General features: G+C 45.2%; 2 protein-coding genes across 3 annotated transcripts; one reads left to right on the top strand and one right to left on the bottom strand.

Moving 5' to 3' along the window:
• The first annotated feature begins 6494 nt into the window (after positions 1–6494).
• On the top strand, positions 6495–8952 carry LOC115461466 (mas-related G-protein coupled receptor member H-like). The gene is made up of 2 exons (XM_030191289.1): positions 6495–7404; positions 7491–8952. The coding sequence occupies exons 1-2, from the start codon at positions 6678–6680 to the stop codon at positions 7937–7939; spliced, it is 1176 nt and encodes a 391-aa protein (XP_030047149.1). The 5' UTR covers positions 6495–6677; the 3' UTR covers positions 7940–8952.
• A 28125-nt stretch (positions 8953–37077) lies between these two features.
• LOC115456639 (apolipoprotein L4-like) lies at positions 37078–129281 on the bottom strand. 2 transcript variants are annotated; one of them, XM_030185859.1, is made up of 5 exons: positions 129119–129281; positions 108013–108173; positions 99440–99561; positions 86373–86415; positions 37078–38563 (listed from the first exon to the last, which is right to left on the bottom strand). In XM_030185859.1, exons 3-5 carry the CDS (start codon positions 99449–99451, stop codon positions 37767–37769), a joined length of 852 nt encoding a protein of 283 aa, XP_030041719.1. In that variant the 5' UTR covers positions 99452–99561; positions 108013–108173; positions 129119–129281; the 3' UTR covers positions 37078–37766. The 2 variants fall into 2 exon arrangements, with proteins under 2 accessions (XP_030041719.1, XP_030041728.1); XM_030185868.1 differs by lacking the exon at positions 108013–108173.
• Between the last annotated feature and the right edge of the window lie 14898 nt (positions 129282–144179).

The raw sequence follows: 144179 nt of genomic DNA, 5'->3' as shown, positions 1-144179 counted from the left end.
GCCCTTTACAAGTCCAGCACCTTTCCCTTCCCTTCAGCTCCCTCCCCTCCTGAGGCCAGCACCTCCATATCTTCCTTACTCCCCTGCAAGTCCAGCTCCTCCGCTTCTTCCTTACCCCCCCAAAAGTCCTGCATCTCCATGTCTTCCTTACACCCCTGCAAGTCCAGCACCTCTGTGTCTTCCTTACTCCCCCCAGCAAATCCAGTTCCTCTCCCTTCCCTTCAGCCCCCTCCCCTTGCAGGGCCAGCACCGGAGCACCCCACTTACCCTTACCCTACCCCATCCCTGCTGCAGCGCTTGCATTTAACGCTATTGGTGCTGCCTGGCAGCAACTCACAGATGCGACGTCCTGCTCCAGGGCCTTCCTTCTGCCACATCTCACCCTGCATAAGCAGAAAGTTGCATCAGCATGGCAGAGGGAAGGTCCCAGAGGAGGACACCATGTCTGTGTGGAGTTGCTGCCAGACAGTGCCAATAGCAAAGTGCAAGTGCTGCAGTGGGGTTGTGAGAGGTTGAGGAAGACACGGAGGTGCTGGAACTGCGGGAGGGAGGCTGGAGGGATGGTGAATCTTACATGGCTGTGCTTCTGGGTAGGCCTGGGCCCACCTGTAGCTACGTCCTGCTGTTAACTAGTGAATTACAATAGTTTAAGTGACTAATGACAAGAGAAATATTCTAAGTGATTTCTGCGAAAGTAAGGGTGCCATTGAATGTACTGTCTTTAGTTTGAAAAAACATTTGTTGGACAAAAATGAGACATGAGTTTTAAAGGATAATTCAGAATCTACAAAGATCCCAAATACTTTCAATGCAGGATGGAAGGTCACTTTTCAGCCTGTCTTCCGATGAAAATAGTATTCCTTCAGTTTTTGTCTGGGTTAAGTTTTAATTTGTGTTTGAAGAGCCAATCTGTTATGAGGTTTAATGTAGAATTGCGGTTCCCGATGTTGCCACCATTTAGCAGATCAACAACTGTCAAGAACTGTATATTGCCTGCATAAGTATTTACTGTAAGTTTAATTGACTTGATTAGCTCCAATAATGGGGCTACAAAGATATTGAATAGGATTGGAGATAATTGAAATCCCTGTGGAATGCCACAGGTAATAGAGTGCGGTGTACAATGTTGACAGTTCCAGAGCACAGTGTTAAGTCTGTTCTGATAGATATGAAGAAAACCAGTTCAGAGCTCTGTCCCTAATTCCTATTTTCTCTAATCTTTGCAGAAGAAATGAATGGTCTGCTAAATCAAATGCAGCAGATAAGTCTAATGATACTAAAAGTACCATTTTATCCTGGTTGAGTTTAGTCTTAATATAAATGGTAACTCCAATTAATGTCATTTCCTGCTTGAAGAGGCAGATGTAAAGGTTGAGGTCTAGTTCCCCTCAAACTCATCTGACATGATCCCCAATTCATGATTCCCCCTCCCATCATGGTATTCTACTCCCCATTCCCCTGACGGGATCCTCAATTTCCCATGATACCTTTCTGGCTCGTGTTCTAGGGTTCCTGGTGTCTAGTGCTGTTGTAATGTTTACAAAGTTTCCAGTGGTTGAGATGTACCACGTTATTGTTTCTTTCCATTTAAACATTTTCCTCTGCTACCCTGTTTCCCCGAAAGTAAGACATCCCCCGAAAATAAGACCTAGTAGAGGTTTTCCTGAATTGGTAGATATAAGGCCTCCCCCGAAAGTAAGACCTAGCAAATTTTTGTTTGAAAGCAGGGCTGCTGAGAGCCGGACAAGGCCGCCCCCCCCCCCCCCACCCGAGGTCGCTGGGCCCCCCCTCTACCCACCCTCTGTTGCTCCCGGAACTAACCTTAAACGCCTCCTTTCACCTTCGCAGCAAGCAGCAGCAGGGCAGGCCTCTCCTTCTTTCCGTGCCCCGCCCTCACGTACGTTACGTTAGGCAAGGGCGGGACACAGAAGGAAGGAGTGGCCTGCCCTGCTGCTGCTTGCTGCGAAGGTGAAAGGAGGCGTTTAAGGTTAGTTCCGGGAGCGACGGAGGGCGGGTGGGCCAACCCCGATCCAACCCCGATGTTTCCCCAAAAAATAAGACAGCCCCTGAAAATAAGGCCTAGCGCATTTTTCAGGGCAAAAATTAATATAAGACAGTGTCTTATTTTCGGGGAAACACGGTATGTACCCTTTCCCAGAGATTTTATCATGTTATTTAGGTGCCCTTTTGCTACCCACCAGTACGGCTACCACCGGGTTTGCATGCGGGAGATTGTCCCTATCATTTGGGCTCATTCAGCAGTAGTTCCAGCTTCTGCATGGTGCCCGGTTACCACTGGATTAGCGCCAAAGCCCTTAATGCCTCCTAAGTAGGAAGCGGCAAGGGCTCTCCCAGTAAATGGCCATGTGCCAATGTGTTTCATTAGCGTATGGCCATTTACTGGTCCTTTTAAAGAAAATTAACTTTTACCACAGTGGTAAAAGGTGGCCTCGGTGCACAGCAATCCCGTGTATCGATGCCACTTCGGGCCACTTTTACAGCTGTTTGGTAAAAGGACCCCTTAATCTTTTCAGTGGTCCTTAGTTCTGTGTATCATATTCCAACCAGTAGTATTGTTCTATTTTCCATACTATTTATGTTTATTCCAGAGCTTGATATACCACCTTTACTTAGAGAAGTTCTGAGAGAAGAGGACATTTCTCTGGTAAGCAAACATTATTTTGCTTTGTGCTTGGGAACATTTAGATTGTAGGTTAGTGATAGGCAGAATAAAAATATAAAAAAGCAAACTTTATCAACCAATTTCCATACTCTTTTCCCCCTAGTTTTAAAACTTGAACTTTGTACCACAGCATTAACAGATAGCCTCTAGCAGGCACTGCAGGACCTCGTTTAGTCTTCATCCCGCCCACCTCCCCAACACCGGCCCACCCTAGTACCACTCTTCATTTATAGTCAGTTATAGTAATTAGGATAACAAGAAAGGAGTGCTCTTACAGAGTTTTAAATACATTTCATTACCTTCTAAGAAGAAAACACTAAATAAATCACATAATATACTATATATATTGAATTCAAAATCTGTGCCTTAACACATAAGATCATTTACGGTGACGCTCCAGTTTACATGTGTGATCTGATAGATTTACCTCCTAGAAATTCATCGGTGTCATCTCGTACTTATCTTCTTTTGCACTATCCTTCCTCCAGGAATCTAAAGTACAAGTCAATCTACGCATACAGTGGGGGAAATAAGTATTTGATCCCTTGCTGATTTTGTAAGTTTGCCCACTGACAAAGACATGAGCAGCCCATAATTGAAGGGTAGGTTATTGGTAACAGTGAGAGATAGCACATCACAAATTAAATCCGGAAAATCACATTGTGGAAAGTATATGAATTTATTTGCATTCTGCAGAGGGAAATAAGTATTTAATCCCTCTGGCAAACAAGACCTAATACTTGGTGGCAAAACCCTTGTTGGCAAGCACAGCGGTCAGATGTCTTCTGTAGTTGATGATGAGGTTTGCACACATGTCAGGAGGAATTTTGGTCCACTCCTCTTTGCAGATCATCTCTAAATCATTAAGAGTTCTGGGCTGTCGCTTGGCAACTCGCAGCTTCAGCTCCCTCCATACGTTTTCAATGGGATTAAGGTCTGGTGACTGGCTAGGCCACTCCATGACCCTAATGTGCTTCTTCCTGAGCCACTCCTTTGTTGCCTTGGCTGTATGTTTTGGGTCATTGTCGTGCTGGAAGACCCAGCCACGACCCATTTTTAAGGCCCTGGCGGAGGGAAGGAGGTTGTCACTCAGAATTGTACGGTACATGGCCCCATCCATTCTCCCATTGATGCGGTGAAGTAGTCCTGTGCCCTTAGCAGAGAAACACCCCCAAAACATAACATTTCCACCTCCATGCTTGACAGTGGGGACGGTGTTCTTTGGGTCATAGGCAGCATTTCTCTTCCTCCAAACACGGCGAGTTGAGTTCATGCCAAAGAGCTCAATTTTTGTCTCATCTGACCACAGCACCTTCTCCCAATCGCTCTCGGCATCATCCAGGTGTTCACTGGCAAACTTCAGACGGGCCGTCACATGTGCCTTCCGGAGCAGGGGGACCTTGCGGGCACTGCAGGATTGCAATCCGTTATGTCGTAATGTGTTACCAATGGTTTTCGTGGTGACAGTGGTCCCAGCTGCCTTGAGATCATTGACAAGTTCCCCCCTTGTAGTTGTAGGCTGATTTCTAACCTTCCTCATGATCAAGGATACCCCACGAGGTGAGATTTTGCGTGGAGCCCCAGATCTTTGTCGATTGACAGTCATTTTGTACTTCTTCCATTTTCTTACTATGGCACCAACAGTTGTCTCCTTCTCGCCCAGCGTCTTACTGATGGTTTTGTAGCCCATTCCAGCCTTGTGCAGGTGTATGATCTTGTCCCTGACATCCTTAGACAGCTCCTTGCTCTTGGCCATTTTGTAGAGGTTAGAGTCTGACTGATTCACTGAGTCTGTGGACAGGTGTCTTTCATACAGGTGACCATTGCCGACAGCTGTCTGTCATGCAGGTAACGAGTTGATTTGGAGCATCTACCTGGACTGTAGGGGCCAGATCTCTTACTGGTTGGTGGGGGATCAAATACTTATTTCCCTCTGCAGAATGCAAATAAATTCATATACTTTCCACAATGTGATTTTCCGGATTTAATTTGTGATGTGCTATCTCTCACTGTTACCAATAACCTACCCTTCAATTATGGGCTGCTCATGTCTTTGTCAGTGGGCAAACTTACAAAATCAGCAAGGGATCAAATACTTATTTCCCCCACTGTATATAGATGGGGACAAGATGTGTGGGACAGAGTCAGTTGGAATAAATAAATGTGTGGCTAAACTTAAGGCAAGTTCTTTGTACAGTTAATCAAGGTATAAGGAACTGGTCTAAGTTACAGTGGGTGTAGCAAGGTAGTCCAGGTGCGTAATAGGTATATAGTCAGAGACTACTGTGCAATCAACATTTTAAAAATTTGCAGGACTCTCTGTTCCAGGGAATTTTCTCAAGGCACATGGGATAAATTAGCCTGTACACATCTTTTCCACTATTGTGCATAGTCAATTAATATTACACTCATTAATTTGTTTGCGGTTTTGGCTGTTAACGGATGTGCTTAATATTGCTGTACAATTATTACAGCAAGCACTCTGGGCCAAGTGAAATGGGAAACATCGGTTTTACTTGGCCACAGAAACAGTTTAGAAACGAAAGATAAGTACACAGCTGGGCAGATCTGCACTGTAAAGTGAAATGTAATTATACCTTAATTTCCTTTCCTTGAGTCCTGCTAGACAAGTCCAGACCAGCAGGTTGGGTCCCTTCCCTACCAGAAGATGGAGGTAGTGATACTGAACTTTACCAGTGACACTGGTACAAGGGCTGTGCAGGATAGAATTCTTCAGTATGTTATAAAATAATGAGTAGAGTGGAACAGGTAGATGGAAAGCATCTGTTTACTCTTCCCAAAAATACTAGGACTATGGGGCATATGATGAAGCTACAAAGTAGTAAATTTAAAACAAATCAGATAAAAGTTTTCTTCACTCAATGTGTAATTAAACTCTGGAATTATTTGCCAGAGAATGTGGTAAAGGCGATTAGCTTAGCGAGGTTTAAAAAAGGTTTGGACGGCTTCCTAAAGGAAAAGTCTATAGACCATTATTAAAATAGACTTGGGGAAAATCCACTCTTTATTTCTGGGATAAGCAGCATAAAATGTTTTGTACTTTTTAGGGATCTTGCCAGGAATTTGTGACCTGGTTTGGCCACTGTTAGAAACAGGATGCTGGGCTTGATGGACTTTTGTTCTGTCCCAGTATGGCAATACTTATGTACTTATGCACCTTATGTATTAAAGGCTTGGTAAAAAGTGGCTTTAGTGCACCCTTACATGGGTCTTTCCAGTGTGCTAAGGCCACTTTTACCACTGGGTAAAATGAAGAAATTTTCTATTTTTTTTTATTAATGGCTGTACATTAATTTTGCCATTAGCACGTGGCCACTAAAACAGATTAGCATTTGAGCCCTTACCGCCATCCATTTGGTAGGTAATAAGGTCTCATGCATTGATTGGTTAGTGTGCTGAAATGTAGCTGCGCTAACCAATTAGTGCAGAACACGCCCACTCTCTGCTCCAGATACATTCCCACTACAATAGCGTGTGCTTACTGTGGCAAAAAATGGACAGATGGCGACATCCTGCAGTAATTTCGGGAGGTGTGTAGCACGCTATTGCTTACCACAGCTTTATAAAAGGGCCCCTTGGATTGTGAAACCTCCAAGGATATAAAAATACCTCCTGTATCTGAATGTACACCTCTTCGACAGTTTCAGACTTGCAGGCAATATATAAGAAATGATATGTTAAAATAAAATAATTATCAGGGTAAATGTTAAACAGCTCAACATGACTCAGTTTTTTTTCCCAGTGGAGACACCCAGGGGAAACTGCAACTTTTAAGAATTACCATCACATGAAACAACACTCATTATGCTCCGTGCATTATTCTATAAAGATAAAATACATACGATTGTCCCTCACTCTCATTCTACTCTTATGCTACATCATTCCTCTATGGTCTCTACCAATGATTCTTATGCTTAGCAATTTCTTCCCTCTCAGCAGGAACCGAGATCCTTTCTCACAGCCCTGAGTTCCCATGATAATTGGGTTGAGCACTGCAGATCCACTACTGATGACGGAGCCAGGGACAGAGATGGTGGACAGCATTAATTTTCCAGGAGATATGCGTTTGTGGGAAAGGAAGCCACCTCTAAATGGACCAGAGGACAGGGCAGCAAAACCCAATGGAATTATAACAATAGTGGAATTATGGAACAGGACAACAGAAAGCAGTTATTTATCAGAAGATTTTCTCTCCTGGGAGTTCTTTATAGACTGTGTTGTTATTCCAATTATCATCTTGTTTGGCTTGATTGGGAATGGAATCGTCCTCTGGGTCCTTGGTTTCAAGATTAAGAGGAACAAATTTGCAGTCTACATCCTGAACTTGGCCATGGCTGACTTCCTCTTCCTCCTCAGCCTTTCTGTGATATTGATTCTTTATTACTTGAAAAGGCTAGTTTTCTCTTCCAAGGCTTCTAAACATGCTTCCCTAGTGAGTCTCTTCCTGTATCTTTTTGGGTACAACACCAGCCAATATTTCCTGACAGCCATAAGTGCTGAGAGGTCTCTCTCTGTACTTTACCCGATCTGGTACCGTTGCCAGCGCCCAAAACATCTGTCCAATGTCTTGTGTGCTGTCCTGTGGGGTCTTGCCTTCCTTCTGGCTGGGACAGAATATTTCATCTGCATAGATAAGTCATATTTGCAGAAATATTCAGAAATACAGCCCAGAGATTGCCGTGCTGTTTCCATTTTCACATTCCTCTTTTTTTTTTTTTTTTTTTTTTTTGTATTTAAAATGTTTTTTATTGATGACAAACATAAAACATAGATTCTTCATTTATAGACACTTTCCACAGCCGTGTACATTTCTCCAATATTAAGCCATTCTACCAAATCCATTATACAGTCATCAAGTTATTTATTTATTCTCCCCCCCTCTTAACCTTCATGGTCTTCGCACCCATCATGGTCACATCCAGCCTGACTCTTTTAATCAAAGTCCAGAGAAGCTCACTGAAACGCCAGCCACCAAAGCTCTACATTCTCGTTGTGGTTACAGTCGCTTTGTTCCTTATCTGTTCCACACCCTGCAGGGTCATCCTGTTCATAGAGAATTATTATGAGGTCTTGCTCAGTGAAATCTTTATCAGCTGCTGCATTCTGCTGTCTACAATCAGCAGTTCAATCAACCCCTTTGTTTATTTCTATCTTGGGAACCACAGAAGGCCAAGGAATGTGGGGTTCTTTAAAGAAATCCTACAAAGGGTCTTCAAGGATGAAACAGAATCTTGATATTAGAAAGGAAAGAAGCTGAGTGTATTCTGAAGTTCTACTGATACTGGAAAATCTCCAACATAATAATAACTTTCTTTGCTCACTTCTTCTTATAACAACCAGATTAGAATTTTGACAATCTGTTGTAGCAATAATTTCTGTCTTGTTGAAATGTTCTTGAGATTGTTGATTACAGACAGGTTGGTGTTACTGCTGATTTTGTGATGTTCAGCACAATCACCTGCCGGGTTTTTTAGTTGATGGTTTCCTCCTGCTCCTTTAGTTTTCCAGCTCAGTTCCTTCACTTGCAACTAACTGGAGATTTTCCCCATTTTTGTGTCCTAACATATTACAGTAACAGTCCATGGTCAGGTTTCAGAGGCTGTGGTTTCTTTCAGAGCCTTGTTCACATGCAACTGTAATACACAGAAACAATTTTTAGTCAGCCATTGAACTTGTATAATTTACAGTTTCTAACCCCTGAAACCAGCCACTGTGGCTGAAATATTGTCAATGTAAGGATCTCATTGATTGTAGTGGCTGTTTCAGTTTCATTAACATATTACTTTACTCTAGTCTACAATAAAGCATTTTGTGACTCAAATTTAGATGTTATATATGCAGGAGTTTTGTTTTTTTTTTGTCCAATGCTTATATCAGATAAGTGTTGATATGTGATGATAGTTTGAATCATAGAAGCTTTGATTTCTCTTTGCTTTTTCATGCGCTTTCTGTTTTGATACCATCTTTTAGCTTAAACATTGTTGTGACTATATTTAGTTAAGTTGACGGTATATTTCACCTTCCATTGTTATGCAACAGACGGTGTTATGCAACAGACTGAACATGCAAGCTATATGGTCTGGGAATTCTGTAGAAAATAAATTGAAGATACCAGGCATTAAATTGTATCCCAATGTCATCCAATACTACTTTCAACCTTATTCTGCTCATCAATAAATCAACTTCATTGGTTGCTCATTGCTTATAGTGTAAAAGTCGAGATCTTGATGTTAGTATTCTAGTGCAGTGCACTGTGCGCTGAAAACAGGAGAAGCAAGTGCGAGACCAGCGGTTTGCAGAAGTTGGGGACCCCCAGCAGAAAAGGTACCTTGCAGTGGTGGCGGCAGCGGAGGAGGGGGTCGGCGGTGGCGGGGGGTTGGAAGCGGTGGGGGAGGCAAGCTAAAAAGCCCCCCACACACACTTTGGGCTCTGGATCCCCCTCCCGCCGAGGTCTGGCTACGCCCCTGGTTAAGATGGGTTATTTACCAGAAGTAGGTTTATTTTACCACAAGTCATACTATTTTAGCACCGGTCCCATTGTATGCAATGAAACTTTTAGTATATAAGTAAGTGCAATGACGGATTTCTACAATCTTAATTTCACGAGGTTGTTGGAGAATATGCAGCATAGGTTGCAAAAATGGGCAGTACCACTTTCGTTGCATGGGAGGGTCCAGTTATTCCGCATGGAAGAATTCCCTAGATGGCTATATACATAGGCGGTCGGTGGCCCAACTGTTTGGGGAGGTTAAATGGGGCGGGGTTAGGGTGGGGCCAGGCCAGGGGTGGAGCTTAAATCCATAATTGTCTGATAACACATAGAAAAAAATAAATAAATAAAAATAAAATCACAATTAATACCTTTTATTAAATTTAGATATTAGATGTGTATCATATGTCAAAGAATAAAGTGGTTGCTCAAAGCATATTCTAAGCACAATCGCTCAACTGCAAAACACTGTGCACAACTTTGTGCAAAAACACACTCAGAACCTTACTGTACCATAAATATTACACTGGGCAGAACCTAATACACCAATATACCACCCATACGGAAAATGCAGACCATCAACAATATGAAACAAGGGATCATATCATCACAATTCTCATGTAGAGCCACAAAACACCCTAATTCATGTTTAATGTGGGATAAAATGCCATAAATAAGTAAATAAATATAAACTTTTAATGTTGAGCATATTCCAAACACTATAATGAAAATAAAATGATCTTTTCTACCTTTGTTTGGTGACTTTTTCTGATCATGCTGGTCCAGTATCTGCTGCTATCTGTTCTCAGTGTAGGTCAGGAAGTCATCCTCATTAAATATCTCCCTGGCAACCCAGGACACCTCCAGCCAACCCCCCCCCCCCCCCCGCTCTCCCAGCAGTAAGGTAAACAAACCATAAACCAATTTCTACAACAGGACAAGGCTAGAGGGCTTTCACTGCAACTCCTGCTGTGAGGATGGAGGTAAATCAACAATTTAAACCCCTCAGAGCACAGCAGGGGAGGCTTAGCCTGTCCAAGCCTCTTATACCGGGCGCCTATGGCTATATATACTACAGGTTCTTCCATTGCGTCTGAGAAATAAAGATATTAAGAAATTCAATCAGTATTTAAGGATGTTTATATGGGGGGGGGGGGGGGGGGAGTCTAAATTGCCACTGAAACTGTTACTAGGCTCATAGAAAGTGGGAGGCCTAGGTTTGCCAGATATACGGAAATACAATCAAGCCTGTTTGCTAAGGCACTTGGGCGATTGGTTGCTCGACAAACAGGACTTCACCCCGCGGAAGCTGGAGCAGTTTCTTTTTGCTCCGTTTCACTTACATTATTTACTCCATGGTCCGCAATGCGAGGTGCCGATTAAATTTAAGAGTAGTTTGTTGTTAGGCCCAATGAGGGAAGTGTAGAGGGATTTAAATAGCTACTGGGGTTTGGGAGCGGACATATCAGACCTACTACCGCTGCAGGGTAATCCAACGTTTTCGCCTGGATCTGAGAATAGCGAATGCTACATACCTGTAGAAGGTATTCTCCGAGGACAGCAGGCTGATTGTTCTCACTGATGGGTTGACGTCCTCGGCAGCCCCCTCCATCGGAAAGTTTACTAGCAAAGGCCTTTGCTAGTCCTCGCGCGCCCATGCGCACTGCGCATGCGCAGCCGTCTTCCCGCCCGAAACCGGCTCGAGCCGGCCAGTCCAGTATGTAGCAAGACAATACACTTCAAGGGAAGAATCAACTCCAAAGGGGAGGCGGGCGGGTTTGTGAGAACAATCAGCCTGCTGTCCTCGGAGAATACCTTCTACAGGTATGTAGCATTCGCTTTCTCCGAGGACAAGCAGGCTGCTTGTTCTCACTGATGGGGTATCCCTAGCCCCCAGGCTCACTCAAAACAACAACCATGGTCAATTGGGCCTCGCAACGGCGAGGGCATAACTGAGATTGACCTAAAAAATTTACCAACTAACTGAGAGTGCAGCCTGGAACAGAACAAACAGGGCCCTCGGGGGGTGGAGTTGGATCCTAAAGCCCAAACAGGTTCTGAAGAACTGACTGCCCGAACCGACTGTCGCGTCGGGTATCCTGCTGCAGGCAGTAATGAGATGTGAATGTGTGGACAGATGACCACGTCGCAGCTTTGCAAATTTCTTCAATGGAGGCTGACTTCAAGTGGGCTACCGACGCAGCCATGGCTCTGACATTATGAGCCGTGACATGACCCTCAAGAGCCAGCCCCGCCTGGGCGTAAGTGAAGGAAATGCAATCTGCTAGCCAATTGGATATGGTGCGTTTCCCTACAGCCACTCCCCTCCTATTGGGATCAAAAGAAACAAACAATTGGGCGGACTGTCTGTTGGGCTGTGTCCGCTCCAGATAGAAGGCCAATGCTCTCTTGCAGTCCAATGTGTGCAGCTGACGTTCAGCAGGGCAGGAATGAGGACGGGGAAAGAATGTTGGCAAGACAATTGACTGGTTCAGATGGAACTCCGACACGACCTTTGGCAAAAACTTAGGGTGAGTGCGGAGGACTACTCTGTTGTGATGAAATTTGGTGTAAGGGGCCTGGGCTACCAGGGCCTGAAGCTCACTGACTCTACGAGCCGAAGTAACTGCCACCAAGAAAATGACCTTCCAGGTCAAGTACTTCGGATGGCAGGAATTCAGTGGCTCAAAAGGAGGTTTCATCAGCTGGGTGAGAACGACATTGAGATCCCATGACACTGTAGGAGGTTTGACAGGGGGCTTTGACAAAAGCAAACCTCTCATGAAGCGAACAACTAAAGGCTGTCCTGAGATCGGCTTACCTTCCACTTGGTAATGGTATGCACTGATTGCACTAAGGTGAACCCTTACGGAGTTGGTCTTAAGACCAGACTCAGACAAGTGCAGAAGGTATTCAAGCAGGGTCTGTGTAGGACAAGAGCGAGGATCTACGGCCTTGCTGTCACACCAGACGGCAAACCTCCTCCAATGAAAGAAGTAACTTCTCTTAGTGGAGTCTTTCCTGGAAGCAAGCAAGATGCGGGAGACACCCTCTGACAGACCCAAAGAGGCAAAGTCTACGCCCTCAACATCCAGGCCGTGAGAGCCAGAGACTGGAGGTTGGGATGCAGAAGAGCCCCTTCGTCCTGCGTGATGAGGGTCGGAAAACACTCCAATCTCCACGGTTCTTCGGAGGATAACTCCAGAAGAAGAGGGAACCAGATCTGACGCGGCCAAAAAGGAGCAATCAGAATCATGGTGCCTCGGTCTTGCTTGAGTTTCAACAAAGTCTTCCCCACCAGAGGGATGGGAGGATAAGCATACAGCAGGCCCTCCCCCCAATCCAGGAGGAAGGCATCCGATGCCAGTCTGCCGTGGGCCTGAAGCCTGGAACAGAACTGAGGGACTTTGTGGTTCACTCGAGATGCGAAGAGATCTACCAAGGGAGTGCCCCACACCTGGAAGATCTGTCGTACCACACGGGAATTGAGCGACCACTCGTGAGGTTGCATAATCCTGCTCAACCTGTCGGCCAGACTGTTGTTTACGCCTGCCAGATATGTGGCTTGGAGCACCATGCCGTGACGGCAAGCCCAAAGCCACATGCTGACGGCTTCCTGACACAGAGGGCGAGATCCGGTGCCCCCCTGCTTGTTGACATAGTACATGGCAACCTGGTTGTCTGTCTGAATTTGGATAATTTGGTGGGACAGCCGATCTCTGAAAGCCTTCAGAGCGTTCCAGATCGCTCGTAACTCCAGAAGATTGATCTGCAGATCGCGTTCCTGGAGGGACCAGCTTCCTTGGGTGTGAAGCCCATCGACATGAGCTCCCCATCCCAGGAGGGACGCATCCGTGGTCAGCACTTTTTGTGGCTGAGGAATTTGGAAGGGACGTCCCAGAGTCAAATTGGAGCAAATCGTCCACCAATACAGGGATTTGAGAAAACTCGTGGACAGGTGGATCACGTCCTCTAGACCCCCAGCGGCCTGATACCACTGGGAGGCTAGGGTCCATTGAGCAGATCTCATGTGAAGGCGGGCCATGGGAGTCACATGGACTGTGGAGGCCATGTGGCCCAGCAATCTCAACATCTGCCGAGCTGTGATCTGCTGGGACGCTCGCACCCGCGAGACGAGGGACAACAAGTTGTTGGCCCTCGTCTCTGGAGATAGGCGCGAGCCGTCCGAGAATCCAGCAGAGCTCCTATGAATTCGAGTCTCTGCATTGGAAGAAGATGGGACTTTGGATAATTTATCACAAACCCCAGTAGCTCCAGTAGGCGAATAGTCATCTGCATGGACTGCAGGGCTCCTGCCTCGGATGTGTTCTTCACCAGCCAATCGTCGAGATAAGGGAACACGTGCACCCCCAGCCTGCGAAGTGCCGCTGCTACCACAGCTAGGCACTTTGTGAACACCCTGGGCGCAGAGGCGAGCCCAAAGGGTAGCACACAGTACTGGAAGTGGCGTGTGCCCAGCTGAAATCGCAGATACTGTCTGTGAGCTGGCAGTATCGGGATGTGAGTGTAGGCATCCTTCAAGTCCAGAGAGCATAGCCAATCGTTTTGCTGAATCATGGGAGAAGGGTGCCCAGGGAAAGCATCCTGAACTTTTCTTTTACGAGATATTTGTTCAGGGCCCTTAGGTCTAGGATGGGACGCATCCCCCCTGTTTTCTTTTCCACAAGGAAGTACCTGGAATAGAATCCCAGCCCTTCTTGCCCGGATGGCACGGGCTCGACCGCATTGGCGCTGAGAAGGGCGGAGAGTTCCTCTGCAAGTACCTGCTTGTGCTGGAAGCTGTAAGACTGAGCTCCCGGTGGACAATTTGGAGGTTTTGAGGCCAAATTGAGGGTGTATCCTTGCCGGACTATTTGCAGAACCCACTGATCGGAGGTTATGAGAGGCCACCTTTGGTGAAAAGCTTTCAACCTCCCCCCAACCGGCAGGTCGCCCGGCACTGACACTTGGATGTCTGCTATGCTCTGCTGGAGCCAGTCAAAAGCTCGCCCCTTGCTTTTGCTGGGGAGCCGCGGGGCCTTGCTGAGGCGCACGCTGCTGACGAGAGCGAGCGCGCTGGGGCTTAGCCTGGGCCGCAGGCTGTCGGGAAGGAGGATTGTACCTACGCTTACCAGAAGCATAGGGACCAGTCTTCCTTCCCCCGAAAAATCTTCTACCTGTAGAGGTAGAGGCTGAAGGCTGCCGGCGGGAGAACTTGTCGAATGCGGTGTCCCGCTGGTGGAGAGACTCTACCACCTGCTCGACTTTTTCTCCAAAAATGTTGTCCGCACGGCAAGGCGAGTCCGCAATCCGCTGCTGGAGTCTATTCTCCAAGTCGGCGGCACGCAGCCATGAGAGCCTGCGCATCACCACACCTTGAGCAGCGGCCCTGGACGCAACATCAAAAGTGTCATAAACTCCTCTGGCCAGGAATTTTCTGCACGCCTTCAGCTGCCTGACCACCTCCTGAAAAGGCTTGGCTTGCTCAGGGGGAAGAGCATCAACCAAGCCCGCCAACTGCCGCACATTGTTCCGCATGTGTATGCTCGTGTAGAGCTGGTAAGACTGGATCTTGGCCACGAGCATAGAAGAATGGTAGGCCTTCCTCCCAAAGGAGTCTAAGGTTCTAGGGTCTTTGCCCGGGGGCGCCGAAGCATGCTCCCTAGAACTCTTAGCCTTCTTTAGGGCCAAATCCACAACTCCAGAGTCATGAGGCAACTGAGTGCGCATCAGCTCTGGGTCCCCATGGATCCGGTACTGGGACTCGATCTTCTTGGGAATGTGGGGATTACTTAATGGCTTGGTCCAGTTCGCAAGCAATGTCTTTTTCAGGACATGGTGCAAGGGAACAGTGGACGCTTCCTTAGGTGGAGAAGGATAGTCCAGGAGCTCAAACATTTCAGCCCTGGGCTCGTCCTCCACAACCACCGGGAAGGGGATGGCCGTAGACATCTCCCGGACAAAGGAAGCAAAAGACAGACTCTCGGGAGGAGAAAGCTGTCTCTCAGGAGAGGGAGTGGGATCAGAAGGAAGACCCTCAGACTCCTCGTCAGAGAAATATCTGGGATCTTCCTCTTCCTCCCACGAGGCCTCACCCTCGGTGTCAGACACAAGTTCACGAACCTGTGTCTGCAACCTCGCCCTGCTCGACTCGGTGGAACCCCGTCCACGGTGGGGGCGTCGAGAGGTAGACTCCCTCGCCCGCATCGGCGAAGCTCCCTCCGCCGACGTAGTCGGGGAGCCTTCCTGGGAGGTGGCCGCGGTCGGCACCGCACGCGGTACCGACGTCGGGGACCTCAACCTGGGCGATGGGCCAGCCAGCGCCACGCTCGACGGTACCGGAGGCGCAAGCACCGCCGGTACCGGAGGGGTAGGGCGCAACAGCTCTCCCAGAATCTCTGGGAGAACGGCCCGGAGGCTCTCGTTTAGAGTGGCTGCAGAAAAAGGCTGAGAGGTCGATGCAGGCGTCGACGTCAGAACCTGTTCCGGGCGAGGAGGCTGTTCCGGGCTGTCCAGAGTGGAGCGCATCGACACCTCCTGAACAGAGGGTGAGCGGTCCTCTCGGTGCCGATGCCTGCTGGGTGCCGAATCCCTCGGCGACCCAGAGCTCTCGGTGCCGACACGGGGAGGAGACCGGTGTCGATGCTTCTTCGACTTCTTCCGAAGCATGTCACCGGAGCTCCCCGGCACCGACGAGGAGGACGTAGAATCCATCCGTCGCTTCCTCGGGGCCGAGACCGAAGAGGGTCGATCCCGGGGGGGCTGTACCGCAGGAGCCCTCAGGGTAGGAGGAGACCCACCCGAAGGCTCACCGCCACCAGCAGGGGAATGGACAGCCCTCACCTGCACTCCTGACGATGCACCTCCGTCCGACGACATCAGCAGACGAAGTCTCGGTACCACCGACGTCGATGCAGTCGCCCGATGCCTCGGCGCCGATGCAGAGGTCCGATGCCTCGATGCAGTCGATGGAGCGGCAGCCAAGGAAGATGGTCCGGACGCTGACGACGTCGATGCACTCGATGCCTCCGGTGCCGATGTCGACGAAGAGCCCGAGAACAAAACGTTCCACTGGGCTAATCTCGCTACCTGAGTCCGCCTTTGTAACAGGGAACACAGACTGCAGTTCTGAGGGCGGTGCTGGGCCCCTAGACACTGAAGACACGCAGAGTGCCTATCAGTGAGCGAGATTACCCGGGCGCACTGGGTGCACTTCTTGAAGCCGCTGGAAGGCTTCGATGTCATGGGCGGAAAAATCACGCCGGCGAAATCAAAAGCCGAAATGGCGAAAATTGAAGCACCAAAATTTAAAGGGAGAAAAAAATCTCGACCGAGGCCAAACTAGGCCTACCCCGACAACGAAAGAAAACTTACGGGGCAAAAGCTGAGAAAATACGGGAAGGGCAAAAAACCCGAAAGGGTCTTCCGGAACACTTCCGGAGCGCTTCCCGAACTTTTTGTAATGAAAACAAGGAAAAAACTCGTCGAAAAGGACGCGCGAGGTCGACTCTCTGGGGCACGAACGGCGTAACACGACCGTACCGAGCGCGGACGAAAGAAGACTGGCCGGCTCGAGCCGGTTTCGGGCGGGAAGACGGCTGCGCATGCGCAGTGCGCATGGGCGCGCGAGGACTAGCAAAGGCCTTTGCTAGTAAACTTTCCGATGGAGGGGGCTGCCGAGGACGTCAACCCATCAGTGAGAACAAGCAGCCTGCTTGTCCTCGGAGAAAAAGTGTTTCGACGGTGGGCTACCATGGCAAGAACCAGGGTGGAACATGTATTGGGAACAAGAGGAGGCCTGTTAGGTTTGGGGGCACTGGGGGTAGGAATCACAGTAAGTCATGAATTTGCATATCAGCAACTGGCTCATTATATTCGGTCTCTCAATATGGAACAGTTGAATAGTGGACATGGGAGGAAAGTTAGGGAGTTTTTTAAGGCGATCCCTGGGCAGCGGCCCTCAATTTCAACTTTGCACAAGTTACTTTGGGCATTAGATCCCCAGAAACATACTGAAGCAATAACAGCCCGTTGGGAATGTGACATGCAGAGACCCAGTTTGACTCTAGATTATACAAAGTTGGTGTCCCGAATACCTGGTATCTCTATGAATGCGAGTCTGCGGGAATGTCAATTTTGAATTCTCCATAGGGCTTATATGACCAAACCGCAGATGTTTAAGATGGGAGGGGTACCTGACCCGCTCTGTTCCAAATGTCAGCAGCAAGAAGGCACACTATATAACTGTCTCTGGGGGTGCACAGCTACACAAAAATATTGGCATCAGATAATAGAATATTTGGAAGGCTTAGTAAAGTCTCGAATTAGGTACACTCCTATGGGGATAATATTTGATAAATATGAGCTTTTTGCCTTTCAGAAGAGTGGCTCGCGACAACTGATCCATAAGGCCTGTTTAATGGGGAAAAAAGTGATTATGAATGGGTGAGTGACTGTGGATCCACCTGATTTTTGGCATTGGAGGAACAGATTTCATGACCTTCTGTTGCATGAGCGCCGGGCGGTGGGACTCTCTCCAAAGACACGGAGACATTTGTTGGAGATCTGGGGTCCTTACATTCAGTCTTTGTCTCCACGTGCGCGCAGTTCCGTGTTAAATAGCTTATAGCTGTGCCTTTTGGGGGGGGGGGGTTTTGGAGGGGGGAGGAGCAGTGGGGAGGGGAGGGGGAGAGCACGGGAATGTTCACTATAGATACGAATGCGCTTTAAAATGGAAACTGTCTAGTTGCAAAGTTAAGGTTTGGGGGGTGGACAAGTTATGGGAGGGGGGCAGGGAATAAAATACAAAAACCCAAGGAGTTGTTGATTTATATGGGAGGGTGTGAACTACATTCAAGCTCATGTATGTGATTTTTGCAAATGGTGAAATTGTTTGCACTGTGCAAGTTTGACCTTAATAAAAGTGTTGAAATATAAGTAAGTGCATAGCACTAGGATTCGAGCATTGCATATCTGGATTCCTTGATTAGTGAGTAGCAATTGCAATGCCCCCTCAAGAACCTTCACATATTTGCTTCTTGAGCCTTTATTAATTCCTTCTTCATTTCTGTAACCTTTGAAACCACTGAATAAATCTTGCTTGATTTGATTAATTATATTTGTTGTAGATCTCATTTATTTCAGGTTTACGAGCTTAGGGTGTCAGAAGGCTTTGTCTGCCTTAGACCCTCAACACTTCTCAGACTCACCTTCTGGGGTCCACCTGTAAAACTGTCCCTTGAGCTGCAAGCCCCCTGCCCCCACCCCAGTCACTGGGGGTCCCTGGTGTCTAGTGAGTAGGAGGGATGCCCACTCGCCTTGTGACCACTAGGCCTCCAAAATGGCTGCCGAGACTTTTAGCGGTAATATTGCAGTATTGAACTCTAGCAGAAAGAAGACTTGTTCTCCTTACAACAGGACCTTTTATCTTTCCTTCCAAAGAACTGAATGATACACCCCCTGCCAACGGAATAACAGACAGGCCCATCCTCCATAATTTTGCAATGCAGGCAGGGTCAATCTCTGTTTAAACATAGAGGCAACACTTTTTTAAATAAGAAAAAGGGTGCTGGTACTCAAACAGAGACAACATTAGGGGCAGGGTTACTATCCATGGCTCTACCCCTAAAGTAGCCACACCCCTGCTCCCAGCCATGCAACATATGGTATAATAATTCTATTAATGTGAGAGAAGGACCAATCAACAAATCCACATACACTGTTCCCTCTCTATTAATATTAATAGACCATCAGAAGGTGGGTATCAATGAATTCAAATGGTATCCAGTATCTGCACCATATTTCCCTCATTGATCCTTATTTTTACATTTTTACTCATATAATTATATAGGACTAAATTCTATAAATAGTTCCAAAAATATTTGCAAAAAAATAATGCGCTAAGCGCTATTCTATAAACGGTGTTGAAAGCTAAGCACTCTGTATAGAATACACTTAGCACCAGGATTGGTTCCTAACTTTAGACATGAGGATTTACACCAACTGAACCCTTGTGTAATTCCTTGCATCTAAATTAGGCGCAGATCCCCCTTATTCCATAACAGCGTGCATAAGTTTAGGAGTGTCCCTAATTTGCACATGACCCTCCCATGGCCACGCTCCCTTTTTGGAGACTCGTGTAAAATTTACGTGCAGATCTCTGTGACTCAAATGCATTCGTAAATTTCAGTTAAGCCAATTACTGCCAATAATTGATTATTAGCACCCAATTATTGGTTCTAAATGACTTGTTATTTAATTAAATTGCATGCCCAAATTTGCATGTGCAATTTTAAGCACATTTATAGAATTTTGGGGATAGTATCCATAATTATTCCAAAAATACACTTTTCAATGAAAATATTAAAATCAGTGTACTTATCTCAGAAGCTGTCTTCACAATTTAATCCAAAAGAATGTCATTCCGACCTAGAGCTATGTATCATTTAGCTACTTCAGGGAAGATATTCCTACAAAAATATCAAAGGCCTATATGTATTTATTTATTTACAGTTTTTATATACTGCCTAGACCTAAGTGGTTTACAATTTTCTTTTCAGGTACTGGTACTATTCCTAATGGGCTCACAATCTAAGTATTATATTGTACCTGGGGTAATGGAATAGACTTCCTGAGTCAGTACATCCAGCTCCATCTATGGCCATCTTCAAATCTAGGCTAAAAGTCCACCTTTTTGAAGCTGCTTTTAACTCCTAAACCTTACTCACTTGTTCAGTACCCATGTTTTAACATTCCCACCTTAGTAATTACCTTATCCCTTATTTGTCCTGTTTGTCTGTCCAAGCTCTGTCGAGCAGGGCCTGTCTCTTCATGTCCAGTGCTGCGTACGTCTAGTAGCGCTGTAGAAATCAGTGGCGTAGCCAGACCTGAGATTTTGGGTGGGCCCAGAGCTAATAAGGGTGAGCACGCACTGTCTATATAAGTATGAGCAGTGTCTCTTGGGATCCTACAAAATAATGCCTTAGAATTCACTTGATGATGGATTTCTAAGTAGTCTGCCCAAAAGCTGCCCTGCATCAGTATAACCACATACATACAGTACATAATGGAAAAATTGATATTTTTAAATATAATTACATTATCCCACAATCGCTCCACTGCAAAATGCTATACACAAACTTGTGCAAAAACACACTCATATCCTTACTAAACCATAACAGCACTAATTCCAAGGACAGGACGAGCTACAACCTTATGCTTGAAAAGGCAGAACTGTAATTACACTAGGCTCTAAAACACCAATACACTACCTCGTGAAAAAAAAAAGCAAAACAAAAAGGGCTGCAAATACTACACGCTATCAGAATACTGCACCTTGATCACACATGAACAACACATGACACAACGGATATGACACAAGGAACTAGAAATCAAAAAATATGAAGGCAAAATACTGAACTGGAAAGTTAACTCAAGAAGTCAGACTCAGCATGCAGCAATACCAGAAAAATTGAAACTTACATGCAAAATATCACAGATGTACATTTCCAAAAGCTGACATATTCCAATTAATAAATTCTGAATAAAATACTTTTTTCTACCTTTGTTGTCTGAACTATTCGCTTTGGTCCCAGTGTCTTCTGTTTCATGCAGTGTCTTCTTTCCATCTGATATTTTTTTCTCTCACCATGTCCACCATCCTCTTGTGTCCTTATGTGTCCTGTCTACCATCTGTAGCCCTGTCCCTATTCTTCCTCAACTCAGCAGTTTCCCCTCCATCCATGTCCAGCATTTCTCCTCACTCCCCTCCATCCATGTTCATCTACTTCCTCTGTCTTCCCTCCCCTCCATCCATGAGCATCTCCTTCCTTTGTCTTTCCTTCCTTCCATCCTTGTCCAACATTTTTCCTCTCTTCCCTGCCCTCCACTCCATCCACGTCCAGCATTTCTCCTCTCTTCCCTCCCCTCCATCCATGCGCATCTCCTCCCTGACTTCTCTCCCCTCCCTCCATCCAGCAACTCTCCATTCTCCCCTGCCCTCTCCTCCATCCACCCATATCCAGCAAATGTCCTCTGTTCCCTGCCCCCTCCATTCATCCATCCATGTTCAGCAAGTCTCCTCTTTCCTTTCCCCTGCCCTCCCCTCCATCCATCCATGTCCAGCAACTCTCCATTCTCTCCTGCCCTCTCCTCCATCCATCCATATCCAGCAAATTTCCTCTCTCCTGCCCTCTCCTCCATCCACCCATATCCAGCAAATTTCCTCTCTCCTCTTTCCCCTCCATCCATGCATGCCCAGCAATTCTCCTCCTTCCCCTGCCCTCCGCTCCATGTCCAGCAACTCTCCATTCCCCTGCCTTCTCCTCCATCCATCTTCAGCAAATTTCCTCTCTCCCCTGTCCCCTCTAGCAATCCCTGTTGTCCAGCAATTCTCCTCTCTCCCCTGCCCATCCTGTTTCTATCCATCCCCTTCCTCATTCTATCCAGCATCTCCCTCCCCCTTCACAGCATCTCCCATTTGTCTCAATAAAGAACGACAACGTGGATGCAGCTTGCAGCAGCTCACAGGTTTGCCTGCTTTAACTTGCCTGAAAGGCGATGGCTGCGCGGGGGAGTGGAATAGATAGGCTGCTGGCTCACTTCCACTCCACTCCCCAAGTCGCAGCGGCAAACGGGCGGCCCTAAAAGCAGCAAGCAACCAGGCTCGTCGACTCCATCCTTCCTTCACTTCCTGCCCTCTCTGCGTGCGTCCCGCCTTCCTCTGATGTCATTTCCTTTTGAGCGGGCAGGACGCTGAGAGGGCAGGAAGCGAAGGAAGGATAGAGTCGACGAGCCTGGCTGCTTGCTGCTTTTAGGGCCGCCCGTTTGCCGCTGCGGGTAAGAAAAAAATAACATCAGAGCTGCGATTGGCTCGCAGACTAGGACTGGGTGGGCCTGGGCCCACCCATAGCTACGCCCCTGGTAGAAATAATAATAATAAGTAATAGTAGTAGTAAGTGACTAGCCCAGGGTCACACAGAACTGCAGAGGGAATTGAACCTGGTTCCTCAGGTTTTCAACCCACTGTTGTTAGGCAGCAGCAGGAACTGAACCCACGGAATTCTTAATTCACTTCACGGCACATTGAATTCACTTTACTAGGTATTATTGACATTCAAGAGCTTTTCCAAAGTGGCAGTGGTGAAGTCTGTTGAACTTGTCTCTCTATATAGGTAATTTTAATATGCTAGACATTTATTGGACCATCCCTGCTGCAGGGTCATCTAGAAGCAAGGGGATCTTGGATTCTCTACAGGAAGAATTGTTCCAGCAGTTGTTAATGGAACCCATGCGGAATGAAGCTATTCTGGACCTGGTACTTACAAACGGGGAGTGTTTCCAACATTATGGTGGGTGATCATTTGGTATCTAGCGATCACCGGATGGTGTGGTTCAATATTAAGACACATGAGAGGGCTTATTCAAGATTGAAAGTTCTAAACTTCAAAAGAACTAACTCTGCCAAGATGGAGGAATATCTCAAGGAAGAGTTAGTTGGATGGAAACAGCTGAAGGAAGAAGAACAGCAGTAGGTGAAACTGAATGGAGATCTTTTAAAGGTGACAAACCTTCATTTTTGAAAAGTATGTAAAAGTAAGAGGAAAAGAAGGCCACTTTGGTTCTCAAATGAAGTAGCTGAAAAGGTAAGACAAAAAAGGTTAGCCTTCATAAATTACAAGATTACACTGAAAGAGGAAGACAGGTAAAAATACACAGAAAAGCTGAGAGAAGCTGTAAAAGCTGTCAGGAAAGCAAGGGCGCAAATGGATGAAAAGATAGCCAGTACAATAAAACTGAGGAACAAGACATTCTTAAATATGTAAAGGATAGGAGGAAGTGCCAAAATGGCATAGTGAGGCTCAAGGGTGAAGGGGAGGAATACATAGAAGCTGATAAAGAGTAAAGCTGAACTGCTTAACGATTATTTCTGTTCTATGTTCATGGATGAAAGGCAGGGAGCAGGGCTGCAGAAAACAATTGCTAATGGAAATGGTTGTTTGGTAGACCAGGACTGGTTTTCAGAAGACTGTGTTCGGGAGGAGCTAGCTAAACTAAAATTAAACAAAGTGATGGGGCCTTGAGGAAGTTTTGGCGGCTCCTTTGTCTAACCTCTTCAATGCTTCCTTAGAGTCTGGAGTGGTCCCGGAGGACTGGAGATGGATGTGGTATCTCTGCACATGAGTGGAAGGAAGAGGTTGGGAATTACAGAGCTATCAGTCTGACATCAGTGGTGAGTAAACTAATGAAAACATTTCTATAGTGGAGGATTGTGAGGTTTCTAGAATCGAATGAACTGCAGGACCCGAGACAGCATGGTTTAAGTACAGGCAGGCCATGCCAGACAAATCTGATTGATTTATTTGACTGGGTGACCAAACAGTTGGATATGGGAGGGGCACTAGATGTGGTGTACTTGGATTTTAGCAAAGCCTTTGACACAGTTCCGCACAGGCGACTGATAAATAACTGAATGCCCTCAGTATGGGTCCTAAAGTGACTGACCGGGTTAAAAACTGGTTAAGTGGAAGGAGACAGAGGGTAGTGGTAAATGGAGCTTGCACCAAGGAAAAGGATGTTATCAGTGGTGTACCACAGGGATCGGTCCTTGGGCTGGCTCTTTTTAGCATCTTTGTTAATGATATTGCAGATGGCCTGTTTGATAAAGTTTGTCTCTTTGTGGATGATACCAAACTCTGTAATAGACACCCTGGAGGGTGTGGATAGCATGTGGAGGGATCTGGCAATGAATGGTCCAGCAATTGGCAACTTAGATTTAATGCTAAAAAAATGCAGGGTCATACACTTAGGTTGCAAAAATTCAAGGGAAACGTATAGTATAGGGGGGTGAAGTACTTCTGTGTACAAAAGAAGAGCAAGACTTGGGGGTGATTGTGTTGGATGATCTGAAGTTGGCCAAACAGATAGAAAAGGAAATGGTCAAAGCCAGAAAGATGCTCCGGTACATAGGGAGAGGGATGGCCAGCAGGAAAGAAGAGGCGATAGTGCCCTTGTATAATTCTCTGGTGAGGCCCCATTTAGAATACTGTGTGCAATTCTGGAGACCACATCTACGAAAAGATATAAACGGGATGGAGCCGGTCCAGAAGTTGACGGAAATCTCGGGCCCTTGCTGATTTCTTACACTTTAAGTTCATGCTGACCTCCTTCCAATCTGCTCTTTTATGCACCAAACAGGATTATTATATCCAACTGACCAACTCTCTTGGCTCTAACCCTCGACTTCTCTTCACCACATTGAACTCTCTCCTCAAGGTGCCCCCTCCCCCAACTCCCCCTTCATTATCTCCTCAGACCCTTGCTGAATTCTTTCACGAAAAGGTTCAAAAGATAAACCTTGAATTCTCTACCTTGCCACCTCTCCCTCCACTAGTCCGTTCCCCTCTCTCTCCTTCCCCTCATTCCTTTTCCTCCTTTCCTGAAGTTTCCTGTACCACCTGTTCCTCTGATCCCATTCTCACCCACCTTCTTAATGCCATCTCACCTGCTCTTATTCCTTTTATCTGTCACATTCTCAACCTCTCACTTTCCACTGCGACTGTCCCTACTGCCTTTAAACATGCTGTGGTCACACCTCTTCTTAAGAAGCCTTCACTCGACCCTACTTGTCCCTCTAATTACCGACCCATCTCCCTCCTCCCTTTTCTCTCCAAATTACTTGAGCGTGCTGTTCACCACCGCTGCCTTAATTTACTCTCCTCACATGCTATTCTTGACCTACTGCAATCTGGTTTTCGCCCTCTCCACTCAACCGAAACTGCGCTTACTAAAGTCTCCAATGACTTATTACTGGCTAAATCCAGAGGTCTCTATTCCATCCTCATTATTCTTGATCTTTCCGCTGCTTTTGACACTGTCGATCACAGCATACTCCTCGATACCCTGTCCTCACTTGGATTCCAGGGCTCTGTCCTTTCCTGGTTCTCTTCCTACCTCTCCCTCCGCACCTTCAGTGTTCACTCTGGTGGATCCTCTTCTACTTCTATCCCTCTGCCTGTCGGCGTACCTCAGGGTTCTGTTCTTGGTCCCCTCCTCTTTTCTATCTGCACTTCTTCCCTTGGTTCATTAATCTCATCCCATGGCTGTTTCTACCATCTCTATGCTGATGACTCCCAAATCTACCTTTCTACCCCTGATATCTCACCTTGCATCCAAAGCAAAGTTTCAGCGTGCTTGTCTGACATTGCTGTCTGGATGTCTCAACGCCACCTGAAATTAAACATGACCAAAACCGAGCTTCTCATTTTTTCCCCCAAACCCACCTCCCCACTCCCCCCGTTTTCTATTTCTGTTGATGGCTCTCTCATTCTCCCTGTCTCCTCAGCACGAAACCTTGGGGTCATCTTTGACTCTTCTCTCTCCTTCTCTGCTCATATCCAGCAGATCGCCAAGACCTGTCATTTCTTTCTTTACAACATCTGTAAAATCCGCCCCTTTCTTTCCGAGCACTCTACCAAAACCCTCATCCACACCCTTGTCACCTCTCGTTTAGACTACTGCAATCTGCTTCTTGCTGGCCTCCCACTTAGTCACCTCTCCCCTCTCCAATCGGTTCAAAACTCTGCTGCCCGTCTCATCTTCCGCCAGGGTCGCTTTACTCATACTACCACTCTCCTCAAGTCGCTTCACTGGCTCCCTATCCATTTTCGCATCCTGTTCAAACTTCTTCTACTAACCTATAAATGTACTCACTCTGCTGCTCCCCAGTACCTCTCCACACTCGTCCTTCCCTACACCCCTTCCCGTGCACTCTGCTCCATGGATAAATCCTTCTTATCTGTTCCCTTCTCCACTACTGCCAAATCCAGACTTCGCACCTTCTGTCTCGCTGCACCCTACGCCTGGAATAAACTTCCTGAGCCCCTACGTCTTGCCCCATCCTTGGCCACCTTTAAATCTAGACTGAAAGCCCACCTCTTTAACATTGCTTTTGACTTGTAACCACTTGCCTCCACCTACCCTCCTCCTTCCTGTACACATTAATTGATTTGATTTGGTTACTTTATTTTTTGTCTATTAGATTGTAAGCTCTTTGAGCAGGGACTGTCTTTCTTCTATGTTTGTGCAGCGCTGCGTATGCCTTGTAGCGCTATAGAAATGCTACATAGTAGTAGTAGTAGTGGCTACAAAATTGGTCAGTGGTCTCTGTCTTAAAACGTATGGGGACAGACTTAAGGCTCTCAATATGTATACTTTGGAAGAAAGTCAGGAGAGACGGGATATGATAGAGACGTTTAAATACATCTGTGGCATTAATGTACAGGAGGTGAGTCTCTTTCAAATGAAGGAAACCTCTGGAATGAGAGGGCATAGGATGAAGTTAAGAGGCTATAGGCTCAGGCGTAATCTGAGGAAATACATTTTCACAGAAAGGGTGGTGGATGTGTGGAATCACCTTCTGGAGGAGGTAGTGAAAATGAAGACTGTGACTGAATTTAAGAAAGCGTGGCGTGAGATCTCTTAGGGCAAAGAGGAGATAGTGATTTGCTGTGGATGGGCAGACTTGATGGGCCATTAGGCTCTTATCTGCCATCATATTTCTATGTTTCTTCTATGTTTCTATATCATTTATTGGCTCTTATTAAACTACCTTATTTGTTCTGCAAGTCAAAGCGGTTTACGATATAAAATATCTTATTTCTGATCTGACGAAGAAGGGCAACCTTCAAAAGCTAATCAAGAAATGTATTAAGTTGTGTCCAATAAAAAAGGTATCATCTTATTTTCTTTTCCATGTTTTATTTCTATTGATTACCTTTAAAAGTGACTAACACAGCTACCACACCTCTCTACTCGATATAAAATAAGAAGAAAGAAAAGAACTCCATAAAAGTAATAGGAAAGTACACAATCATACAAAGCATACTATCAGACTTTCATTCTAGAATGTGGGACAGGATCCCTAAGCCATCATTGCCTACAGCACTGATTTTCAACCTTTTTCATCTTGTAGCCACTTACAAGGTGCAAACATTGTCAAGGCACACCACTGGAATCTAGCCCATACCTGACCACCCCTGTTAAGGTCCATTCCATCCCCACCTATACCTGTAACCTTCTGAAGTAGTTACTAGAAACCTGCTGTTGGAGGAGGGACAGTTAGCGATAATGCTGATTGGAATGCTCTCTAAAAATGGTGCTGTAAGGAAAAGGGCTAATTAGAGAATATGCATATCTGTGTCAAAGCGATGTCAGGCAGTAAATGTACATACTGAAATACTTATTAAAAAAGTGTTGTGATTGTGCAGATGGAAATATCCTCCAGAAAATGCTATCAGAGGAAGGAGCAATCAGAAAATAAAGTAAGGAACTGGAAGGGGCTTTCTGAAAACAAGATGAAGAAGTGGATCATCGCTAAGTGCTCAGAAACCAAAGTATGGACAAAGTCAAGGTTTTTTCATACTTTTTAAAACACTTACCTCTTTCGGAACAATAGCAGAACTACGTACAGCAAGCGTGGTCGTAGTAACACATCCAAATAGGACGTCCTGCAGAGCCGTCTTACTGTCTTACTGTAATTTGTAGGGGTTTAAGTCTCCACTTGCAACACCATACTCTATTTTTTGGTTTTAATTAATCTTTTTGTTTTTGATTTTTATGATGCCTTTGTAGAAAAAAACATTTCATGTATATTCGTATTTATGATTTTATTGATGTTTAATCTTGACTATGGTTTTATAGATGTTGATCTTTTATGTTCTTATTGATTATATATTTATCATATTCTTTTTTGTTTGTTGTTTATAGCTATATTTATTCATGTTTTATATTTGGTTTTGTAGACTCCTGAAGAAGGTGCTAGGGCGCCGAAACATGGCTATGTTGAGTCAACTTGTTATAATAAATATTACGTTTTATTCAATTATACGTCTCCCTTTACTGCTTGACATCGCTCCGACTTGAATACCCCCATGCCTTCGTTTTCTTTTTGGTTAAATTTTGAACCCTGTAGCATTTCCCATACACATGGGCTTTAAATCGCCACTATTTTTGGATCATAAGCAGAAGGTTATGTTCTATCTTTATGCCTCTCGTTTTTAATCATTGCTTTATTATTTTCACAGAAGGAATTGCATGTCCTTCGTTATTGGCTTTTTGGTGTATCAACAATTCAAGCACTTGATACACTTTTGGAAGGTCAGTGGGATACTATTTGTCCATCCATTATTTAACATGTGCCTTTTTTTTCAAAGCATTCCTTCAGCAACTGTCAGCAATTCACCTGGATTTATTACTTTTCATTATTTATTTTTTTTTATTTTTCATTGTTATTTATTTTTGTCTTATTTTTTCTTGATACCTTTTTTTCGTTTCTTTTCCTGCTTTAATATTTTCAAACCATTATGGGATATTATTTATTTATTTATTGCATTTGTACCTCACATTGTCCCACCTTTTTGCAGGCTCAATGTGGCTTACAGAGTGAGGTTATGTTAAAGTCAATACATGATTTAAACACAGTTGATCATAAGCTGATGCCAAAAGAGGTAGTAGATGGGCGGATATTGGGTAGGTTGTGAGCTAGTGTTTTATGTGTGTTCAGGTGATTATATATCATAGAGAAAAAGTGTGTGTTTTTTTTGTTCATTTCCATTCTGATTTCGCTCATCCTTTTATCTTTAAAGTCTCATATAATGTTTGGGGCAATATATTGAGCAAGCATTACCAATCATGCACCGGGCATTTGTCAATATACATATAGTGCTTCTTTATTGTTCGATGTTGTTCTGAGACTTATTCATATGTATTGACCATAAATATATATCTTGGAACATTTTGCACCACAACATTGGTTCCATTGGTTATGTGATATATGGAATTCCTTGCTTTAATATATGCATTTTTTTCATTGTCACATATTATTAGATTTACATTTATACTGTCCCCTGTGGATAGTGTCTGTGCTTTTTTTGTCTAGGTGTGTGAACCATGGTACAGTTTTTATTTATAGCTTTTCTGTTTAGAGTTTTTTTTTGTTTAGGATGTATTTTTTGGCTTAGAACTTATATATGATACTGATGTGGTATTTTTTCCTGTCTTACTGTAATTTTTAGGGGTTTAAGTCTCCACTTGCAACACCATACTCTATTTTTTGGTTTTAATCTTTTTCTTTTTTATGATGCTTTTCTACAAAAAACATTTCATGTATGTTCATATTTATGATTTTATTGATGTTTAATCTTGACTATGGTTTTATAGATGTTGATCTTTTATGTTCTTATTGTTTATATATTTATCATATTATTTTTTTTTGTTTGTTGTTGTTATAGTTTATAGCTATATTTATTCATGTTTTATAGTTGGTTTTGTAGGCTCCTGAAGAAGAAGCTAGGGCGCCGAAACACGGCTGTGTTGAGTCAACTTGTTATAATAAATATTACGTTTTATTCAACTATACGTCTCCTCCAATAATTGGAAAGAGCCTTTCTTACATTGATTACCAATCAGAATGAATGTGAATTTTAAATGCTGTTTATATATAGAATTTTATATAGTCTTGCACCTGCTTCTATGGACCATTTGATTACCCATTCTGTTAACTGTAGTCTAAGACAAGGAAATTTGTTGATCTTTCCTTCAATGAAAAATCTAAAATTAAATGCATGTTTTCCTGCACATTCCAATACTAAGTGGTTAAACAGTGAAACACGTGATTGAACAGACACAAATGAACCATCTGCAAGTATCGGACATCACACATCCTGGAGGGCATAGGTTCCAGGAAATCTGGGAAGCATTTTGGCAAACATGGCCTCATCAGGCACACGGTCGATTGCTAAACTTTTAGTGGACTACAGTGGTGTGAATAATATATCCTTGTAATTGTAGGCTTGGGAGAGGGGTGGTTGGGTGGGGGTGTAAAATGTATTTCTATACTATTGTTGGAATAATGTCAGCTATGGTTGTTATGTCTTCCATTTTTTGATTCAATAAAAAAAGATTTAAACATAAAACAGTGAAATTTTCTTCCTCCTGCCCTTAGATCAGAACCCAATTATTTAGGAGTCCTTTTACTCAGGTGCACTAATGGTTTTAACGTGCACTAAATAAGACACCTATTATAGTCCTATGGGAGCACCTTAGTAAAAGGAAAGTTTTCCTGAGGATGTCCTGATTCAGGGGCGGGGAAATCGAAACAAGATGGGCATCCATCTTTTGTTTCGATTATATGGTCGGGTGATGCCCAAATCTTGAAATTTAGGTCCTTAGAGATGGTCATCCCTAGACTTGGTCATTTCTGATTTTCGGCGATAATAGAAACCAAGTACACCCTTCTCAGAAACGACCAAATCTAAGTCATTTGGTCATGAGAGAAGCCAGCATTCGTAGTGCACTGGTCCCCCTCACATGCCAGGACACCAACCGGGCACCCTAGGGGGCACTGCAGTGGACTTCACAAATTGCTCCCAGGTGCATAGCTCCCTTACCTTGTGTGCTGAGCCCACCAAAATCCACTCCTTACAACTGTACACCACTACCATAGCCCTTATGGGTGAAGGGGGGCACCTAGATGTGGGTACAGAGGGTTTTGGAGGGCTCACCTTTACCACCACAAGTGTAACAGGTGGGGGGAATGGGCCTGGGTCCGCATGTTTGAAGTGCACTGCACCCACTAAAAACGGCTCCAGGGACCTGCATACTGCTGTCATGGCCCCAAGTATGACATTTGAGGCTGGCACAAACTATTAAAAAAATTTTTTTTGAGGGTGGGAGGGGGTTAGTGACCACTGAGGGAGTAAGGGGAGGTCATCCCTGCTTCCCTCCAGTGGTCATCTGGTCAGTTCAGGCACCTTTTTGTGGCTTGGTCGTAAGAAAAACAGGACCAGGTAAAGTCATCCAAGTGTTCATCAGGGACGCCCTTCTTTTTTTTCCATTATGGGTTGAGGACGTCCATGTGTTAGGCACACCCAAGTCCCACCTTCGTCACGCCCCTGTGAACTTTGGTTATCCCCATGACGGAAAACAGTTGGGGACACCCAAAATCGGCTTTCCATTATACTGATTTGGGCGACCCTGTGAGGACGCCCATCTTCCGCTGTGTCGAAAGATGGGCGTTCTTCTCTTTTGAAAATAAGCCCATCTCTTTCGAAAATAAGCCTGTTAGTGTTCTGCCATAAGTTAAAAACATTTCTTTAAAATAGTGATTTGTGAATTTATTTTAGTACATATATTGTTAATTTTAATTTTGTAATTTTTCTAGAAATGGCTGGTTCTATTCCTTTGTTAACCACACTGAACTAAAATAATTTATCTGGTTGTTGCACCATGTAAGTACCACTTGACATGCAAACACATATACAACCCTTTAAGTTTTGTTTTTTTTATATCACTCATTTTCTAAATAGAAATCCTCTGTGTTCATCCCATGCCTTTTTGAATTCCACCACAGTTTTTTTTTTCTACCACCTCCCTCAGGAGGTCATTCCAGGCATCCACCACCCTCTCCAAATGTTGCAAATGATAATGTTGAATTGGTCCTTCTTCCCTATCAATATAATTTCAGGATGGAGGCCCTAGAAGATTCTCAATGCTCAGGTCACTAAACAGAGTCAAGATATGTGTTCTGGATTTATAAATCTGAGAACCAATGTACTGTTTTAAAAAGGAGTGTATTATCTCTATACGAGAGAGGTTACAGATCCTGACAATGATTTAGTTAGTTTCCCCTTACACGGACGGTCATGTGTTTTGGAATCAATGTGATTTAAGGACCTGTGTTCAGAGGAACTGCAGATCAGAAATAAGGAAATTTAATTTGTTACCTTATTAAAAAGAGTGTGTTTCTCTCTTGTCATGCAGAGTGGTGGCAGGTTTTCTCACTTGGTTGTATTTTTTAGTAGCTGTGGGCACAGCAAAGTCCACTTTTTGAGCTTCTGGTAGTTGGAACTTTGGCTTTCTGTCTGTGTCTTTCAACACTTTTGTTGGCTAAAGGGATATGGATTTTGTGATTCATTTTCTTGTGTCCTAAGTACTTTTCCCCTATGAGTGGCAATTCTAAATTTTCCCTATATGGTGTCCCTGTGTTAATTATCCAGAATAATGTAAAGCCTGTAGTAATCTTTTACCCAGAGACTTTAACCAGGAAGCTATGAGTGAAACCATCTTAAAGACTGATACTTATTGTCCCAAAGAGTTGAGATTGAAACCCAATGAGTGAGATTTGTGGTATCACTGGGGGTTTAAAAAGTGTAGTACTGCTTTGTAAATGGAAAAAAAATCCAGTATAAAATATTTACTTTCATTTCTCCAAAAAGATATAGACAGAGTAGAGGTTGTTTGAGACAAATTTTCAAAGGCCTTTCTCAGTGGCCAAGATATGCACCAGGTTTCAGATAACACAGACTTGTAGATGCAGGGAAAACAGGTGGGGCGAAGGAGGCAGTACACAGGAAGGTTGCTCAGATTTCTTCTGGTTGGGTCACTTGGCTTTCTTCTCTTATGGTTGCCTTTCATGAAGCAGCGATCAGGATCAGTGCACTGGTACCGACAAGAGAGAAGAGACTCAAAGCGTACAAGTGTGAGAATATAAATTACACATATTGACACCTGCTTGTGTGGATGGTATATATTTTTCCACAGGAAAACTATTTTTAAAGGTAATAAATAGAAATAAAAAAGAAAAGAAAATAATATCTTTTTTTATTGGACTAACGATACATTTTTTGATTAGCTTGCAGAGGTAACTTTATTTATAACAGTATTTATAATCCACAATTTTCCAAAATGAATTGGCTCAATGTGGTTTACAAAAGTTAAGGTGAAAATATTTTCCTAATAGAAGTGGCTTGCAAAGGTTACAATGAAAACATTTTTTTTCAGATCAGAAATAAGCAAATGTTAATAAATATCAGAATATATAAATGAAACACAAAAGCATTCCAATGACAGTCTCACAGGAAGAGGATGGAGTGGGTTAGGTGAAAAACACAGAGAGATGGAGTGTTGATAACATGGTGACAAAGCAATAGAACTTTATAATTTTTAATGGGCTAGAAAGCCCAGATCTTTGTTAAGTCCTATTTTGGGGGGGGGGGGGGGGGGGGGGGGGGGGGGGAGGGGTGTCAAAATATTTCATCATTTTGACTTCAAAGGTCTTGCGTCCCTGGATTGTCTTAAAATTTCCTTTTAATATTCTCACCACAAGATCACTGATGCAGTGTTCTGGTTTCAGGAACGTTAAGACTTTTTGAAGTCAAAATGATGAAATATTTTGACACCCACCAGACAGGACTTATCAAAGATCTGGGTTTTCTAGCCCAATACAAACCATAAAGTTCTAACGCTTTGTCACCCTCTTTATCAACCATCCATCTTTTCCTGTCTCTCATCCACCCAGCTCTCCCTATTTCTCACCTAACCCACCCCACCCTCTTCCTGTGAGACTGTCATTGAAATGCTTTTGTATTTCACTTATATAGTCTAATTTTTTTCAACATTTGCTCATTTCCGATCTGAAGAAGGGTTAAGTAGTCCAATAAAAAAAGGTATCATCTTATTTTCTTTTCTATTCATTAACTTTAAAAGTGGACTAACACGGCTACCACATCACTATACTATTTTCAAAAATTCAAAAGTGTATGTAAGTGCAAATCCTTCCTCTACTCTCCTTAGGAAGGCCTTTTTCTATTATGTATCACTGAGCTCTACTCTATTTTTGTCCTCAATAAAGTCTATTCTTTATTTGGGAACAACGTTGTGTGAAGACTCAAGAGGTATTTTTAACAGATCCATGCATATTTGCAGATTTGCACATTCTGGGTAGAATTCTATTTTGATGGGTACTGTTATAGCTACCTTCTTGTGCCTTTCAGATAAAAATATATTAATTAATATTTTTAGGAACAGGTTGATTTCCTTCCAGAGCTTTTGCAGTGGGTATGTCCTTTATCCTGATGTTTCTTGGGCAGTACTTGTGAAATTTCAGGGAAAAGAATATGCATGCATTGAACCTTCTCAACTGGATGACCTGATTAAACTCCAGGAGGGCTTGACCCAATCTCAGGATAATATTGGTTAAAGATGACATCAAGGGGTCTCTTTTTCCTCTAGTGGTAGGTATATGAGGCTTTGTTTATGTTTCTGCAGCGCTGCTTACGCTTTGTAGCACTATAAAAATGCTAAATAGTAGTAGTAGTAGTAGTAGTAGTAGTAAAAAAGCTTGTCTCCATAATTCTATATATATAGCACTCAAAACTGTGCACACCCAAATAGTGTGGGCAAATTGCTTAATGAGCCAATTAGCGCTGATAATTGGGCACTATTATTGACGATAATTGGTAATAATTGGAATTTACACATGCATCTTTATAGTTTCTGTTCTGTAAAGATGTGTGTGTAAATTTTTCCATGTGGATCCAAAATGTAGTGTGGGCATGGGAGGGGCATGGGTGGGTTAGGGACGTTTCTAGGATTTGCACGTGGTGTTATAGAATTCAGGGGATCTGTGTCTAATTTAGCCACATGGATTTACACCAGGATTTAATTGGTGCAAATCCTTATACCCAAAATTGGGCGTGGATCCCAGCGCTATTCTATAAACAACATCCAACTTTTTTTTTTTTTTAGCATTGCCATACTGGGACAGACCGAAGGTCCATCAAGCCCAGTAGCCTTTTTCCAAAAGCAGCCAATCCAGGTTCACAAGTACCTGGCAAGATCCCAGAACAGTAAAACAGATTTTATGCTGCTTGTCCTAGACTATGCAGTGAATTTTCCCAAGTCCATCTTAATAATGGATTATGAACTTTTCTTTTAAGAAATTATCCAAGCCTTTTTTAAACCCTGCTAAGCTAACTGCTTTTACCACATTCTCTGGCAACGAATTCAAGAGTTTAATTACTCGTTGAGTAAAGAAATATTTTCTCCAATTCGTTCTAAATTCACTACTTAGTAGCTTCTTTATGTACTCCACTGTTAAGTTGGGGATTACTAGCAGAGTAAGTCCCTGTACAGAGTCACTGGGGGGACTGACTGGGAGATCCCTGGGTGGGAAGAAGCCCAGCTCAAGGGGAGTAGCTTTGGAATAAAATGCAGAGATAGTGCTAGGAGACAGAAGTGTGACAAGGGGGGGGGGTGGGAAGGAGACTAGGAGGAGATAAAGTTAAGTGTTTACCCTTTAGAGGTTTTTTTTTTGCCCATCTGTCTTTTTTGGTTTTTCTATTTGTAACTGGGGGTCTTTGGCTGTCTGCAAGCCCCTGCCAAGTGACCCGAAGAAGGGGGACCCCATTAAATAAAAAAGTAAATCCAATGGCTAAGGACAAGGACAGTTACTGCTAAGAAAAACAGTAACTGTGAAGGACAGCTCTGGGTGGGCAGTGTGGAGAGACCCACCCCAGGAGCATGGGATAGGAACCAGGGAGTGCTCATCCCATAGTCAGGTTCAGCTAACGCAAAAGTCACCCTGGCTGGAGGCTAGACCATGAGTGTCTGGACCTGAGATACAGAAAGGAGCACAGCCTGTGGAACACTATCTTTGGGAATAGGCACAGACTGGAGCTGTACAAAGTGTAAATAATCCTGTTTCAGAGTGCCTTGTAGATTATACCCTAAGGAAGGAGAATACAGGAGTTCCCCTGGGGAATATTGGAAGAATACCTTATTTAAAGACTGCACCAAGTGATGAAGAGTTTATGCAGTTTGAATGTTCCTGTGGTTTCAGGTTGAAGAATAAACTGAGTTTAAGCTGCTGACCACAGAGTGGTCATTTTGGACTAGAAAGTGTATCGCTGTCCCTTCAAGACTGCCTATTTTAACTGCTAGCCTTACTTCCCATAGGGGTTTTGGACCTGGACTTTGGATATTCCTGGGGGAGAAGAGGGTAATCTCACCCGCCAACACTTCTTTCCCCAGGTGGAGGCACAGCACAGGAGTGACCAAGGGTTCGACAGAGTCTGCTCTTCACAGGGGCTCCAGCCCACTTGGACCCCAAATCCAGATGCACCCAGGTAAAGGGGCATTACATTTGTGTGCCCCCTAGTCCTAGTATTTTTGGAAAGAGTAAACAAGCGATTCAAGTCTACCTGTTCTGCTCCACTCGGTATTTTATATACCTCTATCATATCTCCCCTCAGCCGTCTCTTCTCCAAGCTGAAGAGCCCTAGCCGCTTTAGCCTTTCCTCATAGGGAAGTTGTCCCATCCCCTTTATCATTTTCAAGTGCCGTTTATAGAATAGCACACATTTTTATGCCCAAATTTGGGTGCCATTTACAGAATTGAGTCCTTTGTGCTTTTCTGTAATTGCGGAGGTTTTTTCCTTTTTATATTAACCTCTTAGGAGTACCTCCATCCTTTTTCTTCTTTATTATGTTTTTGCAAGCTTATTATAAGACAGATTTTGATTTATTCAGTTGGTTTATTAGCTTACAGTGATGATGTTTTGTTTCCTTTGATTTGTTATTTAAAATTCAAAACTTAAAAGTTCACAGTATTAAATTTCCATGGGACAAAAGCAAACATTCATTCAGCCAGTCCAAATATCTTTCTTGCAGTCTACGAAAAAACGCCACAGACTTTGAAATTCTGTGGAACAGAGAGCAAATATTTTTGATGGGCTACAAGTAAACTGAAATAAAATCTTCAATTGGTTCCAAAAGCAATTTTGTTTGAAGCATAAAACTTCATCCAAAGAGGATCTAGAATGGTTAATGTTCATAAACAATACGGAATTTATTGAGATACTTTAGAATAAGCCCCTTGATGCTAGCAATGCAATATTCATATGAAATAACACCATAACAAGAATCTATTTTGGTTGGGTGAATTGTCTAATATCACCTCCAGTGAAAATAAATATACGTACGTGTCATCTATCAAAATGTGAGTTTTAACTCCTTTTTGATTCTGCTGTTGCCCTGACAAAACTTGTGGGTCTGATTAATAATTTGAAAAATGAACTCTGATCCTGAAACAAAAGCTCTATGTAGAGTTGAAATGCATGTTGGGCAACCACAAATTCTTTTCTGAATATGGTGGATTGACTGCTTCTTATTGAAGAACTAACTAAAAATCTTGGATTATAGTTGGAAAGCGGCTTTCTCATTTTCAAGAATGAAATTTAGTTCACATGATTATAGACTATAGAATACCTTTATTTAAAGACTGCACCAAGTGAAGAGTTTATGCAGTTCAAATTTTCCTCTGGTTTCAGGTTGAAGAATAAACTGAGTTTAAGCTGCTAACCACGGAGTGGTCATTTTGGACTAGACAGTGTATCGCTGTCCCTTCAAGGCTGCCTATTTTAACTGCCAGCCTTACTTCACATAGGGGTTTTGGACCTGGACTTTGGATATTCCTGGGGGAGAAGACTTCAAGTGGCACAATATTTTGGCATTATTACTCCTGAAACTGGGACACATGAAGTCCTATTATTGTACTCTGAATCATCAGGAAGCACAACTCTGCTACTCTTACAATAATTTGATATTAGATAATTGTAGTAAAAAGCTAGAAATAGACTTTCATTTTACTTTAATCTGGACTGGGAATACAGTTGTCCTCATTTTTTGGATTATGATGGCCTTGATACATAACATGGCCTTTCTTGTTTGGTGATTTCAAGGCTGGCTTAGCGTCTCCTCAAACATCTCACTGACGTCACAGAGTTCTTTATAGCCCTTCTCCAGCTCATCAGCCGCCTGCCGGATCTTGGCTGCAGATTCTGTTTTTGCCCCCTTCTGCAGGTCCATGGCATCCTTGGTAATGTAGATGGCATCCATGATCAGGAAGATCCCTGCCAGCACACCTGTAGCTGCAGCTGCAACCTGGATGCCTCTGGCTGCACTTCCAGCTACTTTTGAGAGCTGTGCCAACCGCACAATCTCTACAACACTTACGACTCCTCTGCCCGCCCTGGGCACAGCCATGGTCATGAATGGTTTAAGATCTTCCATTGTGAATTTAGAGAAATTCTCATCATTTCTTATCCTCTCCACCAAGTGGTGAATGCTTTTCAAGCACTTATTTATATTCTTCATATCCTTCTCATACTGCTGCATCAGTTCGTCCACCTTTTTCCGTTCCACTTTATCTTTCACTGTGTCGGAGATGGTGGCTGTTGCACTGGTTACTCCCCCAAGGGCTGCAACACCAAGTCCCACTCCTGTTACGATCAGGGATGCTCCAAAGGTAAAAGGCGTCAACACAAGCCCAATGATCGTTGTTATACCTCCAGCTGCACTCACAGCACTTCCAGTAACGCTGGCGACAGTTGCACCATAGTGGAATTCATCTATGTTTTCGGCAATTTGGCGCAACTCAGCAATGCACTTCTCAAAGAACTCAGAATGCTTTTCCATGAGTTTCACAAAGTGTCTCATACCATCCATTGTCTTCTGGACAGCCTCCACAACACCTACAGAATGAGAAGAGATAGGCAAGTCGTAAATCCAACTCTCCACTCAACAAGGCCACATCTTAAAGTAACTTATCCAAAACAATTTAGTGTTTCATCTCTTCCATCCTTCACACAGACAAAGAATTGATACCAGTTAACCTAAATTCTGCCTCCACCAATTTTAAACCTAGAATATGATAATATATAAAGACTGTAAAGCAACAAACACCATCTATTCTCCACATTATCTACCTACTGCAATACCATGGAGCACTTTATTTCTGCCTTTCTCCCTGTGTACAAGGTAGAAAGAAAAGGGGAGGGATATGAAAAGCCAGGCTTAAGTAAATAGAGCTCTAATTCCCAAGCCTATCCTGGTGCCCCCATCATAGAAGTTTGGGGTGGGCATGGGGGGACAGCATCCCTCCAAAATGTTGCAGATGATAATGTTGAATTGGTCTCTCTTCCCTCATTGTCAATATGATTTCTTTAGGGAAAGGGGACTTGATATATTGCCTATGGTTTTTGCAACTACATTCAAAGTGGTTCTCATAGTATATACAGGTACTTATTTGTAACTGAAATGATAAGTAGTAGTAGTAGTAAGTGACTTGCCCAGAGTCACAAGCAGCTGAATTGAGAATCAAACCCAATTACCCAGGATCAAAGTCCACTGAACTAACCACTAAGCTACTCCTCCACTCCTCTCTTACTTCCTTCAAAGTAAGCAGGCAACTACATCTATGACCCCCAAGAGCCAGTTGGGTTTTCAGGATATCCATAACAAATATGCAACTTACTACAAACACAGGGTTACTAACATATTACAATAATTACCAATTGCAAACCTAACTCATTAACCATTGACAAGCATATAATCCATATCAAAACCCAAATTTTAATTCACAAAACATTACACACATTTAAAATCCAATTGTCACCTGATCCCATCCCCAGTTATAAATCTTCATGTCAAATTCTAGACATAAATCCTCAAACACAATGAAGTATTAATAATGCATAAAATTATGCCTTTAATGTCACTCTAGCGTCCTTCGATAGAATAATCAATTCTTAAACATGCATGCTGTGAATAAACAGCCTCTTTCCTTCATTGGCTGACTCCTAGGCAAATGTCCATACTGATGTAGCATTTAACTTAACTCGTTGTGGCTTGTAATGATGATATATTCCCTAAATGGGGTAGCAAACAATACTTCAATCTGTGCTTGTTTTGGCAGAATGTTCCCAAACCAGAGTAGTGAACAGTGCTTCAGTCCTGCAAATGGTCTTAATTTAGTCTCTACACAACTGCAGGTTTATTTGTGTTTTCAGGAGACTAAACCTGAAATACAAAAATCTACCTTGGAGAATAAACAGTGGGACATGTTGCGGAATATCTATGGTTTGTAGTCCTTCAACATGCTATTTTGCTGAGGAGAAGCGATATTACACCTATTATAATTAGGAAAGAACAGTGCATGACATATCAATGGAAAACAGTTGAACTGTTTGGTTAAACAAAGAAGTTGATTGGGCATCAGTGTTAATTTAATTCACTGGTTGCTCTGTATTTAAAGCATAAGCTTCGGCGACACCTAATTTCCAGTGGTTGGCGGTGGTCCCATTGGTTGTGTTTCCAACTTGGGAATGTCCAAGTAGGAGTTATTCAAAATGTGGTGAGTGAACAATAGTGGTTTTAAGAGAATTATTCCAATTTATCTAATTTTTGTTAGTCTATTGTAAGGTAGATTTTTGTATTTCAGGTTTAGTCTCCCAATGATGCAAACAAACACACGGTCGTGTAAAGACTAACTTTGGCATGAAGATTTAAGTGACCTTTTCCTCTTTTTTGTATTTTTAGAATTGTAAGCCATAAAAATATATATTTTGATTTGTGAGATAACAAGATTGTATCAACCATCCAAAACTTTGGGGGAAACAAACCAAAACACAATAATTCAAAAAATAAGGTTTGTAGAAAATTGCCAAAACTTAATCCCCTCAGGGAATGACACCTCAAAGCTCCCAACAGAGGTCAATAGAACCCCTATTAAACAACCTCTATCTAACAAGGAGACCCATTATTATCGCTGGTGTCAATAAGAAGCAAAAAAAAAATCAATGTAACAAAATAAAAAAAAGCCTCCATTGGAGAAAAGAACTGATATAAGCAACACTATTCGCAAGTTCAAAACGTGGATTAAAAAACATCAACACTGTATTAACAGCAGCAAATTGGAAGCGCCGATGGTGAAACAGTGCTTAACAGATGAGATGTATGGTTACTGATCAGTGGGTCAGGGGGGAGGGGATTTTAAAATAATTACTGTGGAGGAAGGAACAACATTGGATTTTCTTGTTGGATACTGTGGAACCCAAGAGATTAACCAAGAACATTGAATGGAATGCATTTTTATTAGGAAGTGTATGCACGGTTCCTTTAAAACAAACTTTACAGCTCATTGGTGGGGACCGATGCTAGCATTTTTTAACCCGCGACCATCTTGGTTCAGTCAATGAAAGGTGAAAAGTTGTTCAGGATGTTTTCCTCCTGAAGCAGCAAGAGATTTGTGAAACAAGGTGTCCTTGTTGGGGATTTGGGACATTCAACAGTGCATTGCCGGTGAACAGGTATTGTAACGAGAGATTGTGTTGATACCATGGAGTTCCTTAATGATGGAGTTTCTACAGCGCTAGAGACAGCAGAGCTGAAGTATCTGTATGGGATTGATGGAAGACATTTCTCATAATAATTGTTTTCCTGGCAAGCTTGCTTTTTTGTAATTTTTGTAATGTAGTGATAACTGTTATGGTGGTTCTGAGATCTGTTGTGTGTTGGTTGCAGAACCCCTTCATTTTTGAGCCACAGTTGTTTGTTTTTGTATGGAGATGGAAGATTTTTTTTTTGAATCATTGTTTTTTTCTTCTTAGTCTCTGATAACAATGATAATAATGGGACTCCCTGTTAGACAGAGGTTGCTTAATAGGGGTATTGCCAGTGGTGTGCTGGAGCCGGCTCGCAAGAGCCAGTTGTTAATCTTTCTACCAACTTGCGAGCCAGTTGTTAAATATCGGGAGCCAGCTCTGGCTCTCCTCCCTCCCTCCAGATCCAGTCCCTCACCGACTCCTTTTTCTTCTAATTCTTCGGGGCAGGCACTCTTGCCTGCCCGCTGCCAGCTGACTCTCCCCCGCTGCCAATTCATGCTTTAAAAATGGCCACCGAGACTTCCATAGGCGGCCTCGCGAGACTTCTGCTGAAGTCTCGGCGGCCATTTTGAAACGCAAATCAGCAGCGGGGGAGTCAGCGCTGGCAGCGGGCAGGCAAGACTGCCTGTCCCAAAAAATTAGAAGGATAAGGAGTTGGTGAGGGACCAGATCCGGAGTGAGGGAGGGAGGGAGGAGAATTCACTGACAACTCGGGAGGGGGTGGCAGGGGAGAGGAGGGTCACTGTTGGACATGGGTGGATGGAAGGCAGGGGGAGAGAAGGGTCGCTGAACATGGGTGGATGGATGGCAGGGGAGAGGAGGGGAGAGAGAAGAAATGCTGGACATGGATGGAAGGGAGGGAAGAGTGAGGAAGGAGATGAGTTGAGGGGAAAGGAAGAGAGGAGAAAAACTGCACATGGATGAAGAAAATAGGCAGAAGCTGAGGACCAGAAATGAAGAAGAAAGGAGGAAAGGAAAGAAATAAATGGAAAGGAAGCCCTGGAAATGGAGTTAAGAGGACAGATAGCAGCAGAATCGGATACTGGGCCGGCATGATTAGAAAAACAGTCACCAGACAACAAAGGTAGAAAAAAATCATTTTATTTTCATTATAGTGTTTGGAATATGTTCACTTTGAGAATCAGGTACTCAACATTAAAAGTTTATATTTATTTACTTATTTATGGCATTTTATCGCACATTAAAAATGAATTAGATTGGAACCTGGGATCATTAAATTTTTTTTCCTGGAGGAATGCATTGCCACCCCCCCTCCAGGCTCTCTCCCCGGCTATAGCCAGCTCTGCAATTTGGGGGGGGGGGGGGGGGACAGAGGGGGACCGGGGACAGAGCTTGTTGTTAAACATTTACCAGCACACCACTGGGTATTGCCCTCTATTGGGAGATTTGAGGTGTCATTTATTTAATGAGTTATATTATACAGGACCCCTGAGAAACTGAGTTTTCGCTTTTTTGAATTATGGGATAGCAAGATTGAAATTAACTTGGAAACTTTATAGAATTTAAGATTTTTTTTCTGCAACACATGTTTAAATAATAATGTACTATACAGCATTCACATGAATTTAAAGCTAGCTAAATTTGAATATGCTGCGGCTGAAAAATATAACTCACTTGTTAAGTACAAAAAAATATGGACTCCTTTACTAGATCAACTACACAATAACCTCTCTCAGAGTTGAACTTATGTATTACTCCTGTGACCACTATGATTTGTTATAGTAATAATTCTTGTCTAGCCTTAACTTGAACATGGGAAAATTAGGTTCTTACCGTGATAATTTTCTTTCCTTTAGTCATAGCAGATGCAGCCATTACAGATGGGTTGTATCCATCAACCAGCAGAGGGAGATAGAGAGCACACTTTTTTCAGTGCCTCATACCAGCTTGCTCCACTGCCTCTCTTCAGTATTTGAAGCTTCCAAAGCAGTATGGCAAACCGCAATGGGAATAACATGAGCTTTCCTCACAGCGAACGATGGCCCTACAACAAAGGGCATTAACTCAGAATGGAGGGAATAAACTCATCCTCTACTAAGACATAACTGGAGGGAATAAACTCATCCTCCCTGAGGGAATAAACTCATCCTCCAAAACATGAAACTGGAGGGAATTAAGTCATCCTCCTTTAATTGAACAAGAATCCTGAAGACTGTTTTCCAACTTTCTCCCAAGGACGGAATCTCCAGGAAACATGAACAGAACCTGAAATAGATTTACAGCAGATAGCAATCAGACAGGGAGGGATCATGGCTGCATCTGCTAATAGTAGTAGTAGTAGTAGTAAAGGAAAGAAAATTATCACGGTAAGAACCTAATTTTCCCTTCCTTGTCATCAAGCAGATGCAGCCATTACAGATAGGATGTATCAACGCAATCCCTAGACAGGGTGGGAACAAGCCACACCACGCGCCAGCACTTGCGCTCCAAAATGTGCGTCCTTCCTGGCAGCCACATCCAGCCTGTAATGTCGGGCAAAAGAGCTTAGAAGCCCAAGTTGCTGCACTACAAATCTCTTGAAGAGAGAGTGCTCCATTTTCAGCCCAAGAAACGGAAATTCCTCTAGTGGAATGCGCCTTAAAGGCATCAGGTGGAGGCCGGCCGGCAAGCAAATAAGCTGAAAAGATAGATTCTTTGAGCCAGCGGGCAATAGTGGCTTTAGACGCTGGAGACCCTCTACGAGGACCTGATAGCAAAACAAACAGATGATCAGAGATCCTGAAAGAGTTAGTAACTCGCAGATACTGTAGCAGAGTCCTGCGCACGTCCAACAGGTGCAATTGCCCAAAAGATTCTGGAAACTCCTCCTTGACAAAGGAGGGCAAGAAAATAGGTTGGCTTAGGTGAAACGCTGAAACCACCTTAGGCAAAAAGGAAGGCACGGTCCGAACCGTGACCCCAGACTCTGAAAATTGCAAAAAAGGGTCTCTACAGGACAGCGCCTGGAGCTTTGACACCCGTCTCGCCGAAGTAATGGCCACTAAAAAGATGGCCTTCAGTGTCAAATCTGTCTCTGAAGCATGCCGAAGCGGTTCAAAGGGAGCACCCTGAAGGGCTTTCAGCACTAGCCTCAGGTTCCAAGCTGGACAAGGTGCACGCACGGGAGGATGGAGCCGAAGCACCCCTCTAAGAAACCGTGCCACATCTGGATGAGCAGCTAAAGACACGCCTTCAACCTTGCCACGAAGGGAGGCCAACACTGCCATTTGCACCCGCAGGGAATTATAGGCCAAGCCTTTTTGTACACCATCCTGCAAAAAGTCCAGAATCGGCGAGACAGGAGCCCGCAGGGGTGTGATCTCTTTGGAAGCACACCAGACTTCGAACTGGCGCCAAATCCTGGCATAAGCCACGGAAGTGAAACGCTTGCGGGCTTGCAGGAGAGTGGTAATTACTTTATTGGAATAGCCTTTGTCTCTCAATTGCGCCCTCTCAATCGCCAGGCCATAAGACCAAATCGGCCGGCGTCCTCCATGGTCACCGGACCCTGTGACAACAGGTTGGGAACCAGAGGTAACTAAAGGGGATCCTCTACGAGCATCTGTCGGAGGTCCGCATACCAAGGCCTCCTGGGCCAATCCGGGGCGACGAGAACCACTTCTCCTGGATGCAGCCGAATCCGCAGGAGCACTCGCCCTATCAAGGGCCACTGAGGGAGCACCCCAGAGGCCAGGGTTGAGCCAAGGCATCCAACCCCGCCAAGCGAGGATCTTTCCGTCTGCTGAAAAAGCACGGGACTTTGGCATTGATGCTTGTCGCCATTAGATCCATCACGGGCTTGCTCCACTTGGCACATATCTGCAGGAATACTTCGTCTGCTAGTTCCCACTCCGCTGGATCGATCTGATGCCTGCTTAGATAATCGGCTTGCACGTTGCTCTGACCTGCAATGTGAGCTGCCGACAGAAACTGTAGATGCAGCTCGGCCCAGTGGCAAATTTGTTCGGCCTGCGCGGCTAGAGCTCTGCACTGAGTGCCGCCTTGTCGATTTATGTAGGCCACTGCTGTTGTGTTGTCCGACATCACTCTGACAGCCAATCCTTCCAGGGTCACTTGAAAAGCCAGAAACGCCTGAAACACCACTTTCAACTCTAGGCGTTTGATGGACCACGCCAACTCCTCGGGTGTCCATAGACCCTGGGCATGCTTCCCCTTGCAATATGCGCCCCAGCCTTTCAGGCTGGCATCTGTCACCACTAGGCACCAATCGGGGAGCGCCAGCGGCATTCCTCGCCGCAGCATGCTGTCTGAGAGCCACCACTCCATACTGAGTCGGGCCGCAGGGAGCCAAGAGAGTCTGCATTGATAATCCTGAGATACTGGAGACCATCTTTGGAGTACAGCATACTGTAGAGGTCTCAGGTGCGCTCTCGCCCAGGGCACCAGTTCCATGGTGGCCGTCATTGATCCAAGCAGCTGGACAATGTCCCAAGCTCGAGGGCGGGGCATCCTCAGGAGCAGACGGACCTGATTCTGAAGCTTGCACCGCCTTTGCTCGAGTAGGTACACATACCCCGAGGCTGTGTCGAACCTGGCCCCCAAATATTCTAGAGACTGCGAGAGGGTCAGGTGACGTTTGGCCAACTTGACGACCCAGCCCAGAGATTGAAGTACTGAGACCACTCTGGCTGTTACATGCTGACTCTCTGCAGCAGAGTTTGCTCGAATGAGCCAGTCGTCCAGGTACGGGTGAACCCGAATACCCTCTCGCCTTAGAAAGGCAGCTACTACCACCATAACCTTCGAAAAGGTGCGGGGAGCTGTGGCGAGGCCAAAAGGCAAGGCCCGGAACTGGAAATGCTTTCCCATCACCGCAAACCTCAGAAACTTCTGGTGCGGGGGCCAAATTGGTATGTGCAAGTAAGCTTCTTTCAGATCCAGAGACGTGAGAAACTCTCCTGGCTGTACCGCCGCAATGACGGAGCGCAGGGTTTCCACGTGAAAATGCCACACTCTCAGGGACTTGTTTAATTCTTTTAAGCCCAGAGTAGGGCGAAAAGGCCCTCCTTTTCGCGGCACCACAAAGTAGATGGAGTAGCGGCCGCAGCCGTGTTCGGCGGGAGGTACCGGGGACACGACCCCTATCTGAATCAGACCTTGCAAAGTCTCCTCTACCGCCGCTCGTTTGGCGGCAGAACCGCATCAGGACTCCACAAACACGTCTCTTACAGGGGCGTCAAATTCTATTCTGAAACCGTCTCTGATCAGGTCCAAGACCCACTGATCTGAGGAAATGTTGGCCCACTCCTCGGCAAAAAGGGAAAGACGTCCTCCGATGACAGGACTCGAAGAGAGGGCCGGCGCACCATCATTGAGAGGGTCGCCCCTGAACTCCAGGCCTTGAGCCAGTGGCTGTGGAACGTTTGTCCGAGCGAAAGGAGTTCCTCTGCTGAAAACAGGCATGAGAAGTGAACCCAGCAGAACGCCCCGGGCGGTACCTTCGAGCTTCACGGAAGCGAGGTCTGTAAGAGGAGTGGACCGCCGCACCCTTAGAGGAAGGCCGAGGCCTATCTTCGGGCAAGCGCTGGGGTTTAGCCTCACCCAGGCCCTTCACAATTTTCTCCAACTCCTCACCAAACAGGAGAAGGCCTTGAAAGGGCAACTTCACCAACCTTTGCTTAGAGGCCATGTCCGCCGCCCAATGCCGTAGCCAAAGAAGACGGCGAGCCGCCACTGCTACTGCCATGTGTTTAGCCGAAGCTCTGACAATATCATAAAGGGCGTCAGCAAGAAAGGACAAGGCCGACTCCATCCGCGGAGCCACATCTGAAAAGGGCTCCGCTCCATGACCGGGCTGTTCCACTGCCTGTTGCAACCAAGCCAGGCAGGCTCTAGCAGCATAACAACTGCATGCAGACGCCCGAATAGTGAGACCTGCAATTTCAAATGACCGTTTAAGTGCTGATTTCAGTCTACGGTCTTGAATATCCTTCAGGGCAACACCTCCTTCAACAGGGAGGGTAGTTCTCTTTGTCACAGCTGTGACTAGGGCATCCACTTTAGGCATAGCAAAGCGAGCCATATGCTCCTCACTCAGAGGGTATAATTGCCCCATAGCCCTGGAAACTTTCAAAGGTCCCTCGGGGTCAGCCCATTGAGCCGAAATCAGATCTTGGATGGAGTCATGCAAAGGAAAGGCTTGAGCAGGCTTTTTGGTACTAGCCATCCTAGGATTCACAGAGGAGGCTGTGCCACTGGCAGGGTCCTCAATAGAGAAAGCCTGCAGGGCATCAGACATAAGCGCTGGCAGCTCATCACAGTGGAAAATCCTCACCGCGGAGGGATCGTCCAGATCCTGAGTCACTTCTGTACCAGACTCTGGCTCCTCAGACCATGAAGGCCTGCCAGAGTCCTCCGAATCCTCGCAGCCCGACCACGGGGGGAAAAATGGAGCCCTTCTGCGCTTCATATTCTGCCAATTACCAGGGAATAACGCCTCAGAGGGCATACCCAGGCTAGAATCCACCGGGGGGGGGGGGGGGGGGCATTAGAAGAGGCCCCTGCAGGGCTTTGTGGGAGAGCTCTTTTAAGCATGTATGCTTTATGCATTAATAAGACAAAATCAGGGGAGAAAAACTCGCCCTGGGCACCCGGATCTCTGCCGGGGCTAGTAGCTCTCATATCAGCCTCACTCAGAGGCCTCCCCCCGGGCTCAGGACTCTCCGTCTCAGCGGAGGTCGCGCCATGTGGTAAATTCAAAATGGCGTCCGCTGCCAGCTCAGAGCGCGAAGAATCATCGCTCGCCATGCTCGGGCCAGCTCTAACGTCTGTACAGCACGATTTACAGAGCCCAGCTGCTGATCTGCGCTTGCCACACTTGGAACAGCGCTTTACTGTCTCCGCAGCCATCGCAGAAAACGGCGGTAAAATTCAAAATGGCGGTTTGCGCCAAAATCACCCCGATCGCGGGCCCACCCCGGAGGAGTCAGAAAATACTCTTACCTCACTGGACCGAGTATCACAGCTCCAGTCCCACAGAAAAAGGCAAGAAAAAACCTCTGTTCCTTTTTTTTTTTAATGCTGTGAGGAAAGCAGAGGTAAATAGAACTCCGGAGGCTCAGGTGAGTGGGTAAGGCAGGGAAAGGGCGAACCTATGTGCCTTTAAAGTGAAGCTGCTATAGCCTCCAACACCCCTGCTAACAACTGGCAAAAGCACAGGAGCAACCTCCAGGCAGATTTTAGATGGAGCTCGGAGAAAGAGTAGTTACTTACCTGTAACAGGTGTTCTCCGAAGACAGCAGGCTGCATATTCTCACAAGTGGGTGACGCCACGTCGGCCCCGGAGGATTTTAAAGCAAAATCTAAAAATCTCTTCTACGGCGTTCCGTCGCGCGAGCGAACGCACTGCGCATGTGCGCACACCTCTTCCCGCTCGCCGTGCGGACACGCCCCTCAGTTAAATCCAAAAGATGGAGGAGACAACTCCAAAAGGGGAAGGTGGGAGGGTTTGTGAGAATATGCAGCCTGCTGTCTTCAGAGAACACCTGTTACAGGTAAGTAACTACTCTTTCTCCAAAGACAAGCAGGCTGATATTCTCACAAGTGGGGTATCCCTAGCTTCCAGGCTTACACAACACAACAAACAGTGGTCAATTGAGTCTCGCAACGGCGAGGCCAGAATAAAATTGACCTGAAAAGAAGAAACATCTAAATGAGTGTAGCCTGGAACAGAACAAAAATGGGCTTAGGAGGGTTGGAGTTGGATTCTAAACCCCAAAGAAGTTCTGCAGCCCCGACTGCCCAAACCAACTGACGAGTCGGCTATTGCTGAAGGCAGTAGTAAGATGTGAATGTGTGGACTGATGACCACGCCGCAGCTTTGCAGATCTCTTCAATAGTGACTGATCTTAGATGAGCCACCGACTCAGCCATGGCTCTAATTTTGTGAGCCGTGACATGGCCTTCTAGTCAGTCCAGCTTGGACAAAAATGAAGGAGATGCACTCTGCTAGCCAAGAAGAAATTATGCGGTTTCCGACAGCAACTGGCATTAAAAGAAATAAACAACTGGGCGGACCGTCCGAGGGAGCTCGTCTGCTCCACGCAAAAAGTGCAGAGCTTGCTTTCGCCAGGGCTTGTAAGATGAGGGAGAAAGAATGTTGGCAAGACAACTGACTGGAGCAGATGGTACTCCGATACCAGCGCCAGTAAGAACTTTGTCTGCATGCGGAGAACTACTCTGTTAAGATGAGAAGTAAGGTAAGGCGCTTCAGCTACTAGAGACCGAAGCTCACCGACCTTACGAGTTGAAGGAACAGCCACTAAGGAAAACGACCTTCCAGGTCCAATACTTCAGATTGGCAGGAATCCAGTGGCCCGAATTGAGCTTGCAGCAGCTGGATGAAAACGACATTGGGACCCCAAGATACTGGATAAGGAGTGATAGGAACTCTGACCGAAGCATAAGAGCCAACTGTCAAAATTATTGTGGGTGCTAAGCCCAACAGAAATAATCTCCCCTAGACACATACAAGGAATTCTCTCAATATTGGGGGAGAAATAAACCTCTCGTGAAGTGGACAGCTAAAGGCTGACCTTTCACACGTTGATGATAAGCTCTTATTGCACGAAGATGAATACTGACAGAGTTGGTCTTGAGACCAGACTCAGACAGGTGTAGAAAGAACTCAAGCAAGGTCTGTATAAGACAAGATGCAGGATCTAGGGCCTTGCTGTCACACTAGACGGCAAACCTCTTCCATGAAAAAGAATATCACCTCTTTGTGAAATCTTTTCTGAAAGCAAGGAAGAGTCGGGAGACACTCTGGAAAACTCAACGAAACCGCACTCTCAACATCCAGACCGTGTGAGCCAGAGATTGGAGGTTGGGATGTAGAAGTGCCCCCTCGTTCTGCGTAATGAGAGCTGGAAAACATTCCAACTCCAGAAGAAGAGGGAATCCTATCTGACGCAGCTAGAAAAGAGCAATCAGAATCATGGCTCCACAATCTTGCTTGAGAAACAGCAAAGTCTTTTCCACCAGATGTATGGGAGGATACGCATACAGAAAACCTGTCTCCCAAAGAAGGAGAAAGGCATCCGATGGTAGCCTGCCGTGAACCTGCAGCCTGGAACAGAACTGAGGGACTTTGCGATTGGACTAAGTAGCAAAAAGATCCACTGAGGGGTCTTTCGAACTATAGGCATGCTCAACTGTAGCATTATCCTGCTCAGCCTGTCGGCCAGACTGCTGTTTACGCCAATTAGATAAGTGGCTTGGAGAAAACATGCCGCATTGCGGGCCCACCGCTACATCTGCATGGCATCCTGACTCAGAGGGCAAGATCCAGTACTCCTTTGTTATCGAGTACATCACAACCTGATTGTTTGTTGAATTAAAATAATTTGGTTGGATAGCCAGGAGGGATGCAACCTTCGTCAGCAGCTTTTGACTGAGTAAGGTGCCTCAGAATCAAAATAGAGAGAATTAACCACCTCTGAGGGGAATACCGAAGACTGGCGAACAGTCGGGTTACATCCTCTAGATACCCTAAACTTGACACCACTGGAAAGCTAGGATGCACTGAGCGGATGTCATGTGCAAAAGTGCCATGGGAGTTACGTGAACTGTGGAAGCCATGTGTCAAGAAGTCTCAATATGTACTGTGCTGTAATCTGTTGAGACGGGCAATCATCGTGTTAAGGGAACACATGCACTCCCAGTCCATGAAGATACGCTGCAACAACAGCCAGGCACTAAGAAAAAAACATACTCTGGATGCAAAGAGAGTATAAGTATCCTGTAAATCCAGAGAGCATAACCAATCGTTTTCCTGAAGTATGGGAAGAAGGATGCCCAGGGAAAGCATCCTGAACCAAATCTGTTTAGGCCCCTTATGTCTATGATGGGACGCAACCCACAAAGAAAGACCTGGAATAGAATCTCAACCCTTCTTGCCCTGGTGGAACGGGCTCGACTGCATTGGCACTGAGAAAAGCAGAGAGTTCCTCTGCAAGTACTCACTTTTGATGGAAGCTAAAGGATTAAGCTTCCAATGAACAATGTGGAGGGTTTGATTCCAGATTGAGAATGTATCCTAACCGGACTAGTTGAAAAAACCCACCGGTTGGAGGATAAGTCACCTTCGGTGGAGAAAATGTAAACTTCCCCCCCGACAGGCAGATTGGCCGGTACGGACATTTTTTTTTTTTTTTTTAGTGGCTATACTGAATTGGAGCCAGTCAAAAACCCCTCTGGTTCCTGGGGAATAGCTGCAGGGACCTGATTAGGTGCACGCCCCTGACTAGAACGAGCGTGCTGAGGCATAGCCCGAACCGGCTGTCGAGAAGTAGGAGTATAGGTACGACCCCTTAAGGCACAAGGAAAACTACTCCTCTCTCTAAAGAACTTCCCAAGATGAGGAAGTGTATGCACAGCATATCTACAGTTTTCTGCTGAGTCTCCTCCTCCAGGAGAGAGGCACACAGTCATGAGAGTCTGCGCATCACTGTACCTAGAGCAGAAATCTAGGTGTTACATTACAAGTGTCGAAAATGCCCTTGGACAGGAACCTGCGACACACCGTGTGCTACCTGACCACTTGGAGAAAAGGTTTAGCCTACTCCGGTGGGAATGCTCGTAAAGATCTGACAAGACTTGATTTGGGATGCGATCATGCCAGCCTGGTACGCCATTCTCCAAAAGAGGCTAAGGATGTATGCTCTGGCCCCGGGGGCGCCGAAATAAGTTCTTAGAACTCCTATCTGTTCTGAGTGCAGAAGACTCAGGTGAAGATAGTAGTCCAGGACCTCTAGCATCTGGGCATTGGGATTCACAATCTCCACTGTAATGTCAGATGACCATCATTGAACTGAACTAACTACTCAAACAGAGCAGCTCAGATCCAAACGCGTCCGATATGGAGGCTACTATGGGTCGAGAAGTTGCCCCAGTAGGGTGCGAACACCCATACCAGAGGCAGCATCGGTGAAGGAGACCAGGTGAAAAGCCAGATGCCGCAGGAAGCGGTAGCACCCATGGCATCCAATGGTACCCATGGTCCCGAAGCCAAGGACAAAGTCTGGAAATGCAAGGGAATCGAAACCAGACTGCTAGACCATGGCACCGACGGTACTGATGATACACATGGTACCGATGGACCCCGGTACCAATGGTACCCATGGTACTTGGTACCGATGATAGTCATGGTATCTGGTATCGATGGTAGCCATGACATGTGGTACCGATGGTACCCATGATATCCGGCACCAACAGCACCGACGGTACCGATGGTACACATGGCACCGACGGTGCTCATGACACCTGGTACCAATGGCACCCATGGCACCGATGGTACCTGGTCATGATATCTGGTATCGATGGTACTCATGTGCCGACGGCATCCATGATACCTGATACCCATGTATCCACGGTACCGACGATACCTGATACTATGGTACCAATGGCAGTCATGATACTCGGTACCGATGGGCGATGATACCTGGTACCGATAGTCGATGGTGCCCATGATACCTGGTGCCGATGGTGCCCATGATTCCCGGTACCGACAGCACCCATGGCACCGATGACACCCGGCATCGACGGCACCCATGGTACCGATGATACCCGGTGCCGACGGGACCCATGGTACCGATGATACCCGGTACCGACGGGGACCCATGACACCGACCATGGTACCAATGTTGTTGGTATCGATACTCCTCGGTACCGACGCACCGATGATATTCGGTTCCGACAGTACCCATGGCACCGATGATACTCGGTACCGACGGCACCCATGGCACCGATGATACCCGGTACCGACAGCACCCATGGCACCGATGACACTCGGCATCGACGGCACCCATGGTACCGATGATACCCGGTACCGACGGGACCCATGACACCGACCATGGTACCAATGTTCCTGGTATCGATACTCCTCGGTACCGACGGTACCCATGACACCTGGCACCGATGCGATGATACCTGGTACCGATGTACCGGTGCATCGACGTCCAATGCCAGGATACCTCCATAACAGAGGGAGCAACGCTCTCGGCACCGACTGATGTCTGAAGCCCGGATACCTCCACAACCGAGGGAGCAAAGCTCTGGGCATCTCCTTTGGGCATCCCTGGCAGAGTAGAATACGTCTCGTCTTTGAGACACTACTTGCGCTTCACAGGGAGATGATCCGGCCCAAGACACATCCGCCGATGCGCCCGAATGACCTGCCAAGCAGGAGGCGCCGAGGCAGGTGGAGACCTATTCGATGCATAACTATACCCAGCGTGCATCGGTCTCTGTCGGACTCCAGAATGATCTCCTTTGGGCATCCCTGGCAGAGTAGAATACGTCTCGTCTTTGAGACACTACTTGCGCTTCACAGGGAGATGATCCGGCCCAAGACACATCCTCCGATGCGCCCGAATGACCTGCAGAGCAGGAGGCGCCGAGGCGGGTGGAGACTCACTTCAAAGGTTACACCACTGATATTGTGTCACCAGGTTGCCCATTCAGTGGCTGACCAGGGATGCACCTGCTTAGGTTCCTTGGATCCTAAAAATGTGGGCTTGTTTAGTTTGCTGGCGAGAGAGAGCCCACAGATAACAATATGCCAGCATTTTTATAAGAAAAAAGAAAAGAGAAGCTTATATGCTTTGTTTTCCTTTCAGGCACAGCCCCTTGTGACTCTGGCAACTACTTAACTTTTCCTTGCCCCAGGTACAAAAAAGTACCTGTATATATAAGCCACAATGAGCCTGCCATGAAAGGATCAAATGAAAAAATAAAGAACATCCAAAAAGGGTAAAATAAAAAAAGAGATTTTACTCCGAGGACCTGAAGAAAACACGAAGCACTAACGAACTCCGTGTCTCCTCAGACGCGGAAAAAGAAAAACTGAGGGGCGTGTCCGCACGGCGAGCGGGAAGAGGTGTGCGCACATGCGCAGTGCGTTCGCTCGCGCGACGGAACGCCGTAGAAGAGATTTTTAGATTTTGCTTTAAAATCCTCCGGGGCCGACGTGGCGTCACCCACTTGTGAGAATATCAGCCTGCTTGTCTTTGGAGAAGCTGCAGCCACTCTGCTAGGGGAGATAGAGAATACTGAAGAGAGGCAGTGGAGCAAGCTGGTATGAGGCACTGAAAAAAGTGTGCTCTCTATCTCCCTCTGCTGGTTGATGGACACAACCCATCTGTAATGGCTGCATCTGCTTGATGACAAGGAAGTGTACTGATGCTTTGTCATTGTTAACCTGTTATGTTGGCTAATTGTATTTATTTTAGCCATTTTGTTATCTTCTATAAAACACAATAAAAATATTGGAACTAAAAAAAAAAAGCTAGTTATTATGCAAAATGAATAATGCAGCTTGTGTTAACCCTTGCAAGTTGTGCAATTCATGGAAAGTTAACATCATCTCAAGACATATGGTTAACTTTCCTGCCCAGGAGCATCAGGCTACTAATGTGTGACCTGGTGCTCCCAGGAAGCAAATTAAAATGTCCACTGCTTTGTTAAAAAAAAATCCCCCACCTCTGACCCATTTTCAACTCACACTCCCCCACTGTCCCCTTGGCACTCACCAGGAATCTCCCTGGTGATTAGTGGAGAGTGATCCCTGAGCACTCCTGCCCCAGCTATTCTCTCAACCAAACAAAATGGTGATGTCACCCCCTAGTGGTAGTGTTGTAGTTCTACTGCTAGGGGGTCAGATTGCCAAATAAAAGTATTTCCTTTCTCCCACTCTCTGTTAATTCATAACTAATTTTGTTTCACTATGTTGAAGCTACACTATTGAACCTAAGCCAATAATTTCACAATAGTGAGTCAAATCTCAGTGCCAAATTGTGCACAAATGGACCTGCTCTTTTTCAGCACACTACAGCCAGGGCTGCCGGGAGACACTGCTGGGCCTGGGGCAGAACCGGACTGTGCGCCCCCCCCTACTCGCGCTGCTGCTCCCTCCCGCCCTCTTACCTGTCTCTGCCTCCGGGGGAGGGGGGGGGGGGAGGCCCAGTGCCAGCAAGCCTCTGGAGTCTTACTGCTCCCACGGTCTGTCCTCTCCTGTTCCTGTCTGTGCCGGGATCCAGATGATAGAATTAATGCGATAATGGACAGGGCTTCCCATTCCTCCCCAATGCTCTGTAAACCTTAATGCCTGCTCCAAGCTGGTGTAGGGTTTACAGCGGTAGCAGTGCACTAATTTGGCATGTTGCCTGCTGAGCACTGGGGAGGAATAATGTCTCTGTTTAGCATACATTTGGCATGCTGTTAGCGTTCAGAGCCAGCGAGCATGTTGTTACACGTGCTTGCTGGCTCTGATCTTGGGATGCAAGCAAATGCAGGTGCTAGTCAGGCACTAATGGTCTCTAGCGCCCACGTTTGCTTTTGATCATCTGGGCATAAGAGCGTAAGCACAAAGATTTCCTCCTCTGCTCTTCAGGCAGCCAGATCCTTTCAACAGAACCTTGCTGCCTGCAGAACTAGCAGCTGGACCCTTGTTTCAGGGATCCTCTCATCTGTGGTACTGTGATCATATCTGCAGCTACATCTCTTAACAAACCTATGGCGGGTTTGAGATGTTTGCCATAAGTGATCTATCTGTCCACAAGGCAGAGTTGCTGCCTCTCTCTCTTTTTTTCATGGAACCCCCTCCCCAGTTGAGCATGTCAAAAAAAAAAAAAAAAAGAAACGGCCATAAGGATCCTCAAGTTATTGCTGGTCCTATAGGTGCATTAACCAGGCTTCCTGTGGTGTGCACATCACTAACCTAGCCAATGTTCAATTTCTGTTGAGATACAGGGGTATGCAGTTTACGTGGAGGGGCATAATCGAACAGCGGCGCCCATCTCTGGAGACGGTGCCGCGAAGGGGTGGGGCAACCTGTATTATCGAAACGAGATGGGCGTCCATCTTCGTTTCAATAATACGGTTGGGGGTGCCCAAATCTCAACATTTAGGTCGACCTAAATGCTGAGATCGCCGACCTTAGAGATGGGCGACCTCGGTTTTTACACGGTCACCCATCTCAAAAATGACCAAATCCAAGGCATTTGGTCGTGGGAGGAGCCAGCGTTCATAGTGCACTGGTCCCCCTCACATGCCAGGACACCAAACGGGCACCCTAGGGGGCACTGCAGTGGACCTCAAAAATTGCTCCCAAGTCCATAGCTCCCTTACCTTGGGTGCTGAGCCCCCCAAAACCCACTGCCCACAACTGTACACCAACCACTACCATAGCCCTTATGGGTGAAGGGGGGCACCTACATGTGGGTACAGTTGGTTTTGGGGGATTTTGGAGGGCTCAACATTTACCACCACAAGTGTTAACACGTGGGGGAAGATGGGCCTGGGTCCGCCTGCCTGAAGTCCACTGCACCCACTAAAACTGCTCCAGGGACCGAAATACTGCTGCAATGGAGCTGGGTATGACATTTGAGGCTACAATCGAGGCTGGCAAAAAAAGTTTAAAAAAATTTTTTTTTGGGGAGGGGGGGGGGGGGGGGGGGGGTTGGTGACCACTGGGGGAGTAAGGCGAGGTCATCCCCGATTCCCTCCGGTGGTCACCTGGTCAGTTTGGGCACCTTTATATGGACCAAGTAAAGTGGACCAAATGCTCGACAGGGACGCCCTTCCATTGTCAGCCGAGGGCGCCCATCTCTTAAGCACGCCCCGGTACGCCCCTGTCCCGCCTTTGCTACTGTTCCGACACGCCCCCGGGAACTTTGGTCGTCCCCGCAACAGACTGCAGGTGAAAGCACCCAAAATTGGCTTTCGATTATGCCGATTTGGGCGACCTCGGGAATAGGGCGCCCATCTCCCAATTTGTGTCGGAAGATGGGCACCCTTCTCATTCAAAAATAAGCAAGATAGTAATACAGTAACATAGTAAATGATGGCAGATAAAGATCTGTTTGGGCAATCCAGTCTGCCGAACAAGGCAATCACAGTTGTACCTGCCACTCCCTTCCTCTATGCCGTTTAAAGTGTGAACAATAGTGGCCCAAGTCAATCTGCCACCCGAAGCAAGGATGAGATGCCACCCTTGCCTAGCTGGCCATGATCTGGCATCTCCCCAATTCCCTGTGTTTATTTTTTTCTTTTCCAAAATGTGGCAGCTGGAACTGGCATCTTTGCCTCCGAGGAAACAGGAAGCTAGGTCAAGAGGTGGGACGCAGTAGGGAGAAGAGGTCAGTGCTGGCGGCAGAGCAGCTAATGGGAATTGCTGCCACCATAGGCGCCCGGTATAAGAGGCTTGGGGAGGCTAAGCCTCTCCAGCCGCAAGCCGACCCGATAAGCCTCCACTGCCTCCCTGGTATCCAGAGCACGGTCCCCGACCTGACCTCACCTGGATCCAGGGCTGGTCCGACACGGTAAGCAAGGTAAGCATGGCAGGGGGGGCGCCAACCTCTGGAGGGCGCCGTCGCGCCATGCTTACCGCCATTTATCTGCCCGCCCTGGCACCCTCTTCTCCCCCCAAGGATCCTTTTTATTTTATTTTAAATTTACCTAACCTCCGTCCGACTGCATGGGCAGCAGCGTCACTGAAAGCGCTCCCCTCCCGAGTCTCTAGCAGAAGCTTCCTGATTCGTTCATTCTCACTCCAGCAGGTGGAGATAGAGAGAACTTCCGAGGCTCTATATGTGGTCCTGTGTAGCCACCCAAACCTCAGTATTTGTTATGTCTGGGAATGTGAGCCCTTGTGCCCTGACTGAGCATGGCGAAGATGGAGTGACACCACACTTGGTCAGGCAGCCAGACAACCCCTAGCTTCACCTGGGAAATGACCGCCGTTCCCCGGGAGTTGAGCCCCCAGGTGCAGGCGGCAACCAGGACTTCCGGAACCGGCGGGGTTGCACGGCCACTGACCCGACAGGCAGAGAGAGCAGACACAGTCCAGGAGCAAAGGAATCAGCAGCGCAGCGAATAGTCAGAGAAATAGTCCGAGGTCTAGGCAGGCAGCAACACAGCGTGTAGTCAGGCAACAATCCAGGGTCTGGTACACAGGAATCACAGGAACAAAGATAGCCGGCTGTAGAACACAGACGTAGACCACGACCTCTAAGCACTAGAAGCCGAAGCAAACTGATGACCATGTTCAGTTCTTAAATAGGCCTCTCATCAGGAGATCCCTGCCACAGCTGTCTTCAAGATGGCTGCCCCCACCAGAGACGTCTTCAAGCCCAAATATGGACTTCCTTCCTGGGGCTGCCCAGCTCCAAGATGGCTGTCCTCAGAGACTGATCAAATGCCCCTCTCAAGATGGCCGCCCCTCAATTGAACCTTCCAAGATGGCCGTCGCCAGGAGCAGCCAGGTAGGAGTGTAACAGAATATAACAGTATTATCGATAACAAAACCATGAACACTTCCAACTCCCAACTAGAGAGCTATTCTCCTGTCCTCATAAATCCAATATACCCTGCAACTGCGGGAGGAACTCATGCAGCTCACAGCAAGTAAGGAACTCGCTCCAATCCACGCTGAACAAACAATAAACAATGTGAAACTGGAACTCCAACCTGAAACTATAAATCAACAAACAAAATGACATGTAAAGAAAAAGAAATACAAAGAGAAAGAGATATAAGAAAACAGTGTTTTTTGCCAAGGAAGAGTGGTTGTTCAGCAAATCTATCAATACAAAAAGTTTCAGACTGCTGATTTACAGAGGCATTTTTCCTCCTAATCTCATCTCTTAACAACATGAACAAAATCCGTTCTTGAATGACATTAAGATAATAATACTTTAAAAAATATAAAAAAATTAAACAATCCAATTATCTTTTCAAGATAGCCTACCCTAACGATTCAACCTAACCAATGCCTGCCCACATGATTCTTATTGACGATTGTTATACATTGTCCATGTTCCCATTGTCCTTATTGCTACCCCATATCCATTCCTCTCCATCTTCCTATGCCTACCTCCCTACGCTCATTTCCTTCTGCACCCAATTCCTCCCATGCTCAATTTACTTATCCGTTTACCCCATTAATATTGCGTTTACTACAAATTGTATATTCTTCTTATGACTTTATAATTCATTATATTGTTACTATGTAAGCCGCATTGAGCCTGCCATGTGTGGGAAAGCGCGGGGTACAAATGTAATAAATAATCAAACATATAAATGGCGAGTGACCGTACTCACTCGCAAATGCTTAGTACAGACTTCCCTCTTTGTCCCGCCCCCGCATCAATACGTGATGACGGGGGCGGGACAGAGAGGGACACTTCGCAAAGCCGCAGACATCGGTACCGTTCCCCCCGAGGTCGCCGCTACCGCCCCCCCCTCCACCCGCCCCGAGCACTCTCTTCGGTACTGAACTTACATCGGTGAAACGCAGCACGCAGAACAGCTGAACTCCCGTCGCCCTTTCTTCCCTGCCTGTGACCCACCCTCGCTGACGTTACGTCACACGAGTGCAGGACACAGGCAGAGAAGGAAGGCCGACGGGAGCTCAGCTGATCTGCGTGCTGCCTGTGTTTCTCTGATGTAAGTTCAATACCGAAGAGAGGGCCCGGGCCAGGTGCAGGGGTAGCGGCGACCTCGGGGGGAGGGAGGGGGCCTTGCCAAAACCCCATACTAGCCCGTTTTAACGGGCTCAATGGCTAGTAAATAAATAAACATATGCACAAACTTCCAGGGAGGGCCTCTGGATTGATCTGTCGGGACTAATGGAAAGAAAATTATCAGGTAATAACTAATTTTACCTTCCATAGCGTCCCACAGATCAATCCAGAGACTGGTGGGATGTACCCAAGCAGTAGGGCGGGACCGAGAGATCCCAGTTTGCAGCACCGAAGCCCCGAACACAGTGTCAGCCCTTGCTGCTACGTCCAATCTATAATGCTTTGAAAAAGTATGAACCGATGACCAGGTAGCCGATTTACAAATCTCTTCCAAGGCAACAGACCTCACCGAAGTCGCTTGCGCTCTAGTGGAATGAGCTCGAAGATGAGCAGGCAGGCCCCTACCGGATGCGATATATGCAGAGGCAATAGCTTCCTTTAACCAGCGAGCCACTGTCGCCTTAGAAGCTTGCTGCCCTTTCCTTGGACTCGCAAACAGCACAAGCAGATGATGCGAGCACCGGAAGTCATTCGTCACCTCCAAATACCGGATAGCCCGCTTAACATCCAGACACCTGAGAGCGCAAAACTCCGTCGGATGATCCTCTCTACAAAAAGAGGGAAGACAGAGTTGCTGATTCATATGGAAACGTGACACAATCTTGGGCAAAAAGGAAGGAACTGTCCGAAGAGAAACCCCTGCTTCTGTACAACGAAGAAATGGATCTCTACAGGACAAAGCCTGTAGCTTGGAAACTCTCCTCGTGGACGAAATGGCGACCAAAAACACTGCCTTCAGTCAAATCCTTCACTGACAAGAGAGACAGAGGCTCAAAGGGAGGTCGCTGCAAAGCCTTCAGCACCAAATTCAGATTCCATGTAGGAAACACTGAGAGTTGCGGCGGGTGCAAATGACTGACTCCACGCAAAAAACGAACAATATCGGGGTGAGAAGCTAAGGAAGACCCCCTAAAACACGCCAAGGCTGCCACTTGAACCTTCAAAGAGCTCAGCAAAAGGCATTTGTCGAGGCCATCTTGCAAAAAGGCCAAGATTGAAGACACCGGAGCCGAAAAGGCTGAGATCCCTGCCGCCGTACACTAAGACTCAAAGGTCCACCACACTCGCATACGGCGTGGAGGTGGAACGCTTCCTAGCTTGCAGCATAGTGGCAATCACCCTGTCCGGATAACCTTTCCTTCTCAAACTTGCTCTCTCAGTAGCCAGGCCATAAGACCAAAAGGGGAGGGATCCTCCATAAGGATGGGACCCTGACGTAACAGCCCCCGACGAGCAAGCAGCCGTAACGGGCTGTCGACCCGAAGACAAACTAGGTCTGCGTACCTCTGCGTACCACAGACACCTGGGCCAATCTGGACCCACTAAAATCACACGGCCTGGGTGGAAGGCCACCCAACCCAATATCCTGCCTATCATGGGCCACGGCATAAACACATACAGAAGATCTGCCAGAGGCCATGGCTGGAGAAGCGCATCGATCCCCTGAGACTGGGGATTCCTGCCCCTACTGAAAAATTGTTCCACTTTGGCATTGCCTGCTCGCACCATCAGATCCATAGCCGGAACTCCCCACCGGTTCGTGATCAACGAGAACGCCTGCTCGGAGAGCTCCCACTCCCCCGGATCCAATACATGCCGACTCAGAAAATCCGCTGTGGTGTTCAACACCCACACAATGTGAGCCGTCGAGAGCTGAGACAAGTGCTCTTCCGCCCAATGGCAGAGACACGTCGCCTCCTTGGCCAGCGGAGCACTTTTGGTGCCCCCCCTGGCGATTCACATAAGCTACTGCCGCCGCATTGTTGGACAGAACCTGAACCGGCCTCCCCGCCAGTTCCACATGAAAGGCCTGTAACGCCAGCCGAACCACTCTCAGTTCCAACCGATTGATGGACCAAGAAGCCTCCACCGGAGACCAAGAGCCTTGCACTGTGAGCCCCCGACAATGGGCTCCCCATCCTGAAAGACTGGCATCCGTAGTCACCACTACCCAATCCAGAACTGCCAGGGGCATCCCCAGGCCCAGCTTGTCGGACTGGAGCCACCAAAGCATGTCCACCTGGACCAACGGCTCCCAAGGTAGCCAAACTGAGTAATCCTCTGAGGCTGGAGACCAGCGGCTCAGCGGAGACCTTTGAAGAGAACTCATGCAGCCCCTGGCCCATGGAACTACCTCCAAAGTGGCTGCCATAGACCCCAGAACCTGAACATAGTCCTAGGTCTTGGGTGCTGGAATGCACAATAGAGTCTGAACTTCTGCCTCCTCCGACTCTCTGGCAAGAAGACTCTGCCCAACCGGGTGTCGAAAAGAACCCCAAGGTATTCCAAGAATTGAGAGGGAATCAAATGACTTCTCCAGGTTGACAATCCAACCCGAGCGTAGCAAGCTGACCACCTTATCCATCACCTGCACGCTGTCCTGAAAGGACGGAGCCCGTATCAGCCAGTCATCGAAATAAGGATGCACTTGCACCCCTTCCTGCCGCAGAAACGCCACGACCACGACCATGATCTTGGGAAAAGTTTGAGGTGCTGTTGCCACCCCAAAGGGAAGCGCCCGGAACTGAAAGTGCTGCCCCAGAGCCGCGGACCCCCGAAACCGGTGATGGAGCGGCCAGATGGGAATGTGCAAGTAAGCCTCCTTGAGATCTAGGGACGTAAGAAACTCTCTGGGCTAAACTACAGCTATGATGGAACTAAGAGTTTCCATCCGAAAGTGACGCACTTGCACAGCTCTGTATACTCCTTTGAGATCAAGCACCGGATGAAAAGAGCCTCCTTTCTTTGGCATCACGAAATAGATGGCATAACGGCCGAGACCCCGCTGTGACACCGGAACACAGCTCCCAAAAGATTTAAATTCTGTAACGTGTCTCTGACCGTTGCTAACTTTTGTGGGGATTTGCAATGAGACTCCACAAAAAAATCTGACAGGGGTAAAAAAAAAAATCTAGTTTGTAACCGTCCCGGATTACTTCCAGAACCTACTCATCTGAAGTCACCCTGGTCCATTCTCCCAGAAAAAGAGACAGCCATCCCCCTATCGAATCTGGGAGATGGACCAATGCCCCATCATTGGGTACGAGCCCCAGTGGCGGGTCGTGAGGCTGAGCCGCCGGAACGGCGCTCCCCATGAAACGGCTTCTGCTTTTGAGGAAAGCGTGGCTTAGAAAATGACACGGACCTGCCTGGGCGATAACGCCTGACGTCCCGAAATCGCGCCCGAGAGGCCCCTGCGTGAGAAGCCGATTTAGGCTTATCCTCAGGCAAACGACGGCCTTTAGAATCTCCCAGATCCTTAACAATCTTGTCTAAATCATCACCAAACAGCAGTTTGCCTCTAAAAGGCAACCAAGCAAGGCGGGACTTTTGAATCCAGGACAGGCACACCTTGGCCGCGTAGGACCCGCAGACCGACGCCTGCAAGCACAACGCCGCTACCTCAAACAACATCTTTAACGAAGACTCCAATTTTTTGTCCTGCGGATCCTTAACTGCCATACCGCCTTCCACAGGCAATATGGTCTTCTTAGTAACAGCTGTAATCAACGAATTCACCATGGGCAAATGCAAAGTGTACCGCTCTCTTTCAGGAAGCGGATAAAGATGCAACATGGCCCTCGCCACATGCAGCCCTGCCTCCGGTGTATCCCATTGCGCTGCAATGAGCACTTTCATTGCTTCGTGAATGTGAAAGGTTCTGGACGGCCACTTAGTCCCTGACATAATGGAAGGGGCTGTTCAAGAAGGGAGACCGCTGTCCAGAGCCGAAATATGCTATAACTGCGTGCCTAAGTTACTTAGGGGTCCATTTACAGAGCAGCGGTAAGCCCTACGTGGGCTTACCGCTCGCTATTCCAGGACTACCACTGGCTCATCGTGACTACCGGCGGCAGTCCCACCCCAAGCGCGTGCCATTTCCGGGAGAAAAAGAAAAACCCTTGGAAATGGCTTACGCAGCAATAACCCAGTGGTAATCGGGCATCGCCGCACGCTGCCTGTTTACCGCCAGGTTAGCACAGGAGCCCTTAATGCCACCTCATGGCCATGTGTGTCTGGGGGCTTTTTTACCCACTGCAGTAAAAAGAGCCTTGGCACGTGGAAAAACAGCCCCCGCCACTAGCGCAGGGCCCTTTTTCCCCGCAGCTTGGTAAAAGGACCCCCATAGTTCGTAAATGCAAGAGAGTTGAACACATGGATGAAGCATAGGCATGGATCTCAATTACAGTAACAGAATAAGTTATGTGCATCTCTAACACACTTGTGTGCCTGCAGTTACGCCAGCTCTATGGCTAGTATAACTGTGGGCTCATAAATGTTAGGCGCTCCAATATGGGGTTACGCTAGTAGTCTATATTGGAATCTGTGCGCCCCAGTACCATTGCAGAATAGGCTGCTACCATGAACCTTCAGGACACCTAAATGGAGGTAGCCAGTTAGAGAATACACTTTGGGAGCTACTCCACATTACTAATGTTCAATGTGTGGGATAAACATAAAGGAATCCTGTTCAGAAGAAATGGATCCTCAGAAGCTTAGCAAAGATTGGGTTGCAGCACCGGTGCTTGGGAGGTGGGGCTAGTGCTGGACAGACTTCTACGGTGTGAAAATGGCAGATACAAATCAAGGTCAGGTATACATATAAAGTAGCACATATGAGTTTATCTTGTTGGGCAGACTGGATGGACCGTACAGGTCTTTTTCTGCCGTCACCTACTATGTTACTATGTTATGTTACTAATGTTCAATCAAGCATTTGCTATATCACCTTTTAAATATCAAAGCGGTTAAATAACCAATAAATTACTGAATAGTTAAAAGAAATGGGCGTAACATTAAAATCATGGAAAGAAAAGAAGAAAACTCACTTCTGCAATTTTATTTATTTTAAAACCTTATAACCTGCTTTAGACCTAACTGGCTACCATAAAAACATACATAAAAGATACAAAACAACAATATATAATACAGTTAAAACAAATGCGCTACTACAATCCTCCACCTATTACTCAGATGCCACCATCAAGCAGCTATAAAAGCCCCCCCCCCCCCCCCATCCCCTCGGCACACCATTGATAGCAATCAACAAAAACCTTGGAGAAGAAATATGTCTTCAGACCTATTTTTGAAGAGTCTGAAATTAGTCTCAAATCCTATGACAGGAGGGGAGGGAATTCCACAACACAGATGCCAAAGAATAAAGGATTGCTGAGTGGATGATGTTCCAATTATGCTACAGGAAGGACCATGAGAAGATCATGCTTTTGAGACCAAAGGGCCCTGCCAGACATGTATGGAATAAGTAAGTTAAAGAGGAAGATCAAAATAATAAGCTCTATGAGCTATAAAACTACAGAAGGTTTGAGATGCTTATCATATGTGTATACATCTACTTAGCAGTTTATTACAGTATGGAAACTCAATCAGACAAAAGTTCTACATCATTAAAAGTCACACTGAATCCTGAGGCATTATTCATCTACTGCCTTCAGCCTCTTAACAATCATCAGAGTGCAAAGCATCTCTGCATTAACATCTAATTGGGACTTGCTGAGCTGAGAAGAGTGTCTCAGGGTGTGGGAAGAGAGTCTCAGGGTGTGGAAAGATCATGCCCTTGATGACATCATCTCAAGGAATTTAAGTCACACTGAATCCTGAGGCGTTGTGCTGAAGGAGCAGGCCAAATGGGCATGCCCCACCCTTTCATACTCAACTTTGGACGCAACTCTGATGAAAATCCAGGCAGTGACTCTCTAGATTTATTGTGATAATATATTTTCATAAGAGCTTGCTGGCATGCACTGTACAGAATATAGGTCTTCAGAAAGACAGTGGAAGAAATATAAACTGCTGAGAAGCCATCCATTGAGAAATTCGAAGGGAACACTCGAACCCCACGACCAAGCCTACAACAGTTATAGCCTGGAGGTGGACATACAGAGAAGGGTGATGAAAATTATAAAGGGGATGGGATGACTTCCCTATGAGGAACGGCTAAAGCAGCTACGGCTCTGCAGCTTTGAGAAAAGACAGCTGAGGGGAGATATGATAGAGGTGTATAAAATAATGAGTGGAGTGGATAGACGTGTTTACTCTTTCCAAAAATACTAGTACTAGGGGGCATGCAATGAAGCTACAAAGTAGTAAATTTAAAACAAATTGGAGAAAATATTTCTTCACTCAACGTGTAATTAAACTCTGGAATTAGTTGCCAGAGAACGTAGTAAAAGCAGTTAGCTAAGCGGGGTTTTAAAAAGGTTTGGATAGTTTCCTAAAAGAAAAGTCCATAAACCATTATGAAAATGGACTTGGGGAAAATACACTGCTTATTTCTAGGATAAGCAGCATAAAATGTATTGTACTGTTTTGGAATCTTGCCAGGTACTTGTAACCTGGATTGGCCACTGTTGGAAACAGGATGCTGGGCTTGATAGATCTTCGGTCTGTCTCAGTATGGCAGTACTTAAGTTCTTACGAGTTACTCTATCAAGATCAAAACTGAGGAACTAATTGACCAGTCCAGACGGAAAACTTAAAAAGAGGAAGTGCTGTCCCCGACAGCCCTTCGTTGCCCCAGGACAACTTAGTGACCACACAGAAGAGAGATGAACCAGGCTCTCCTGCAGTGTGAGTGAGCTTGATGCAAGCAAGACCCCAAGACAGCATCGGGACCGTGCGGAGGAAAAGCAAAGCGGTCTCTCCTGCATGGTAAGAGCATGCTCGCTGTACACCGTGGCCAACTCGAACGGAGAGGTCCTGGATTTCTTGAATTGAATTGGCTACAGAACACTCACGGGCAGAAAGGGCTTCTGCTCTCTGCAACCCACAGTGAGGCCAGGGACACACACGAGACATTGTAGAAGACAGAAGCCCTGATTTGACTGCAGGGTGGGCCCCACAATTCCCTGTCTCCCGACTGGTGAAACGGAATCCTAAGGCACACACATGAGACACTGTAGAAGACAGAAGCTCTGATTCGACTGCACAGTGGACCTCACAACTCCCTGTCTCTCGACCGGTGAAACGGGATCCTAGGGCAGGCTAAAACAGCGAAGCTGGAACAGGATGTTACTATCATTATGGCTAAGAGCCCCTGCATTTAGAGCTATCAAGCTACAGAAATAACAGAAGGTAGCCAACAAGACTCACAGAAAATCTACCCAATATATTATGGTTTATCTCAAAAAACTAATAATAATTATAATCCTCCTCCTCATAATCAATACCCACACACTCATTCATGACGAAGCACAGGCAACCCCTATAATCACTCAACCCAGAGGACAACTGAAAAACTGCACAGGAGATGAGGTAAAACACACCAATCACAATTCCTCCAGCCTAGCAAAGGGAAATATCCTACCCAAAGACCAATGCAATAGGGAAAACAGAAGATACCAGATCAAACACAGAAACTGCAGACAACGACAATTAACTAAAATACAGTGGTGGAAATAAGTATTTGATCCCTTGCTGATTTTGTAAGTTTGCCCACTGACAAAGACATGAGCAGCCCATAATTGAAGGGTAGGTTATTGGTAACAGTGAGAGATAGCACATCACAAATTAAATCCGGAAAATCACATTGTGGAAAGTATATGAATTTATTTGCATTCTGCAGAGGGAAATAAGTATTTGATCCCCCACCAACCAGTAAGAGATCTGGCCCCTACAGACCAGGTAGATGCTCCAAATCAACTCGTTACCTGCATGACAGACAGCTGTCGGCAATGGTCACCTGTATGAAAGACACCTGTCCACAGACTCAGTGAATCAGTCAGACTCTAACCTCTACAAAATGGCCAAGAGCAAGGAGCTGTCTAAGGATGTCAGGGACAAGATCATACACCTGCACAAGGCTGGAATGGGCTACAAAACCATCAGTAAGACGCTGGGCGAGAAGGAGACAACTGTTGGTGCCATAGTAAGAAAATGGAAGAAGTACAAAATGACTGTCAATCGACAAAGATCTGGGGCTCCACGCAAAATCTCACCTCGTGGGGTATCCTTGATCATGAGGAAGGTTAGAAATCAGCCTACAACTACAAGGGGGGAACTTGTCAATGATCTCAAGGCAGCTGGGACCACTGTCACCACGAAAACCATTGGTAACACATTACGACATAACGGATTGCAATCCTGCAGTGCCCGCAAGGTCCCCCTGCTCCGGAAGGCACATGTGACGGCCCGTCTGAAGTTTGCCAGTGAACACCTGGATGATGCCGAGAGTGATTGGGAGAAGGTGCTGTGGTCAGATGAGACAAAAATTGAGCTCTTTGGCATGAACTCAACTCGCCGTGTTTGGAGGAAGAGAAATGCTGCCTATGACCCAAAGAACACCGTCCCCACTGTCAAGCATGGAGGTGGAAATGTTATGTTTGGGGGTGTTCTCTGCTAAGGGCACAGGACTACTTCACCGCATCAATGGGAGAATGGATGGGGCCATGTACCGTACAATTCTGAGTGACAACCTCCTTCCCTCCGCCAGGGCCTTAAAATGGGTCGTGGCTGGGTCTTCCAGCACGACAATGACCCAAAACATACAGCCAAGGCAACAAAGGAGTGGCTCAGGAAGAAGCACATTAGGGTCATGGAGTGGCCTAGCCAGTCACCAGACCTTAATCCCATTGAAAACTTATGGAGGGAGCTGAAGCTGCGAGTTGCCAAGCGACAGCCCAGAACTCTTAATGATTTAGAGATGATCTGCAAAGAGGAGTGGACCAAAATTTCTCCTGACATGTGTGCAAACCTCATCATCAACTACAGAAGACGTCTGACCGCTGTGCTTGCCAACAAGGGTTTTGCCACCAAGTATTAGGTCTTGTTTGCCAGAGGGATTAAATACTTATTTCCCTCTGCAGAATGCAAATAAATTCATATACTTTCCACAATGTGATTTTCCGGATTTAATTTGTGATGTGCTATCTCTCACTGTTACCAATAAGCTACCCTTCAATTATGGGCTGCTCATGTCTTTGTCAGTGGGCAAACTTACAAAATCAGCAAGGGATCAAATACTTATTTCCACCACTGTAACACTAGAACCCTTATTCAAGGAAAGCTATGTACCCACCCAATAGGTTTCATTAACACAAGATCCGTAGTAAACAAAGCAGAAATCATCAAAGACTGGATAGAAGTAGAAAACTTAGGACTAATCTTTATCACGGAAACATGGATTCGCTCCAAAGAGGACCCTGCCCTGAACAAGGTATGCCCCAAGGTTACAATATATCACACTGGACCACAGAAAAGAAAAGGAGAGGAGAAATTGCAGCAATCTACAAATCCTTTTTCAAAACCAAGACAATTCAGAACTCATAACACCCCACCTAGAAATAACCACTTTCAAAACAACAGATGAATCACTAATGGGTGACCTTTGTGTTGTACTATTCTACAGACCACCAGGCAATTAGAAGGAATCCCAACCAGACTTCATGGACTTTATATCAAACTCCTGCGTGCCATGTTCAAACACCATACTCATTGGAGACATCAACCTACACACAGATGATCAGGAAGACGAAAGCACTAGAGAATGTAGGGAAATACTAAACACTTGGGACTTCCAACATCCAACAGTATCCAGGACCCACGAAAAAGGGCATACACTCGACTTACTAGCCTACACATTCACTACCAACCAAGAAATACAAACAGAAAATTACAACTGGGAGGAAAAACCATATTCCAATCAATTCAGACTGCACCTAATTCTCAATTGGAAAGAAACAGCATCTCAAACCAAGAAAATACTGACCCTATATGAAACACGAGGCAAGATCAACGGCAAAGAGTTTTGGAACAGAATCCTTAACAGCACTAGAAATCTACTAACCAAAACCACATAATTCCTCCCACATGGGACGAACAATGCAAACTCATACTAGATGATAATTCCCCAGTAACGAAAAAGAAGAAATATAAAACCAAATCATCCCATTGGTTCAATGAAGACTTAAAGGAACTAAAAATCCAATGCAGAAATGAGAACGGAGATGGATGAAACATAAAACTGAGAAGAATAAAATGGAATGGAAAAAAGCAAATAAGAACTACAAGGCGAGTATAAGACATGCAAAATGGAACCACTACAGAAAACAAGTAGGAACAGATTGCAGTAATACAAGGGACCTATACGGACTAGTAAACAATTTATTAGATGTAAATCCTGTGACATCACAGAATGAATTGGCCCCATCTGCACAAGATCTAGCAAAAAACTTTGAAACTAAGATAGAAGACCTTAGAAAGGGGATAACATAAGATCAAAGAAACCTAGACACATACATAGATGAAATGGAAACAAAGCACGATCACCTCAGACAGAATCTGGACATCATTCACTCCTCCAACATCTGACATCGCTAATCAAACCATAAAAAAATTCTCCAAGGCATTCTGTCTGTTAGATGAATGCCCCATCCACCTGATGCACGAAGCCTCAACACATTTCAAAGAACAAATCCGATCTCACATATTATACATGCTATCCAAAGGCTTATTTCTAACAGAAAAAAGCAGAATAGCTCTAACACCGATACAAAAGAACACACAAAAGAGCAAATGTGACCTCACCAACTATAGTCCAGTGGCCTCCATACCTCTAATGGCCAAGGTCATGGTCTTGTCACATGGTGTTTGCTGATCAGTTGGCTGTTCCTTTGTTCTCTTTGTGGATTTACTTGCATACATAAAGGAATTCAAGCCTGTCACCTTCTTCTCAGAGAAAGTTGATTGTGACCCCTGAGGCAGGCGCTTTGGCGCCAAAACACGGACCGTGTCGGGTCCTTGATATTGATATGAATATTCTGAATAAACTGTTTTTTGAGATTATCTCCCTATTGGTTTGCGCATTTGTCAGCCTCTACTTTTGCTGTTTTGCAAGGTCATGGAAGGCCTGGTATCCAAACAGCTCATGGACTTTTCCATTCTCCATGATTCACAATCAGGATTCTGGCTACACTACAGTACAGAAATTGTACTAATAATGCTACTAACCAATTTCAAAAGAGAAATCAGCAAGGGAAAGAAAATCCTCCTCCTACAATTCGACGTGTCAAGTGCCTTTGACATGGTAGACCACCAGATCCTGATAAAACTAATAGACAAAACTGGCATAGTTGGCGAAGTACTAGAATGATTTAAGGGATTCTTGTCATCCAGATCTTTCCAAGATGGCTAACACACTCCTCCGCGTAGATGGCAAAATGCGGAGTCTTGCAAGGATTGCGAAAATCATCTATACTTTTCAACACTGGCCAACATACTGGCAAAACATGGCTTTAACCCATTCACTTACGCAGATGATGTGTCAATCTACTTATCAATTAACAAGAACCCAACAGAAATTGCAACCAAAATAACCCAAGGAGTGAATATCTTAGGATCCTGGGCAACTGCATTCAAATTAAAACTGAACAAAAATAAAACCCAATTCCTAATTCTCATATCCACCTACTGCAAGAACACCTTCCCCAGCATCACTCTAAATGGATATACTCACCTAACAGCAGACAGCCTGAAAATGCTAGGGAACCCTGACGTTTGAACAACAGACAACAAAATGTTCCAAACAATGTGGAAACTATGAGGCTACTTTCCAAGAACAGTCTTCTGCATGCTTGTGAAAACACTAACCTTAGCACACCTAGACTACTGCAATGGAATCTATGCTGCAAAGATCATATCTTAAGAAAATTACAAATGGCACTAAACTGATTAGCTTTCTCCATAAGCAGTGGACCACTGACAGGAAATTGTCTGCTCCTGACTTGAGAAAACCACCAAAGAAGAGCATCTTCTACCTCCTCAGCTTTTCCCGCCCGTTTACATTTCCGGTGTGGATTTGTATTGTTTTGCCAGTCTTCCAGACGATGATCTTTCTGATTCAAGATATGTGAAATTTGACTGGGATTGACACCATATTCTTTAACAATAGATGCTTGACTTTGTTTGTTTTCTAATTTTTGAAGTTATCAATAGAAATCAAACAAAATAAAACATGGAAAAGAAAATAAGATGATACCTTTTTTATTGGACATAACTTAATACATTTCTTGATTAGCTTTCAAAGGTTGCCCTTCTTCGTCAGATCGGAAATAATCCTCTAATTTATGAAGAACTTCTATTCGTTCAGCCAGTGTTAAAGTCTTACAGTTGTGCGACGACAACGAAGATGACTCCAGTGTATACTACTACTTAACATTTCTAAAGCACTACTAGGGTTTCTAACAACGTTCTTTCACTTATTCTGCCTGTGGCAGTTAACCAATGAGATTTCAAGTTTATCACCCCTTTGTCACGTGCCAATCGGCTTCCATATTCCGTGTGTGCGCATAGGCGGAGTCTTTCCTGCAGAGGAGCGGTCTTAAACCATGCATATAAGCGAATCTTGCACTTATCAGTGCTGCACTAAACCGAAGTTTGTCCCCATGGAAATTGATGGCGCCAAAAACGGGACCGAAGTACGGCATGCAGTTAAACAGAGCATGCGCTTATCCAACGTGCACTTAAATGGAGTGCACTGTATATTGATTTCTACACTTTTGGAAACCTATCCCTTGCAACTAGGCCCAATCCTAGTCTAGGCTCTGTGTTGTACACCTTCATAATTTTCAGCTCCTGGGCAAACAGCAAGCTTGTCCTCATACAGACTGTCAACCCATGAGGCAGCCTTCAAGTATCCTAAATACATAAAATTGTATAATGCACTTCGTTTCTATTCCAAGAGAACCAGTGAAAAAGCAGTTCAGACAGATGTTTTTTTGGACATTCATAGACTGAGCTGGCCTTATAATTCTGTTCTGACTTCAAATAACATGTCTCCAGTTCCTGAACTGATATGCACTGGAAGAGATGATCCTATACCACCTTTTCAAGGGGTTCATAATCTCATCTTGGACTACAGCTGGCAGGATTTTCCAAGGCATTACTTGTTTTGCTCCACCAAGTCATTGGTCCTCTATCTTCAAATGGGAATTACTTTGCTAGTTCGCAAGTCACAGATTTGATTGTTATTAGTCCTTTACCTATGAAATGCTTCTCTGTACAACACTGACTTATTCTTGTCCCCCCCCCCCCCCCCCCCCCCCACTGGAATGATTTCCATGGTACACCACTCTCAATTTAATCTGTAATCAAGCTTATTGGATTTACACAAAAGAAAAAAGGGGAACAGCGAATGATACATACCTGTAGTTCTCCGAGGACAGCAGGCTGATTGTTCTCACGACTGGGTTGACGTCCACGGCAGCCCCCACCAACCGGAAAAAAACTTCGCGGGCGGTCCCGCACGCAGGGCACGCCCACTGCGCATGTGCAGCCGTCTTCCCGCCCGTGCGCGACCGTTCCCGCTCAGTTGAATGACAAGCAAAGGAATGAGCAAAACGCAACTCCAAAGGGGAGGAGGGAGGGTAGGTGAGAACAATCAGCCTGCTGTCCTCGGAGAACACCTGCTACAGGTATGTATCATTCGCTTTCTCCGAGTACAAGCAGGCTGCTTGTTCTCACGACTGGGGTATCCCTAGCTCTCAGGCTCACTCAAATCAAGAACCCAGGTCAACTGAACCTCGCAACGGCGAGGGCATAACAGAAATTGACCTACGAAGAACAACTAACTGAGAGTGCAGCCTGAACAGAATAAAATCGGGTCCTGGAGGGTGGAGTTGGATTCAAACCCCAAACAGATTCTGCAGCACCGACTGCCCGAACCGACTGTCGCGTCGGGTATCCTGCTGGAGGCAGTAATGTGATGTGAATGTGTGGACAGATGACCACGTCGCAGCCTTGCAAATCTCTTCAATAGTGGCTGACTTCAAGTGGGCCACTGACGCTGCCATGGCTCTAACACTATGAGCCGTGAAATGACCCTCAAGAGCCAGCCCAGCCTGGGCATAAGTGAAGGAAATGCAATCTGCTAGCCAATTGGAGATGGTGCGTTTCCCGACAGCGACCCCTTTCCTAATGGGGTCGAAAGAAATAAACAATTGGGCGGACTGTCTGTGGGGCTGTGTCCGCTCCAGATAGAAGGCCAACGCTCGCTTGCAGTCCGATGTGTGCAACTGACGTTCAGCAGGGCGGGTATGCGGTCTGGGAAAGAATGTTGGCAAGACAATTGACTGGTTAAGATGGAACTCCGACACCACCTTTGGCAGGAACTTAGGGTGAGTGCGGAGTACTACTCTGTTATGATGAAATTTGGTATAAGGAGCATGAGCTACCAGGGCTTGAAGCTCACTGACTCTACGAGCTGAAGTAACTGCCACCAAGAAAATGACCTTCCAGGTCAAGTACTTCAGATGGCAGGAGTTCAGTGGCTCAAAAGGAGGTTTCATCAGCTGGGTGAGAACGACGTTGAGATCCCATGACACTGCAGGCTTGACAGGGGGCCTTGACAAAAACAAGCCTCTCATGAATCGAACGACTAAAGGCTCTCCAGAGATGGCTTTACCCTCTACACGATAATGGTAAGCACTAATTGCACTAAGGTGATTCCTTACTGAGTTGGTCTTGAGACCAGACTCTGACAAGTGCAGAAGGTATTCAAGCAGGTTCTGTGTAGGACAAGAACGAGGTTCTAGTGCCTTGCTCTCACACCAAACGACAAACCTTCTCCACTTGAAAAAGTAACTTTTTTTAGTGGAATCCTTTCTAGAAGCAAGCAAGACACGGGAGACACCCTCAGACAGACCCAACGAAGCGAAGTCTACACCCTCAACATCCAGGCCGTGAGAGCCAGAGACTGAAGGTTGGGGTGCAGAAGCGCTCCGTCGTTCTGCGAAATGAGAGTCGAAAAACACTCCAATCTCCACGGTTCTTCGGAGGACAACTCCAGAAGTAGAGGGAACCAGATCTGACGGGGCCAAAAGGGCGCTATCAGAATCATGGTGCCGTGGTCATGCTTGAGCTTCAGCAAGGTCTTCCCCACCAAAGGTATGGGAGGATAAGCATACAGGAGGCCGTTCCCCCAATGGAGGAGAAAGGCATCCGACGCCAGTCTGCCATGCGCCTGTAGTCTGGAACAGAACAGAGGCAGCTTGTGGTTGGTCTGAGAGGCGAAAAGGTCCACCGAGGGGGTGCCCCACTCTTGGAAGATCTTGCGTACCACTCTGGAATGGAGCGACCACTCGTGCGGTTGCATGACTCTGCTCAGCCTGTCAGCCAGACTGTTGTTTACGCCTGCCAGGTATGTGGCTTGGAGAAGCATGCCGAACTGGCAAGCCCAACTCCACATCCCGATGGCTTCCTGACACAGGGGGCGAGATCCGGTGCCCCCCTGCTTGTTGATATAATACATTGCAACCTGATTGTCTGTCCGAATTTGGATAATTTGGTAGGACAGCCCATCTCTGAAGGCCTTCAGTGCGTTCCAGACCGCTCGGAGATCCAGGAGGTTGATCTGAAGATCTTGTTCCTGGAGGGACCACAGTCCTTGAGTGTGGAGCCCATCGACATGAGCTCCCCACCCCAGGCGAGATGCATCCGTCGTCAGCACCTTCGTGGGCTGCAGAATTTGGAATGGACGTCCCAGGGTCAAATTGGTCCGAATCGTCCACCAGTGCAGCGAATTGCGGCAACTGGCAGACAGGCGGATGACATCTTCTAGATTCCCGGTAGCTTGGCACCACTGGGAAGCTAGGGTCCATTGAGCAGATCTCATGTGAAGGCGAGCCATGAGAGTCACATGAACCGTGGAGGCCATATGATCCAGGAGTCTCAACATCTGCCGAGCTGTGACCTGCTGAGACGCTCTGGTCTGGGAAGCGAGGGACAGAAGATTCTGTGCCCTTGCTTCAGGAAGAAAGGCCTGAGCCGTCTGAGAATTCAGCAGAGCTCCTATGAATTCCAGAGATTGGACTGGCTGGAGATGGGACTTTGGGTAATTTATCACAAACCCCAGCAGCTCCAGAAGGTGAATAGTGCACTGCATGGACCGAAGAGCTCCTGCCTCTGAGGTGCTCTTGACCAGCCAATCATCGAGATACGGGAACACGTGCACCCCCCGCTTGTGTAGATACGCCGCAACCACCACGAGACACTTCGTGAACACCCGTGGTGCAGAGGCGAGCCCAAAGGGCAGCACACAATACTGAAAGTCCCGTGTCCCCAGACGGAATCGGAGATACTGTCTGTGAGCTGGCAGTATCGGGATGCGAGTATAAGCGTCCTTTAAATCCAGGGAACATAGTCAATCGTCTTTCTGAATCATGGGTAGAAGGGTGCCCAAGGAAAGCATCCTGAACTTTTCTTTGACCAGATATTTGTTCAGGCCTCTCAGGTCTAGGATGGGACGCATCCCCCCTGTTTTCTTTTCCACAAGGAAGTACCTGGAATAGAATCCCTGCCCTTCCTGCCCGGGTGGCACGGGCTCGACCGCATTGGCGCTGAGAAGGGCGGAGAGTTCCTCTGCAAGTACCTGCTTGTGATGGGAGCTGAAGGATTGGGCTCCCGGTGGGCAATTTGGTGGGGTGGAGACCAAATTCAGGGTGTATCCGCACTGCACTATTTGGAGAACCCACTGGTCGGAGGTTATAAGAGGCCACCTTTGGTGAAAAGCTTTCAACCTCCCCCCGACCGGCAGGTCGTCCGGCACGGATACTTTGATGTTGGCTATGTTCCCATGGATCCAGTCAAAAGCCCGTCACCTGCTTTTGCTGTGGAGGCGCAGGGGGCTGCTTAGGTGCACGCTGTTGACGGGAACGAGCGCGCTGGGACTGTCCCTGTGCCTGAGGAGGCCTTCAGGCCGGCTTGGTGTACCTACGCTTGCTGTAGGCGTAGGGTGCAGCCTGCCGGGCCAGGGAAAAACATCCACCTGCAGAGGTGGATGCTGAAGGCGCCCGGTGGGAGAGCTTGTCGAGAGCGGTTTCCCGCTGGTGTAGTTGGTCCACCAACTGCTCGACCTTCTCGCCGAAAATGTTATCCCCCCGGCAAGGGACATCCGCCAGCCGCTGCTGGGTGCGGTTGTCCAGGGCAGAGGCACGCAGCCAGGAGAGTCTGCACATCACTATACCTTGGGCCGCAGCTCGAGATGCCACATCACAGGTGTCATAGATACCCCTGGACAGGAACCCCTGGACACGCCTTCAGCTGCCTGACCACCTCCTGAAAAGGCCTGGACTCCTCCAGGGGGAGCTTGTCGACCAGGTCCGCCAGTTGCCTCACATTGTTCCGCATGTGAATGCTCGTGTAGAGCTGGTATGACTGGATGCGGGTCACGAGCATGGACGATTGGTAGGCCTTCCTCCCAAACGAGTCCAGAGTGCGAGACTCCTGCCCAGGGGGCGCCGAGGCGGTATCCCTTGAACTCCGTGCTCTCTTGAGAGCAGAGTCAACGACTGCCGAGTCATGAGGCAATTGAGGCCGCATCAACTCTGGGTCTGAGTGGATCCTGTATTGGGACTCCGCTTTCTTGGGAATGGTGGGATTAGATAGTGGCTTCAGCCAGTTCCGAAGCAGTGTCTCCTTGAGGACATTGTGCAACGGCACCGTGGAAGACTCTCTAGGTCGTGATGGATAGTCGAGGACTTCGAACATCTCCGCCCTCGGCTCATCCACAGTGATGACGGGAAAGTGAATGCAAATAGACATATCCCTGACAAAGGAGGCAAAGGAGAGGCTCTCAGGGGGCGAGAGCTTCCTCTCCGGTGAAGGAGTGGGGTCGGAGGGAAGGCTCACAGACTCCTCTGAGGAGAAATATCTGGGGTCCTCCTCCTCCCCCCATGAGGCCTCCTCTTCTTCGGTGTCGGACATGAGCTCTTTCAGCTCAGACCTCAACCGGGCCCATCTCGACTGCAAGGAACCACGTCCTCGATGATGGCGTTGAGCGGTGGACTCCCGCGCCGGCGGGGACGAAGCTCCCTCCATCGACGTCGACTCCACCTGCGTGGCAATCGACACCGGTGCCACAAGCGGCGTCGGAGGCCTCAGCATCGGGCCAGAGCACACTGGCGCCTCCATCAATGGCGCCGGGGGGCGCAAGCACCCCCGGTGCCGGCAGAGCCTGGCGCATCAGCCCTTCCAGGTTCCCGGGAAGGATGGCTCGGAGGCACTCGTCGAGGCCCGCTGTTGGGAAAGGCAGGGGGGCCGGTGTGGGTGTCGGAAGCTGCTCGGGTCCAGGAGACGGTACCGAAGTACTTGCGGACTGACGCAGCGACACCTCTTCAACCAAGGGGGAACGCTCCTCCCGGCACTGCCGCTTCCTGGGCGTTGAGTCATCCCTCGAGGTACCGGAGCTGGCAGTCCCGTGCGCCGTGGGCGACCGATGACGGTGTTTCTTTGCTTTCTTTCGATGCCCGTCATCGGCGCTCGGCGGAAGAGACAAAGAGGAGGTAGAACCCCCCCCCCGGCCTCGAGGAATCGGATCCGACAGGGTTCGGTCCCGATGGCCCTGGGTAGAGGGAGTGGCCTGGGCCGACTGCCCGCGCAGCCGCTCACCCCCGCCGTCACCGGCAGGCTGGCGGGCCAACGGTACCTGTACTCCTGGGGTCGGTGCCAGGGTCGGCGCCAATTTCATCAACATCGGTACCAGTACCGAAGACCCGGCCGTCGACACCGATGCCGTCGAAGTCGACGTCGAAGGGCTGGCGCAAGTTCCGAAATGACGGTCCCGAAGAACTTGCCTCGCCACCTGTGTCCGCTTCCTCAAGCTGAGACACAAGGTGCACGTCTTGGAATTATGCTCCGGCCCGAGGCACTGAAGGCACCAAGCGTAAGTATCGGTCTGCGAGATCTGCCGGCCGCACCGACCACACTTTCTGAATCCGCTCGGGACCTTCGAGGACATCGATGGAAAAATCGCGTTGGCAAAGTCAAAGTCGTCGATGGTGGCGGTGAAAAGCACACCCGAAAAAGAAAACGACCGCGCGGCCACAAAGCCGCAACGAAGCGCCCTCGCGGCTAAGAACGACGAGGACACTCTTTTTTTTTTTTTTTTTTAAATTGGATAGAAAAAATACGCGTACGCATACGCTAAACAGAAAAAGAGCCGCAGCTAGGCTGCAATCCGGTTTCCAGGGCAGACAAAGAGAGAGACGATAACACGTCTCTCTCCATCGCGGAATAGAAAAAAACTGAGCGGGAACGGTCGCACATGGGCGGGAAGACGGCCGCGCATGCGCGGTGGGCGTGCCCTGCGTGTGGGACTGCCCGCAAAGTTTTTTCCGGTTGGTGGGGGCTGCCGTGGACGTCAACCCAGTCGTGAGAACAAGCAGCCTGCTTGTCCTCGGAGAACATAAGTTACAATCTAAAGTGCTTCCTAATTCACAGCAACTCAATGTGCCACTCCCCTGCAAGATGGATTCTTTTCTATTCTATAAACATCTTTTAATGGACATCTTTACTGTACTACGAGTCCTGAAAACCATCAATTCCACTGTATTCCATCTTTCCAAATGACTAAACATAACACCTAAAGAGGTGTGTTTTTCCCGTCTCCTAGCCCTGATAGGGAGGGGAAAAGCACTACAGCCTCATAGGCTGAGAAAAAAATAAGAAAGAGAACTTAGACTCCTTTAGGCGCAGCCAATTACCTTTATTACTATGTCACAGAGCCAAGTTGTCAGTCAGCAAATGCACATCCTGAAAGACAAGGACTGCTTAGCTCAGTGATGGGCAACCTTTTGAGTTTGGTGTGTCAAAATTCGCCAAAAAACCGAGCATAACTCGGGTGGTGTGTCACTTCGAGAAAAAAAACATAATTTCGCAATATTTATAGTTTAAATAACAAAAATGTATAATTGTAATATATAACTGTATTTAATAAACCAAAAACTAATTATTTAACTTACCTGCTTAGTGACTTCTTTGTTCATCTGTCAGTCGGTTTCTTTTGTTGGTCTTGATATTATTTAACTTGTGTGGGGTGCCGTGAACTAAGATAAGTGAGGGGGAGGGGGAATTCTTTAACTAATCTGCCTATTAGTGCCTTTTTTGTTGCTGAATTTCATTGGCTAAATCTTCAATTGAAGGTTGGTATTTTGTACACTTCAAGCCCAAGCAAGCGCTACTAACTTCATCTGTCAATCTGTTTCTTTTGTTGGTTTTGATATTATTTAACGCTGAGAATAAGGTTTCACAAAAGTACGTAGAGGGAAAAATTGTGAGTAAAGCCATTGCTATATTTTTCAGGGTGCTAAAAGTGTCTGGTAATCGGTTCCAAGCACTCCAAATTTCCTGTTCGTAGTGGCACTCCTCTTGATTCTCCAAGCGGCACCTTTCCAGATTCTCAAGCTTTGACCTCAAGTCGACAAACACCTGAGCCCAGATGCTGTCTTGAAATTCTACAAGTTGCATCTCCAAATCATCAATTTGCATCCATTGGAAACCATTTAATTCCAAACTACTGTAGACTACTACATCAGGATACTTAATTATTTTCATGGTCTGTTCTAGGCTTCTAAATTGATTAAATCTATCACTGAACTGGTCAAGTAACGAGTCTAAAACATGCTGGTACTTTATATGCAAGGGTTCCATTTCATTTTGTATAGTTGCACTGGCCTTCTCAAAATACTTTGTTACTCGAGGAAAATACTTATAAGTTTTAGTTTTTACATCTCGCTTGAAAATTTTAAGTTTACTTTCAAAAGCTTTTATGTATCCAAACATAACGTCAATACTTTTGCCAAAACCTTGTAACTTTAAGTTCAGTTCATTAATATGAACAGAGAGATCTGTAAAAAACATCAGGGTGTTGACCCACTTATCATCATTGAGCTGAGGAAAGTTTCCCAGATCCTTATCCTCAAGAAATACCTTAATTTCTTCAAAGCACTCCACAAAGCGCTCAAGAACTTTGCCTCGGCTCAGCCATCTTACATTATTGTACATCAGCAGTCCACTGTAGGTGGAATTAACCTCCAGTAAAAGTGCAGAAAATTCTCGCTTGTGAAGGGGGCGAGCAGCTATTAAATTAACTATTTTTGTAACAACTGACATTAAGTCGTTTAAGTCTGTGAATCCTGCCTTGGCACATAAAGCCTCCTGATGGATAATACAATGAAAAGGCACAATCGGATGTCCAATAGCTTCCGTAAACAATTTGACAAATCCAACTTTTTTCCCCACCATGTTTGGTGCCCCGTCTGTCGTCACTGACACAACTTTAGAGATATCAATGCTTAGGTCACGGAATGTTTGTATAACAACCTTACATATTTCGCTTCCTGATGTACTTGTTGGCACTGATACTAACTTTATCAACTCTTCTCTCGTTGTGAGACCATCAGAATATCGACCAGTAATGGCCAACTGAGCATGTGATGTGACATCAGTAGTTTCATCAAGAGAGATCGAAAAATATTTACAATTACTTATGTCTCTCTTTAATTGATGTTGTACGTTTGTGTTCAGTCTCATTATTCGGTCTTTTATGATATTTCTACTGAGTGGTAACTCAGATATTCTCTTAATAATTGCATCTTTATTCTGCATATCGTGAAACAGAACTGGTGCACATCTTAGGAGAGTTTCTTTAATAAATTCTCCCTCACTGAGTGCTTTTCCATGCTGAGCTATGGAGTGAGCAATGCTCAAACTTGCAGATGTTAAATTTGTAGAACCTTTTACAAATTTAAGGATGGAATTAGATTGGCTCTTATAAAAGTGTAGCTGCCTGGAAATGTATTCCTTCCTTTCATCCTCACTTTTTTTCAAGAGCTGGGAATGATTAGTTTCAAAATGTCTATTTATATTCCACATTCTGCTTACTACCGTTTCAGTACATAGAACGCAAAATGATCTGCCATTTTTTTCTATAATGCCATACATCTCGGTCCATGTCTCTTGAAAGCGTCGGCTACTGCTACTACCACTTCCTTTACTTAACCTTGGTTTTTTATTTTTTGGGATCTCCATCAGGGGGGCAGTGACAGAAGATAGAATTATAGATAGCCTGTTAGCCCTGCAGGCAATTAGGGGTTAACTAGCCTAACTGACCACCTTATGTAAATTAAGATGGCTGCCGCTATTTCTAATGGCGGGAAACGGCACCCATAGCACATGCCCTCCCCTCTCCCAGCCTCCCCCTCACCTATCTCAGTAATGATGGTCAATTAGAAATCCACGACACCCCAGAACAGTAGATTGGATGATGGTTGCTGTGGTTATGTGGTTGCTGGTAATGGCGATCACAGGGCCCCCAGTGATGCGTCCCCCACGGCATTCTGCTGCTCTCTGCTCCGCCGGCCGGAAGTGAGGTCAAAGATCCCCTAACGGCCGTGCAGGAGCCGGGGCAGAGGGAGCAGCAGGGAGGGAACAAGCGGAGGACTCAAAGGGAGCCAATAGGAGCGCACACGGCACCCCCCCAGCGGGTAAACATGCACCGGGGGGGGGGGGGGGGGAGGTCGCGCTGCACCTGGGGGGGGGGGCGCATTGGCGATCCGCCCCGGGGGTCAGCAAGGAACGCCGCTGCTTCTCTGTATGTGGCCACATGCGGCCGCGTGTCACCGAAAATGGCTACGCGTGTCATAGGTTCGCCATCAGGGGCTTAGCTCATACCTCTCAGACCTTACATAAATACTGAGTTCTGCTTTCCCAGAAATCATGTGACTTTTCCCAAACTAGAATCTGAAAGTAGCCTCTGTCAAATATGGGTATATCATTCTCTACTGACGTTATGTGCACATGCACACTTGGTGGCTATTGGATAATTAGTTATGAGTTCTGCGTGAACAACCAGAACAATACCCTTGTGTTCTGTCTCTCTGTCTATCTCCCCAAATGAAACAATCTGGACATGTTAGGCTCACACTGTGTCCTCAGCCTGTTAGCAACTGCCAAGGTTATCTTATATGAAAGGCATGATCTCTTAGCTCCCAGCTCCTGAGAAAAGCACTGTATGTTGCAAAGATGCTAACTTGCTAGGCCAAGTTCCCAGAACCAAACTGAGCAAAGCACAGGCCTTAGACCTAGCCCTTAGTAACAGGCCTATAGTACAGGCCTCAGGCCCAGCCCCAGCAACAGGCCTATTATAGGAAAGAATATACAGAGGGTACTACTTAGATTCTGCTTGCTACAATTAGCTCAGAAGAGATCTCTAGTACCTCTACCAGTAATAATACCTGTTGAACTTTTGACTTGGAAAGCTCTTGTAGTTTCTAGTACAAGAACTTATGTTCCTGTCTAACAACAGGACACCCCTTTGGAGGGATGTCTCTGTGGGTAGAAATACCAAGCCCATGAGAGTGGCTTTGTCTTTGGCTCTCTGCTCCCCTGACCACAGCAACAGAACCACTTAACCCTGCTGCACTGATTCTAGGTAAAACTGCAATGGGGGCCAAACCACCAGCACTGTCTTCACAGGAGAAAAGGTGGTGAAGCAGTGGAGACTTCCAGACAGGAGAAGTATCAGGACAGAGAACCCTAATAACTGCGGAAAGGACCTCCTTCAAGGACTTTGTACCTGAAGGCTCAGAGAGCCCAACTACCTGAGAGGGACTTACTTTGAAGCAGCTCCTCTGCTGGGAAAGGGGGGGGGGGAACAAAGAGAGTGAAGCTGCCATTTTTCTAGAACCTCTACTAGAACCCACTAAACATTGTAAGTGATTTCAACTACCTTATTCTACTACTGACTGTATATATAGTTGTGACTCTGTTAAGGTTTAAAATTGGGGGTGGGGTGGTATTTTTAATTGGAATATAGGTATTTTTTTTTATAACTTGACCTGTTTCTTTTAGTATAGCCAGGGCTATTAGGCCTGATGTTTGTCTAAGTGGAAAGAACCAGACTAGTTGTTTGTTTAAATTTGGAACAGGGACAAGTACACATTTCTGAGAAATAAATAAATAAATAAAACTAGTTTGATGTAAGCAGTGCACACAGAGAAAATGCCACCAGGGCAGCACAGAAGGGCAGGATTACCATTGGAGACCAAGGGAAACCTGAGAGGAGTGCACTAGCCTCAAAATGTAACATTTCTCACAGAAACATGGAGTCAACAGCCCTAAGCCTGACTAACTAAACCCATCTGTACTGCCATGCTCTGAGAAAGGGAAAAAAAACCTAGGGTAGGATCCCTAATTCTGATCCCTTTCTCCCCTCCATTAATGATGTACACACACACCCTGAACCTCCTCAAGGAGGGTCCAGAAATATTTTTTTTTTTCTTTTCACTTTAAATATTTTTATTAATGAAGCAACTTGCAACATTTAAGACAGTACAGATAATGCCAAGTTGACCTAACATATTGGACATCCATATAATATAACAGAAAAGAACAAAACAACAACCCAGTCACCCTTATGGTGAAAATTGAACTATCAACTCCCAATCACTATAAACAAGGGTCTACACCCTCAGCTCTGTCCTACCCCCTTAAATTTGTTCAAGCATATAATTGCCTCACTTCCCCCTCTAGCCCTGCTCTTCCGTTCCTCCCTTCCCTACCACCCCCCTCCCTCCCTTCCTTCCTCCCCCTCCCCAACTATCACCCGTTCCTATCAAAGTTTGATTGTCCCCACCCCTTCTTGCAGTTGAGACCATCCTCTCTTGCGCCATAGCTCCCCATCTCTACGGTATGCCGTTAAGCGTTCCATAGCTATGAGTTGTTCTAATTTTGCTTTCCAATCCCCCAAGGAAGGAGGGCCAGTAACTCGCCACTTCCGAGCTATCAGGCATTTTGCTACCGCCAGACCCCAACGTAACATTTTGCTCTGTTCCCATGAGTCACTGTCATTATACATCCCCAGCAAGCACACCTGTGGACTGCACACCATGGAATCTCCAAACATTCTTACCAATGCTTTCATCACTGCCTCCCAAAACAGTATCAACCGGGGGCAGGACCACCAAATGTGCAGAAATGAGCCCTTGTCTTTACCACATCTCCAGCACCGGTCAGAAGCATTAGGGTACATACCCCTAATTCTCTCAGGAGTGTAATACCACCTTGAAGCACCTTGTATGCATTCTCTTGCACTAGAGTGCACGTGGAGGCCTTTTGAACCTCCCCACATATCCTCTCCCATTCCTGGCCCAGAAATATTCTTAGTGCAACTGTAAGAGGGTGCACCCAAACCATAAATCACCTAGTGAAGCACAGGCATCTCCACCAGAAGACTTTCAGATAGTCAGTACTTTCCAAGCTGCAGCATAAGGCTCTCGCTGCCACAGAAGAGCCGCATGGGTCTATTGGTCCTCCAACCTCGCCCTTGGGAAGCTGTCGGAGACTCAAAGCTGTGGGAGACCCAAGGACTCCCACAGGAGTCTGCAAACTGCCCCAGGCCTCCTTCTCAGAAGCCCTTAAATATGAAGAAACTGGAAGCAATCCACCCCAGTTCCCCAGTCACATCTTCTGAAAGGCCTACATATAAAACTTCCTGAATCGAAAGCAAATCGGGCTCCAGTGCCGGTGCTTCAGCATTGCCATGTGGTGTGGCAAGACAGATGGTGCCCTCAGATGCGCACGCATGCCCAAGAAAACAGTTGCCCTATACCCACCAAAATGAGCTGGGAAGGAGCATACTGCTCCACGGAGTTGGGTTGTACAGTGAATCTCTGGCACGGGAAACGGCAGCAGCCCAGTGGCTCCCCCACAGGGAGCCGCTTTTGCTCTCCCCAACTGGCGCAGATAGGATAATAACTACTCACCCCCTCAGGAATCGCTGTTGCATGCCAAGTTGGTCCTCACACCCCTCAGTCGGTACTGCAAACCGGCATGAGCTCGCCGTGCTGGACAAATCAGACTGAGGAGTTGTTTCTTTTTTTTTTTTAAGGCAGGAGAGGACTCCACAGCAAAAGAAACCTCAGACTCATTTTAAAGTCAGGAGAGTGAGAACCACAAACCCAGTCAGGCAGAGAGCAGGGAGTGATGGGGGAGGAAAGGAGGGACCTGGCACCACTAGGTGTGCACCCAAGTCCCAAAACCAGGACACCTCAGACCCTGGAAGCTCGAATAGACCCAGGGGACCAGGCCAGGAGCACAGATATGACCATCCACCTGCTAGATAGAGAGAACTTCAGAGGTTTACTATATGTGGTCATGTACAGCCACCTTAAAGTCAGTAGTCTCTATCTCCACCTGCTGGTAGGGGGACATAACCCACAAGTCTTTGGATTGATCTGTGCTATGGAACACTTATGCTAATGTTTTTGCATTGAGAAAGGGTGGGAGTGGTTTTTCTTATCAGTATTTATAGGTTAAAATGTAAAATCTGAAGCCCTAGTTACAGAGTGAGGTGGGTGAGGAATAATTAGAGGACATAGGCCCCTGATCGCCAAACACTTTCTCATAAGCAGGTTGGGACAGGTTCAGAAGGGATTGGAAGTGAAGATATGCAGAAAAGTGAGTCAGGAGACAATTGCTACAAGCTGGAGATGTTTGAAAAACATATGTATATTTTGCCATTGAAAGAAACTATAAACATGACACAAGTTACACCTCACTTTTGAGGGAAGTACTTTAGCAATTACTTTTAGGGTTAATGACTGTGGAAAAGGAGCACATCCCACCCAACAGGCTGTGATCAGAAAGCCTGTGCTCCAATTCTGCTCATCTGACCCATCAACAGAGCATTCATCAATTACAAACAAGTGATACCCATGGAAACGTACCAATCTCTTCCGAGTCTGTATAATCCCACTCCAGCAGAGCACCCTGCAAACAGAGAAATGAGAGAAATCCGCAGAGTTAGTCATCTGCACTGGAGTGTAAAAGAAATATCAACACGTAGCTATTATAAAAACAAAACAAACAAACTTCATCCCAATAGCTATTGTTCGTTTGAAGAGACCTTTGTATGCCTTTTTACACTCTCCCTCTCTCTACATCACTTTATTTTGATTTCTGGAAACTCTTCTTATTCCTTCTACCTCATTCTTTATCGTGGAGGTGACTGATTATCTCAAGGTGACGACAGGTAGAAGAGGTGACTGTCAAAGCCAGAAGGATGCTTGGGTGCATAGGGAGAGGAATGGCCAGCAGGAAAAAAAGAGGTGATAGTGCCCTTGTATAAGTCTTTGGTAAGGCCCCCATTCACAATACTGTGTGCAATTCTGGGGACCGCACCTACAGAAAGATACAACTAGACGTATGAGGAGAGACTTGCTGAACTGAACATGTATACTCTGGAGGAAAGGAGAAATAGGGGTGATATGATACAGACGTTCAAATATTTGAAAGGTATTAATCCGCAAACGAACCTTTTCCGGAGATGCGAAGGCGGTAGAACGAGAGGACATGAAATGAGATTGAAGGGGGGCAGACTCAAGAAAAATGTCAGGAAGTATTTTTTCACGGAGAGTGTAGTGGATGTTTGGAATGCCCTCCCACGGGAGGTGGTGGAAATGAAAATGGTAACGGAATTCAAACATGTGTGGGATAAGCATAAAGGAATCCTGTGCAGAAGGAATGGATCCTCAGGAGCTTAGTCGAGATCGGGTGGCAGAGCCGGTGGTGGGAGGCGGGGCTGGTGGTTGGGAGGCAGGGGTAGTGCTGGGCAGACTTATACGGTCTGTGCCAGAGCCGGTGCTGGGAGGCAGGGATAGTGCTGGGCAAACTTATACGGTCTGTGCCAGAGCCAGTGGCGGGGCTGGTGGTTGGGAGGCGGGGATAGTGCTGGGCAGACTTATACGGTCTGTGCCAGAGCCGGTGGTTGGGAGGCGGGGCTGGTGGTTGGGAGGTGGGGATAGTGCTGGGCAGACTTATACGGTCTGTGCCCTGAAGAGCACAGGTACAAATCAAAGTAGGGTATACACAAAAAGTAGCACATATGAATTATCTTGTTGAGCAGACTGGATGGACCGTGCAGGTCTTTTTCTGCCGTCATCTACTATGTTACTATCTGAGAGTGTAGGGGTGGGACCTTCCTTTAGTCCATTACTCTTTTTTTTTCATTTACTCACACCTTTTTCAGTAGTAGCTCAAGATGAGTTACATTCAAGTACATTGGGTATTTTATCTCTAATCAACAAATTTTAAATGTTACTATTCCTCTCAACACCTATTATAGGTTCGGAGTAGATCACAATTCAACTTTAACCAAATCAGTAGGACTGGGAGCTCACATCTGATATGATATTGTTAGTTTATGTCAATTTTGTTTTATTTTACAATGTTAACTATATTACACAAACCTTCTAAACAGCTCTGTTTTTAAGAGGTTTACGAAAAATCAAACAACATGATTGAGATTTCATCAAAATTTCTAAAGAGTTCCAAATTTGAGAGACTTGATATGAAAATAAAGCTGTAAATATTTCTTTGAACATAAACCTCTACATGATGGAACAGAGAGGTTTAAGTTATTATGGGTGTTATACTTAGAAGTCATTATATTGATCATTGAAGACATAACATGGTGCCATTCCCTTCAGAATATTATGAAACAACAAAGCTTATAAGGGAAAGGGGACTTGATATACCGCCTTTCTATGGTTTTTGCAACTACAGTGCACTCCATTCAAGTGTACGTCGGATAAGCACACATACTCTGTTTAACTGCATGCCGTACTTCGGTCCCATTTTTGGCGCCATCAATTTCTATGGGGACAAACTTTGGTTTAGCGCACCATTGATGTGCAAGATTCGCTTATATGCATGGTTTAAGACCGCTCCTCTGCAGGAAATACTCTGCATAAGCACACGCTCGGAATATGGAAGCCGATGGCATGTGACAAAGGGACGATAAATTTGAAATCTCATTGGCTAACTGCCGCAGGCAGAATAAGTGAAAGAATGTTGTTAGAGTGTACACTGGAGTCGTCGTCGTTGACTTTAACACTGGCTGAACGAATAGAAGTTCTTCTATTCGTTCAGCCAGTGTTAAAGTTCTTCAAAAATTAGAAAACAAAGTCAAGCATCTATTGCTAAAGAATATGGTGTCAATCCCAGTCAAATTTCATGTATCTTGAAGAAGAAAGATCACTTTCTGGAAGACTGGCAAAACAATACAAATCCACACCGGAAATGTAAACGGGCGGGAAAAGCTGAGGAGGTAGAAGATGCTCTTCTTCAGTGGTTTTCTCAAGTCAGGAGCAGACAGTTTCCTGTCAGTGGTCCACTGCTTATGGAGAAAGCTAATCAGCTAGCTGAAAGTCTTGGACTAACTGAATTCAAAGCCACTGTTGGATGGTTGGAAAGATGGAAAGAGAGGAACAACATAAAATTCAAGAAACAGCATGGTGAAAAACAAGACACCGATGACTTTGGTGCTGAAAAAACTTGGGTTGTTTCAGTTCTTCCTACCATCTTGAACGAGTTTGCACCTCATGACATTTTCAATGCTGATGAAAATGGTCTCTACTGGCGAACGATTCCTGATGGAACACTTGCATTCAAACGAGCCGAAACTACAGGAAGTAAAACGTCGAAGGACCAACTGACGATCCTCCTTTGCTGCAATATGAATGGGAGTGAGAAGTTGGAACCACTCGTCATTGGAAAGAGCAAACAGCCCTGTTGCTTCAAGAATGTTAAGTGACTTCCTGTGTCATAAGAGGCTAACGCAAAATCATGGATGACTGGGGAAATTTGAAAGCAGTGGCTAAAGATGTTAGAATGCAGGCACAAAAGCGTCAGATTTTGTTGCTTTGTGATAATTGTGCACACAGTGATGATGTCAGGCTGTCTAACGTCAAGGTGGTCTTCCTGCCACCAAACACTACCTCTCTGATCCAACCTATGGATCAGGGCATAATAGCCAATTTCAAAACACATTATCGGGCTCTTGTGCTACGTTATCTGATGAGCGTTATGGATGACCAGACTGGCAAGGATAAACGTGCTGTTGAACTGACTCATAATCTATCACTGTTGGGATTCCCTACATATGCAGAAAGAAGCCTGAAATCATGTTATACAGGCAAACATTGTGAACTGCTACAAGCGGGCAAGCTTTGTTAGGGATGTGGAGAGGGGCGAAACAGATGCAGCTGTTGCAAACGCGTCAGATGAACAGGCTATTGACATCCCAACCGTTGTTACTGAAGAGGAGTTTCATCACTACGTAGCTGTTGATTACGATCTACAAACAGCTGACAACAGCACTGATGTTGAGATATGCGTCTACACGCAGGCAACGGTGGCTGATGATGACACAGTGATGAAATGATCAGCGAGGCACATGCTAACGAAATTCAACAACCTCCTGTCACTTTTGCAAGAGCGCTGGACAGTCAACACCATGCGGTCATATCTGGAGGCCACTGGATGCCAGTGCTATGACAGTTTTTACCGTCTGGCAGACGTAGTCTATGGAACTCACAGACACAATAGTGTACAGAGGACTATGACTGATTACTTCAAGTAAGCCTAACGTCAGTTAACAGAGACTGTATAACCTCATTTAACAGAGACTGTATAACATCAGTTAATGGAGAATGTATACTGTACGTATAATAAACAGTACTGTACATATGTTTATCAGATGTCTGTCAAACTTCTTTGGGTCACAACGGTTAAGTGCACGCTCCGGTTAACTGCATGTATTTCTTTGGTCCCAGACCCTTGCACTTAAGCGGATTGCACTGTACATTCAAAGCAGTTTACATAGTACGTACAGTCACTTATTTGTACCTGGGGCAATGGAGGGTTAAGTGACTTGCCCAGAGTCACAAACAGCTGCAGTGGGAATTGAACCCAGTTCCCCAGGATCAAAGCCTGCTGCATTAACCACTAGGCTACTCCTCCAAGAATTCTGGCCTCCACTGGAAACCAATGGAGCTTTTCATAACATGAAGAAACTATCAAATCTACCCAAGCCACATTTAAGATGAATTGCTGTATTTTGGATAGTTCTAAGTCGTCTTAATAGATTTTTTTTTGTACAAACAAGATATATTGCAATAGTTAAGCATCATAAGAATTAATGCTTGCACTAGCAGCTGAAAAGACTCTAAGTAAAAATATTTCTGAATACATCTTCAATTACTTAGCAGCTTAGCAGAATTTAAAAAGGGGTTTGATGGTTTCCTAAAGGACAAGTCCATAAACCACTACTAAATGGACTTGGCAAAATCCACAATTCCAGGAATAACATGTATAGAATGTTGGTACGTTTGGGAATCTTGCCAGGTGCCCTTGGCCTGGATTGGCCGCTGTCGTGGACAGGATGCTGGGCTCGATGGACCTTTGGTCTTTTCCCAGTGTGGCATTACTTATGTACTTATTAGCCAGAAACAATGTTTGATGAGATTTATCTGGAATTCCCATGATATATTTTGATCTAACAAAACACCTAGAATTTTACTACTACTACTACTTGACATTTCTAGAGCGCTACTAGGGTTACGCAGCGCTGTACAGTTTAACAAAGAATAGGGTTACCATATGGCTCCAGAAAAAGGAGGACGGATTGAGCCAGCCGGGTTTTACTTCCATTGCTTTGAAAGCAATGGAAGTAAAACCCGGCTGGCTCAATTACTTCCATTGAAAGCAATGGAAGCAAAACCCGGCTGGCTCAATCCGTCCTCCTTTTTCTGGAGCCATATGGTAACCCTAAGAAGGCCAGTCCCTGCTCAAAGGAGCTTACAATCTAAAGGACGAAATGTCAAAGGAGCTTACAATCTAAAGAACATCAATATCAGTATTGATAACCTTTAAGAGTGGACTAACACGGCTACCACACCTCTCTACTTAATCTAAAGGATGAAATGCCAAATTGGGGCAGTCTAGCTTTCCTGAATAGAGGTCAGTGGTTAGGTGCCGACGGCGATATTGAAGGGGGGCTTTGAGCAAGGATTTGAATATGGGCAGGGAGGGGGTCTGGCGTATGGGCTCAGGGAGTTTATTCCAAGCATAGGTTGAGGCAAGGCAGAAAGGGCGGAGCCTGGAGTTGGCGGTGGTGGAGAAGGGTACTGAAAGGAGTGATTTGTCTTGAGAGCAGAGGTTACGGGTAGGAACGTAAGGGGAGATGAGGGTAGAAAGGTAAGGAGGGGCTGCAGATTGAGTGCATTTGTAAGTTAATAGGAGAAGTTTGAACTGTATGCGGTACCTGATCGGAAGCCAGTGAAGTGACTTGAGGAGAGGGGTGATAAGGGCATATCGGTCCTGACGGAAGATAAGATGTGCAGCAGAGCTCTGAACGGATTGAAGAGGGGATAGATGGCTAAGTGGTAGGCCAGTGAGGAGTAGGCTGCAGTAGTCAAGGCGAGAGGTAATGAGAGAGTGGACGAGTGTTCGGGTGGTGTGCTCAGAGAGGAAAGGGCGAATTTTGCTGATGTTATAGAGAAAGAAGCGAGAGGTCTTGCCTATCTGCTGGATATGTGCAGAGAAGGAGAGGGACTCCGAGGTTGCGGGCAGATGAGACGGGGAGGATGAGGGTGTTATCAACTGCTCCAACCAGCAGCAGAAATAATTCAACTGAGCCTCAATCAAAGTGAGTTACTATTAATCCGGCATAATTAATCATTCTGCCATGCTAACAATAGTTATCTTGTGGCACATTTCCCTTGTGTAAAATCCTTAAACTGCCTTCTAAAATTATTGTATTACCAGTATTGTAAATAAACTTTATCTGTATCTGAAAATAAGTATCTAGCCCTTATGTTCTGAGCACATTTCCTTAAACATTATACAGTTCAGGTTAATGCAAGTCCCCAAACATACATATGTTTTGTTTTTTGTACAAATGTTTCGGTCTAGACCTGTTTCAATCACAAACTAAGTCACAAAAAGGTGCCCTAAATTACCACTGCTTTTTAACATATTTATAAATGATCTAGAGAAGGGAATAACCAGTTAAGTAATTAAATTTGCTGATAACACAGTTATTCAAAGGAGTGTGAAAATTACAAGAGGACCTTATGAGACTGGGCATCCAAATGGCAGATGTTTAATGTAAGCAAGTGCAAAGTGATGCGTATGGGAAAGAGGAACCCGAACTACAGCTACATAATGCAAGTTTCCATATTAGGAGTCACTGACCAGGAAAGGGATCTAGTGTCATCATTGATGATACACAGAAACCCTCTGCTCAGTGTGCGGCGGTGGCTAAGAAAGCAAATAGAATGTTAGGTGTTATTAGGAAAGGAATGGAAAACAAAAATGAGGACGTTATAATGGCTTTGTATCGCTCCATGGTGCGACCGCACCTCGAATATTGTGTCTAATTCTGGTCACCGCATCTCAAAAAAGACATAGTGGAATTAGAAAATGTACAGAGAAGGGTGACAAAAGTGATAAAGGGGGTGGGATGACTTCCCTATGAGGAAAGGCTAAAGCGGCTAGGGCTCTTCAGCTTGGAGAAAAGATGGCTAAGGGGAGATATGGTAGAGGTCTATAAAATAATGAGTGGAGTGGAACGGGTAGATGTGAATCGCTTGTTTACTCTTTCCAAAAATACTAGGACTAGGGGGCACACAATGAAGCTAAAAAGTAGTAAATTTGAAACGAATCAGAGAAAATATTTCTTCACTCAACATGTAATTAAACTCTGGAATTCGTTACCAGAGAATGTGGTAAAAAGCTAGCTTAGCGGGGTTTAAAAAAAAAGGCTTGGATAGATTCCTAAAAGAAAAGTCCATAAGCCATTATTAAAATGGACTTGCGGAAAATCAACTGCTTATTTCTAGGATAAGCAGCATAATTTAGGATAAGCAGCATAATATGTATTGTACTGTTTTAGGCTCTTGCCAGATACTGGTAACCTGGATTGGCCACTGTTGGAAACAGGATGCTGGGCTTGATGGACCTTCGGTCTGTCCCAGTAAGGCAATACTTATGTACTTAAGGCATGACTTCCCATGCTCACCCCCCCAACCCCCACCCCCCAGTGGTCACTGACCCCTTCTCACCACCTAAAGATGTGAAAGAAACAGTACATACCATCCTCTATGACAGCTTCAGATGTTATGGCCAGTCCTATTTGAGCAGCAAGCAGGTCCCTGGAGTAGCCTAGTGGTCGGTGAAGTGCACCTTGGAGAAGGGGACCCACGCACATATCCCATTCTAACTGGTACATTTGTGGTGGAAAGTGAGAGCCCTCCAAAACCTACCAAAAACCCACTCTACCTGTCAGGTTTTCAAGGCAGGAACCAGGTTTGTGAGCCCTTGGGCCACTGCCGAGGAGCAGCAGTGGCAGGCAAAACCACGCCACACAGGGATAAGACAGAACTCTGACAGGGACGGCTAGTCTTCACCTGCACTTGACCACCATTCCTCAGGAGTTGAGCCCTTGGGTGCAGGTGGCCGGCAGGACTTACCGGACAGGGCAGGAACTGGATACCCACTAGGCAGGAAGTGGACAGGCAAAAGGGTCAGGAACTGAAAGCTGCCAGGGCAGCCACTAAAACAGGGAACAAATACTGACAGACAAGAGACAAGACTGAAAGCTGCCAGGCAGCCACTAAACAAGAAACACAGACAACCAAGAACTAGACAGAGAAATACAAACAAGAAACAAGGCTGGGAACAAGCAATACAGTACAAGAAAAACTACACACAGACTATACTAGAAACAGACAAGAATCTCAGACAATAAACTGGACTAGGCAGAAGTGCACAGCGCACACCAGCATACCAGGGACCTTAGGCGATGCAAAGGCAAACACAGAAGTTTCCAAATGGCTAATAAGCCAAGCAGCAGCTGAGACTCAGCTGCAGCAATCACAAGGCAGCTACGGGTGCTGTGCAGGCACAAACAAGAAAGACAAGTCTGGCAGCCTGGAAGATCCGGACCGGACTGAGCTGAAGCCTGGAACGGGTAGAGACAGCAAGACAGTCTATGGCAGCCACCGGTTCTGGTCACAAGAAGGCGAGGGGAGCACAAACCAAGAAGCAGGCAGAAAGCATACTGAAGCATACACAGGTGCAGCACAGTGGAGCAATCAGAGCCATGCTGGAAGCAGCCAGCACACAGAGACAGAGCTAAGTCAGGCAACACACACAGGTGCAGTATAGTGCAGTAATTAGAGCCATGCTGGAAGCAGCCAGGACACAGAAACAGAACCAACTCAGAAAGGAAAGACAGAAGCCAGCTCAGAAGCTGACCCCAGAAATAAGGTAAGTCTGAGAGGGATCAAGACCACAGACATGACACTACCTACATATAGGTGCAGCTATAAGGGTACACTAGGCTTTTGGAGGGCTCACCATACAACATAAGGGGGTAACAGTAAGATGTGTACCTAGGACCTTTTATATGAAGTCCAGCTGCAGTGCCTGCTAGGGTGCACCACTGCTCTGCTGGGATGGCTGTGTGGCCAGTCTACTAAGAATACTGGCTCCCCCATATGTTTCAATGGCTTGTTTGTTTGTTTTTCCATCTGATTTTTTTTAATAGACCAAAAAGATAGATGCACTGAGCACAACAATGTCTAGCAAATGGCCATTTTCAAAACAAAAAGATAGATGCCTTTTTGGTTTGACAATTGCTATGCTTGCAAAACATCCAAAATCGGATTTAGACATCATATCGAAAATGCCCCTCTATATGTAGGATTGTGTGACAACTGCAACTTTTCTTTATTTGAGTGTATTTTCTCTTTTTTTCTTAGTTCTTACCAATCTCCTCCTCTTCTTTTAGTGGAGTATGGAATATAATTTTTCTATAAGTGGAGTATGGAATATAATTTTTCTATAAGTATTTCCTGTCACATGTAATTATTATTTTTTTCTGTACAAATTTATGTTTGATTAATGTATCTTAATTCTAGAAATAAAAATTAAAAAAAAGCAGATGTTCTTTGCAAGTATATGAGCTATTGAAAACTGCAGCTGTAGTAAATAATCCAAAGCAATAACCTGATCAGTACTGGATGCTAACCAAGTAAGTGCTGTTCTATTGTTGTCAAATGTTTTTATGTTGAAAATAAACACATTATAACATCAGGTCATATTGTATACAGTAGTAATTAAGAAGGAACATTGTGTCTTATCTCATTATTCATAATGGAGAATTCACAGAGTAAAAAAAAGAACAGGCCAATGCCTTACAGCTTCCGATTTCAAGGAATATAAAAATCTAACAAAATCACATTTTTAAACTTTAATCTCTGAACCCACCCCCCTCCCCCCCCCCCCAAAAAAGGAAAGAAAGCAATGCAACCCCCCCCCCCCCCCCCCCCCGGTCCCCCTCACATATACCACTCTGTTAGTACAATACAATACAATTATGGCTTAAAGGCCGCAACATACCATAAATAGCTCAGCATGGCTTACAAAAGAAAAAGGGAGAACAAACTCCCGAATATGAAGAAGCATAATTAATAAAACTTACAAAAAATAAAAACTTAGGGCCCGGAACACTGCCCCATTAGTACAGGACAAGAGATCTCAACCCAGTCCTCGGGACACACCTAGCCAGTCAGGTTTTTGAAATATCCAAAATGAATATGCATGCAATAAATCTGCATACAATGGGGGCAGTGCAAGCAAATTTATCTCATGCATATTTTTTTTTGTTTGTTTTTATTACATTTGTACCCCGTGCTTTCCCACTCATGGCAGGCTCAATGCGGCAGGCAATGGAGGGTTAAGTGACTTGCCCAGAGTCACAAGGAGACGCCTGTGCTGGGAATCAAACTCAGTTCCTCAGGACCAAAGTCCACCACCCTAACCACTAGGCCACTCCTCCATTGTGGATATCCTGAAAATCTGAGTGTCCTGAGGCCTGGGTTGAGAACTCCTGGTATAAGATTGTAAGCTCCTCTGAGCAGGGACTGTCCTTCTTTGTTAAACTGTACAGCTCTGTGTAACCCTAGTAGCGCTTTAGAAATGTTAAGTAGTAGTAGTAGGAGAAAAGACAGAGCTGTGAGAACAGCAAGAAAAGAAAATTTAAGCATTTAAAGAACAGAGGAGGAAGAGAAGGGTGAAACAAGCTAAGTAAGCAGGATCCCTGAAGAAGAGGATGAAAATTAGAAAGCATAACAACACTTGTCTTAGGAAGTAGAAAGCAGAACTATCTGCGCCTTATCTCTGCCACAACTACACTATCCTGGCCGGGTCAGTGCACTGAGAATAAGGGACTGACATCTGCTGAAGAAAAAAAAAAGAGGCTGGAAATGTTTCTTTGCCTTACTAAAAAAGTTAATGGATCTGCTCATTTAGCAGAGCCAGGCTCAGGGGCCAATGCAGAAAGTCACGTGGTCTAGAGCTAGCTCAATGTGCAGCTTCTACTGCAAAATTAGCAAGACAAAAATACTGGAGCTATGCAGTATGCAAACAGCATGCAAATTACTGCCACATTCAAAATGTGAAAACAAATCCGCAGCTCATTGCAAAAAACGTTGTCCTTCCTGTCAAAAGAAAAAGAAAGAAGATTGCTGGTGGTCTGCATCAGCCCCAATTTCTCTCCCCTCCCACCCAGCCTGACCTCAACTGTCTCCAGATAAATAAAAAATAAAAAAATTCCCTGGTGTCTAGTGGCACCCCCCCTGCCCCAACCCAACCAGCTCCATCCCTCCCAACTTTAAAATGCCCTGGTGTCTATTTTTTTTTTTTTGTTACATTTGTACCCTGCGCTTCCCACTCATGGCAGGCTCAATGCAGCTTACATGGGGCAATGGAGGGTTAAGTGACTTGCCCAGAGTCACAAGGAGCTGCCTGTGCCTGAAGTGGGAATTGAACTCAGTTCCTCAGCTCCCCAGGACCAAAGTCCACCACCCTAACCACTAGGCCACTCCTCCACTCCATATTAGCACCCCTCCTCCCAAACTTACAAAAATAAATAACTACCCTGGAATCTAGTGGTACCCTTTGAAGACCTCCGACCCCCCCCCCCCCCAAAGTGTATCTTAACAAGAGGCAGGAGCGATACCTACTTGCTCCTGCCTCCAGTGCGGCTTTGAAAAATGATGGTACCCGGCACAATGCGCCATTAACGTATGCCTGGGAGGGGGCTCGGGGGGCCAGGGTAGGGTTCAGAGGGTGCCACTAGATACCAGGGATTTTGATTTTTTACGATGGAGGAAGGTGGATTTGGGTCAAGAAGATGCCATGGATTTCTTTCTTTTTTAAGTTGGGGTAAAGGGGGGAGGTCATTAGAACACCAGAGATTTTTATTTTTAATTTCAGGTGCAGGGGGTTGGGCTGGGAGGAAAGGAAGGGGGCCACTAGACATCAGGAACCATACACAAAGGTATTGAGAACAGGCAGGCTGGGTTGGGAGGAGGGGGGGGGGGGGTGCCAAGAGACATCCTCAACTAACTCTATGTTGCCCTGGACTTCACAAAAGATTTCCTACATTGTCCGCGTGTTAGAACCCGCTGTTTCCTTCTATGAATTGCAGTGGAGTACTTAATAGCCTCATTAACATCTGTTTTAATAGACTATGTGGCTATGTCTTCCATGAAAGTAAACACTTAGTGTGGAGTGGAGGAGTGGCCTAGTGGTTAAGAATGCTGCTCTTGACATCCAGAGGTGGCCTGTTCAAATCCCACTGCTGCTCCTTGTGAGCTTGACAAGTCACTTAACCCTCCATTGCCTCAGGTACAAACTTAGATTGTGAGCCCTCCTGGGACACAGAAATATCCAGAGTACCTGAATGTAACTCACCTTGAGCTACTATGGAAAAGGTGTGAAGCAAAATCTAAATAAATAAGTAACTAAACACCCGAACTTAACTCCTCTCTGCATTGCTCGGACGGTAATATGGGCATGCAACCTGTGGTAACTGCACGGTTATGATTGTGGTAGCTTTCTGCACTGGCATGTTCTCACCACAGAGTGGCGCAGAACTCATCTAGGATGTGTTAAGGGTCTTCAGGAAAAGCTCCAGGAGTTTCCTACATTGGTTAGCACATTATGCGGGTTCTTTTAGAAGCCTTAACATTTCCATGTGTAAATTCCAGCTTTACATGTGCCAACAACAACCATGTGTAAAATGATAATTTTAGAAAGGGCTCAGCTTACACATGGGATGCCCCTAAATATGTGGAAATTGGAAGGGGTGTGTTGGGGATGTGGTGTGGTCATGGCCTGGGTGGTCAAAAATCCACACATGTATTCCTCATGTCATAAAGGGAACGCACATATAGGACCAAGTATTTCCATGTAGGAATGTACAGCTGCTCCTTTGCATATTTAGGTTATAAAAACATGCTCACTTTGGCCAGTATTTTACTGGAGGGATTATAAAAGCTATCCTCCTTAATCCTCCACTGTCTATTTCTACTTCCAAACTGAAAATAAAGATGGCAACCTCTGTATTTAATTAGCAGCATTCATATACATAGGGTTGCAAAATGGCTCCCATACACATGTGTAAGCTGCTGAGTTTTCTCTGTTGATTTTTTTCACATGTATCTTTGCAAACTAGCTACTCCTACTACATGTGTTGGTAAACACATATGTACTCCTGCAAGATATGCTGGCAGATCCTTTTCTAAAATACCACCAGAATTAAGCACTTACCAACTGGGACATCTCAATTCCAGTCTCTACATTCGGTGTAAAATGAGGTTCCAAATCTGTACTATATTCACAGTTAAACTGAGGTTTCTTCACCTCAAGATATTACACCCACAGACACACAACACCCATACGCATGATATCACAAGCCAGTGCCGCCAGACACCAACGAGGTAAGTGCGTGAAGAGATGAGCCTGGGGCTAGTGGTGAATGTTAGCATATCTGCACACCTGCCTAGGGCAACAAAAATACTTGTACCAACCCTGGGTACTGGCAGTGCAGCTTCCTTGTAAATTCGGATCTCAGTAATATATATAACATGAAGTTTGATACCTGGTCCTCCATGGTTCAGCTTCTTATGATTTCCTTGCTTCCACCGTCTGAGCAAAGGCAAAGAGCTAGAAACTCAGCCCACGATGAGGTTGATTATCCGATGGAGAAATGATGAAATCAAACTGTAAGCAAACAGCAGAGAGAGAAAAGCATGGGACTTGCTGTACAATGTGCTTCTTTCTAGTTCTCCTAATTTTCTAACAACCGTCTGTACAAGAACAATTGCAGAACATTTGTGTATGTTGAAGACATACCACATGTACTTAACAAACCGGTTTAACAACAGCAAGACAGACACCATCAGGAAGCTGCTAAGATTCAAGGAAGTACAGCATAATATCCTTAACAAAGAGATTCATCAAAGCTGTTTGAAGGGTGCATGTGTGCCAGGCAGTGCAAAATATCACCGCTATCTACTGTAATTCAAGTCAAAACTCGCCCCCGGAACACCTCCTGCACGTCCTCTTTGAGGCAACCAGCTAAGTTGGATGGTTAAAATTTAATTGCTGAGTGGAAGGGGAACAAATTTTAAAACCTAGATTAATCTGGATAACTCTAAAGGCTGCTTGGAAAGATATTTTCAATATCTTTCCCTGACAGGTTTAGTGAGTCCTAAACTTGGAGAACGCATCCATCAACTGCAACTGCCCTCCAACAGCTCACATCTAGGGTTTCTACACTACACCTAGGAGTTTATAAAAATTGTAAGTGTCTCCAGCTAATTAGGAGTTCTTAGAAGATGCAAAAATTTAGAGTTTATTGGTGGTTTTGCACCACAGGTACTATTAGTTGGGTACCCACTTATGAGCTGTTAATGCAAATAAGACACAAAACCTGAGTGAAAGATACAAGGGAAAGGGAGAGGGGGAAGGGAATGGGACTTGATATACTGCCTGTGTGTTGTTGTTTTTTTTTATTTTTTTGCAACTACATTCAAAATGGTTTACATAGGTACTTATTTGTATCTGGGGGCAATAGAGGGTTAGGTGACTTGCCAGAGTCACAAAGAGCTGCAGTGGGGGTCAAACCCAGTCCCCCAGGATCAAAGTCCACTGCACTAACCACTAGGCCACTCCTCCATTCCAAGACAAGTCAGGAATTGGGTGAGAGAGTACTAGGAGAAGCAGTTTTCCCAGTGTTTATCCAATAAACACGTATTTTAAAATATTTGCATTGGGGCATTTTATTGGCATTTCTTTTGGCCTTTACAAGGTGTTATGTTAGCCCTGTACATCCAAGAGATTTAAACCTGAGATTGCTAGCTACCAAGAAAATAAACTCTTAATCCTTAATCCCAATTCTTTATTTAATCCAATTGATAACAAGATAAAAAAAACAGTTGTGTTCAGAGGATTAGGGATTTTGCACATACAAATTGAGCCTGTGTCTGTCTGTGATTAGCCTCTCTCCAGAGAGGAGGAACTGTCAGTGCCTGGTAATTTGGATACTGAAATCAACAGGCACAGCTGCACAGATAACCATAAGCAGCCATACAAAGGTGAAAAATCAATATACTGTACCTTTCTACCCTGAGATGATAAAAACAAGCAGCAGTTTACTGCCTCAACATGGAGAGTTCATGCCCTCTACTTGTTGGATCTAAGACCTAGGTACAGCTTCCAGCTCTCTCTCAATTCTCTCGAAATAAACAATCAGGGGTGGGGGAAGTCTGTGCCTCACAGCATGCCAAGAAGCAAGTACTAACAAAGCTCTAAAAGACACTCAGGACATAGGTGTTAACAAAGGCTAACATCAGAGGACTGCAGAAACGCAGGGACCTGGTTCATAAACACAGGGCTTTTTTTGAGGAGGTACTTGGGGGTACTGAGTACCGGCACCTTTTCCATTGTCTCCTAAAATTGACTTGTGGACCCCAAATTTTAATGAAAGAGGTCAGGCTCTACACACTAATTCTGCCTTGTCATAGATTCTGGGACTGGTTGCAGGGGGCCTGGCCGTTCTGGGGTGGGTCCCTCGGTAATCTCCCCACCCCTGAAGGGTGGCCTAGCATTTGAATACCGGCACCTTTTTTGCTAGAAAAAACACACTGCATATACGCAATTTAATACAAAGATACTTACCTGTAGCAGGTATTCTTTGAGGACAGCAGGCCATTCATTCTCACGTGGGCGATGTCATCCATGTTGCCTGGTGTGGAGTGTAATCAGGCTACTAGAGCTTCAAGAGCATGCAGAGTGTCCCCCCACTACGCATATGCAGGTGCTTTCCCACCCGCTGCTAAAGCACAGGATCATCAGTACAATACTACAGCATACCATGGAAAGGAGACAACTCCAAGGTGTATTGCAATAGTCCAAGTGACTTAAAACCATGGTTCCGAAAAATGGCTCTTGGGAAGAAAGGTTTTACTCTTTTTAGTTTCCTCATGGAATGGAACATTTTCTTAGTTGTATTCTTCACGTAAGTTTCAAGTGTGAGATTTCGGTCCAAGGTAACTCCCAGAATTTTCAGATTGTTTGAGACGGGGAGGGAAAAGTTAGGGGTGGTTATGGTGGTGAAGTTATTTGTATTGTGTTGTGAAGTGAGTATAAGACATTGTGTTTTTTCTGCGTTGAGTTTTAGCTGAAGTGCATTCGCCCAGGAGTGCATGATTTGGAAGCTTTGGTTGATTTCGTTGGTGATTTTGTTTAGGTCATGTTTGAAAGGGATGTAGATCGTGACATCGTCTGCATATATGTACGGATTGAGATTTTGATTGTCTAATAGCTTGGCTAGTGGTATCATCATTAGGTTAAAGAGGGTTGGTGAGAGGGGGGGATCCTTGGGGAACTCCGCATTCAGGTGTCCATGGGGTTGATATCTCCACATTAGCTGTTACTTGGTATGATCTTGTTGTCAGGAATCCTCTAAACCAGTTAAGAACGTTACCTCCAATTCCAAAGTATTCCAGGATGTGTAATAATATTCCATGGTTGACCATGTCAAAGGCGCTGGACATGTCAAATTGAAGGAGAAGTATGTTATTGCCGGTTGCAATTTTTTGTTTGAATTTATTCATTAGAGATACTAGTACTGTTTCTGTGCTGTGGCTCGATCGAAATCCTGATTGAGATTCGTGCAGAATTGAGTGTTTATTTAGGTAGTTAGTGAGCTGTTTCGTCACTTGTACTTTTCTTTGCGTCTTTAGGTAGAGGAGTAAGTAGTATATTTCCTTTGTCCTTTGGGAAGAGACCATTCTGTAGCATATAGTTTAGGTGTCTCGTGAGGTCTGTTATGAATTGCTGAGGGGCAGACTACTAGGACAGATATCTAGTTTGCATTACGACTTGGCGTATCTTTTGAGTGATTGAGAGATGTTTTCAGTTGATAGTGAGTCAAAGTTGATCCATGATCGGTCTGCTGGATATTCCTCATGTATTGGGTCTAGGCATTCAAGGAGGTTTACATAATCAGTTGTGTTGTTGGGTATCATGGTTCGTAGCTTTATAATTTTCTCTTTGAAGTACTTCGTAAGGTTGTTTGCTGATGGGGTATCTACGTTGTTAGAAGTAACCGGCATTGTATTTAGTAGATTATTTATGAGTTGGAAGAGTTTATGTGTATCCTGGTAGCCTGGTCTGATTTTAGTTTTATAATATGATATTTTGGTTCATTTGATGGTATATCTGTATTTTCTTTGTAGTTTCTTCCATTCGTTGAATGCAGAGTCATCTTTTTTCTTATTCCATGCTCGTTCTAGTCTTCTGACTTGTGTTTTTAGTTCTTTCAGTTCTTCATTAAACCATGGTATTGAGTTTTTTCTATGTGAGGTTCTGGTTTGGAGTGGTGCTATTTGTTGTCATTGCACCTTTTTATTGGATATGTTTTATTATTCCCCACATTCATCACACACTGTTGGCATTCCAACCAATTCAACATCAATTTCACCTTTTCAATAATCTTTATGTTTTTGTTACACTGGTGACACTATGGTTCATGTATAACTCGGAATCGCTCAATATGAATGTTCACATTATATGGGTATTGGCTCCTTTTAAAGTTCTTTTACTGTTCTCTTTTTACTGTAATTGGTTTATAATACATGATTTATAATTATATTTATGTTTTAATATAGATACTTCACGCCAAAACACAGTCTGTGTCGAGCCAATGATATATGATGCACAATTAAAGGTTTTGCTCCGCTTGTGAAGGCTCCTGGTACTTTTTTTTTGCTGTTTGGACACATAACACCAGGATCGTAAACCTCATCGCAGGCTGAGGGCCTTGCAGGGCAGCAGCAAGAGGCATGGCTGGTGCAAAACCCCCAGACACCGAGGCACACTGTTGTAAAAACCTCACCAAGAGCTCTGGGAGCATGGCCCAGATACGCTCATCAAGAGATGCCATCAGGGAAGGCTGGGGTGTCAGTTTAGAGACCTGCACATCGGCGCCTCCTGTATGGGGGGGGGGGGGTAACAGTCCTCCCGGCACCATGCATTGAGGGGGGGGATCAATGCCAGTCATCGATGCTACTCAGTGCTGACTAGGACGACATCAAACCCTCATGTCAACTCAGAGTTGGGTCCGATAATGACTGGTCCCAGGAGTCCTGCACAGTGGTCAACGTCGAGGAAAGTGGAGACTTCCTCGATGAGCGTCCACTCCCAGTGTCCGAAATAGGCCTCTCAGCCATACGGACTGATGCAGCTGCCAACTTGATGTCAATATCGATGCCGAGGCTTTGGACCGGGTCCAAGAATCTTTTTCCTTTGAGCCTTTCCGGCCAGCAGGGTTCTTTTCTTCATATGGTTACTGCCAGGTTATGGTGGGAGCTCTTACCGTGGCGGTAAGTGCTCCTCCTCACATGGCCACACGGTAAAAATAATCTTACCGTATGACTGTTTTTTAGGGGCTTTTTACCTGCTGCAGTAAAAAGGGCCCTGGTGTGAGGCAAAAACGGCCCCTGCCGCTACTGCAGGGCCCTTTTTACCATAGCTTGGTAAAAGGATCCCTGTGTGAAGTTATCTGGCAGACTCTTTAACAGTGGAATACTGAAGAAAGAGAAACAGAAATGGATTCCTCCAGAACAAAATGTAAACAACGTACGTTTTCAAAAGATGTCATACTTCCATTTTCTAAAAACAGAAAAATAATATTTTGTACCTTTCTCTGATCATTTTATTTTTCCTGTTAGGTTGGTCTTGGTCCCTTTACCACATCCTCTTGTTTTTGCTTAAGCCCTTCTCCATTCTTCCATCTTCTATCCCTTCATCTCTCTCTAACATCAACGCTTCTGCTTCAGCTTTTTTCTCAATTTCTCTTATCTGCTTTTTAAATCTACTTTCAGCTAGATTTTATTCCGCTTTTTTCCACTCTAGCCCTGTATCCCTCCACTTCATATCCTTGTTTCTCTAGTCCTCCCATTTTTGCACCTGTCTCTTCTCTCAGTCACCAGCTCTAGTATCAACTGGTAGCTCCTTTCTCCCAATGCCCAGCCCCAGGCTTGGCTTCCATCTCCTCTCTCTGTTTCTCTCCACCCCCACCTTCTTTATAGCCCAACATCCTTCCCTCTCTCTCCCCCTCCACTCTTGTGGGGGGAGAGAGAGGGAAGATGTTCAGTTACATTTGTAGCATAGCATCTCCCTCTATCTCCTTTCCACCATAATTAGCATTCCCCCTTTTCTCCTCCTTCCCCTCCCCCAGTAGTCCAGCATATCGCCAACTCCCTTCCCCAGTGTTTCAACATATCTTTCTCCCTTCCCCTCCCCCAGTAGTCTAGCATATATCTACGTCTCCCTTCCCTTCCCCCAGTAGTCCAGCATATCTCCATCTCCTTTTGGAGATTGGGTGGCAGAGCCAGCTGGTGGTGGGAGGTGAGGATAGTGCTGGGCAGACTTATACGGTCTGTGCCAGAGCCAGTGGTGGGAGGCGGGGCTGGTGGTTGGGAGGCGGGGATAGTGCTGGACAGACTTATACGGTCTGTGCCCTGAAGAGGACAGGTACAAATCAAAGTAGGGTATACACAAAAAATAGCACATATGAGTTTGTCTTGTTGGGCAGACTGGATGGACCATGCAGGTCTTTTTCTGCCGTCATTTACTATGTTACTATGTTTTTCCCTTCCCCTCTCCATCTCCTCCCTCTCCCTTCTCTCTGCTATTCAACTTCCTGTTCTCTCCTGGTTTTTCTCAGTCTAGGCTCTCAGTCTTACTAGCATCTCATTCCCTCATAATTTCTTTACCATCTTATTCTGAGCGTTTGTAGGGATGTAGCAAGGAGACTGTGTTGTTGGGGGGGGGGGGGGGCAGGGGCAGAGTGTCAAATGTAAACTATTGCACAACTCACAGGATTGCAGCAGAAAATAGCTGTGGGACCATAGAACTGGAAGGCCCCTAAGAACATAACAATAGTCGTACTGGGTCAAACCAATGGATCATCTAGCCCAGTATCCAGGAATCAATTCAGGCTAAAAGTACTGTCAGAATCCCTAAGAATAGTAAGATTCAATGCTACTGATCCCAGGGATAAGCAGTGGCTTTCACTGTGTCAACCTTAATAGCAGTTTATGGACTTTTCCTCCAGGAACTTGGCCAAACCTTTTTAAACCCAGATAATGCTAACTGCAGTTACCACCATCCTCTGGCAACGAGTTCCAGAGCTTAACTATTTAGTAAGTATTAAAAAATATTTCCTCCTATTCATTTTAAAAGTACCTTCCTGGGACATGGCTTTGGCAGTTGAGGGAAGTAGTGTAGCACAGCTGCTCCTGAATGTATCTGGCTCCTCTACACAGGCAGCTTCAGGAAAAGAACACCAGAGCCACACAGGATCCAGCTTGATGATTGTCAGCCCCAGTGCTGCAGACAGGGCTGGCCCAACCATTACACAGGACTAGCACTAGTTTAGGGAAGCGGCTTCTATGGGACACCAAAAAGCAGCTGGAATCAAAGCAAAACAAAACAAGACTTGGACTCCATTTACAGTCAAAGAAAAAAATAGGAGGAACTTTTACCAGAAGGAAGAGTGGGCAGTTTTCAAATACCCCATGTACCCAGATTAGTCTAAAGAAAGGTAGTATTAGGCTGATCACAATTGTTGGCAAAAGCAGGAGGCTTAAAAGTTAATCAGAAGGAACACAAGGTTGAAGGACTGCCTAAGGTTCCTAATACCCTTGGCACAGGCCCTGACTGTATGTGCAATTACAGTGTCCGTCTGCAGTGAACTTAAAGGAAAGGGACTTGATATATTGCCAATCTGTGCTTGCAATCAAAAACAGTTTACATACTATATGCAGGTACATATTTTGTACCTGGGGCCATGGAGGGTTAAGTGACTTGCCCAGACTCACAGGGAGCTACAGTGGGAATTGAACACAGTTCCCCAGAATCAAAGTCCGCTACACTAACCACTTACTCCTCCACTTAAAGAGATAATAATAGAAAAGAGAGCAGAAGAAAGCAGAGGTGCCAAAACTAAACAATGAAAGTGATAAAAGTTATTAAAAAGTTAGTTAAACTGAGGGTGTATAAATGTATAGTAAAGGTCTATAAAAGAGACAATGAGGTAGGGCAGCCAGCAATGGCCATGTTTTGGCTATATATCTGCATTGAGGCTCATATTATACTGTCAAAGCATAGCATCAACCAAATATATCAAAAAGAACTTAGGCACTTAAAAATGAGCCCAGAAAGCTATAATTTCTCTTCCAGATCACATATATCTCCAGAAATTATATTCATGTTTGCACCCTTAGTAACTTTTTAACAAATTTTATCACTTGGTTTTAGCACCTTCACTTTTTTCTGCTCCTGGTTGCCTGCGGTTTGTCCTCTTGTTTTTTGCTCTATTGATGAAAAGGCCCAATCATACCGCACAGAAAGTGAGGTACAGTAGTACAAGACTATTAATTCTACAAAGAGAATGTTTATCACCATGATTTTATATTTATTTATTAGGATTTATTTTATTCTGTTAATTTCAGATACTATATAGTATTTTGCTATTGCTTCCTATTTTTGCTTTGTATGTCCTGGGTGTGTGACTGTTTATTTTTCTATGTTATAACCCACATTTCCAAGTTGGACTGAAATGAGTAAATTCGTATCTCTGTTTTACAGCACTTATATTTTAGTAAACAAAGATGACATATATGTCCCACAACAGATCAGTTTTTTTCCCAATGTGTGCGAAAATCTGTGAGAATAATCCGAGTTCATAAAGTGAAATGCTGCGGTTGTGTTAGGAATAACAAACCCTATGCACTCAAGTCAGAAAACTGTTCATAGTTTCAAACTTTAAAGATTTAAGAAACTTTGCTACTGGGAAAAGTACATCCTATTTCTCCTAGAGTCCCTTTCACTTTCTTGACTGCGTAATTGTTATTCTCTCACATTACACGGGCTATTCCACCATCAGTAAATATCTCTGTTCTCACATTTTCTTGCCCTGGATAACAAGATCAGCTCAGTGCACAACGTCTGTGAATTTAATGTCAGTCAGCTTTTCAAAGGCAGAAGCTGGGAATATGCGATAAAGTTGCTTTTACAGACTATCCTCTAATTACCAGCCCAAGAGATCTACTGGTTACCATATTAACGTTAATCTGTAAAAGGATTATTATAAACCCTTACCTTTGTAAAACTGATCCAGTGCTCTCTTGCTTCTCTAACCATGGACTTTCGGTTTCTGATTACTGTACTCAGATGCCATGGGTGGGACTTGTTTGTTCTTTTTTTTTTTTGCCAGAGCAGCTGACCGTTTTAGACTGAGACAAAGCTGTAATGTATTTGTCCTGTTGCCAGACATGAATGTGTGCAAATTAAGATCAATAAAAATATACCATTTTTGAAGTAACATAATACATTTGTTGACTGACATGAATGTGTGCATTGAGCCTGCATTGTGTGGGAAAGTACGGGGTACAAATGTAATAAATAATAATATGCCTACCCTAATCTCGCCAACCTCCACTCCCAATTCTGTTCTGACTTAAATACCAACCTCCCATCCTTCTCTTTCCATCTCTCCTTAATTTTATTCCTCCTTACCCCTTTTCTCCCAAATTACACTATCCTATCTACCCTCTTTTATCCTAGTCATATATTATCTAGCTCAACTTATCATACACTATTAAGCCCGATTTTACGTTGTTTTACTACTGTTTTATTGAAAATTCTATTCTTAACTTTGTATTTCAAATTACTATGTAAGCCACATTGAGCCTGCATTGTGTGGGAAAGCGTGGGGTACAAATGTAATAAATAATAATAAAATATACAATTTTTTGAAGTAATGTAATACATTTGTCGACTAGCTTTCACGAACGCCACTTCTTTTTGTTTTAGCAGATTGAAAACCAAACTCTGTGCTGCTCCATATGACGAATTATTTCCTGTTTGTGATTAGTGATCTGAACTATAGTACTGCTGCCAATTAAGTAAGGTTAGAGGCAAGTGCTATGTGCCATTGATTCAGTCCTAGTTTTCTGCTAATTTTTAAAATCTATTTACTTTTCTAGCAGGAAGGATTAATCCTCTTGCTTTATGCCATCTTGATAGAATGAATCATAGTGTACTTAGTGGGGTGGGACAGGGTGTTACACCAGGCTAAGAAGGCTGGAGATGTTTGGTACAGGGCAGCGCTACAGAATATCTCCTCTGACTCCTGTCCTGTGCCACTGTCCAATTACTGCCAGGGTGGTTTGTGAGGGCTGCCGGGGGGGGGGGGGGGGGGGGCAAAATTCCCTAGTCCCGGCCTCTAAGGGGTGGGGGGGGGGGGGAGAGCCCTGCAACTTCTTCCTGCCTGCCTGCTCCCGGGTCTGTCTCTTCTGCAGGCTCCTGTGTGCCGGGACCTGGATGATTGCATTAATGCAATAACTCGGAGTTATTGAGTTAATGCAACCATCTCGGTCCCGGCATACAGGAGCAGGAGACAACAGACTGAGGGAGGAGCAGCCAGACACAGGAAGGTAAGGGGGCAGGTGGGGTGGCGGCCTGAGTAGGAGGGGCACATGTGGCGCAGTGGCCCAGGTGGGAGGGGTTGTCAGCGGTCCTGCCCAGGCCCAGCTGTGTCTCTCGGCAGACGGGGCAGAGTGGTACTTAGCAGCAAAAGGGCTGTCCTGACTGTAGCTATAAAGTTACCTGGGCACTGGTCTGACTTCAGGGTTTCAGCACTGACCTGGATATTCAGTGCCAGTGCCCGGACATGGCCCCACACTGAATCCAGACTGACAAGCAGTGGCTTTCCTTGTGTCTAACTTAATAGCAGTTTATGAACTTTTCCTCCAGGAACTTGGCCAACCTTTTTAAAACCCAAAGAATGCTAACTGCTGTTACCACCACCCTCTGGCAACGAGTTCCAGAGCTTTACTATTTATTTAGCAAAAAAATATATATATTTCCTCCTTTTCATTTTAAAAGTAACCTCATAGGGCATGGCGTTGGTAGTAGAGGGAAGTAGTACAGCACAGCTGCTCCTGCATGTATCTGACTCCTCTTCATAAGCAACTTCAGGAAAAGAATTCCAGAGCCACACAGGATCCAGCTGGATGATTGCCAATCCCAGTGCTGCAGACAGGGTCGGCCTAACCATTACACAGGACTAGCAGTTGTCAGCAGCCTATAAACTGACTGCTGTGTGCTATTGGTCAGTTACTGTAAAACATTGTCCACACGTGCAAAATTGTCATGCCAATAAAATTATCTGAATGTGAAACCCTGCTTGCCTATATTTCAAAATGGTGTTGGAGTTTATACACCAGTTTAGCCAGAAGGAGAAATTAGATCTTACTTGCTAATTTTCTTTCTTTCCCCTGATATTTAAAAGCATTTAACCAGCCAGGAACAGCTCCTGGCCGGTTAAATGGAACTTAGCTGGCTATCCGGCAATATTTAGTGGGATATTGCTGGCTATCTCCCGCTGAATGTTGCCAGTTAGCGTCTAGCAGATAATCAACTAAATCATGTGATATAGCCAACCATCCGTGAACATTCAGTGCACCACCGGCTAAGTTTGGTGGCCTAATAGCTGGTATATCTTTGGCCGGTTTCAACTTAACCGATCAGTGCTGAATATCGGCTTTGAGAAACTTAGGTCCATGACTGAACGAAATTGTACCAGCAATTAGTAGAGTTCCTGAGGAAGCCGTTTGAGAGTGAAACGGAACAAAACAAACGGTACAGAACAAAGAGCTACATGCTGGGTCTTTAACGCTAGACTAATAAAGCTAAGTGCTTGCTGATAAAGAGCCATAGGCTATTGAAGTTAAGTGCTTTCAGATTTTCAAACCATCTGTTGTTGACTGTAAAAGGTTACCAAGCACACTGACAACTGAGGCCTAGATGCACTAAACGTTTTTCATCGTTAAATGAGCCCTCAAGGAAGAATTTCCTATCCTTTCCATGCACTAAAGCCTATTTTCCGACGACAGTAGCAGCTAACGAAAACTGAATGCAGATGAGTAATTCTTCTACAAATCCCATTGAAATGACATGCACTAACCTTTTCCGATTCGTTTAACGCAGGAGAACACCGTGAAATCTAACGAGAGTCTGTACCTCTCATTAGGGCTGTCTGTCTGCTAGAAGTTAACAAAATCCAATAAAAAAAATAACTGGGGGGGGGGGGGGACGAAAATGCGTCAGGGGCGTCCTTTATTGATGCCCCAGGTCGCCGCTGCTCCCCTCTCCCTCAGCACCAAAAAAGAAAAAAAAAAAAAAAGGATCGGGAGGGGGCAAAGGCACTCGTCATGAGCGTCCTGTATGGACGCCTTGCCCCCCCCCCCCCGGCACGAAAAATCTCCAATTTTAGCAGCCCCGGGCCGGCCCTCCTCTCTTCCTGTATTCTCCCACACTAGCTCCGCCTCCTGCCATGCTCCGGTCCCGTGCCCCGCCCCCGCTGCCCCCCCCCTTGGTCGTGGCTGCCGCGCCCCCGTCCAACGACCCCCCCCCCCTTTGCCTTACCGGCCCGTGCAGCGCCTGTCACCTCTGCTGCACGGGCAAGAACAGCTGATCGGCGAGTCAGAAGGCCTCCTCAGACGTCCCTTCTTTCTTCCTGGGCCCGCCCTCCTCTGACGTAGGTAAACTGACGTAGGTAAACTGAGCGGCATACAAGTGCCGCTCAGTCTTTTGGAATTTCCGCTTATTTTTATGCCGATGACATCCTTCTTATTTACCCAAACCAATCCCTTTTCTCCTAACATGCCTGCTTCAGACATGTCTTAATAAAGTGGATAGTTTGTTAAAAGAACATAGATTAGTCCATAATAAAGACAAAGCTGTTGCCTGCTGCCCAGCGCGAGCGCAATACAAGATGGCCACTTAGGGTTTGAGCTCGGCTTCCCACTGCCTTATATTTTCCATAACATCTCATCAGACCTTGTGTTTTGGTGTCAAAACCCCAAGATATGGCTTCAAGATCTCATGAGAATGAAGTCGTGGTTCATTACTCTGCCCAGAGTTTAAAACGGTCGAAACACGAGTTGCCATCGCCGATTAAGAGTAAAAACAACCACCCTGAAGAAGTTTCCCTTCCAACCTTGCTAGCGGAGCTGCTCTAGGTAAAGGACTTAATTAAAGACAATGCTGAGACACTGGCTGATCTGAAGGAGGAAATTATTAACATTAAACAGCAGCAAACTTTGCACACGCATCGAATCGAACAGACAGAAAGCCATTTGAATGCTCAGGCCGATCAACTGTCTGAAATCCCAAAGCTGGCCCGGAGGCTTCAGCGGCTCGATAGAGAGCTCGAAGATCTAAATAACAGATCCCGGAGGAACAATATTAAAATACTGGGTATACTGGAAAAATGCGAAGGGCAAGATCTCTCTCACTTTCTGACGTCCTGGATCCCAAAAGTACTTCACACAACATTTTCACCGCCCCTGGAATTTGAACGAGTTCATAGAGCACCATCGTTCCTGCTGCAGGGAGCTCAGAAACCACGCCCGATAGTGGCCCGCTTATTAAGATACCAGCAAGCATACCAGATTCTGCAGCTTGCAAAAGCAAAACCACCTTTAAAGTATGAAGGGCATTCAGTACTCATGGTGGCCGATTTGCAAAAAAATACCATCGCCAGAAGGAAAAGATTCCTAGCAATGCGGCCACTTTTGAGAACCATAGGAGCCAGATATGGTTTGTTCTTTCTGGCGATGATGAAGATCACAATCAACAACGCCACAAAATCTTTTGAAGACCTGGATGCCCTGGTGGATTACTTGGATCAGCAAGGTTTTTCACCTATGGATGTCACGGTTAGGAGGTCTATATCTGCCTCTTAGACTGTTAAACATTATTTAATCTTTAAAGTTATGTGGTTCTGATGTTAGTCTCATAGAATACAGTGTTCTATTCTGTTTATCTAAAGGGAAGCTGTAGCTCGCTCTATGGCTGCGAGTTAGGCTCGTGATGGCAATTACTAAGTTGTCTGTTTATATTATTGCAGTTGTTTACTTAATTTTTCTAATTTTAGTTTATGTACACACCTTGTTGTCTTTCCAAAAGCTGAGTTTTTCTTGTGTATTCTTCAGGCAGGTGGCAAGGAGTTTTCTGAACCTTATTGTATCACTGCCCAAGCCTTTCACTGGTTTGCATGACCAACATACTTAATTTTCTTTCACTCAACATAAAGGGTCTAAATAATCCATTTAAGAGAAGCAAGTTTTGGACCCATATTGTCAAGCTGTCACCAGATGTTCTCTTTATTCAAGAAACCCATTTGGACTCTCACTCGGTGAAGTTACTGAAGAATCACAAATATATTCTTGGGTCATGTTCCCCAGCAGTGGGGAAGAAAAATGGTACTGCTATTTTTTTTTTTTTAAATCCTCTGTACCCTTCTCCATTATCTCTTCAAATTCTGATTCAGAAGGCAGATGGTCCTCTGTTATTGTTTCACTTGGTCCCAAGCAATTTTTATTTGGGTGTATTTATGCTCCAAACAATGATGACCCGCAATTCTTTAAAACAATTGCGGATTCTTTTGTACATTAAATCTCATATCCCTATATTAATTGGAGGGGACTTTAATGTTACTTTGAATCCTGTGCTGGATAGGAAGTCTACCTGCAAAGCTCCATCTTCAAAATGTAGACCAGTTCTGCAGAAAATTATGGAGGACTTAAATCTTTATGATATATGGAGAACACTCAATCCCACCACTAGAGATTATACTTTTTATTCGATACCGCATAAATCATTCTCAAGGATTGATATGTTTCTAATATCTAGCAAGCTTGTCTCAGAGACTATTGCTACAAGTATTTTACCAACGACTATCTCGGACCATGCTCCTATAAGTTTATCATTATCAAGGGCAGCGCCTGCAAAGCCTCCTTTGGTTTGGAGATTCAATGCAAAATTAGTAAATGAAGAAGGCTTTAAAGAAACTACTGTCAGATTTATTGAAGAGTATTGCCTCTTCAATAAGATAACAGACACCTCGCTATGCAATTGGTGGGATTCCCTGAAGGCATACGTCAGAGGCATTATTATTAGCTTCGCCGCTGCATGGTACAAAAATTAGAAAACTGAATTTAGAAGCAAAAATTAGAGCTCTGGAGCATGCTTCTAACTCCAAATATAACATTTTCCAGATTTTAAGTAAATACCGCTTGGATTACAACTCTATGTTAGCTAAGATTTCTTATCATCAAATGACCATTTTTGGAGCTAAATATTATTCTGAAAACAAAATCGGTAGCATGTTGGCTAATTTGTTGCGAGGTAAACGGACCAGAGCGAGGGTGGTATCTCTCAAAGACCCAAGCGACGATTCCATAGTTACAACTGATACCAAAATATTAGAGTTGTTTGAAAGCTTTTATCACACGTTATATCTCTGAGCTATCTGTTTCAGATCATACCATTAATGCCTTCTTAAAAGACTTATCCTTTCCTAAATTATCGCAACAATCTCGTCTTTTGGACTCGCTGTTTACAATAGGAGAGATTGAGCAAGCCATAAAACAATTACTATTAAACAAATCTCCAGGACCAGATGGCTTTAAGGCAGAATTTTATAAATTCTTTAATAAAGAACTATCTCCACTGTTATTTGAACTGTTTTCTGGCATTATGAAGAGTCACTACATGAACGGCACATTCACAGAAGCAAAAATAATTGTCCTGCCCAAACCAGATAGAGATTTAACCTCGGGTTTCCAATTTCAGACCAATTTTGTTAATTAATATAGACAAGATTTATGCAAAGATGCTGGCTCTTGATATATGGGTTCAAAATGGCTGCCGAGAGGGAAAGACGTACTTTTCTAGCTCCTGAGGAACTTACTTTTTGAACTTGGGAAAAACTTTAGTTTCTCCCTAAAATTACCTTATAATGCCGAAAAGAAGGGGGAAAGCCGCGGCTATCGTCCCCCAACGACTTGGAACCCCGATTCGAAGCAACACGATCGAACCGTTCCTACTGCGGGCCCAAACCGCTAGTACGCCGACGGGCGGCTCGCTGTTGTCTCCCACAGCAGTTGAAGATCTGAGAGAGACACATGAGCTGGAAGTTTCATTGAGCCCGGACGCCCGAACACCTCCTCCTCCTCCTATGTTCCGCGAGCAATCTCCTTTGATGGTGGCGCTACCGAATCGAACTCCGGAAGGAGATGTAGTAGTAGGAGCGCAGGGGACGATTAAAGATCAGGAGAAAGCTGGGCTGAACGGAACACCAACGGAAGAGAGTTTTTTCTCAAACCGACCAGAAGGCGTACAGACGGAGGTAGGAGCCTTATCATTTGATTTAACACAAACTAAACCCCCTGAAGTGACTCTTGAATCCCTTTGGAAACTTATTATGGATTTGGGCAAAGCTCTAGTACCCCAAATGCAGATGGATAAGCAAGATGTTGAAAAGTTGGAAGAAAAAGTACAATCTTTAAATTCACAGGTGGGACAACAAGCTAAAGATATTCAATTACTACAGGAAGTGCAAAATGTAGTCATTAAGGATTTGAGTAATTTAAGACGAAAAGCAGAAATAATGGAAAATTTTTCTAGAAGCAATAATCTTCGCTTTTTAAATTTTCCTTATTTAAATACTATGGCTCCTAAAGAGATGTTAAAATTATACTTTAAAGAAATTCTTCAAATAAAAGAAGAGGATATCCCCCCTTTGGCACAAGTATTTTATATTCCATCAAAAAATTTACAACAATTAGAAAATCAACCTTTGGATGTATCAGCTATATTAGAACTTTCGGACACTGAACAAGTAATACCTGCTACCTTGATAGTAACGGTAGTTTTATCTCCGGATAAAACTTGGATACTAAGACTATTCTATAAAAATTCAGCAAAACTTTTCAAAGGCTTAAAGATCAGCATCTTTCCGGATGTATCAAGGGAAACACAGCTACGCCGGAAGAAATTTCTACAGAAGAAAGGAGAAGTGCTTACTTTGGGGGCATCTTTTTTCCTTAAATTCCCTTGCAAATGTTTAGTCACCTACCAAACCGAGAAATTTACGTTTTTTGATCCTGTTCAACTTGAGAATTTCATAACATCTAGAAGGACAGTTGGAATTAATTTTCCTACTAGTATTAATGTTCAATAGTATTATAAATAGCGGTTAGAGTCGTCTTTTCACTCTTTTTCTTATGATAATTGCCTGTTTACTTTAATTCATTTATATCCATTTTGAACTCCCTTAATGTGGACTTGTATTGATTAGAGGAATAATTATGGTGAAAATAATTTTTCTTGAAAAATTTGTAACCTCTAAAATCATTTTTCTTTTAACAAGTTTTATGCTTGTAAAATGTGAAATTTATAAATAAAAGAAAAAAAAAAAAGAAAAAAAAGATGCTGGCTCTTCGGCTATCCAAAGTGCTATCAGGAATTATCCATCCAGACCAGTGTGGATTTATGCTCAATAGATCCACCCGTGACAATGCCAAATTATTTTGTAATATTCTTCCGGTAGCTAATCAAAGTGCAGACCAACTGGTAGCCCTTGCCTTGGATGCTGAAAAGGCATTTGATAGAGTGGAATGGCGATATTTGTTCCTGATCATGGAGTGCTTTGGTATTGGCCCGGCATTCCTAAATATGGTGAAATTGTTGTACCAACATCCTAAAACATGTGTCTTTGTTAACAATAAGTCTACTCCTTTCTTTTCGGTGTCTAGAGGAACCCGGCAGGGTTGCCCTTTGTCTCCATTGCTCTTTAACTTAGCAATGGAACCGTTGGCAATTGTGATTAGAGAAGATCCACACATAACAGGATTTCAAATGAAGTCAAGTATTGTTAAACTGTCCTTATATGCGGATGACTTGCTGTTGTATACCAGCCTACCATGTATACTATCTCTGATATCTTCATTCTGTACCATCTCGGGATATCGGATAAACTGGGATAAAACTGAGTGCCCTCCATTGCACGGTGATATAACAATTCAAGACTTGAGTGTTTTCCCTTTTAGAGCACAAACGTCATTCATCAAATATTTGGGTATTTATTTGGGGAGGACTTTGCAAGACACCATCAGCAGAAATACTGAATTAATCTTAAATTTCACGCAAGAATCAGTTTCTAAATGGTCTCCTTTGTCCCTTAGTTGGTGGGGCAGACTGGATACTATCAAAATGACTTGGCTCCTAGAATCAACTATGTGTTGTATGCTTCCAGTTCCATTTCCAGTTAGTTTCTTTAAGAAAATTGATAGGCTTCTGACGCACTTTTTATGGAAATCCAAACCTCCCCGAATCTCGATTCGCACATTAAAATTGCCTAAACAGAAGGGCGGAGTCAATTTTCTAGACTTCGCTACATATCACACCTCCTTTATTCTGTCTAAAGGGTCTGAGTGGTTTTTACAGGAGTTCTCCTTCTACACTCCTTCATGGTTATCCGTGGAAAGGTCCTTATCTCACCATTATCCACTACAGATATTGGCGGAAATGGGCTCTAAAAGTTGCAGGAGTTTACTCCCAAGCAATAGATCAGTTTTAATTGCAACAACTACAGCTTTTAAGGCACTGGCAAAGTCTCTGCCGAAACCTGCTGTTTTCCCCTCAAATATGGTTCTATGGCATAATAAACAACTACTGATCGACAAGAAAATCATAAATTGGTCTATCTGGCAGAAGTGTGATATTTGGTTCCTGAATCAACTGATAACAGATGGCGTTTTCAAAACATTTGCTCAGCTGCAGGCTGAGTTTCACGTCCCTTACTCTCAATTGTTACAGTGGTACTTACCTCTAAAAAGTGGAATTTAAATTGTGTCACCGCTGATATGGCTAATCACTCACTTCATTACCAATCGGTGCAGGATGTAGCCCAAAGCCTCATTGTTTTACAAAACTATGAGGTCTACTACTCCTGCTCCGCGGTCCTCTACGCAACATGTATGGGAAATGGATCTTCAGGACTCCTTGTCAGATGCTCAATGGTCTCGTGTATGGTCCAGGGGCCCAAGGGCGTCCCTGTCGGCAACAATATCACAATCTCTCTTTTTTTTATGTACCACAGGGCCCTTTGGACGCCTAGAAAGAGCAAACTGTCTGGATCTTCTAACTGCGATTTTTGTTGGTCATGCAAACAAACCACAGGAACTCTTATGCATCTTTTGCTAGAACGTCCTAATCTAGTATTGTTTTGGACAGATGTTTGGGATAAGTTACAAAGAGTTTTGGGGTTTCAAGATTCTTTTCTACCAAAGTATATAATCTGGAAGTCCACTTGCACCGAATTTATATATTCAGAGAGTGATAAACTGTTATTTGACTTCTTAGTCTCTATTGCGTTGAAATTAATAATATCACACTGGAAAGATAATTCTCCAGTTAATGTTATTCTTTGGTGGAATTGGGTCCTATTGTACAAAAAATATGTGCAACTGTCCTTAAATATTACACCTGGGCCCAAGCATGGTACTCAGAAATGGAAAACCTTAGATCTCTTTCTTTTATCAGCAGTCTAGCTATATTGCCTAATGTTTGAACTCAGCTTGATGTATATCATTGTATTGTATAGTACAAGTTGTTTTCTTTCCTATTTTTCTTCTTTTGTTTGCTGTATTTTTGAAAAACTCAATAAAAATATTTAAAAAAGAAAAGGCAGTAAATAAATCCTAATAAAATAAAAAAAAAACAAAAAAAAACTGTTGCCTGCTGGGTCATTGACACTATGTTGCTATGGCTAAATCCAGAGGTCTCTATTCTATCCTTATCCTTCTTGACCTATCTGCTGCTTTCGACACTGTTGATCACACCATACTCCTTGATACGCTATCCTCGATTGGATTCCAGGGCCCTGTTCTTTCCTGGTTCTCCTCTTACCTCTCACTTCACACTTTCAGTGTTCACTCTGGCGGTTCCTCTTCAACTTCCATCCCGCTTTCAGTTGGGGTCCCCCAGGGTTCTGTCCATGGACCCCTCCTTTTCTCCATCTATACATCATCTCTTGGTACCCTGATTTCATCTCATGGCTTTCAATACCATCTTTATGCAGATGACTCTCAGATCTACATCTCCACCCCTAAAATCTCAACCGTAATCCAGGACAAAATTTCATCCTGCTTGTCTGACATTGCTGCTTGGATGTCTCAATGCCATCTGAAGCTAAACATGACCAAAACTGGACTTCTCATTTTCCCCCCTAAATCCATCTCCACTCTTACCCCTTTCTCTATCTCTGTTAATGGCTCTCACATCCTCCCTGTCTCCTCGGCTCGTAACCTTGGAGTCATCTTTGATTCCTCTCTCTTCTTCTCTGCGCATAGTCAACAGATCGCCAAAACCTGTCGTTTCTTTATCTACAACATTAGCAAAATCCGCCCCTTCCTTTCTGAATACGCTACTAGAACCCTTGTCCACACCCTTGTCACCTCTCGTTTGGATTATTGCAATTTACTTCTCACTGGTCTTCCTCTCAGCCATCTCTCTCCTCTCCAGCATGTCCAGAATTCTGCAGCACGACTTATTTTCCGCCAAAATCGTTATACCCACACTAGCCCACTCTTCAAGTCACTTCACTGGCTCCCTGTCCGCTTCTGCATACAATTCAAACTTCTCTTACTGATCTTTAAATGCATCCATTCTGCAGCTCCCCATTACCTCTCCTCTCTCCCTACATTCCTCCCCGTGAACTCCGCTCACTGGACAAATCTCTCTTGTCGTACCCCTTCTCCTCCACTGCTAACTCCAGGCTTCGTTCCTTTTCCCTTGCGGCACCTTATGCCTGGAATAGACTTCCTGAGCATGTACGTCTAGCTCCATCTCTACCTGCTTTCAAATCTATGCTGAAAACCCACATTTTCACCACTGCTTTTGTCTCCTAGCTACTACTCAATTGCCTCCCCTTGTTCCCTCTCACCCAGTACTTCCCTCACCCTTAATTGTCTTGTCTGTCCGTATTATTCTTAGATTGTAAGCTCTATTGAGCAGGGACTGTCTCTCTATGTCAGGTGTTCAGCGCTGCGTGCGTCTGGTTGCACTATACAAATGTTAATAATAATAATAATGTTGCAACCTACTATTACAGTGAAGCTTTTTTTTTTAATGTTTCTTGATTAGTACTTTTATAATATTTCACAAAACAATGTGATTATGTAATCAGAATTCAATTTAACAAAAATTTGAAACAATTTTTAAAGGAAATAAAAACAGCAACTTTTCCATCCACAATTAAAACTGGTTCCAAGTTTCAAAAAGACCTGATTAAAAGGAAATTATAAGAAAATTCACAGTTGCTACCTCTGTATTCAAACTCCAGCCTGCTCTTTAGGGAGACATACAACATTCACTTCAACTCTAGCTTCTAAGAAATCTTTAAGCTGTTTAGGGTCCATAAATTGAAACTGCTTACCCTCAAGCACTATATTACAAATACAAGGAAAACGTAATACATAATTTGCTCCCATAGCCTCAACTCTGGGGCGCAGTTCCAAAAAGGCCCTGCATCGCATCTGTGTTGGCCTAGAGAGATCAGGAAAAATTCTGACTTTTGAGCCCATAAACAATCTTTCTAAGTGTCCGATCTGGCTCCAACACAAAAGTGACCAACGCAGTAGTCCTATGAGTAATAACATCCATCGAACTTTCCAGGAAAGAAGTAAGGTTCATTTTTTCACCCAACCCAGGGGTTTTTCCTGGCATACCCTTAGAATTCCAGATGTAATAGGCTCGTGTGATGGGAGGTAATGAATCTTTGTTCATTCCTAGTATTTCAATCATATATTTTTTGACCATCTCCAAAAGGAGGAATTAAAGGAGACTTGGGGAAATTAAGAAACCTAAGGTTAAGTCTTCTAGACTGGTTCTCCAGGTATTCCAAACGCTTATGTAGAAAATTGTTATCTTTAACCAAAGCAGTTTCTGAAGTCCCCATTTCTTGAATCTTAGTATCCACATTTTCAATTTTAGCGGATTGCTGCGCAGTCACTTGTGCCTGTATCAGAACTGCTTCTGAAAGTGTTTTTATATCATTAGTATTTTCTTTTATCATATTTTGCATAGAGGAATTTGTGTTGTATACCATATCCCACAATGACTCAAGCGTCACAATGGCCGGTTTAGTTATACCACTAGTTGGTAAGGGGGAGTGTGGCGGGGCCTCGCTACGAGAGAGTTTAAAGACAATATCTTGAGGCAAAACTTTGAGGCCAATTGTACAAAAGTCGCCTGAGCCTGGGTCCCGCTTGTATTCGCTGTAGACCTTCCCTCTAGCAGCTCCGGTTTCACCCCTCCGGTGTCCGTCGCTGTTTAGGCTGCTGCAAATAACTCACTCCCCGGTTGTCGTGGTGCCATGCGTTCCATGGGGCTCAAGGAAGCCCCGTCTCCGCTCTCTATCGACGTCAATGCGTCGACAGCTGCAGAAGGAGTCGAAGTACTCAGAGGTCCTGGTTGCGACTTAGAAAACTGCAAAGTCATTTGCTTCAACATCGACGAGGTTCCGGGAGCTGAGAGATACTCCTTCACCTTTCCCCTTCGCTTTCCCATCGTTGTCGATAGGTCGAAGGCCACGAAGGAAGCAAAGGCCTGACAGTCCTCTCGGAGCAAACTCAGGTGCGTCCATTCAGAGTGCCATCTTGGATCCACAGTGAAGCTTTTTGATTCTATAACAAGTCAAGTCTCAACCTTCCGCTACCTTGGAATTATTTGGGATTCCGCTTTATCATTTTCTCCACAAATTTCTAATTTGATAAAATCTTGTTTCTATGCCTTTTGCCAGTTGCATAGTATTCAACATCTCTTCAGTCATAATGACTTTTACACTTTAATACTCTCATTTATTATATCCAGACTTGACTATTGCAATATTGTATACGCAGGTTTGCCCCGGTATTCCTTGAAAAAGCTCCAAACAATTCAGAACGCTGCTATTAGACTTCTTTGTCGTGCCCACCATTCCGATCATATAACTCATTTGCTTAAAATCCACCATTGGCTGCCTGTAGAACAAAGGATTGTTTATAAAGTTGCTTACTCATCTATACAGCATTCCGGACTGGGATCCCTGATTACTTGCCCAGCCTTACTATACCTTACTGTCCTAATAGAGACTTATGGTCTTAATGACCACGGTCTTGTAACGCCAAATCCAAAAGCAGTCCATTACCCGATGTACGGCTTTTTATTTTCTGGCTCCTTTTACCTGGAACAACCTACCCCTTTTTCTTCATGCTAACTTGTCATTTAAAGGTTTTAAGGCTGACCTTAAAACCTTAGAGCTGCCAAGTTACCCATTCCAGGAGGGAGACTGGCCAGTCCTGGATTTCTGTCAACCTCATCCTGCTGCATTACTGGATCTGCAGCACTGATTTAAATGAATAGAACCATGGACTACAAATACTACACTGCTTTGGGATGTAAGTTTAAAACCATGACCGGCCAAAAAGTCTCCCTCTCGGAATGGATAACTTGGCAGCTCTGAAACCTAGTTATTCAAAGAAGCGTTTGGTATTTCTGATTGACTTCTAAGACTGTCTGACACTGACCCATTTGTCCACCCTGAAATATTATCCCTTGGCAGTGCTTGTTTTTCTTTCCTGTAATTTATGCTATTCCTTTCTTGTTGTACATTAGATTTGTAAACCGTTTTGCTCTGATTTCAGTACAAGCAGTATAGTAAAATGTTCATAAACTATAATCCAGCATTTCCCCAAACTATGCGCCGCAGCAGACAGTTGCATACCGAGGGAGGGGTGGACAGGGCCGGCGGCAGGGCAATGTAGTGGCCACTGCAGGGATGGGAAAGAATCCTATTCTGATTCTTTCCTGCCCTCTGCCGCTCCTCTGTCTCCCTTTTCTCTTCTGTGCTGTACTGTTGCTGCCAGGTTTTCAAACTGGCTGCCGAGACTTCGGCAGCACGACTGCTGCTGGAGGCCTTGGCGGCCATTTTGAAAACCCGGCCAGCAGCGAGCAGTACAGCACAGAAGAGGAAAGGGAGACAGAGGAGTGGTAGAGGGCAGGAAAGAATCAGAGTAGGATTCTTTCCTGCCCCTGCAGCGGCCACTACACCACCAGGGCAGCCAAGAAGGATCGAGGTAGGTGTCCTGGGGGTGGAGTGGCATTACTGCAGCGGCATCAGCATCCACGTTGTCATTCTTTTATTGTTGGTAGCATTTTTTAATTTAATCTCACATATTTTCAAACATGCTGGCTTATGCAGCATACGGATATACACAGAGGAAGTATAATAACGGAATAACGTTTCATAGGTAGAGTAGTAATTTGTTATAAATTGTAATCACTGTCTCTTTTGGAGAGGCTGGTTATAGGGGCACCCTAGAGCTGTTATATTTGTGCAGAGAAAAAGAGACCTGTGTGGTCAGAGTCTGTATGTTTCCATGTAAACCATCACTTGCAAGGATGCTGTAATTGTGGGTAAGTATGATCCTTAAATGGGTTAGCCTAAGCCTGTACTTGGCTAGGCTACTGTAGACATCTGTGGGGTATAGGGAAGCTTGGAACTCTCATTTCTGTATTGTCACTAAGGCAAATCTCAAAGTGTCCATACAAAAGCTGGAGGCTCATAACACCCTGTACACCTGACCGAGGTTCAGGATCAAACACAACATGCCTTCTTTTTTTGGGCGCTATGAAGTGCACAGAATATCTGCCCATTCCTTCCTAATCCTAAGGAACTGGGACTATGGCCTTGAGCTGTAGCAATCTGCCTAGCACTGACATGACTGTTGCCACGTTGGCAGGAGACTTGCAGGAACATTCTAGAAAGGTGTGGGACAGGCTGAGCAAAATCCAGGGCACTCCTTCATGGATCACTTCAAGAACCCCTTGATCCAAAGATATCTGGGTCCATCTCCGGTCCCTCCTAGTAGATGAACCAGAGAGTGGGCTCTGTCATATAGAAGGGGTCCAGAGCCACAGCAGGTGTTTGGGCATGAAGATCGTAAAGGGGAAAAATCCCTCCATGAGGGACTTTTCAAATGCCAGGAAAATCCCAGATGAGAAGAAATGAAAAGCAGAGGAAGCTTTACCAGCATATATGTGGGGTTTGAGGGATATAGACTTCTGATCCTAGAGAAGCAGTGGGATCAGCATGATCCTTGTGCTTTAGAAAGCTAGAGTCATTACTCTGCCCAGGGATGCCAGTAATTCAATCAGAGTCAAGGGAAGGGGAGGGCATAGTTTTCCAGAGGGCAATATAAACTTTATCCCAGGAGACAGAAGGGGGAGAAGAGGGGCTTCCTCAGCTGCCCAAGCTCACTGCTAAGGAATGAAATGCTCAGACTTTGGACTCTGATAGCCTCATGTTCTGCTGGGAGAAATAAGAATGGAACCAGGCAGAAAGGACTGGAATACTGACAATGTTGATAGAAGAGTAAGTTGGAAACCTGAGAGAAGCCAGGTGAATTGTTTCTGCTTTTAAGTGTAACAGCCATGGGGAGAAGGATAGTTAGTTTTGTTGTAAATCTTTTGACTATCCTGAGCTGCAGAGCTGTGCTACAATACTCTAAATGCCAGCCAGCCTTGTAAACGTTAAAAGAACTCCTGTTTGGATGTACTTGAAGAGATAGAGTCTGGCTACATGACTGGATTCAGAGAGTGAGTGTTAAGTTGCAGACAGAATGACACTTAAGAAAGAGAATTTAACCACCAGGGACTATTTGGAAAAGCCAGTGAATGAGACCTCCAAACTAATTTACATCAAATTCCTGACTTATGTTGCCTGTTTTTGAGTTCTAACTCCAGGAGAGGAGGACATGACCTGGATATCTTGTAATAACTGAAACCCTTTTAAGAAACCTGTGTTTTGAACTGCTGCTGAAAAGCTCATTCTCTTTTTCATCCTGAGTGTTCCAGGTGCTAAGAATAAAGACCTCTGCAAGTTCAGCAATGTGTTTGATGGATTTCTTTGCTTGCTGGTGTTCTTAGTCCCTCAGCCCAGGTGGACTAATTATGGTCTTTGTCACAGTCCTTGATTCCTCATTGTATTTATTAGGCAACCCCCAGTGCCCCTAGAGCTGGTCTCCAACTACCTTTTTGAATACCATGAAAGGACTGCCCACTGGACCAGAGTTTATTGTGCTGGAAACCACTCTTCCTGGTCGGTATTGTCTCACATCCTTAAAGCCTCCCCTGGCTGTTTGAGACAAGTTCAGTGCTCTGGGATGATCCTCCACCAATGTAGGGACCTTAGGTTTCCCTAGGTCTTTCACAAGCTACTCAAGTCTTTTCTAAAGAGCTGTTTGCTTTTGAAGGGTACCTTGCTGAGGCAGATTTTTGAGGCCATAACCATTGAACAATTCCTAAGCCACAGAAAATGCTGGGTGGACACAAGTAGAACTATAATCTTAGCCAAGGCTCTAATTAGGTAATACAGGGTGTCTGCCAAGTAAGCTGTACCCATTTGAAGCTGCACCACTTCCAAAACCTTCTGCAAAGGCTCTATCAGAGAACTCTCTGGTAGGTTTTCAGCATATCTAAAACAAGCCAGAGCCACCACATCAAAGGACTGCTTCAGCATCTCCAACCTGCGGTCTTTTTCATCACTGTACACCACTGTGCCCACGTTCGGGAGTCCTTTTCTTCCCCTGGGAGTGGGTAAAGCCTTAGACCTGAATCTGGGATCTGCCACTCTGCTGTGCCCATATCATAAATATCTTTATGCATTAGGAAGGCTCTGGTTGGTACCATCAGCAACTGGGTGATAAAGAAGGACAAGTCTTCTCAATGAAAAATGCAAATGATTGAAGTGTTTTCTCCAGGGAGTGCTTCTCTCTCATCCATGACATCTTCTTCAAACTCCACCTGGGGCTCCATGGACTCTTCCCAAGAGTCAAATGAACCTCTGGCTCCAGGCACTCCCTGTCATTCTCCTAGTCTGCCAAAAGACAATATCTCTTAGTTTCTGTTAGACCCTTCCTTAAGAGGAGTCCAAGGCCCACAACCATTCCCCATGCCCTCAGGCCCTTCTTTAGATAGAAGACCCACTGTATAAACAGAATATATTTTGAGGTAAAACCTCTTGCTGCCTCTTCAGCGTTCTCCTGACTGCTGCTCCAAGCCGTGATATCTGGGAGTTCTACAGGACTCGGAATCACCAGACTCTCCTCCTGAGCTTTTCTCACTGAATCCAGGTTTAAAATGCTGGCAGTTCCTACCAGACTTTTGACCCCAGCAAGCTGCCCGCTGCGGACTATTTCTGTACCACTCAGGCTCTCTAACTCCCATAACAATGCCTGGTACCACACCAAGGCCTTCCCACCACTCCTCATTATAGCAATGGCATTGGTAGGTAGGCAACATCCCAGGCTGAACAGCACCAGCCATTACCCGTGAAGCCATGTTCCGCGTGGCCTCACTGGTGTTCTCTCTCAGTCATGGTTTTCCTCTGCACTCACACTGTAATAATGGTCCCCTCCTCCAGAGACCCAACAAACTCACCCAATTGCTTGAAAGCACTTTGCTGCTCTAATTTTCCTGTCTGTTTTTTTCAAAGTTGTTGTCACTTGCTTCTGGGCAAGGCACTCAAGGGCCCCTCTCAGGAATGGGAAAGGGGGGGGGGGGGCTGAGGCTCCAACAAAATGACTCCAACAGGATACCTTATTTGAGAGGGGGGAGAGGCTATACAGGATAGCATGGTTGAACCTCTGTATATCCTATATAATAATTTGCACCTCCAACATTCTATGTCTGGATGCCTGGGTTCGTAACATCCATTCCCACTCATTGCCCCGCCCTTGCGTCAAAACATAATGATGTCAGAGGGTGGAACAATGAGGGGGAAGGGAACGCTGGAGGCGAGATGTCAGGAGGAGAGAATCGCAGGACATTGAGGGGAGGGAGAGAGGAAGGGAAGGGGAGGGCAGGGCAGAGGAGAATTGATGGACATGGATGGGATGGGAGGACAGTCATAGGCGCCCCGTATAAGAAGCTTGGGGAGGCTAAGTCTCCCCAGCCCAACCGTGACCTTCCCCTGGCTGCTGCCCCCCCAAATGCAGGGCTGCCTGGTGCAGCAGTGCTGCAGCCAGGCAGCTCTCGGACGGTCCCTCCGCTCCTTCCCGCCCTCAGCTCCCTGATCAACAGTCCTCCTCTCTGTTCCTCCCCCCCTTTTATCCCTTTTACTTTCAGGTGCAGCGACTGCAGTGAAGAGGACAACACAGCGGGCTCACCTCCAGCTTTTCCCTTTCCTCACAGTGTCCCATCTTCTGTGATGATACATTTCCTGTTTCCACGAGGGCGGGACACTCTGTGAGGGAAGGGAGAAGCTGTGTTGTCCTCTTCACTGCGCCTGAAAGTAAAAGGGTTAAACACGCGGGGGGGGGGGGTAAAGAACAGAGAGGACAGGAGGGCTGTCAGGGAGCTGAGGGAGGGCAGGGGGGGAGAGAGGAGAATTGCTGGACATGGATGGATGGAGGGGAGGGCAGGGGAGGGGAGAGAGGAGAATTGCTGGACATGGATGGATGGAGGGGAGGGCAGGGGAGGGGAGAGAGGAGAATTACTGGATATGGATGGAGGGGAGGGGAGAGAGGAGAATTGCTGGACATGGATGGATGGAGGGGAGGGAAGGGGAGAGAGAATTGCTGGACATGGATGGATGAATGGGGGCAGGGAAAAGAGGAAATTTGCTGAATATGGGTGGATGGAGGAGAGGGCAAGGGAGAATGGAGAGTTCCTGGGCATGGATGGAGGGGAGGGCAGGGGAGAGAGAGGAGAATTGCTGAACATGGATGGATGAATGGAGGGGGCAAGGGAGAAAGGAAATTTGCTGGATACGGGTGGATGGATGGAGGGGGCAAGGGAGAAAGGAAATTTGCTGGATATGGGTGGATGGAGGAGAGGGCAGGGGAGAATGGAGAGTTGCTGGACATGGATGGATGGAAGGGGAAAGGGAAATGGGACTTGATATACCGCCTTTCTGTGGTATTTTGCAACTACATTCAAAGCTGTTTACATATATACAGGTACTTATTTTGTATCTGGGGCAATGGAGGGTTAAGTGACTTGCCCACAGTCACAAGGAGCTGCCGTGGGAATCGAACTCAATTCCCCAGGATCAAAGTCCACTGCACTAACCACTAGGCTACTCCTCCACTCCATGGATGGAGGGGAGGGAAGTAAGGAAAGAGATGCACATGGATGGAGGGGAGGGAAGAGAGGAGAAATGCTGGACATGGATGGAGTCTGCGTACTCTTTATCTTTTAAAAAATACTATAAATAAAAATCACAAAAAAAAAAAAAGATTAAAACAAACAAAAAAAACCCAGATAAAACAATCCGTATCTCATACCCCTGGAGCATACTACTCATTATACACCCTTCCCAATTATTACTTATCATGACTGAACATTTCTTCTAACGGTTCCCTTAAAAACATAATCGCCATTACATGATAACTTTGCTAGCACCCGTTTCATTTGTGTGAGAAACGGGCCTTTTTTACTATATATATATTTGTTGCATTTGTATCCCACATTTCCCCACCTTTTTGCAGGCTCAATGTGGCTTACATTATGCCGTAATGGCAATTGCTATTTCCGGAGTGAGAAATACAAAGTAGTGTTACATTAAAGTTCATAGATGTTAAAGTAAATTATAAAGTAGGCTGGATAAATTGTACATTCCAAGCATAGATAAAGGGGTAGTGCATAAATTGTACATTCCAAGCATAGATAAAGGGGTAATGCAAAATGTTCATTGGTAACAAATTGATTGAAGCAGTCAGGTGTATATATATATATTTTTTTTTCCTCTTTCTTCTTCTTCTTTTTCTTTATTTGTTTTAATGAAGCAGCAAACTAATTCCCCCAGGAACTCTTCTAAAGCAAGTCTGTTCTAGGCTGTACAGATGCTCATATGACATACAGTGAAGACTGAAAAATACTGGCTGATTGTAGACTGCACAGTCCCTTTATAGGATAAGGGCCTCGAATCAGAGGTTCTCAGTCTCCATAAGCCGGCAGGAGAGTATACATAGGAGCCAACTATGTGGGTGCTTGAACACCCCCAATATTGAGAAAATTCCTTGTATGTGTCCAGGGATGGGTTATTTCCATTGGGCTTAGCACCCCCAATAATTTTGAAAAGTTGGCTCCTATGAGAGCATATACTTACATGTATGGACTTGGTCTGGAGGAACAATGAGGAGGGGTGGTTTTCTGCAACTACAATGATAAACTTTACAGTCCAGTGTAAGAGTCACTGAAACTGTGAGTTCATAGATACCATGGTGTAAACTTCATTCAAAAGGTTTTCAGAGTATAAAAGACAATACAAAGAAAGAGTAAAAAGTAATGATAAAACTCTATTACTCACTGATATCTTGTCACAGACAAGTCCTGGACGCAACTTAAAGAATCTTTCTAACTTGCGGTGAAAACAACCATGCGTTTTACCATCCAGGACAGGCCACCGGTGCACTGATCACATAAAAAAATCCCACTGTCATTTCTGTCTGTTTTCCATTGCTCTGTCAGCTAAACTGTATCAAATTTCTACTTTCCACTTCCTGACACCATGCCAACCGTACAGAAGTTTTGGAATCAGCCAATGGTAAAATGTCACACATCTATGTCAGGTCAACAACCAATGCAATGTTTGCTTTCATTATGACTCGTTCGATCCAAGCAGACTCAGTGATTGGTTGGACTGGAGAGGAGGTGATGGCAGGCAGCACTTACGGACAGGTTTTTTTCAGTTGAAGCCCCCCTGATAGGCTGTGTGGGCGGGGTTACGGGGTACAGTGTGCTCAGTCAGGAGGCCTTGAAACAGGTGGGAGCAGCTGTCAGCCAGCAGAGTCCGGGAAACCAGTACGAAGAAAAAATATAATTAACCGTTATCTTGTAGATGATAATTAGGGAGGGCGTTGTGGATCATTGGAGCATTTGCTAGCTGTTTGCGTTCTGATTATAGACATTTATATAAATAGAACCCTATAGTGTACTATAAATTATGGGCAAGGTAAGCAGTTTTTTTTTTTTGGGGGGGGGGGGGGGGTTAAAATTATTTTATATACACATCTACCAAGAGGATAGTATTATAAGATCACTATTGTGTTTGGTGTTCTTGCCAGCTCATATTGTCAGGACATGTCAGGAGGGGCTTGATGATTCCAGAGTGTTTGTTTTAGAATCCATGCATATCTGCAGACATCCTGATGTGTGCATCCTGGAAAACAGACTCCTTTATTTCTGGGTGAAATTTCTTACTGCATTTACAACTTATTTTACTGCTTTGGGTTTCCCATGTAATTCTGGGTCCTGTTTCACTTCAGAAATGCTACCAAATTCACTATTGTACAAAATATGATTCTCAATAATACATCTCCAAAGGAAACATTCTCTCAGCTAGTCCAAATATTTTTATGCACTACGAGAAAAAAAATGCCACAGATTGAATATTGTCAGATACATGGCTTGGAATTGTTGTAGACCAGAGATCAATGTTTTTGATGACCTGTGGGCAAACTGAAAGGATCCTGGGAATAAAACCATTGAATTATATCCCAGTAAAGGTATAGATAGCAAGTACCAAGTCACAAACAACTTATGGGGGTTGCCACTTGCGTGACAGTTTCTTGGCAGACGTTTAGTGGGGGTGGTTTGCAATTATCTTCCCTAGTCATTTTCCCACCCCACCAGCTAAGGCCGGGTGCTCGTTTGCTGACTGAAAGTAGATGCTTGCTGAGTTGGCTAGAGGCAGGCAATCCAATTCCAGTACCATTCTGTAAAATCTTCAGACAGCTATTCTCTTTCCATCATTGAATGTGATTGGTTGATTCGCATGGAGGAACCAAGGCTGGATAGACTTTTATGGTTTGAGAATATGTTTGGGTCATAATCCCATCATGAATTGATACGTGTTTTTCTCGGAGGCCTCTGAAAGGATATATACTTATAGTAATATCCCAAACACTTCCAAATATATTGAATTTGTAGAAAATAATATCTTCCACAATCTTCCACAGTGTAATGCCAGTTTTAAAAAAGGATCCAGAGGTGATCTACCACTGCAATTTCCCCACCCCTAGCTGTCTGTTCGTCTGTCCAATTTAGACTGTGAGCTTTGTTGAGCAGGGACTGTCTTTTCATGTTAATTTGTACAGCGCTGCGTAAGTCTAGTAGCGCTATAGAAATGTTTAATAGTAGTAGTAGTAGTAGTAGTGATCTGAGAAATTATAGACTGGTGAGCCTGACTTCGGTGTCAGGTAAAATGGTGGATACTATTATAAGGAACAAAATTACTGAACATATACATAGGGATTAATGGGACAAAGCCAAAGTGGATTTAGCCAAGAATAATCGTGACTCACCAGTCTGCTACATTTCTTTGAAGGGGTGAATAAACATGGGGACAGAGGTGAGCCGGTTGATATTGTGTATTTGGATTTTCAGAAGGCATTTGACAAAGTACCTCATAAATCACTCCTGAAGAAATTAGAAAGTCATGAGACAGGAGGCAGTGACTTATTGTGGATTAAGAACTGGTTAAAAGATAGAAAACAGTTTGAGACTGATTGGTCAGTACTCTGAATGGAGAATGATAAATAGTGAGGTTTCCCAGGGGTCTGTGTGGGGACCGTTGCTTTTTAACATAATTATAAATGTGAGATGATGAAATTTGCTGATGATACAAAGTTGTTCAAGGTTGTTAAATCACAAGAGGATTGTGAAAAATTGCAAGATGACCTTACAAGACTGGGAGAATGGGCATCCAAATGGCAGATGACATTTAATGTGAGAGAGTGCAAAGTGATGCATGTAGGAAAGAGGAACCCAAGCTGTATCTATATGATGCAAGGTTCCAAATTAGGCGTCTCTGCTTAGGAAAAAGATTTAGTTATCGTCATCAATGATACATTAAACCCTCCACGCAGTGTACAGCGGATGCTAAGAAATCAAATAGGAATTATTAAGAAAGGAATGGAGAACAAACTGAAAATATTATAATGCCTTTATATCACTCCATGATTCGACTACACATTGACTATTGTTTCCAATGAGGTCACCGCATTTCAAAATTATAAAAGGTACAAAAAAGGGCAATGAAAATGATAAAGAGGATGGGATGACTTTCCTATGAGAAAAGGCTAAAGAGGCTAGGGCTCGTCAGCTTGGAGTAGAGGAAGCTGAGGAGAGATACGATAGAGTGGAATGGGTAGATGTAAATAATTTGTTTACTGTTTCCAAAAATATATGGACTACATGGCATGCAATGAAGCTACTAAGTAGCAAATTTAAAACAAATTGGAGAAAATATTTTTTCACTCAACGTGTAATTAAACTCTGGAATTTGTTGCTAGAGAATGTTGTAAAAGCAGTTAGCTAAACAGGATTTTTAAAAACAGGTTTGGACAAGTTCCTACAAGTTCCGACAGGTTCCTACAAGCCATTATTAAGATGGACTTGGGAAAATCCACTGCTTATTCCTGGAATAAGCAGCATAACATCTATTTTTACTCATTTGAGATCTTGCCAGGTACTTGTGACCTGGATTAGTCACTGCAGGAATCAGGATACTGGACTTGATGGACCTTCGGTTTGACCTAGTTGGCAATGAGTATGTTCTTATGTGAGGTTGCAATAAAGGCAAAAATAGACCAGGTACCTTTAAATAAAGAGCAGGCAGACTTGAAAGATTGCAAATTATCACTGTCAACTGCTATACAAGTTGTTACTTCAAACAATGTTGGGTTTTTTTTTTTGTTTCTATTATCTGTATACAAATGGTAGAAGCCTAAAAATATACGATGGGATAATTAGAATATTTAGCACTAAAGAAAAAAGATAAATATCATAGGCATTTCTGAGACCTGGTAGAATGAGGATAACCCATATTTCCCCAGGTTCTATATATGGCGCCTGAAATTCCGTACGGAAACCGAAGTGTATTCTATAACAATGCACATAACTTAATTAGTTAACTAGCTAATCAGCACTGTTAATTGGATATTAAGCAATTATCAGCACTAATTGGCACTAATTAAGGTTTACACGCACAACTCGCTCAGTGTATTCTGTAAGGTAGTTGAAAAGGGGGCATGGCCATGGGCAGGGTGTGGGTATTTCTTTAATTTATGTGCATTATTGAATACACTCACTGAATACCTAATTTATTAGTCGGGATTTTACCAAGTAAAACATAACCTAAATGGGCACAACCAAATTTGGTTGTGTGATGAGCCGCTTGGCGTATTCTATTTCTATATACCGTGCAGAAACTTAAGCCTACTCTATAAAATGTAGGCGTACTTTAGAAAATACGCCTAGGTGTATTTTTTTCTGCGCAGATTTTTCAGGCACCGTATATAGAATCTAACCCATTAGGGTGAAAATTATATTACAGTGCCAGAGTGAACCAGATTGGTTGAGGGGTAGTGCTATATGCTAGAGGGCCTTGAATTAAATAGAATAACATTTCTGGAGGAAACAATATACACCTTAGAATCCTTATGGATAGAAATTGCACGTGTTAAAGGGAAAAGAATGATACCTTAGCATCCCTCCAGACCAGACCAGAATGTGACTGATGGGTTGTGCAGTTCCAGCAGGTGGAGACTGAGAACTCTGGCTGTACAGAGAGACAATAAGAGCCCCTGCCAGGTAGAGACAGATCCAGTATTCTCAGTCTTCAGTAGGTGGTGAGCCCTTAAGTCTCCTTATTTTCTGCTTTCTTTTTCTATCCTTCTATGTTAGAACAGTTGATACTTTTAAGGATAGCAGAGTTTTATTTTTCTCAGAAGTATTTTCTTATGGTTGTGTGCATCCGCTGTCTTTGTCTCGTTGTGGAGGCTGAGGCCCATGGGGGTCTCTGTCAGCCTTCGGGGTGTCGCACTCGGGTGGCCGAGTCCCTCCCCCCAAGTCCTCCCTATTGTCAGCGAGCTGCACTGCTTATTGATGTAATTGCCTCAGTCTCTTTAGGGGAAGAGCTGGTTATGGCAGGGAGAGGCAGATGCTTTTAAAAAAATAAATAAATAAAGGAAAGAAAAGCTTATTAGCAGAGGTGCAAGCAAGCAAGGCAGCTCCCTTTCCTCCGTTTGTTGCAGCTGGCCTCGGTTTCTAATTTTGCTGGCTCCAGCGTCGCAGGAGTTCCTGCTTTTAAAAAAAAACGCCAGTGCTTCTTGGCGTGATGATAGAGAAACTCTGCCGCTGTGCAGTGTGTCAGTGGGGTCTGGGAGCAAGTGAATGTTGTAAATATTGCACCGTTAGAATTTTCACCGGAGGTGGGTCCCGCTCTTTCAGTCTCAGCGGCGGTGGCCTTGGGTGGTAGATTCAGGTGTTGGGAAGGATAAACTGCCGGCTCTGGTTTTGGCGGGAAATGCCACCATCTTGCCTTCTCCTTGTGTGCAGATTGGCCTGCCTCTCTTCCAGTTCTTTCAGCAGTGCAGGCTGCAGGGAGTCTATCTGCTCTACCAGCAGGGTCAGAAGGGGATTTTCCTTCTCAATTCATCCTGCAGATGTACAAAGCTTTTTTACACAAATCGGGCCCTCCTTCAGCTCCTTTGAGAAGGTCTGTGGAGGGTCAGCTGGTCTCTGCTAAGCTACCTAGGGAGTCCTGGGACCTGGAGGAAGACCTGGGTTCTGATCCAGACCAGGAGATGCCCTCTCTAGAGGAACAAGATTTTTTAACTGAAGGACAGGTTGCTGAAGACTCTGGTCAGGTAGACTCGGGTGCTGAGTCTCTCTTCCCTGGGGAGGACCCTTCGGTGGTTAGCATTTTTCACAAAGAGGATTTACAAGAGCCAATTTCTTTAGTGTCCACTACTTTACGTTTTGAGGATGAGGAGCCCCTTGCCATAGAGGGACGTAAAGTGGATCTCCTAGTGAAGGGCGTTCGAAGACCAAGTAAGACCTATGCGCCAGGATATCAGGGACATCATTCAGGCACAGTGGGTTGTGCTGGATTCTTCTTTTAGACTCGCTAAGTCTATGGTTCGTCTCTATCTGGTCCCTGATTTGGACAAATCTCTTCTTAAGCCTCCAGTTGTAATCGCAGTCATCTCTGCAGTTACTAAGAAGAATACAGTTCCCGTGGATGGCGCACTGCACTTAAGGATGTTCAGGATTGCCACATGGAGGCTTTAAAGAGTAGTTTTGATGTATCTGCTTTAGAAGTACAGGCAGCTATTTGCGGCTCCTTGGTAGCTAGAGCTTGCTTTCGCTGATCTGAGAAGGTCCGTGATAGAACTTCGGATGATCTGACCGTGATAGACGCTGAAGTTGCAAAGATTGAGATGGGATCGACCTTTTTGGCAGATGCTTTATATGATTTGCTGAGAGCCTTAGCTAAGTCTATGGCCTTAGGTGTACTACTACTACTACTTAACATTTCTAGAGCGCTACTAGGTTTACGCAGCGCTGTACAAAATAAACAAAGAAGGACGGTCCCTGCTCAAAGGAGCTTACAATCTAAAGAACGAAATGTCAAGTTGGGCAGTCTAGATTTCCTGGGTAGAGGTGTAGAGGTTAGGTGCCGAAGGCGACGTTGAAGAGGTGTAGCTGCAAGACGGTCTTTTTGGTTACGAGGATGGTCAGTGGATGCAGCTTCTAAGTCTTAGCTCAGTAGATCATTTTCGGGGTTCTCTGTTTGGTGAAGAGTTGGACAATTTAGTCCACAGTTTGGGAGATACTAAGGTTCCGTGGCTTCTAGAGGACTGGCCTAGGGCGTCGGGAGACGGTCTGTTTTCAGTCTGCGGTTGGGGCCGCAATTTTCTCTGCTATAGGCCAGATAGAGTGGCTCCGGTTCAGCCATCCCTGTTCTTTAAAAGAAATCAGTCAGAGACGCAGGAGCCTCTTTCTATTCTACCGCTCATCCTGCAAAATGAAGGTTTCCGGGCCCAGCCTCTGATTCCTGTGGGAGCTCGCTTAGCGTAGTTTTATTGGAGGTGGGCCAAAATTACCTCCGATCTTTGGGTACTAGAGGTTATTCGAGACGGGTATGCCTTGGAATTTGCACGTCATTTTCCAGACGCCTTCCTGGAGTCTCCCTGTCTTTCTCGTCTGAAGGCGAGCTTGGTCAGGGATACTCTAAAAAGGCTTCTTGACCTTCAGGCTATTTGTCCAGTTCTCTCTTCTGAGTTCAGACAGGGTCAGTATTCCATTTACTTCATTGTCCCAAAGAAAAAAGTTTTTTTTCAGACTGATTCTGATCTCAAAGCAGTAAATTGGGCTCTGAGTATACAGTTTTCGTATGGAGACTGTTCACTCGGTCATAGTGGCAGTTCAGGCCAGAGAGTTTTTGACTGCTCTAGATCTAACAGAGGCCTATCTGCACATTCCGATTCGGCCCATGCATCAATGTTTTCTACACTTTGCGGTGTTGGGCAAGCATTATCAGTTTCGGGCACTGCCCTTTGACCTGGCTACTGCCCAGCGCACATTTACAAAAGTTATGGTAGTAGTGGCAGCAGCTCTCAGGAAAGAGGGAGTTCTAGTTAATCCTTACTGGACGATTGGCTGATCAGAGCAAAGTCATAACAGGAGAGTATACAGGTCACTGGTCATGTGATGCAGTTCCTACAATCCCTTGGTTGGGTGGTCAACTTGCAAAAGAGTCGTCTATAGCCGTCTCAGTTGCTGGATTATTTGGGGGGGGGGGGTTCTTCGACACTCGGCAGGGTTGAGTGTTTCTTCCCCAGGCCCAAATTCTCATTACAGTTGCAAATTCAACAGTTTCTGCAGAGATTGGTTCCGTGTGCAAGGCACTATCTTCTAGTGTTGGGCTCCATGGCAGTGACAATAGAGGCGGTGCCTTGGGCCAGAGCACACATGAGATCTCTTCAAAAGTCCCTTCTAACATACATATATAGTAACATAGTAGGTGACAGCAGAAAAAGACCTGTATGGTCCATCCAGTCTGCCCAACAAGATAAACTCATATGCGCTACTTTATATGTATACCTGACCTTGATTTGTATCTACCATTTTCAGGGCACAGACCGTAGAGGTCTGCCCAGTACTAGCCCCGCCTCCCAACTAGCTCCACTAAGTTTCTGAGGATCCATTCCTTCTGAACAGGATTCCTTTATATTTATCACACACGTTTTTGAATTCCATTACCGTTTTCATCTCCACCACCTCCCGCAGGATGGCATTCCAAGCATCCACCACTCTCTCCATGAAAAAATACTTCCTGACATTTTTCTTGAGTCTACCCCCTTCAACCTCATTTCATGTCTTCTAGTTCTACTGCCTTCCCGTCTCCAGAACAGTTTCGTTTGCGGATTGATACCTTTCAAATATTTGAACGTCTATCATATCACCCCTGTTTCTCCTTTCCTCCAGGGTATACATGTTCAGATCAGAAGAAGGCGGGACACTGAGGGAACCAACCAGCGCGAAGGGAAGGGAGACGTCGGCAGTGCTTTCACTGACGCTGCTGCGACCGGAGGTAAAAGATTTAAAGGCCCAGGGCACGGAGCTGAGGTAAGGGAAGGGCAGAGAGGCATGGATGGGAGGGCAGAGAGGCATGGATGGGAGGGCAGGGCCCAGGGAGAGGACAAATTGCTGGAAATGGAGGGGAGAGGAGAGAGGAGGATTGCTGGCTATGGATGGAGGAGGGAAGGGCAAAGAGGGACAAGGATGGACATGGATGGGAGGACAGGGCCCAGGGAGAGGACAAATTGCTGGAAATGGAGGGGAGAGGAGAGAGGAGGATTGCTGGCTATGGATGGAGGAGGGAAGGGCAGAGAGGGACAAGGATGGACATGGATGGGAGGACAGGGCCCAGGGAGAGGACAAATTGCTGGAAATGGAGGGGAGGGGAGAGAGGAGGATTGCTGGCTATGGATGGAGGAGGGAAGGGCAGAGAGGGACAAGGATGGACATGGATGGGAGGGCAGGACCCAGGGAGAGATGAGAAATTGCTGGAAATGAATATAGAGCAAGAAATGAAGAAAGGAGGAAAGTAAAGAAATAAATGGAAAGGAAGCCCTGGAAACGGAGTTAAGAGGACAGATAGCAGCAGAATCAGAATGATCGGAAAAAGAAAGTCACCAGACAACAAAGGTAGAAAAAAATCATTTTATTTTCATTTTAGCGTTTGGAATATGTCCACTTTGAGAATTTACATCTGCTATCTTATTTTGCAATGTATAGCAATTTGTTTCTAAGAATATTGCTGACAATTCCTTTCAGTGTGGCAAGTGGTGAGCGATCATTTTCACGGGGGGGGGGGGGGGGGGCGCGCCAACTAATAGTCTGCAGGGGGGCGCCATAGACCCTAGGCACGGCCCTGTGCGAGGATATGCACCCTGACTCTGCTTGGCAGTCAAGCAACCCAGAGGTTCACCTGCGGTGACCGCCGTTCCCTGGGGGTTGAGCCCCTAGGTGTATGCGGCCGACAGGACTTACGTAGAGAGAAGATGAGAGGGGCGCTGAGGAAACCAGCCAGAGGAGAGTAGAAGGGAGTGGCCTGAGTACAGGCAACAGTCCAACAAGCAGGCAGCTGGCAAAGGAGAGATCCAGGTACAGGCAAGGTCTTATAGGCAGGCAGCAGACGAGAGAGTAATCCAGGTACAAGCGAGGTCTTACAGGCAGACAGCAGACGAGAGAGTAATCAGGTACAAGCGAGGTCTTACAGGCAGACAGAAGACGAGAAAGTAATCAGGTACAAGTGAGGTCTTACAGGCAGGCAGCAGACGAGAGAGTAATCCAGGTACAAGCGAGGTCTTACAGGCAGGCAGCAGACGAGAGAGTAATCCATGTACAAGCGAGGTCTTACAGGCAGGCAGCAGACGAGAGAGTAATCAGGTACAAGCGAGGTCTTACAGGCAGGCAGCAGACGAGAGAGTAATTCAGGTACAAGTGAGGTCTTACAGGCAGGCAGCAGATGAGAAAGTAATCCAGGTACAAGCAAGGTCAAGAACCAGGAACACAGGCAGAACACAGTGAAAATAACGCTTCCCAACTAGAAACCGAAGCAATAATGCAGAGGAAAGCTCTCCTGAAGTAGTGCAGGTGTCTGACGTCAACAGGAGGCAGCTGGAGAAGGAGAGCTTGATAGGTCAGGAAGGCAGTGAGGGGAGGGGCGCAGAAGCCCACCCGCGGAGCAGGAAGGCGGGTTGGCGGTTTCAAGCAACCTTGGAAGTTCCTCAGGAAGCGCGCTGATCCGACCGCAGACAGGGCGACATGGGGGACCTGGGCACGCTCCCAGCGCTGGAAAGGGCCACGGAAGGGCGCAGCACCACCCCGAAGTGCCGGACCCGTAGAGACGGTGAGCGTCCCCGCACCGCCGGAGAGCCCCGCCGATGAGGAGGTAAGGGGCGTGACATCTGCCTTGAACGACAGTGCACTTGGGGTCTGTATTTTTGATTAGAAGTAATTCTGTTTGTGTGAAATGTGGAAGAAGATAAGACCCACCTCTAATTAATTTGGTATGTGAAGAGGGAGGTGGAGCCTGTTTCGAGTTCAGACTGGCCACCTGGACTGAGAAACGTGACCACATTCCCACATTATGGCTTGTTTACCTAAACAGAGAAATTCTCAAGCATTCTGTAATTTTCCTTAGCTCTGAACAGAGTTCTAAGCCTAATAAAAAAGGGAGGCCTCTTACAGTGAAATTGGAAGCTCATCTATGGGTGGACGCTTCACTGAAAATGGGGCTTCTCTTGGCTGATGTAAAAAGTCTGTATGATGTAAGGACCAGTGATGGATGGATGTATAATGATTGTTTATTGATTCTTTTCCTGGTCAAGGACTCCAAGCATTGCTTGGATGTAGGGACCAGTGATGTAATGATTGTTTCTTTTCAACTATAGATAGGTATTTCTTTTCAGTTATATAGCTTAATCTTTGTGTATATAGCTTAATCATTGTGTCTTAGAACCTCTAATAAAAGTCTCATTTACCTAATACGAACCCAAAAGAATCCACAGTAATTGCTGAGTAGTCTGTGTTAGGTCTGTGTCACTGAGGCAGGCTGTAAAACTAGGGCAGAACATTGTTCTGCAGAGTTTTTGCATGATTGAGGTGAGAAATATTCCATTTCTAACTGTATTAGTGAACAAACCATTGAAAGAGGATAAATTGCCTGATCAGCTGAAAATCTGCTACTGTCAAACTGCTATTAAGGAAGGAAACATTAGATCCTTTATATATTGCCGGTCATCAGCCAATTTCAACACTACCTGCTCTGACAAAGATTATTGAGAAGTTGGTGTTAAATCAGTTAAAGTCTGTCATTGATAGTGCTGAATTATTGGATGAGAATCAATTTGGTTTCTGGAAGGGTCATGATACTGAGACCTTGTAACTATCAATTGTTGATGTACTTAAAAAGGGAATGGATAGGAACCAGGGGCGTATCTGCGTGGGGCCACAGGGGCCTGGGCCCCCGCAGATTTCGCCCTGGCCCCCCTCCCCGCCGTCAACCCTCCCCCGCTGCTTACTTTTGCTGGCGCCGAGGTCCGACCCGCAATCTCCGTTTTTCGTCTTCCTCCGTGGCCATGCTTCCAGGAAGTAACGCTGCAGTGCTGCTGATTCGTTGAATCCAGTTCGGCGTCTGACGTCAGACGTCGAACTGGATTCAACGAATCAGCACTGCAGCGTTACTTCCAGTGTTGCCAGGTGGGCGGTTTTACCGCCCAATTGGGCGGTTTTCCGCGACCCGCCGCGGGAAATTTTTGCCCGCGGCGGGTTGCGGTTTTTTGGGCTGTTTTTGGCCTTCAGTGCGGTTTTTTCGGCCGTGGGGGGGCGGGGTTAGTGACGTTTTTGGGTGGGGTTAATGACGTTTTGGGCGGGGTTAGTGACGTGGGAGGCGGGGCCGATGACGTAGGAGGTGGGGCCGATGACGTGAGAGGCGGGGCCGATGACGGGGAGGCGGGGCCGATGACGTGGGAGGCGGGGCCGATGACGGGGAGGCGGGGCCGGTGACAGCGGGGGCGGGGTTGATGACGGCGGGGGCGGGCGTGATGACGCGGGGGTGGGGGTGTCAGGGGCGGGGTTTGTGTTTGGGCGGGTTTTGGGCTGTTTTTTGGGCTCGATCGGGCTGGAAAAAAATTTTCCACCTGGCAACCCTGGTTACTTCCTGGAAGCATGGCCACGGAGGAAGACGAAAAACGGAGATTGCGGGTCGGACCTCGGCGCCAGCAAAAGTAAGCAGCGGGGGAGGGTTGACGGCGGGGAGGGGGTGGAGAGAGGCGGCGGGGGGGGGGGGAGGGAGGCAAAAATGTGCCCCCCCTCTCTGGCTGTGGCCCCCCCTACCGCCGGATTCCAGATACGCCCCTGATAGGAACATTAAGTTCTGTTTTGTGACTCTTGATGTATCATCGTCTTATGATATAGTAAACTGTACCATTCTTTTAATTTGGCTTTGGAGCTTTGGGAGCTTTTATAATTTACATATTTTAAGAAAATCAAGGCAATGATTCCCAAAGTTGATTTTAACATAGTAGATGGCAGCAGATAAAGACCAGTGTGGTCCATCTAGTCTGCCCAACAAGATAAACTCATTACATATGGTATGAAGTGATACATCATTGAATATCCGATCTTGATTTATCCTTCTCTTTTTTTTTAGGGCGTAGACTGTAGAAGTCTGCCCGACACTGACCTTGTTCCTAAAATTTCAGAAGTTGTTGTCATAGCCCCTGAAAAGCTCCACTCCAGCCCATCCAAGTCTATTCAGCCTCGATCAGGACACAGACCGTAGAAGTCTGCCCAGCACTGGCTTTTCTACCTAATCTCCCCTAAGCTTCTTTGGATACGATCCTTCTAAACAGGATTCTTTTGTGTTTGTTCCATGCATTTTTGAATTCTGTTACTGTTTTCATCTCTACCACTTTCTGTGAGAGATCATTCCAGGTATCTACCACCCTCTCAGTGAAAAAATACTTCCTGACATTATTCCTGAGTTGGCCCCCTTTCAACTTCAATTCATGCCCTCTAGTTCTACCACCTTCCTGTTTCTGGAAAAGGTTTGTTTGCAAATTAATCTCTTTCAAATATTTGAAACTCTTTATCATATCACCCCTGTTTCTCCTTTCCTCCAGGGTATACATGTTTAGGTCAGCAAGTCTCTCCATTGGAGACTTGCTAGTGGTTAGTGCAGTGGACTTTGATCCTGGGGAACTGAGTTCAAGTCCCACTGCAGCACCTTGTGACTCTGGGCAAGTCACTTAACCCTCCATTGCCCCTGGTACAAAAGAAGTACCTGAGTATATGTAAACAGCTTTGAATGTAGTTGCAAAAACCTCAGAAAGAGTCCCCTTTCCCTTTCCCATGTATGTCTTACTACGTAAACCCCCTACCATTTTCGTCACTGTTCTCTGAACCGCTTCAAGTCTTTAAAGCTGTGGTGCAATGTCTTGTACTTTCTAGATTGAGTTATAGCAGTGGTCTGTACTTAGGTGCTCTTCAGGTGATACAGCATGCGGCTGTGCATTTGATAATGGGGCTTCAACAAATTCATCACGGTTCATCTGCAATGCAGACACTGCATAGACTCGCTGTACAATATAAAATATTACTTTTGATTTTTAAGACATTGAATGAACCAGCTCATTCTTTAAGATCGTCAGGAACTCGGCAGTTAATGCAGCCATCTTTGGCAAAGTTACATTATGTTGTTACTTTTGATGGTGCACTGTCTTTAGTGGGTCCAAGTTTATGGAACAACTTACCAGGTACTATCTGGATGATTTCATCAATAATGGATTTCAAAAGGAATCTGACAATGCAGCTGTTTGTACAGGCGTTTGCATAATATTAGTCAAGACTGTTGTTACAATAGTAATATTAAGATTGTTTTGTCTGATTTTATATTGTATATGTGCATTTTTACTTGTAACTCACTTAGTTGATAGGCTATAAATCAATAAATCAAACCAATCAGCGTGCCTAAAATGTAGGTGCCTACAGTTATACCAGTCATACTCCTGGCACAACTACAGGTGCCTATGAGACTAATTTTCAAACCACTTAGACTTACAAAGTTCCTTAGGTTACTACAGGGCTCATTTTCAAAAGAGAAAAACATCTAAAAAGTGGCATAAAGCAGCATTTGGACCAAATCAGTATTTTCAAAACCTATTATGTAGACATTTTTCTATGCAGTTCGTCTGCAGTATGTCCAAATCTCAAGGGGGTATGTTGGGGCGTGTTAAGGGTGGGATTTGGGCAGTGGTGTGCTGGTAAATTTTTAACAACAGGCTCTCTCCCTGGTCCACCTCTGCGCCCCCCCCCCCCGTCTACCTCTGCACCCCCCCCAAAAAAAAAAAAAATTTGCACAGCTGGCTATACCTGGGGAGAGAGCGTGCTATCAAACAATCCTTACATACAAATTTACCTTCTTTTAATGTAAAAAAAAAATCCTTTATCCTCTATCTTTTTAAGACTGCCTACCTGCTGGATAGTGATGGCACAAGGAGAGTAAGTTTGGTCCAGTGAAGACTAACTCAAAATAACCTGGCTGTTCCTTAGATGGGCACTAGTATTACCATATTGAAAATGTGACCATACCATGACTCTGTGGTTATGCTCCACTAATAAGTTAAAAGATTAACTGGATTTCTTGAAAGAATTATATAAACTTAGGATGCAGGACTAGGGACACACACATACATGTATTTAGTCAATATCATAATTCTTCATGTACAGCCACAAAACAACCTTTTAGGGTGGATAGTGTTCACAATGAGCTCCTTTTATTATCAACTAGATAGAGATAAGAGTTTTCAGTTTTGGCACAGTATAATTTATCACAAGAACAAAATATAAGAAAACCAATGGGCTGCATTAGGGGCTTATGGCCCATTTATGTTTAAACAAAATAAATCTGCATGAAACAAAATATTTATATCATATGGGAAATAAATCTGCATGAAACAAAATATTTATATCATATGGGAAGCTTTCAAATAAATTAAAAAGCTGTCCAATACGTTAAAAAAAACCCCAAACCCAAAACTTTTGACCTCTATTTTTTAAGGCACTACTCCTATCCAATTGAAACAGCTTTAGACTTGTTGCAGATGGACAAATAATAAAGAACGACAACGTGGATGCAGCATTGCAGCAGCTCATAGGTTTGCTGTATCAACAAGACTCAGTGAATGATTAGATTGAGTCCCCCAGTCACCACAGAGAGTGGTGTTAAGAACTGAGACCCACTAATGAAGTATACTGCACTGATATCAGCAAAAGTAGTCCAAGCACAATATAACAGTATGTGATAAAGCTGATATAATGGAACCCCATCTTAATCACTGGAGAAGTATATGAATATATGTGTGAACACATGTATAAGAAGTTAGATTTGATTTTGCTAGACAATGAAAGCCCTTCTAATGTTTTGTGAAAAATGAGTACTTAGAGATGTAGATATTAATAACTTGAAGTACCTCAAATAGGGTTAGAGATTCCAGGGAAGCAGTGTCAAC

Source organism: Microcaecilia unicolor, chromosome 1 (assembly GCF_901765095.1).
Source record: "Microcaecilia unicolor chromosome 1, aMicUni1.1, whole genome shotgun sequence".
Classification (NCBI taxonomy): domain Eukaryota; kingdom Metazoa; phylum Chordata; class Amphibia; order Gymnophiona; family Siphonopidae; genus Microcaecilia; species Microcaecilia unicolor.
Note: the sequence above shows the minus strand (reverse complement) of the source record. Positions and strands in the feature narration are given on the sequence as shown.

Bases quoted from the DNA above. Each gene is read 5' to 3' on its own strand.
- LOC115456639 (XM_030185859.1), bottom strand. The intron at 38,564-86,372 runs GTACGTTTCCAT...CTCATTCTGTAG, and splicing joins TACAGACTCGGAAGAGATTG to GTGTTGTGGAGGCTGTCCAG.
- LOC115461466 (XM_030191289.1), top strand. From the start codon at position 6,678: ATGATAATTGGGTTGAGCACTGCAGATCCACTACTGATGACGGAGCCA. The intron at 7,405-7,490 runs TCCTCTTTTTTT...CTTCATTTATAG, and splicing joins TGCTGTTTCCATTTTCACAT to ACACTTTCCACAGCCGTGTA.